The sequence below is a fragment of the Coturnix japonica genome, chromosome 29 (assembly GCF_054131305.1).
Source record: "Coturnix japonica strain WE chromosome 29, WE-NBRP24, whole genome shotgun sequence".
Taxonomy (NCBI): domain Eukaryota; kingdom Metazoa; phylum Chordata; class Aves; order Galliformes; family Phasianidae; genus Coturnix; species Coturnix japonica.
In genome coordinates, this window is record NC_140691.1 from 7,995,982 (window position 1) to 8,136,233 (window position 140,252).

At 44.9% G+C, this 140,252-nt stretch overlaps 7 protein-coding genes across 9 annotated transcripts; 2 read left to right on the top strand and 5 right to left on the bottom strand.

Moving 5' to 3' along the window:
• Nucleotides 1-4,874: 4,874 nt before the first annotated feature.
• Nucleotides 4,875-9,013, bottom strand: LOC146755953 (obscurin-like). Its single transcript, XM_085525114.1, has 4 exons — nucleotides 8,705-9,013; nucleotides 7,791-8,060; nucleotides 6,887-7,153; nucleotides 4,875-4,897 (listed from the first exon to the last, which is right to left on the bottom strand). Exons 1-4 carry the CDS (start codon nucleotides 8,772-8,774, stop codon nucleotides 4,875-4,877), a joined length of 630 nt encoding a protein of 209 aa, XP_085381240.1. The 5' UTR covers nucleotides 8,775-9,013.
• A 20,449-nt stretch (nucleotides 9,014-29,462) lies between these two features.
• On the bottom strand, nucleotides 29,463-32,298 carry LOC146755954 (uncharacterized). The gene is made up of 4 exons (XM_085525117.1): nucleotides 31,186-32,298; nucleotides 30,852-31,106; nucleotides 30,678-30,746; nucleotides 29,463-30,569 (listed from the first exon to the last, which is right to left on the bottom strand). Exons 1-4 carry the CDS (start codon nucleotides 31,769-31,771, stop codon nucleotides 29,998-30,000), a joined length of 1,482 nt encoding a protein of 493 aa, XP_085381243.1. The 5' UTR covers nucleotides 31,772-32,298; the 3' UTR covers nucleotides 29,463-29,997.
• An 8,724-nt stretch (nucleotides 32,299-41,022) lies between these two features.
• LOC146755955 (uncharacterized) lies at nucleotides 41,023-43,102 on the bottom strand. Its single transcript, XM_085525072.1, has 5 exons — nucleotides 42,536-43,102; nucleotides 42,381-42,452; nucleotides 42,198-42,269; nucleotides 42,025-42,093; nucleotides 41,023-41,916 (listed from the first exon to the last, which is right to left on the bottom strand). Exons 1-5 carry the CDS (start codon nucleotides 43,095-43,097, stop codon nucleotides 41,345-41,347), a joined length of 1,347 nt encoding a protein of 448 aa, XP_085381198.1. The 5' UTR covers nucleotides 43,098-43,102; the 3' UTR covers nucleotides 41,023-41,344.
• A 205-nt stretch (nucleotides 43,103-43,307) lies between these two features.
• Nucleotides 43,308-66,230, top strand: LOC146755956 (obscurin-like protein 1). The gene is made up of 5 exons (XM_085525115.1): nucleotides 43,308-43,325; nucleotides 43,422-43,524; nucleotides 53,191-53,466; nucleotides 54,857-55,079; nucleotides 66,209-66,230. The coding sequence occupies exons 1-5, from the start codon at nucleotides 43,308-43,310 to the stop codon at nucleotides 66,228-66,230; spliced, it is 642 nt and encodes a 213-aa protein (XP_085381241.1).
• A 4,071-nt stretch (nucleotides 66,231-70,301) lies between these two features.
• Nucleotides 70,302-106,078, top strand: LOC146755957 (AF4/FMR2 family member 4-like). Of its 3 annotated transcripts, none has more exons than XM_085525068.1 (19): nucleotides 70,302-70,549; nucleotides 72,508-72,774; nucleotides 79,832-79,958; nucleotides 85,171-85,207; nucleotides 86,928-86,976; nucleotides 88,857-88,911; nucleotides 89,923-89,960; nucleotides 90,300-90,462; nucleotides 90,977-91,912; nucleotides 92,593-92,681; nucleotides 93,772-94,009; nucleotides 95,885-95,982; nucleotides 96,555-96,618; nucleotides 96,767-96,903; nucleotides 97,306-97,377; nucleotides 98,483-98,576; nucleotides 99,091-99,134; nucleotides 99,973-100,193; nucleotides 100,770-106,078. In XM_085525068.1, the coding sequence occupies exons 3-19, from the start codon at nucleotides 79,836-79,838 to the stop codon at nucleotides 100,886-100,888; spliced, it is 2,577 nt and encodes an 858-aa protein (XP_085381194.1). In that variant the 5' UTR covers nucleotides 70,302-70,549; nucleotides 72,508-72,774; nucleotides 79,832-79,835; the 3' UTR covers nucleotides 100,889-106,078. The 3 variants fall into 3 exon arrangements, with proteins under 3 accessions (XP_085381194.1, XP_085381195.1, XP_085381196.1); XM_085525069.1 differs by having other exon boundaries at nucleotides 90,303-90,462; XM_085525070.1 differs by lacking the exons at nucleotides 70,302-70,549; nucleotides 72,508-72,774; nucleotides 79,832-79,958 and adding an exon at nucleotides 83,178-83,314.
• Nucleotides 106,079-106,643: 565 nt separating this feature from the next.
• On the bottom strand, nucleotides 106,644-108,551 carry LOC146755958 (liver-expressed antimicrobial peptide 2-like). The gene is made up of 3 exons (XM_085525025.1): nucleotides 108,401-108,551; nucleotides 107,861-107,997; nucleotides 106,644-106,917 (listed from the first exon to the last, which is right to left on the bottom strand). The coding sequence occupies exons 1-3, from the start codon at nucleotides 108,455-108,457 to the stop codon at nucleotides 106,881-106,883; spliced, it is 231 nt and encodes a 76-aa protein (XP_085381151.1). The 5' UTR covers nucleotides 108,458-108,551; the 3' UTR covers nucleotides 106,644-106,880.
• Nucleotides 108,552-114,076: 5,525 nt separating this feature from the next.
• LOC146755959 (growth/differentiation factor 9-like) lies at nucleotides 114,077-118,275 on the bottom strand. The gene is made up of 2 exons (XM_085525125.1): nucleotides 116,466-118,275; nucleotides 114,077-115,440 (listed from the first exon to the last, which is right to left on the bottom strand). The coding sequence occupies exons 1-2, from the start codon at nucleotides 116,887-116,889 to the stop codon at nucleotides 114,491-114,493; spliced, it is 1,374 nt and encodes a 457-aa protein (XP_085381251.1). The 5' UTR covers nucleotides 116,890-118,275; the 3' UTR covers nucleotides 114,077-114,490.
• Between the last annotated feature and the right edge of the window lie 21,977 nt (nucleotides 118,276-140,252).

Below are 140,252 nucleotides of genomic sequence, written 5' to 3' on the forward strand. Positions count from 1 at the left end.
CTTTAATATCCATGACATCATAATGCACAGAATCAAGAATGCCCTCAGGATCAACACAGGTGTCAGGCACTATGCTATGTTCTCTACCCTGAAACGTAATTTATAATCAGTTAAAACTGGTGAATAGCTGACTACATAATAGCTGTTATTTCTACAGATAGTCTGGATAGCCACTATGAAGACAGCCATACAAGAAGTTTTTAATTTCAGCTTCAAAACCCACCTCACAAATTCACATACAACATGACAGTGATTCATATGGGGGGAAGATAAGTGGCATTCTAGTAACAGCTAATATATTTTATAGTATTTGATGACCACACTCCCTTTTTTTTTTTTTTTTTTTTAAAATATTACCCCAGATTGATCTCCTTCAAATTTAACGTACAAGTTCGGACTCCCCTTTTCTTTGTATACAGCGTAAATTTTCATTTTGTGTTGCAGAAACAAGGAAAACGCCCAAATTCCCAAAGCTTTCTGAAACTGTTCTTAAGGCTCAGCAACTATTCCTGCTAGATGAAGAATAGATGTATCTTGCTCATCATACAGCAACACAGCATGCACTTCTTTGTAAACAGCCTTGTGTTTCTATAAGATGTGCCCATAACATTTAAATAGTAAAAAGGAAAATATTTAAGGAAAAAAAAAAGGAAAATATTTAAGAAAAAAAAAAAGAAAAATACCAGGGTGTCATGGTTTAATAATTTTGTAATTTTGCTATCAGTATTCCACATCATAACATCATATAAAGCATGAATAATTTTACTGAATCTGCAACTTAGAGAAGAAGACTACATCTCCCAGAGAACAACACGATGGGTCACGGGACCTGGACTCTATATTAACTCTGTCGCAGAACAGACTGACGTCTTTCGAGTTCTGGCGTTCAGGGCAGTGTGTGGGAGCCTTCAGCCGTTCGCCTAGATTTACAGTAGGCCTCTCGGTTACGGGACTCATTCTCTCTCCTATTTTGCTTGATTCGTTAGCTCAATTTTCAATTTTCAATTATATTGTATTATATTGTGTTATCCGGTATTTCGATATAGTATTTAGAAAATAAGTGTGCCTCCTTAGATCGTTGCCGCTGTTTTCTTTTCCTAATTAACTTTTTCCTTTCGGCCTAGGGCCCCTGCGGGGCCCACGGCCCCTGTCACGGACGCAGGTGGACTTTTCATTCAAACCGTGACAGATTTTGGTGGAGAATGCGGGCAAATTGAGTTGCTGTTTTTCTGTGTTTTCTTCTGTTGCTCTTTTAGCTTTTAACAGAGCTACAAGTTTTTTTTCCTGTTAAGGAGCTATCTTAGGTTTGCGATTCTGCACCTGTGAGCTTGACCTTGAAAGTCCAGGCGGACTGCCAATACTCCGGTTTATTTTATAAACACTGCTGAGCTTTGGTTTTGTTTTTTTTTTTAGTTTTTTTCCCTCTCTATTGAAAAAAAAAAAAAAAAAAAAAAAAGTTCCCTCTACTAAGTGTGCTTTATAAGGTACTGCATTTCATTAGTTCCTCTTTTACGATGCTCCAAACATATTGGACCATGTTTAAGCTAGCCTATTTTTCCTATGAAGTTATAGGAATGTATAATAGATTGAAAGCATGGTTAGCAACGCTTATTTGGTATTTGCATGCAGCTCCAGAGGGAGCAACTAATGCAACTAATGCAACCAATAGTACGGATATGGTGGTTTTTGAGTGTGCTTTTCCTTTTTCTTTGCATCTTTTAAGCAGTCTTCGACTGACCAGTTGTCCCAGTGGACCACACTGTCCATCGTATTAATCTCCCTCAATTAGCTGTTGGTTATTGTAGTGATCTCACTCGGTATCTGGATTTATAACCTCAGGAGGAAGTCTTCCCTAGAGTCAGAGAATACTGAGTGGCAGGGAGTGTGGAGAAACTTTGGAGAGACTTTTAGAGGACAGACATCTTTAGTGTCATGGAGCTTTACTCCTGAACACTTAAAGAATCCTGAGAGTTTGACTGCATATTTGAGACAGGAATGTTGTGACTCAGGCAGATCTAAGGAGGCACAAATGACTTGGGGCCTAGCTAATGCTTATCAGGCCTTATTCAATACCATTCCTGAGAGGGAAGATTTTGAGGTTGAGAGAGAGAGTCTCAGGGCCGAGAATGAGAGTATCCAATCCAAACTCGACACTCTCCAGTCCGAGCATAACGTCCTCCGGTTCGGGTACAACACTCTTCAGTCCAACTACGACAGCCTCCAGACTGAGTTCGGTGCTGTCCAGTTCGAGCGGAACGCTCTCCAAGACCAGCTATGTGCCCTCCGGGGTGAGCTGAATGTATTTAACCAACTACCAGGGTCACATGTAGTCCAATTTGACCAGCCATTGGGGGCACATGTAGCCCAATTTGACCAGCCACTGGGGGCGCATGTAGTCCAATTTGACTAACCACCGGGGGCACATGTAGTTCAATCTGACCAGCCACCGGGGGCACATGTAGTCCGATTGGACCAATCATCGGGGACACCAGATACAATGTTGGTTGCCCCTGTAAGAGGGCGAAAGACAAAACAAGTTTCAACTCAGTTAGAGAAAATGCAGAAGGAGTTAGAAGAGCGGAGGGAGTTAGGAGAGCAGGACTCAGGAGAGCAAGGGGACTCAGGAGAGCAGGGAGAGTCAGAGGACCAGAAGAAGTTAGAGGAGCAGAGGATGTTAGAGCAGTATAAGAAGATGTTAGAGGAGCAGAAGAAGTTTCAGGAGCAGATGAAGTTGGAGGAGCAGCGGATGTCTGAGGGGAATAAGAAGATGTTAGAGGAGCAGAAGAATTTAGAGGAGCAGAGGAAGTTAGGAGAGAGGAAAAAGCAGGAGGGTTACCTGGAGGAAATAACACAAGGGTCGGGGTCAGAGTCTGAAGAGGAGCCAAAAGCTAGATTTTCTTTACGAGAATTTCTCGAGTCCAAACTTATAGATGGGGCAGCCTCATCAACACAGTTGCCACCATCAACACCTGGGACGCTTGATAGAGCAAAAGGTGAGCAAAGTATAACGACCATTATTGATCGATCTTTTAAACTGAGTGAAATTCGAGATCTAAGAAAGGATTTCACATGTCAGCCAAAAGAAAATATGGTCACTTGGTTTCTTCGCTGCTGGGACAATGGTGCCAACAGTGCATGGCTTGATGGCAGTGAAGCTCGCCAACTGGGTAGCATTTCCAGGGACTTGCGTGTGGACAGAGGTATTGGCACATGCCAAAATCGGTCCTACACCCTCTGGAAGCGGATGTTGATAGCGGTAAGAGATAGATTCCCCTTTAAACGGGACTTGGAGCCTGAGAGAAAGAAATGGACTGATACAGAGAAAGGTATCCAATCTTTGAGAGAAAGTGCTCTGGTGGAAATGCTATACAGCCCCCAGTTCAGTCGTAACGATCCAAACCAATTACATGATCCTGAAGCAGTCCGCGTTCCATGACAAATGTGGCATGACTTTACAAAGGCAGCTCCAGAAAAGCATGCCAGTGCACTTGCATTAGTATATGGCAAAGGGGAAAGGAAACCCTTTGTGAATGAACTAATTGGCAGACTTCAGGAACTTGTATTATTTATAAGCGCTAAGGAAGTTAATCTGTATACTTCAGCCATTGTCAAAATTGTGGAAAGGTTAAACGAAGTGGAGGGAACACAAAATGATATTATTGACAAATTGGCTAATGTGCCTGATGTAGATGAATCCACGGTGGTACAAGATGATGGAAACCAGGATTTCCACGATCGCCTATTGAGAAAGCTAAACAACATGAGTTCCTCTCGACCTGTATCATCGAAAATCTCAACCATAAAAAAGAGACGTCCTCGTATTCAAGCAAATGACAATGATAAGTCACCTCGAATCAACGATGAGACTACACGTCTTGCCTTGTTGCTTTTCCTCTGTAGTCATGGGGAGGACATGAAGAAGTGGTGTAATTCATCCACTTCTGCACTTCAGGCATGAGTGGAAGAATTACAAGGTGAAACAACTACCAAGGTGAACTCTTCCAAGAAGGGGAGAGTTCCAGTTGCTGCAAGCCACTGAGGTAAACAATAGAGGGGCCCTGCCCCCAGCCAGGGGGGGAAAGGGACAATAGAGTATACTGGACTGTGTGGATTAAGTGGCCTGGCACATCTCAACCACAGAAATATAAAGCCTTGGTGGACACTGGTGCACAATGCACCCTAATGCCCTCAAGTCACCAAGGGACACAACCAATATATATCCATGGAGTGACTGGGGGTTCACAAGAATTGACTATGTTGGAGGCCAAAATAAGCCTCACTGGTAAAAACTGGCAAAAACACCCTATTGTGACTGGTCCAGAGGCTCCAAGTGTTTTGGGTATCGATTACCTTAGGATGGGATATTTTAAGGATCCCAAGGGGTATCAATGGGCCTTTGGGATAGCTGCTGTTAACACAAATGGTGTTTATCTGCTGTCAGCTTTACCTGATCTGTCAGATGATCCTTCTGCTGTGGGGTTGCTCCAGGTAAAGGACCAAGAGGTACCAATTGCCACCAGAGTAGTTCACAGACGGCAGTACCGCACCAACAGGGACTCATTGCTCCCCATTCACAAGCTAATTCGCCAATTAGAGAATCAGGGAGCGATTAGCAAAACTCACTTGCCTTTTAACAGCCCCATATGGCCAGTGCATAAAGCCAGCGAAGAATGGAGGTTGATGGTGGATTACCGTGGCCTAAATGAAATCACACCTCCATTGAGTTCTGCTGTATCAGACATGCTAGAACTCCAGTATGAACTGGAATCAAAAGAAGCTAGGTGGTATGCCACCATTGACATTGCTAATGCCTTCTTTTCCATCCCATTGGCTGCAAAATGAAGGCCACAGTTTGCTTTTTCCTGTAGAGCTGTTCAGTATACCTGGAACCGTTTAACTCAAGGGTAGAAGCACAGCCCAACAATTTGCCATGGGTTGATCCAAGCTGTCTTGGAACATGGTAATGCTCCCGAACACTTGCAGTATATTGATGATATTGTCGTGTGGGGCCATACAGCAGCAAAGATATTCAAGAAAAGAAAACAGATAATCCAAATCAGGTAACACGGAAGAAGAATAATTTCTCATGGGGTCCTGAGCAGCAGCAGGCTTTTGAGCAGAGAAAACAAGAGATAGCCCGTGCCGTGGCCTTGGGGCCAGTACAGACAGGACAGGATGTAAAGAACATCCTCTACACTGCTGCTGGAGAGAAAGGTCCCACTTGGAGTTTGTGGCAAAGAGCTTTAGGAGAAACCCAAGGCCAACCCCCGGGACTTTGGAGTCGAGCATATAAAGGGTCTGAGGAGTGCTACACTCCAACTGAGAAGGAGATCTTAGCCGTGTACGAGGGGGTTTGGGCTGCTTCTGAAGTAGTTGGGACAGAGGTTCAGCTCCTTCTAGCACCTCGCTTGCCTGTGGCCCCCCTGTCACGGACACAGGTAGATTTTTGTTTAAACCGTGACAACTACCCAGAATGCAGCATAAGGAAATTTTTGCCTAGAACTCTGGAGGACTATTTTTAACTCAGAAAGGTCAGAGATAGAAAGTTCACACTGATTTCTGGGTCACCAGCCTCACCGTACATCAGCATTTTTGGTTTTTAAATGATACATAAAGTTCTCAATGGCACTGCTCTAGTCGGTAGTTCTTTCCCTTTCTGTGCAGCTTGCTCTGTGCATGGCTTGTGAACCGCTATTCAGGCCAGACAGCTGCAGCCCCAAAGACCTGCCATAAATGTACAAATTCTACCAGGATAATGTCTTGGTAGTGGAGAAACAGGATGCGCAGTCATATGGCTCGCACACATACCTTGTACAACCAGCTTGGCTCTGGACTGGGCATCACCAATGTCACAGGTGTACACGTCACTGTCACTTTTCTCCAGATTTTTTATGCACAGCTGCAGGTCTCGTCCTTTCTGTGCCCTCTTGTATTTCCTGCCAGGCCTGAGCACAGCAATGCCTTTCCTCCATATGACGAAGGATGCGGCTTTCTCGCTCTGACATGTAAAAAGTGCACTTCCACTTTCTTCAATTTTCACATCTGAAAGTTCCTTGATAAAGTAATTAGGTTTTTCTGGAAGGAAAAAAAAAGGATGAGGGTGTAGGACAAAGGGATTTGTTACCCCAACAAGTCCCAAGCATACAGAGGTGTCCTGAATCTCCTTTGCCCTCATTTCAGAATATCACATAGAGATGCAAAGAGTCTAAGAAGACCACAGAGTCCACCCATTTACATAGGTTTGATAATACCAGTAGCTATCTGGAATGTGCCCCGGTGGCGCAGTGGTTAAAGACGCCGCCTTGCAACACTGGGGCCCGGAGTTCGAATCCCCCTTGTGGCGCAAGTGGTAGAAGTGCCGCTCTGCTACACAGAGGATCGAATTCCGGGGGCTGGACTCGATGATCTCTAAGGTCCCTTCCAACCTGCATGAAACTATGAAACTATGAAACTATGAAAGTTCAATACATGCGCTGGTAGGATCTCATCTGATAAACTGCATATAGTTTGGATTACACATATTCAATATAGACTAATTCAGATTGCCATCTTTTCGTGGCTCACTAACACCCAAGATCATAGAACCATAGAATGATCACAGAATCATAGAGTGGCCTGAGTAGAAAAGGACCTCAAAGATCATCTAGTTTTAAACCCCCTGTCAAGGGGCCACCAACCACCAGACCAGGCTGCCCAGATCCACATCACACTGGAGAATCATTCGGTTTCCAGATTATTTTAAGGAAAAGATTTTAATCCATCATATTTTCTGAAAACTAAGAATTGATCCTGCTCAAGGAAACAGAAGAGAAAAACATCACCCACAGGCTGCAGATATTTACCTCGACTTCTCTACATGCCATCCCCAGTGTGCTTTTCAACTCACCTTGCACAGTGACCCTGGCTTTTGTTATGGAGTCCTCTGTCTCACAGGGGTACTCCCCACTGTCCTTGGCAGTAGAGTCATGGATGATCAGAATGGCCCCAGTTCCCTCCTGCTGCAAGTCGTACTTCTGGCTTTTTCTGATTGCTTTGCCATCCTTGTACCACCTGATGTTCACATCAGGCTTCGACAGCTCACAGCTCAGGCTGATGTCCTGCCCTGCTGCTGCTGTCTTATCCTCCAGCTGTTTTGAAACCTCAGTAGGTTTTCCTGGAAGAAAACATTGCTTTTTGAGTAACATACACTTAGGGTAGGATGCCTCTCTCAAAATACATGCATCTACATGCTGGAGATAAGTTAGAGAGGCACTTGCAACAGACGCCATCCTACAGCCAGCAGTAATCTGCAAAGTACAGACAATAGAATTCCAGGCAGCATTTATTCTCTCTTAAATCTACCCAACTGAGGATGATGAACCATGTCTGAAAACTGCCTCTTTCTTCTCTCCACTCATCACACTGGGAGCCTCGGATGATGCTCTCAGATGCACATGTTCTAGACAGCAATTTGTTGTACAGCTAGATGATGTGAAGGCCATCCCTTCAGCTTATACTTAGAGGATATTTGCTCCCACAGTTCCCTCAACAGATCATTCCTGATTTACTGTTAATGGAACAAGCTGTAGTGAGATGCCCATTTCCAACACTACCCCAGTGCTTTGGGTAGTTCTCACATTTGTGTAAAATGTTTCCTCCTTTTACTTATTTTTAAGAGAAATTCTCAGTGCTTCGAGGTTCAAGTAGAAGGTTGCTATTCACTTTAACCATATTATGAGTTAGCTCTCACGACAATCTTATCAGAAGACAGTTGAAGGAATCAGACCCCAGAATCTCTCCCATCTCATTACCTTTCACAGACAGAGAGGCTTTGGAGGTTAGACCACGGGCAGTAAAAACGACTTCCCCAGCGTCAGTAGGAGTCACACTTTTGATAATGAGAGTATATTTCCGACTCACGTTAGAAGCTTTAAATCGCCCACCATTTTCCACTCTGCTTCCATTCAGTGTCCACTTGAACTCATCAATGCTTTCATGGGACAGAATGCATTCAAAAGTACAATCTTCTCCCTCCTGGATTTCAGTGTTTTTCAGCCGTTTGGTAATGCCACTATTCAGCTCTGGAAGATAAGACATAGGTTAGTATGAAGTTTATATGGAGAAAAGGCATTTGTGACATATGTGAGTAGCAGTACTGGTGTTTTAACTCAGGATTTGCAGAACATGGCTGCATTCCTTACTGATGTATTCTCTAAGACATTCTCCACTCAGAATTACCAGAAAACTATAAAAAAAAAGAGACGTGAATCTCTTGCCTTTGCTCTGGAAGAACTACAATTAGAGCAGCTCAGTCCATGGAGCAGAATGAAGATTCAATGAGCTACAGAGGGAACAACCTAACAGAGAGGACAACTCTAAGATGCTGCGTGAGAAAAAGGGTTTTGCCTATGACAAGAAATTAACTGTTTCTATTAGCTAATTTGTTACCATCCTACCCCTACTGGTGTTCAAACCATTTCTCCATTTTAGGGATGTTTAGAAAGGAAATATTTCCAGGACATTCTTGATGTGTTTGGTGATTTTCATGGCAAAATGAGATACATTTACATCAAAAGCAATGGGAATTTTCCAGACATCACTGTGCTAAATTGCAGTAATACACTTCTATTGTAGAAACTATTAAGGCTCGTGGGGGAATAGGTGTAAGACATAGTGACCACACTGAATGTGCTTTCAGCACTCCTTTACTTTCCACAGTACTTACCCTGAATGCCGACCTTTGATTTGGCAACATCACTGCCAATATCACAGGTATAGAAACCTGCATCTGACATCTCCAGGTCATGGATAAGGGAACATAGGGTCTTCCCAGACTGTACCAGCTCATACTTGTTGCCAGAAGTTAGCACAACACCGTCCTTCTTCCACACTGGTTTGACCTTCTCTTTAGAGACTTCGCATTCCAATTTAATTACACCCCGCTCCTCACCAAAAACATCATCCAAGGACTTCACGAAGACAGCAGGCTTCTCTGCAATTAAAAGGGCAAAACAGAACAATGTGATACAGAAGTTGAGACATTTCCAGTTGCTTTCAGATTTTTAAAGAGGGATAAATAAATCTTTACCAGCACTGACGACACCAATATAGAACCTAAAGCAGTTTCATGTGTGTTGACTGAATGCACTTTATGGAATTCTGAACTAATCAGTAGGAGAATACAGGGAACAGGAGGGACAGCCTGCATTGCCGTGGGTGGGACTGATATCATATGAAGTAATTGGGATGCAGCTCTTCTAAAGCTGGAGAGCTGGCATTGCCCTCACATGGAGCAGAGCTCATACAGCAGGCCACAGGATTAAGAGGATAAGCTGCTGAACACTTTTGATTTTCCTGTTTTATTGACTCCTTTTATCTATCTTCTATTTCACACATCAGATGTTTATAATGGGGAAAAAACTTCCACCAAATGCAAAAGAAAGGAGAAAGAGGAAATCCTTCAAACTCTGAGCGCATAGAGTAAAAGAGCTTAATTGCTGGGGAGAGCAGATTAGAATCACAGTACCCTTAGAATTGGAAGAGACCCTTAAAGGCCATCTAGCCCAGCTCCCCTGCAATAAAAAGGGACATTCACAGCTAGATCAGGTTGCTCACAGCCTGGTCATTAGTCATCCCAGAGGCAAAACACACACTGAATGATCTCTCCCTGCAGTCATAAATCCTTGGAGACAACAGCATTGACACGGCATGTTACTGAAGCAGTAAAAGAAACTGTTCTTGTAACTCTCCTTGTGCTAAATAAAATGATGATAAAAAGCAATGGAATGCTTTGGCAGGACACCAAAACCATCCTCCTTCGTTGATATCTGCTGCAATGGAACCTTCCACTGGAAGAAAGCCCCTGATGACTTGTCACCCCAGAGAGGTCAGCTTTAGAAGCAGGACTGCTGCACAATAGAATGAACTGGAGCTCCTTAGCATCTCTTACATCCAGGAGGGGTGTGATCAGACCCACCTATCACCTTCAGGTGCGCTTTCTGACACCTTGTCTGACTTCACTGTCACTGTGCCAGCATCCTCAGGCTTAACCTGCTTCACTGTCAGTGTGCAGCAATTGCCAACGTTCTTGATGTCATTGTAATTGTTGGTGTAAAGGAGGTTGCCATTCAGGAACCATTCCACGTCCTCGTCATTATGGGACAGCTCGCAGGAGAAGACAGCAGAGCTCTCTTCTTCAATTTCTACATCCTGCAGGTGCTTCGTTACTTCTACATTGCGGGCTGTGGGGAAACAAGGTGAACTGTTACCACTGTTACTATAAATCATACTGGGATGTGGTAGAATGGTTGGACTAGATGATCTTTGTGTAATCTTCTCAGTGAAGACTATACATTTATAAAGTTAGCAGGAGAGAACGGCAGAAATCAACCTCAAGAAGAGAAATCTGAGGTGAAATAGGACATGGAAGAGGTCACCCTCCCTGCTCATATCTTCAGCTGTCAGCGTGGCCTCAGTCTCTGCAATTCCTGCCTTGCACTTGTACACACCAGCATCATCGGGCTTCAGCTTCAGAATCTTGAGCTCTGCTGAATGCTTATCCCTCTTGATCTTGTACTTCTCAGAGGGCTTGATGAGTGTGTGGCCTTTGAACCATTTCACAACCTTTGGAGAAGGCCTGAAGTCACAGGACAGGATGACAGAATGACGTTCCAAAGCTGTCTTGTCCTCCAACTTCCTGGTGATTTGTATATGGTAATCTGCAAAGCAGGGGTGGAAGAGAAGAAAGGATGAGGACAATTGGAAGAAGAGGAAAGTCTCTTGCGTGTATTCCATTCCAATTAATGTCATGTTCACAATGGTTCTTTGAACGACTCTAAAGATAAAACAAACGATTGTCTATAGGGAATGCCATTGACTACATTTCTATAAAGTAATACTGTATATTATCTACCAAATGCAAGGTCCAGCTCTTGTTCTGTGCTTATTAAATTGCTCCCAATTGCTGAGGCTTTTATTCAAATAAGAGTGAGTTGAAAATATAACAAGTACTTTAGGATGTGAATGGAGACTCTTATGCTGGGGACAACAGCAGATAAAAAGCCTGCGAGTTTCTTTCAGATGAAATCAATGACAAACTGCACCAAATTTAGGTGCTACCAAACTTAACCTTGTCTAGTTCAGAAATACAATTAATTTCACATGATTTGACTTCTTTGGTATAGCCAAGGACAAAACCTCAGCTCTGTAGATCTGAATAGTAAGCACATCACAGCTATTCAAACAGATCTTTTACTGAGATGCAGCTGTCTCATTTAGTGTCCAACGACTTTGAACTGGAAATGGAGCAGACCCTCCAGACACACACACAATATTTCAAAGACCCCAGTGAAGGAAGGCTGTACGTTAATTAATTCTTCATCTTCATGATGTAAACCAAGCCAGGATATGTTACCTCTGACAAGCAGATTGGCTGTGGATTTTGATTTGCCAATTGAGAACTGACTGGTGCCTGTCATATCAGTGGTGGTTTTCGGTATGGTCAGCTGGTGGATGGTGCCTTCTTGCTGCATAATCAAGTTTCTGCCAGCCTGTAAGACTTCCCCACATAGATACCACTTGGGAGGTTTCACAGAAGGAATGGATATCTCGCATTCAAATTTGGCTTCTTCAGGCTCAGTCACATAGTCATCACACAGCTCCTTTACTAGATTAATGGATTGCTATTTAAGAAGGATGGAACAAGAAAAAGCAGAGATTTAGAAGGAATGTAAAAAACCCTTACATTATCACCCCACTTACTCACATCAGCATTACTGCACCTATCAGCTCAGAATGCCTTGAAACATCATTAAAAAATAATATAAAGAAAGGAATGTTGTTAAGAAGTCAGACAATAAGACTGACAACCTGAAAAGAGCCCAGATCTTCTGATTCCCAGTCCAACATCTAAATCAAACCATGACCTTCCCATCCCAATATCAAACTCCTCGCATTACGAAATGGAAAAGAGGTTCAATGAAACACGGACATTGACAATTACTTTGGTTAAATACAGCAACTTAGCTCTGAACAACAAGTTTTCACCTAGTAAAGGTCTCTGTAGCTCAAATGTAATGACTCTACTTAGGAGAAATTCATTTTCCAGGAAGTTCTTGCCCTTACAATTCTAACAGTGGTAAAGCTGGGGACTGAACACTTGAGTTGTGTGCTAACTCAAATGTCTCCCTTTTCTTTATCACACTTAACATCATATATGTATACCCTAACATTGTATATATTAAAAAAAAAACAAAAAAACCCTGTGCTCTTTTCAAACAGCAAGAGAAAATGAAGAAAAAGTCAAGCTATGTTTTTTATCCCTCAACGTTCAAACACAAATCTGAAGTCTAAACGTAGAAAATCAACCTCCTAAGAAAATAATCTGTCTTACTTAGCAAAAGTAAATTCCAAAAGAGAAGCTGGATATTTTGTGGGCAGAAAGGTAGGTAGGTAGGAGTTTTTATTTCTGTGAAAGGTCCTGGTGGTGTTTAACTTCCTTGACATTAAAGCAAAGGATGTTAGCTCGTTTATAACATAAGATAATTTAATCAAAATCGTCATCAGAAGCATAATTACCTTTAACTGTAAGATGGGCACAAGATTCACGAGATTCTGCCTTTTCTGCTACAGATTTTATTTCTGCTGCATCCTTGACTTGGACACGTGTGTAAGTCAGCGAGTAGCTCTTTCCTGAAGCAGAGAACCACAGAGTCACTAAGGCTGGAAAAGACCACTAAGGTCATCTAGTCCAACCGCCAGCTCATCCCTACCAAACTGTGCTCTTGAGAGCAAACCCACAACTATACTTGGCTTCCTTGAGCAAAGAGCTCTGAGGCACATGGCCAGGCTGAGCATCATCCATCTGGTTTCACAGCATCACTGCCTGTTCTCTCATGTCAATGAAACCACCCATTCCCCCACATCCACATCCCCACCAAAGTGTAATCTAAACATGGCTTCTACAAGGACTGACCAAATGTGGCCGCCGTCACCTTCAAAGTACCTTGTACAGAAGGATCACACTCACTGTCAGACAAAACCTCTTTGGAGAGGTGAACTGACTGCCCTGTTCACCTCCACTTTGGAAATAACTGCACTCATTTCCTACCTGCTCCCGGCAGTGTGGGATGGTGGGATAGCATCACACTTCCCACACTAAGCATCCCACCATGTCACTTGTTCCGCCCTAACCTCAGTCCCAAAACAAAAGGGGAACTCCCTTCTGAACCCTCTTCACTTCATTTCAGATGTCTTATATGCTTGATCTCCAACCCACCCCCCACTCAGGAGAAAGATCCCCCTCTTACACCCTACCATCTTGCTGCATTCTAATGTTGTCATTAGCCTTCAGCTTGTTGTCATCTTTGTACCACTGGGTCTGAACCTCATCGTGTGAAATCTCACAGACAAAAGATGCACTCCCATATTCATTCACTTCCACATCTTCCAGTGCTTTAACAATCTTGATATCTCCAGCTGTGAAATACTAGAGATATATTTGTCAGGATATTTCCAGAACTGAGTGCAGCATCTTTTCCTTACACATATTTGCATAGAAAATAAGTAGGATTATGTTTTATTCTAAACCATCATCCATTCCTGAGTCATTTCTCTCTTCAACACAGTCAATGCATTATTGCCCTTGAACTTAAAGATAGACTTACTAGCTACAGTGGAGCTCCCTGCAAACAGTTTTCTTGGAAACCAGAATCTCATTTATTCTGAAACATTTTAAGTAAAATTAAGGGTAGAAAAACAATAGAACTGACTGAATCTTTAAGGTCATTTAGTTCCAATCCCCCTGCTATAGGCAGGGACACCTCCCTCCAGACCAACTCTTCTCCTCAGGGTCAAGGCTTCTCTCAAATCATTCTCCTCTAAGCCTGTGCCTGTGCTTGGGATTGCCCTGACCCAGGTGCAGGGCCTTGTACTTGGCCACACTCAAGTTCATGAGGCTGCCAAGGGCCCACCTCTCCAGCCTGTCCAGGTCCCTCTGGGTAGCATCCCTTCCCTCTAGCACATCAACAGCACCGCTCAGCTTGGTGTCATCTGCAAACTTGCTGAGGCTGCATTTGATTCCACTGTCCATGTTGCCTACAAAAATGTTAAATAACACTGGTCCCAACACCACCCTCCACCTGGACACTGAGCTATTGACTGCAGCTCTCTGAGTGTGACCATCCAGACAGTTCCCTATCTTGCAACTGGTCCATCCATCAAAACCATTATTCTCCAATTTGGTGACCAGGATGGCATGCAGGACGGGATCAAATGCTCTGCACAAGTCCATGTAGATGATGTCAGTTGCTCTCCCATTATCCACTGATGCTGTTACTCCATCATGAAAGGCCACCAAGTTTGTCAGGCATGGCTTGAATTTGAGGAAGCCATATTGGTTACCACCATCACCTCATCTTTATTTTCCAAACTATGCCAAGGAGAACTAGACAGAACTCTACAATGTCGTGTCACTACAAACCTGTCTGAATCATTGGCTTCTCTGCATGCTCATCACTAGTCTCTCCTTAGCTTGTGTGCCCACAATGTATGGGGAATGTCAGCCACAAATCTTACCTAGGGGACACCTTTGCTTCAAAATCCCTTGAACAACACACAATACTTTTTAACTGTCCAGGTCTGCACTTCTTTGTGTCAGAATCAGACCATATTTCTGTGCTGCTATTTCCCTTTCCTTCTGAAGGGCCTGGATACAACTTGGATTAACCTCAGGAGCAGAGTTCCTGCATAAAACAGCCTGTACTGAAACAGCAACCCAACCTGGTTGCAGACTGAGAGAGAAAATGAGAGTTCACCGCCTGTGAATAATGAGACTTCTCTTATTTCCCTGGGAAGTAATGCCCACTTTTTTACTTTGACGGAGCTCCTTCCCATCCTAGAAGGGAAAATATCAAGTCAAATCTACATTAGTCCTTCCATCTCTGCACTGAGCAAAGGCAGCCTTCAGATCTATGCTTAATTCACCCACTCCCCTAGAATTAATGGAACTGTACTTACTGGAACATATGCTGAAGCTTAAGCACAGTGCAGTGTTTTCAACATGTAGGAATGGCTATAGAACATGCATAAATTCTGGCTGACATATGACAGCTTAAAGCACTGCAGAGGACTGTTAACAAGCTCGTTTGGACATCACCTTGAATAAATGACGTTATCCCCAAGTAAGGGAAGGAACAGCTGAGCACCGGGGAGGTACACAAAGGGCCAGAGCAAATTCTCACACTGTCAGGTGCAAAGAAAACTGAGATTTCACCCTAAAACCCAGTTCACAACAAGGCTACAAAATCCTGGCTGAGAATTTCTGAATGCTCACCAGTTGTTTCCAGCTCGAAGGTCATCTTCTGGCCAGCAGCCTCGCAGATGTATTCTCCAGCATCTTTCTTCTCCAGCTGCTCCACAACCAGACGCCGTGTTTTGCCCACAGATTCCATTCTGAACTTTCTGGAGGAGGCAAGCAGTCTTCCATCCTTGTACCATTTTACTTCGGTTGGATCCTGTGCTACTTCACAGCTGAGGGAGGCACTTGCTGCCAGGGCAGCACTCACCTCTTTCTGCACCTGCTCCTGGTTTATAAACACAGGTTTTGGCTCTGAGGGAAGAAAAGAAAAACAGAAGGACTGAAATGAGACCATCTTGCAGGTTTGTATGTACAGGTTGGAACAGGTTTAGGTTACCACTTGTGCCCAAACTAATAGCCTTCATAGAGAATATCAGCTCTTCTGTTGAAACAAAGTGTCAAATCTAGGCAAGAAAGAACCTAGGAACTGAAGCAACCAAGAGGGTCCTTGAACACCAGTCCCATGGTTGCAAGTCACTATGCAAACATATTGAACCCAAAAGAACATCTGTCCTGCAGGCAACCAAAACCTGAGTTCCTTTTACTTAAGACCCACTGTGAAACATCAAAACACATAAACATGCGATAGTCAAACCACTGGCTGCCTTTTCATGACCCAGAACAGTACTCCTGGCTTCCTGAACAGACTCCTCATGGCCTCTACCATTGCCACAACTGTGACCGTCAAAGGCACAAAGGAAATATGCTCACCAACGCAGTCCTTTGTTCTTTGTGTGTGATTTGCAGATATCTATCTTACTTTGAGCTCTGGGAATAGTCAGCTCTACCAGGTCTCTTACTGTGAGTAGCAGACTCACCTATCCAGATGCAGCCTCCAACATAAAGGCATAGTAAAAAGGCAGTGTACTACTAGGAGAAGTTCCTGCTTCTCCTGCCATGAAAGGCTGCACGTAGAACATGCACTCCAGCCTCACTGCACATACTTATCTTAGTAAAATGTTTAGGTGAACAAGAATTACAGTTTGGGATCTCAGGCACAGGAGAGATTTGAATAATATCTTGAATATTGCTTCCACTGTACATATATCAGTAATTATTATTCTACAGACAGACTGAAACAGGTCTTTGTGTCATACTGAAACCAAATACTTTCTACAAACCCAGGCAATCAAGTATAGGGAAAAAACCTCAGCACAGACTACTGCAACTGGATCACTGTATAATGGAAACTAGATTTTACTTTACTGTTCTCTGCTGTATTTCAGACAACACCTGTCTTACCTGTGACATGATCTTGAAGGTGAGTTTCTGGCCAGCAGCCTCGCAGCTGTACTCCCCTGCACCTTTCTTCTCCACCTGGCTCACCACCAGCCGACACTGTTTGCCCTCTGACTCCACCCTGAACTTCTTGCTCGAGGTGATCAGTCTCCCCTCCTTGTACCACTTCACCTCTGTCTTCTCCTGGGCCACCTCGCAGCTCAGCGTGGCATTTTCTGTTGGTGCAGCCTTCACCTCCTTCTGCACCTTCTGCTTGTTGATAAAGGCATTTTCTTCTTCTGGAATTTAAGGCAAACATTTAAGACATGAATCTTTTCTACACAGCCTTCCCCAAATGCCCAAATTAGTCTTTGGACTGTACCGTTGAGGACAGCTTTCCCACTCACATTTCCAGACAGTGCTATGAACTGAAATCCAACATCTGATCTATATCAATTGCCAGTGAAGAACTTCCTCCCTGCCAGACCAAAACAGCTTAGATAGCCCTAAACTTGTTTTCATTTCCACCAGTATCATGTTCCAAAATCTTCAAAAATTAAAAAACACCCCTTTCCCCACTGTCCAGCAGCACACCAGCATACACAGTCATTGAAAAGTCTGTTTCATACAAGGGGACAGGCATTACATTGTCCAAACAAGCTGACAGCTGTAAGTTGCTTTGCCAGCAAAAGCCAGGTGAGGGTCAAGGTTAAATTCTGTTTGTGATTAAGTCATAGTGAGGAAATGTATTTTTCTCACCTACTTATTTCTGAAAACAGTTCTAATATCTCCTGAGTTTTCAGAGGCAGTAATAAAATGGTTTCCCCTATGGAATCATAGAACGGTTTGGGTATAGAAGGAAGCTTTAAAGATCATCCAGTCCAACCTCTTGCCGTGGTCAGGGACATCATTCACTAAATGAGGCTGCCCAGGGTCCCCATCCAGCCTGGCCTTGGACACTCCAATGATGAGTCACCCACAACCTTCACTGGACAATCTGTTCCAGTGTATCACCACCCTCATCATAAAGAACTTTTCTCATGTCCAAACTGAGTCTACCCTCTTCACTTTTGAAACCATTGCCCCTTCTTATGTTGCTATAGACCCTGGTAAAAAGCCTTTTTCCACTTTCTTATCAGACTCTCCTAATAAATAGAATGCCTGTCTTCCTCCATTTTGGAAAGAAAAGCACCAGCTTGAAGGCTTTCTATTTTTAAGCATTTCTTTTGTACCTGCTATAGAGAAGAAAACAAAAGACAATACGGGAAAACCTTTTTAGTTGCAGGTTTCTTTAATTTAATAGAAACCACCAATGCCGCCGTCTAGCATTGTGACCAAATGCTGTCTCTGAGACTATTTAGGAAGAAGCATTTGCAGGGGTGTGCTTGTGCCCTGAAGATATCTTTAATATTCTTTAATTGCCCCTGAAATTATAGACTTCTCATTTTGCTATCATTGCATCTACTTGAGATCCCCAGGGAAATTCCCCAGTTATTTCCAGCCTGTCTTAAGCTGAAGCTACCCAAGTCCTCTGCGTTCATAGCTTCAGAAGGCAAACAGAAAACTATATGAATTAAACAGAATTTAAGCACCGTCTACATCACTGAATGCTGGGGTTGAATGTGTCAAACCACTTAACTTTCCCCTCCTTCTTTTTTAGGGGGTTCAATATAGTTGAAACAATTTCTCTCACCTGTGACATCAATCTTGAAGGTGAGTTTCTGGCCAGCAGCCTCGCAGCTGTACTCCCCTGCATCTTTCTTCTCCACCTGGCTCACCACCAGCCGACGCTGTTTGCCCTCTGACTCCACCCTGAACTTCTTGCTCGAGGTGATCAGTTTCCCCTCCTTGTACCACTTCACCTCCATCTTCTCCTGGGTCACCTCGCAGCTCAGCATGGCATTTTCTGTTGGTGCAGCCTTCACCTCCTTCTGCACCTTCTGCTTGTTGATAAAGGCATCCTCTGCTTCTGGAACTGGAAAACATTGGGTAAAATATACATTAGATATGAACAGATTTTGACTGGAAGACATTAAAAGTTGCTTCTATGTTGTATTGGACCATTTCCTGGAGCAACACTGCTTTAAAGTGTTTATCACACATTATAATGCATCCTCAGCACAGTCCCTATGGTCATCCCATCACTCTGGGTAGTCTTTACTATCAGCTCGGACTCCTAATTTTCAGATTTCTTCTAATGAAGACAATGACAGATCTTCATCTGTCTGTCTTTTTGATATTGCTCCACTCTGCACTGGAGATCAGCCAAATACAGCTCAATTATGAAGTGAAGACCTCAAAATCAGGAAACCATAGAAATTTAAGAGCAGAAAACCATCTTTTTACTCTACCCTATGGTAATGATATAGCCCTTAATATGGTGAATATTTGGCCTACATTAGGTTTTGTAGCTCGGTTTTATGCATAAAGCATGGTTTTGTACTCTCAGCAACCCCTGATTCTTCAGAGAACTGGCTGAGGTCATCTCCTCTTAATACCTAACACATATAGAAGAAAGTGTTTAAAGCCCACCTTACCCTTTGTGTCAACAAATGGAGTTAGCATCAGAAAGATATCAAGTGTAATTAGTTAGGCATACACACTTCAGTTAAGGGGATGCAGTTAATCACTTTGCTAAGTGGGATCAATTGATACATTGAATCTTTTATTGATTACTTTAATGACTGTTTTATCTGGTTCTCCTTTTACCAACAACTGGTTGCTGAGAGCGTTCATGCTAGTTCCTATTTGAGGTGTGGGAGAACAGATAAACCCTAAATAAATGGGCTTCCATTTCTATTCCATGGTTTGCCCTACAAAAGGCTGTAGAGTGCAGAATATTTCTGACGCACTTACATCATGGACTTCTCTAGTGCTAGCCAGCTTCTAACAGCAGAGCAATTTTGAATAAGCTTCCTATGCTTGTTTGGGTCCCAGGAAAGATCCCAGGGTCCTGATGCTGATACCAAGACAGAGGCTCCAAGCATGAATGCAGGACTAGCAGGTGTGAGGGGGATTGACATTGCCTTTTATTTGCAGTGGAGACATGGAAGACCACTCATTCAGATCATTCACGCAAGCATATTCAGGCATACCCAGCTCAGGTGACCGGGAAGGCTCCTGCTCCCCAGCAGTCATGGCAAACCCTTCCAGGACCTGTCCCCTATCTCCTTCCTCCCCGCTGTCACTCTGTGAAGCCTTCTGCTGCCATCCCTTTTCCTTCCTTCATGACTTTCTCCTCTGCATGCTGTCTGAATTCTGAGTGGCAGCAGCTGCCCAGGAGGGTAAGTTCAGCTCAAGTTCCTGTGCTGCTGACCGTTGCAGTACGTGCAATCCCAGGATTCACACCACAGCTCTACCACCAGCACTGCAGTCCACTGAAGGCCAGGGAGCAGGGCAGCAAGCCAATGCAAGAATGCAGTTGATACACTCTACATTTGATCTCCCTGCTTGTATTGACTGTAGAAGCATCATTCTCTCCGCCCATCTTCAACAGCCCCTGTTCTGACTGATGATTTTCAGAGGAGGTTCAAGTTGGATGTTAAGAAAAACTTCTTCTGAAGAGGAATGGTGATGTGGTGGCACAGCTTTGCAGGGAGGTGGTGGGGTCACCATCCCTGGGAGTGTTCAATAACCATGGAGATGTGGCACTGAGGGACGTGGGCAGTGTGCATGGTGGGATGGGGTGAGGCTGGATGTGGGGATCTTTGTGGTCTTTTCCAACCACAATGATTTGATGAAGATCAGAAGGCTTGCTTATTAGCAAGACAACAAACATGGCCTAGACCAACCAGGTGATGCAAAACTTCTCACAAATGCAATGGAGTTTGGCCCACTTCAAATAAGGATTTCAGCATGCACCACAAATACTGAGATAATGAGATGGCAGAATCAGCCCTTTTTACTATAGTTTTCTATAGGTTTCCAAGGTGTGCAGCACTTGTTTCTTTTAAGCAAGAAGGTCTAATCTGCATCCCGTAATGCTCAACACTGAGCACCTAACATTCAACATGTCCTTAAAATGGGATTGTTCTGTGCTACCAGTGGAACCCTGGGGTAGAGGAACCCTGAAAATCTTTCTGAGTGCAATGGTAAGAGGAGAAATTAAGACTCAGAAAGCCATTGCACTTTGGGAGAAGCTAGTAAGATGAGGATTTCTGTAGTAAAAGAGCCAGCCACTCCAAGAGTACTCATAATCCCTCCTGACTTTCACACCACATCATTCTGCAGTGAGGGCTGGACTTGCACGTCAGTGGTACACATGAGAAATACAGCAACAGTAGCTAGGCAAGCACTCCCCACGTCTGGCAGAGGAGGAGGTATTACATTACCCTGTGCAGCCATGAGCTCATCCGGTCTGAAAGAGAACAGAAAACCTTTGGTTTCTGAGGCAAACAGCTAATAATAGCCCTCAGCTAGCAAAATTCAAGTGTAAAAGCACTACATTTCTGGGTTTTCTCCCTACACCTCTGCAATAAGATGTGGACTGGCTTTGGCTGCTGAGGATTAACTTGGTAGATTCCAGCTGTTGCCATAGTCTTTCTGTCATCATTCATATTTCATTTTCTCTGACAGATACCTCCCAAATCTACCCTGTCTGTAATCCACTCTTTGCTGAAACTGCCAGTTTCCTGAGCCAAAAGCATGAGCTACACAACTCACGGAACAGATCCAAAGGCCCCAGAATCACATCCACGTGGTGTGGGAAACGTAAAAGCTGATAGTTTAGAGTCTACACCACAGAAAACAGCAAAACTGTCTACTACAGGAGCAGAGATGTATTGCACACCAGGGACTGAAGGAGCAGAATGCCCCAAGATGGAGAGAGCAAAGACTGCAACCTTTACAAGGGAACAGAACGCAAGCTATGCCCTGCAAGGACACCAGGTCTGTGTGAGCAGAAAGGCAGTAGACTCCCAGTACAGTTGCTCCTCCACATAGCTGATCAAATGCCAAACCTTGACCAGGATTAAGCTCCAATGTGTTCACTGCCATAAGAAAGAAGAGTAGAAAACAGATTCCCTGTCCTGATCAGCTCAGAATACAAGACGAAAACTGTAAAGGTAACAGAGAACAAGCTGACTTACGAGCAAAAACCAGCAGAGTGCAGCTACAAATAAAACAGAAGACAAACCCTCGTCATCAGCCAGCTCACTAATGGTCACTCAGAATGCAGCTGATGTGCTCATGGCTATGTGAAGTCTAAGTTAAAATTTACCGGATCATGTGCAAAATATACTAACACCAGAGCAATCTCTACTGCAGCTGGAATGAGAGATCTGCCTCCATGCTAAACTCTCAGACTAATGAGAAACGTACAATTAGAAAGGTATCAATGGACTCATGACTGGTCATTACATTTGCAGAACATGGAACGAATGGTCGTCAACGTGGGATTCAACAAGCCAAAGGCAAGTGCAATGCCTCTGACTAAAAGTTCTTAGGACACCAACAACCAAACCTCAGTGCAGCCACAGTAGAGATCTGTAACTACTACTGTTGAAATATCAACTGGCAGAGCAGTGTTGCACATTGTACAAATCACAGTTGGACATCCATGGACAGCTGATGATAAAAGTAGTCCTAGGGGAAGAGCTGGATAAAACATTGTTAAAAACAAATAATCATTTTAGCTGCACGTTTGTAAGCATTTCTTTTCATCCTCCCCAAAACAATTTCATGGCAGTATCAAGAGGACACGTTCACACAGACATTTCCACAGCCAGACTATGGAATAATCAAAGAATATCAACCAAAATGCGTTTCCTACCAGTTACATCAATATTGAAGGTGAGTCTTCTCCTGGGCCACCTCGCAGCTCAGTGTGGCATTTTGAGTCAGTACAGCCTTCACCTCCTTTTGTACCTTGTCCTTGTTTGTAAACACATCTTCTTTCTCTGCAGGGACATCACAACAGTCACACCGTTTTGCTGTAGTCTGTGGCAGAGCTTACTCCAGTTCCCTGTTTTCACTATACTTGCCCTTCACAGGGACCATCATGATGCCTCATTAAGACAGGAAAATACTTTCCCCTCTATTTTGCCTTGGGAAATTATAGGCATATCAGTTCATATCATATCATATCATATCATATCATATCACAAAGCTAAACATATCGCAGTCTGATAGCAGATTTGGACATGAGATTTAGAACACCTGCATGCACTGCTGAACCTCTTCCCTTATATTTTTTTCTTCTCATGTCTCTCTACATTTCCAGTAAATCAGAAGGGAACGGCCCTCTAGAACAGGTTGCCCAAGGAGACTGTGGATGCTCCATCCTTGCAGGCATTCAAGGCCAGGCTGGATGTGGTTCTGGGCAGCCTGGGCTGCTGGTTGGCAACCCTGCACATAGGAAGAAGGGGGTTGGAACTGGATGAGCACTGTGGGGCTTTGCAACCCAGGCCATTTATGAGTCTGATTAGTGGCATTTTCCACCTAATTGTGTCATTCAAATTTTGTAACCAGATCTCTTCAAACACCTCCCATTTTCTCACTCCTTGCATGCCTGGTGTGCTCTTGAACTGTAACCCTGCAGACACCAGATGACTACAAGAGGTGCACAAGTTACCCTTCTTTGCCTATGGTTTGTTGCAGTAATTCATTCCTGGATGGAAAAGCACATGTAGAAAAGTGTTGCTATGACACTAGATGACAAAGAAAGTCCTATAGCCAAAGTGTTTTGCACCAGAGAGGCTGTAAGTTGATCCTCCAAATGCAAGACACACAAAATGAAGCATTCCTTTATCTCTGGGATTTCAAGCATTTTCTCACCTCTGACTTTCACTTGGAATGTTGCTTTGTCATCTTTTGTTTCACAGCTGTAGCTCCCTTGGTCTTTCAGGGTCACATTTTTGACCATGAGCTTGCGGTGCGTCCCCTGGGAGATGATGGTTGTCCTCTGGTCCTGCTTCACCTCTGTTTGATCTTTCTTCCATACGACAGCTCCGCTTGAAGCTGACACCTCACACACCAGCTCCAGGTCTTCAGAAGGACTGACTGATATTTCTGGAGTCGTATTGGGCTTGTTGACAGAATTAATGGCTTCATCTGAAGAAAAAAAGAGAAAGTGGTTTACATCCTGACTCAGGCTTATTCAGCACAGCATGAAGATACAGTTAGAGCTGATTGTAATGTCTCTGCTCATTACATTTGGGTGATCGAGTTTCACCTCTGGAGGTACTCACATACAAACATCTGCTTGATTCTCCTGTGTAAGGAAAGAGTAAGTTCTATGCAGACAGTTCTTATTTCTTTTAATCAATTCTGTATTCTGCACATGTTCTTCTGAAGCTAAAATGAAGGCAGCTAAGTAACGTGTTTGCAATACATGAACAAACCTGTTCAACACCTTGTCTCTAAGCTAACAAGCAGCGTTTGATGAGCACATCAGTATTTCATGCCCTTCATTCCATCCAGACAGAACCTGCCTGAGGAGCAAGCTGATGGCTGTCAGCTACAGGCAGACCTAGCTTAGTATTGCAGTTCTTAGAGCAACAACTGTTGCTTTCAGTCACTGAATATACCAAGGCCAATTGCTATGACAGGCACATTTATGGCATCAGTGAACAAATAATGCGTTAAAAATTGTAATAGACAGGAGCCATGTATTCTTTTAAAACTAGGTGACCAAAGAAGAACAGTCCCTCTAGAGTCAAGCTGTGAAGAACTAATAGCACCAACCAATATCACATAGATAGATTACTGCCCTGCCCTAAGACCATCTTGTGACCATTTGGTGCTATTAATTAAGCCCTCTTGATGGCTTTTTTGTCTGAGCCATGTGACATTTTGTGATAGGAGTTACTGCTAGTGTTCCCTTAACCCAACACCAAAGTAGGAGGTATCCATTCTCAGGGAATCATGCAGGCTTCCTCTGTATTTGATGCTCAGAGACAGCCCCAGAACTTTTTAAATCTTAGCTTAGCTCTCATCCAATAATGTTCATCAAACAGTGCAACTTGTCCTTTGGGGATGCCTTTGTTCTGCATCAACCAGTTCCAACGGAGTCTTCTTGGCTTGTTTTAGATCAGTTTTTCAACAGATAAAGCCAGAGTCTTTGAATAACAAAGTGAAATTGCAGAATGCATGATTCTCAACCAAACAGAACAGGAGGTGGGATGCAGGGTGAATACCTGAGCCAACACCACCTGCAAGCAATCCTTCAATATCTTAGGATTCTCTAGCCATCCCAAATCCAGTGTTGTGCTTGATCTATCATCTCTGCTGAGTTTTTAGCTAGCTGATGGTGAGCATCATGGTGGTGATGGGTGAGCAGTCGGACTAGAGGGTCTTAATCAACCTTAAGGATCCTGTGATCAGAGGAACGTGAATGTGCTGTTAAAGGTCACAAGCGCTGCACTGCAGCATGAGCATACACAGCGAAAGGCTTTCAGTAGAGCTTCAGTTCATAAATGAGTACTGGGTTATGGAAAAGAGGCTCAAGATATAAACCAGAAAACAGATCTTAATGCCAGGTTCTGTGAATGCAGCCAGCTGAATTTCACAGATATTGAATTTCAATGACAATTTCTTGTGTTATTTTACCCTCCAGCTCCACCCTGAACAGGAACATGTCAGTGACAAGCATTACTCCTCCAGGCTTGACCTGACAATGCTTTACTTGTACTATGAGCTAATGCCAGGAAGAGCAGGAAAAGAGTTTCATCCACGTGCCTTCTCCTTCCTTAGTAAAACCAGTGTGAAACTGCAGCCACGTCAGGCTGAAGGAGACGTCTCAGATGTCCTGCCTGGATGCAGGAGCTCACGTGTCAGAGGATGTCTGGCACGTCAAGTCTCATGGCAGTGCAGTGCATGACAAACTGCAACAACACTTTCCTGTGGGCTCCTTTGGGCACGAGGCCCAGCGGGTGACACACCTCTGGCTGCAGCTCTTCAGAGCCTCCCAGCAGCCACGTGATGCCCATGGGAGAGACACAGCTGACCCGCACAGCAGATGATTTACCAGCTAGCTCTGGTTTACAGCAAGAGAAGATACAAGTGGCGATGCTGAATGGTGAAATACTGCGAGTGTGTGGCATGGGTATAAGATTGGTGAGCCTGAGGATGTTCAAAGTCAGGCTGGACAGGGCTCAGAGCACCTGATGGAGCTGCGGTGCCCCTGTTCATTGCGGGGGGAGTCCAACTAGCTGACCCTTAAGGGTCTCTTCCCTATCTATGAGATACACAAAAGCTGATTCTGCAGTAACCAAGCTACCAACAGCAGTTGTTTGTCTTACAGTTTGCCAGCACAGATTTTAAAATAACAGCATTGATTACTCATTTGATAGTCACATTACAGTGCAAAGCACATGGAAACGTCCATCAGCTAATTCAATTAATTCTGGGGGCAGACCTGCCAGTACGAAATATTATGCTAACATGACTGAGAGAAGAAAAGCAAAATTAAGACTAGCTGACAAGCCTTGGCAGGAAGTTCTGCTCTCCATCAATTTAGTCCCATTATTCAATTCTGTTTGGAGCTGTCTCCATGTCTCTCTGGAGTTTGTTCTTTGAGAAGAAGCAATTAAGTAAGCTCTCCAATTCCAAATTGCATACACTACTCTAGGGCTTTGTTGTTTCTCCATGCATCAACAAGGGTGACAAGCCAGCAGAATATGATGAAGAGCCTCATGCATACTCAGTGTGGAAAAAAAAAAAAAAGGCAAATGTTGCTGGGAAGAAGGTGCATTTGCATTTGTGTCATCTGCAGAGGGTACTGCAGAAATGGAAAGTCTTCCACTGGAGGAAATGTGGCCGCATTCTGCTTTCCTCTTCTGTCCCACACCAGCCCCGTCAGAGGGGAGGAACAGCCACGCTTCCACTGAGACGTTCCTCTTCATGCACAAATGAGCGTGCAGGGAGCTGTGGGCAGTGCTGGGGCTGCACACATGTGGGTGTGCACAGGTGTGTCCATGCACTGCAGAGATTTGTGCACGCATGTGGGTGTGCAAGGACGAGGAGATACGTGTGTGTGTGTGTGTGTGTGTGTGTGTGCAGGGATGGGGTGGTACGTGTGTGTGTGTGTGTGTGCAGGGATGGGGTGGTACATGTGTGTGTGTGTGTGCAAGGATGGGGTGATACATGCGTGTGTGTGTGTGTGTGTGTGTGTGTGCAGGGATGGGGTGGTACGTGTGTGTGTGTGTGTGTGTGTGTGTGTGTGTGTGTGTGTGCAGGGATGGGTTGGTACGTGTGTGTGTGTGTGTGTGTGTGCAGGGATGGGGTGGTACATGTGTGTGTGTGTGTGTGTGTGTGTGTGTGTGTGTGCAGGGATGGGGTGGTACGTGTGTGTGTGTGTGTGTGTGTGTGCAGGGATGGGGTGGTACGTGTGTGTGTGTGTGTGTGTGTGTGTATGTGTGTGTGTGCAGGGATGGGGTGGTACGTGTGTGTGTGTGTGTGTGTGTGTGTGTGTGTGCAGGGATGGGGTGGTGGCCATTTGCACGAGCACAGAGGTGTGCAAAGCGGTGGGCGATTGCTCCGTTGAAGCAAGAAGCAAGCGTGACAGTGCTCCAGTTGTAAGGAAGTGCATTGCTGGAACAGGGCAGAGCAGAGCCTGCAACTGCAGCCTCCTTTGCACAGCCCAGCTCTCAGAGGGTGAGACAGTTGTGCTTCCTGAGCAGCTCAGGGACGTTGTGGACAGAAGCAGCCGAGTCCAAAGTTCCTGGTGTGAAGTGCTCCGAACATCGGGCTCTCTGGGCGAGCCCCCGGCTGACAGCACTGCTCCCCTCTGCCCTCGCCCGGGCCTGCTGGGAGCTGCAGGGCCTGCTGGGAGCTGCAGGCCCCGCAGGAACTACCACTCCCAGGATGCTGTGCGGCAGCACCGGGCGCCGCCATGACAGTGCTGTGTGCAGTGCTGTGCAGGGCTGGGCCTGTGGGCTCAGGGCACCGGGTGCTCCTTCCCTGAGCCTGCCAGGAGGTAAGGCACCGTGAGGGTGGTTTGGGGGAGACCAAAAGACGTAGAGAGGACGTAGGTGGGACATGGAGGTGAGATAGATGGGGCATGAACTGGATCTAGAGAGAGGGGTGAGAAGGCAAGGTGGATATCCGACAGGTGGGGACAGGGGCCTGTACAGGTCAAGGGCCAAGTCCAGCTCTGCAAGCACAGCAACATGTCGGGGACGCCGGGCTGCGGCTGGGGATGGAGCAGAGCAAGATGGAGAAAGGGGGGAACATTCAGGGAGCGAAGAAATCTCCAAGTGGGGCTTTCTCCATAGCTCAGCCTGCAGCGCAGCCACACGACCTAGGCAGGCCTCAGACTGGGATCCTGCTGCTGGGTGCTGCAGGGTGCAGCCTGGCTCAGTCCTCTCTGCACCTGGGGACTGATGGCTGTGTCTGGGATGGCAGTGAGCCTCCTCCACTCCAGGCTGAGCCACTCAGCTCTCCCAGAATTCCCGTCCATCCCCCTTTCTCATCCCTCCATTCCTACGCAGAACTGACTGAGGAGGGGAGGGATGGGTCCAATGGTGGTGGCAGATCTGGGACACTGCCCTTTCTGCTGCCCTTTCACATTGCCCTGAAGGTGGGCCCGGGGGCCTGGGGAGGTGGGCTTTGTAACTGAACTAGCGGCTGCAAGCAGAGGTGTAGCAAAGTGAATGCAAGGAATTTAATAATTAAACATACCAAACAGTAAAGAAATGACAGTATTCCCAACCATTTCCCACCCTAACAATTCTTTCTGATCCCACCCCCTAAAACTCCCACCCTCAATCAACTTCTCGCCCCCCTGCTCCCTCCCACCAATAGTTCCCTCCCTGTGCAAAAAAACCTCCCAGCCCCCTGTTGTAATCCAAGAAGAATGGCAGCAGCCATGGATCAAGAGAAGGACTTGACAGAGCAGCAGCTGTGGAGCAGGATAAACAGCAAACCATGTTGGTGGTGGATGCGGCAGGCAGTGCCAGCAGGGCGTCCCCTGCTTCAAAGTGCACCTTTCCTCTCTCACCCACCACACATTCTCTCCTGCATTCGGGGTCTGAGGGATTTCTTCCAGTTTTACTCCATATCCGCATGGCCAGTGCGTGATACAGAGCCCAAGTGGAACACCTGCTTGGAAAATGAAATCAACTCTCCCATTCAGTTCTATGAGCGTGCGCCTTCCTCTCAAGTGATGTGTGGTCATATTTGAAAAATCCAAATTAGTTGGATATAAGAGAGGTAATAGCATCATAACCGAGCATTACTAATACATTCAATGATTATTGCCGCAGATTCCAGCACCATTGGTAACATCAGATCCTATTGGATTCACATCCAATCTATTAAATTAGTAGAAGCACAAGATAACCTGGATAATGCCTAATAACTCTGGTTTCTGAGACAGTAGTTGGCAAACCTGAAGGCAAAAGGTCAGCGTGCTAGGACAAACAGCCAGACAGCAGTATGGTTAAATATGGCTGCGTCCATCGACTGCCCGAAAAGCCATGCTTTTATAGCAGACAGATGAGGGCGTTTAAAACCATACACACCAATTGGAGGAAAGCTACCGCAATAACAACGCCTGGTCAAAGACCCCCCTTGAAAGCTGCGAGATACTCATTTTTTTCCTAGAAGTGTCCTTGGTTCTCATGCTGTTTCTCCCTCCACAGCTGCTGCTCTGTGAAGCCCTTCTCTTGATGCATGGCTGCTGCTCTGTAAAATTCTTCTGGTATTACAACAGCCCCCCAGATTCCCACCCCACCAGTAGCAGAGTACAGCCATTTCATTGCCCACCCCAAAAAGGTCCCACCGCCAATTCCCACAAATTCCCACCCCAAACTCCCGCCCCCCAACCACTCCCCCACCCCAAAAATTCCCCACCCCCAATTCCCACCCACCAGCCACCCCCAATTCCCACCCTAATATTGGCCACCCCAAGAATTCCCACCCCTTCCCCCCCCAACCACTTCCCACCCCCCACCCAGCATTTCCCAGCCCGGAGCTTTGACAGTGCAACGCTTTGTCGGTCCATCAGCTTCAGAGCCCCACAGTGCCCCAGTCCAAGATGCCGTTTGTGGACAGCCCAGTTTGGGAGGGGTAGGGCTGGGGCTGGTGCTGGTGCCCCTGGAACACTGCCGCTGCTCTCTGTGTGTGGTGGGGGCTGGCCAGGAGCCCAGGGCTACAGGGAAGCGCCTTGGTCGGTTACGGCCACGTCTCCTGCTCCATCAAGTGGGCCGGTTTCCTGGTCCGCTCCCGCTGGAGCCGCTGTTGGGGTGTGATGGGCACCGAGTCCTCCTGCCGGCCGCCGTGCTGACACAGGCAGCTCCGCCTAGCGCCGGTGGTTGTGTCCTGGAACATGCTGGCAGCGCGGTGGCTTCCTGGTTGTGGCGGGGACACTGGCTGCCAGTGTGCTGCTTGTGCCCGCTGCTCTGGCCTCTTGTGGTGGTGCAGGTGGGTGCTGTGCACTTGGCCGGCTGGCTGCTGTCCCCGTGCTGCTTGTCTGCCATTTGGCAGGAGATGCAGCCGGGTGGCAGTCAAAGGCGGCTGAGCAGCACCCGGGGCTGCCTCCGCCGTGCCTCCTCCATCAGGTGTGCAGTGCTGGGCGACGGAGGTGCGGGGGCAGCCAGGGGGGTGGGCAGTGCCAGGCGGGTGAGAAGCACTCGGGGCTGCCTTCGCTGTGCCTCCTCCATGAGCTGTCCAGTTTGCATCAGAGGAGGCACGGGGTGCTTGGCCGGCTGGCTGCTGTCCCCGTGCTGCTTGTCCTTGTCTGCCAGCCGGCAGGAGATGCACCCGGGTGGCAGTGCCAGGCGTCTGAGATGCACCCGGGGCTGCCTCCGCCGCGCCTCTTCCATCAGATGTGCGGTGCGGGGCGACGGAGGTGCGGGGGCAGCCAGGGGGGTTGGCTCAGGCAGCTCAGGCGATGCTGGCTGCCGCCAGAGCAGGTTTGCGAGGAGCCCTGATTCAGGATCGGGCTCTTTGCTGAGCTCCCTGCTGGCCTCCGGGGAATCAGGGTGCTCTGTGTTGTTCTCATTCTCTTTGGTCCCCTCTCTTGTGACTGCAGGAAGGCCCTGGTTGTGCTTGGGGACCTCCAGAGCACTCGTCGCTTCTGAAAAAGCAAGAGCATCACCCAGAGCAGAAGGATGATGGCAGCCTTCCCACACCTGCTGGGTGCAGACAGCCACCCGTCAATCACCTCTGTAAGCCACAAACTCACCAAGAATCCAGGTGAGGAAACTGTCCATTTCCACGTCGTCCTCACGTCTGTTGCTGCTGGGTGTCTCTTCTGGAAAAGGAAGGAAGAAAATCCCCAGGGGGGCAGTTCCAGCTTTCCCACTCGGCCACTCGGTGCAGACACCCCCCCCAGCAGCTCTGCTGCCCCCAAACTCACCCTGGCTGATCCACGTCAGCAGCTGGTCAAAGTCTGCGCTGTCGTCTGGGATGGCCATCTCAGATGTGACTTCTGGGGAAGGAAGAAAATCCATTGCCCAGTGGGGCAATGCTGGCAGCTCTCCCACAGCTGGGAGCACTGGGTACCACCAAGCCTGGCCAGCTCTGATGCCAACAAACTCACCGTGGTCGATCCATGCCAGCAGATGATCCATGTCTGCTGTGTCCTGCGGGGTGCCTGCGCTTGTTGTCCCTGCTGGAAAAGCCAGAAGATCCCCAGTGGGGCAATGCCGGCAGCTTTCCACAGCCAGCCGCTGTGCAGCCTTTGAACTCACCGCCTGATTGCGGCGTGGCAGCGCTGCAGGTGAGTGGAGCCGTGTCAGGATGGGGGCAGCCATGGGTGGTCGCTGGGTGCCCCTGGTCCTCCATGAGCAGCACGGTGTCTTGCAAGGGCTCCATGGGCGGCTCCCAGCTGGCGGGCAGGGTGCAGGGCACGGGGAGCACGTGCTGCTGCAGTGCCGGTACCTGCAAAAGAAGTGGCGGGGGGCCGGGGCGGCCGGGGGCCTGCGGCAGGCAGGTGCCTGCGGGCTGCGGGGGCTCTGCATGGGGCACGGCCCCAGGCCACAGCCCCATGCGCTGCTGGGGCAGCAGCGTCCCTGCCAGCAGGGGATGTCCCCAGCAGTGACCAGGGGCAGCGGGGGGAGCCATCGGTGGGTGCAGCCCCCCAGGCAGCAGCTGCAGCAGCGGTGAGTGCAGCCCCGCAGTTAGGGGCAGCCCCCCAGGTGGGAGCTGCTGTGCTGCCTGTCCCCAGACACCTGGTACCCCAGGCCAGACAGAGGCCTGAGGCACCAGGTGGGTGGCACTGGGGACAGGGAGGGGTTGGGGTGGTACCGGCATCGGTCCGCGGATGGTGGGCTGCATCCAGGCGGGGTCCGGTGGCGGCACAGTGGCTTGAATGAAAGTGGCTTCAGGCGTCACAGGCACCGTCAGCGCTCCTCGAGGGATTCTCTCTGTGGGGAAAGGCCATAAGGGGCACTGGGCTGAGATCTGGGCTTCTGGGCTGAGATGTGGCTCACAAGGGTGGCATGTGGGGCTTCAGCTGGGATCTGGGGCTTCAGCTGGGGCCAGCTGAAGCACGGGAGCAGGGGGAGCCTGCTGCCTTACCTGCCATGACAGCTGGAGAGTGGCAGTTAGGGGAGCCCCTCCCCCAACGGGGCTTCTGTGGCCGTTGGGCTCAGCCCCTTTCCCCCAGGCTTGCCATGGTCAGACCCAAACATCCTTTTCGTCCCATCTCTAACCTGAGAGCGTGGGCCTTTTCTCCTGGCTTCCAACGTATCTTGGGGCAGAACACACAGCACTGTCTTTGCTGCTCTTCCCTCTTGGCTGCTTCCCTTTCCTCATCCACCATCCAACCTTCAGCTCTTCTCCCTGACTCTTCTCCTCTCCTCTTCAGCTCTTCTGCTCTTTTTCTTTCCTTGGATGCTCACTCATCTCTTGCACGTCTACTCCTCTTCTGCTTTTCTTTCTTACCCGCATCCTCTCCCGTTCTTCTCATCTGCTCTTCCCACTTCACTGCATCCTCTTTGCACCTCTCATGCTCTACTGTTCTTCTCTTCCCACCACTCTCTGCTCTTCTGCTCCAGGCTGTGTTTCCTTCTCTGCTCTTCTGCCCTCTCTTCCTCCCTTCTGCTCTTTTTCTCTTCTGCACTTCTCACTGACCGCTGTCCTCTCTTCCCGTCTTCCGTCCTTCTGCCAAACAGCCATTCACTCTTCTCCTCTTCAGCTCCTCTCCACTTGTGCCTTTCTGCCTTACCTCTATCCGCTCATCTCCCTTTCTGCTCTTCTCCTCGTCTGCACGTCTTCCTTACCTTCACCCTCTCCTTTTTCTTCTGCTCTTCTCCTCTTCTGCTCATCTCCTCTTCCCGTTGTTTTTCTGCCTTGCCTGCCTCCGCTCCTTTCCTGTGTTGCCCCTGTTGTCCGCTGCTCTTCTTCCTTACCTGCATCCTTTCTCATTCCTCTCTTCTGCTCTTCTTTAGTTCTGTCTTACCTGTATCCGCTCTTCCCGTCTGCTGCTCTTCTCCTGTTCTGCTCAGTGTCCAATGCCTGCACCGCAGCTCTATGTCAGAATTACTTTTGGGGTGGAGAAAGATACTCATGTATTTGTGTGTGATTTTATATGATTGAACAGGAAAAGGAACTAGTTAAAGACATCTGTATTGAAGGACATGTTCTCAACATGACCAGTACTTCTCTAAGAACCAAAATGATGGAAAATATGAGCTAAGCTTTTAGTGTTTGCTGGAAGTGCTTCTGGAGTGAGACAGTCAAGTCTGCAGCTCACAAAAGGTTGTCATAGCTCTTGGCACACTGTACCTCATCCTAAATCCAGCTTGCTATCTACTGCGACTGAAACTTTTGAAGTGGAATGGAGATTGCTGCAGGATGGGGAATAAAAATCTGCTGGTCTTGCTGCTGCCAGTATATATGTACAGACTTTAGACTGCTGGGATATAGTGATTGCTGTCCTGTTTATCTGACTTGTGAAGTTTTACATCCTAAATATATTTTGCTGATCATTTCATTCACGTTAGTGAACAGTGTAAATTAACATTCTGTGCACTAGAAAATTATGTTATGTGGGGTAAGTTTTCTCCATTCAGAAAGAGATGATAATTTTCATGTTGCTGCAACAATTAAGTTTTGGCATAGAGATTAAGGGCTCTGTAGAGCGAAAATCTCAAGCAGATACCATACCTGGTGTTCTCAAGTGACTGTACATTTTTATTTTGTAAGTTTGGTCATGACCCTAATACAGAGTTCACTACTGGAAATGAAGACATACATGTCTCATGACAGGAAAAATCAAACAAATAAACAACAACAAAATAACCCCACAGCAACAAGAACAAAACCATTAAGCTTACAAGATTCTTTTTAATGGAAATGAAGTAACAGGTTGGAGAAATCTGTTTGTTCGTCCTGTATCAGGAACAGCAGGGGGCAGATAGAAGTAGTTCCTACTTCCAGCAGCTCAACTGCAGCAGGAAAAGCTGGGAATGCAGAAGGAGTGAGAAGATCCAAACAACAGCACAGCATTTTAATATGAGTTTTTCCTGGTGAGTGTTGAGCATTTCTGAACATTGTTCTTAATGTGATATTAAGTTAAAAGTTCATAAAATCACAGAACAGTTTGGGTTGGAAGGAACCTTAGAGATCATCTTATTTCAACGCACCCTGCTGTGGACAAGGACACCCCCCACTAGACCAGGTTGCTCAAAGCACTATCCAGCCTGGCCTTGAACATTTCCAGAGAGGGTGCGTCCACAACTTCTGTGAATTCCCATAGGACCCTTATTAATAATCTTTGATTGTGTGTGAGTGTGTGCAGGGATGGGTGGTAAATGCGTGTGCACGCATGTGCATGGAGTGCAAGGATGGGGTTGCACACATTCATATGAGCGGAGGGTTGTGCAAAGGGGTGGCGTTGCACGTGCATCAGTGTGTAAGCAAGGAAGAGGTGGCACATGTGTGTGTCGGTGGTACGTGTGTGTGTGTGTGTGTGTGTGTGTGTGTGTGTGTGCAGGCAGGGAGTGCAAGAATGGTGGTGCATGTATGCATGCAGCTGGGGAGCGCGAGGATGAGTTTTTGAGTTAGAATAGTTCTAACCTGGTCTGGGGCTGTGACTACCAATTGCCTTCCAAAGGTCAATTTTCTGCTCTCTTCTACCCGAAGGGCGGTTGCTGCTACGGCTTGGATGTACTCTGGCCACCCTCGTGATACTGGATCTATCAATTTAGATAGGTATGCCACTGGTTGATGCTTATGTCCCCATTCCTGGGTTAGCACTCCCAGAGCTGCCCCTTGATCTGCAGTAACAAAAAGCTGGAAGGGCTTCAAGGCAGGAAGAGCTAGGACTGGGGCTGTAATTTGGCCTTGTTTTAATTCTTTTCTTAGTTCCTTCTCTTCAGTAGTCCACTGAAGCATGTTGGGTTCTTCATCTAATAACTTAAGGTATCAGCCCTTGATATTCTGAGCATATGCCTCTATCCAGAGTCTGCAATATCCTACTACTGCCAGGAATTTTCTCAGTTCCCTCTTTGTTCTGGGCATGGGTAGCTCGATAACTCCCTGAATCCTCCCTGGGGTTATTTTATACATTCCCTCAGAGACCAGCTGTCCCAAAGACTTGGCTTCTCTTTCCACGGACTGTGGCTTATTCTTTGATACTCTCAGTCCTTGTTTCCCCAGGAAGTTTAGCAGTTCATTTGTGGCTCTTTTAACTCCCACTTTTTCCGACCCTGACAACACGAGGTCACCTACATCTTGTAGGAGTAATGCTCCCTCTGGTGGCCGAAAATGTTCTAATATTTGTTCCAAGGTTTGCCCGAACCAATTGGGTGACTCTGTGAACCCCTGGGCTAGAACTGTCCACCAATACTGTTGTTTCTGCCCACGCTCAGGATCTTCCCACTCAAAGGCAAATATGTCTCTGCTTTCAGATCCAATGGACAAGACCAAAAGGGCATCCTTTCAATCTATAACACTGAACCGCCTGTTCCCATTTGGGATTTTGCTCATCAAGGTATATGGGTTTGGAGCCACTATATTTTGTACTATGTCATTAATTTTTCTCAAATCTTTCACTAATCAGTAGGAACCATCGGTTTTTTTTAACTGGCAAAATGGGGGTATTGAAAGGTGACAGCCATGTTCCAGCAACCCATCCCTTAGTAATCACTGTATTACAGGTTTAAGGCCAATACGTCCCTCAAATGGATGTGGATATTGTCTCTGTCTTATGACTTCATATTTTTCTTTCATTTTTATTTTCAAAGGGGTTATTTTTAATCCCCCTCTATTTCTTTCTTTGACCCAAACCACAGGGTCTATCCCTCTCTCATCTGCCTCAGTTAATACATTTATTGATACAGTAATTCCATCTTGACACGTTGTTGTTTGTATTCCTGGTTTCATCATGAGATGTCTCCCCAGCAAGTTAGTCCCTGCATCAGGTACGTAGAATAATTGTCCTGTGATTGCTTTAAACCCCAGTTTCAACTCGATACTTTCATCCCAGTTCCCTCTACCCCATTTATCTTTAAGGTCTCATTTCTTAATTTGAGTCCTGACACCTTATGGGCCAGCGATGAACAAGCTGGCCCTGTAAAAACACAAATTCTTCCCCCTCAGGTTCCACTTTTATATTTACCAGGGGCTCCTGGTGGGACCACAGTTTTGAAAACCCCGGACCCCCCTATTCTGAATTCAAAGCAGCTGGTAACTTTTCCTCTCTCTTCCGTTCTGGGCAGTTTTTCTTTATGTGTCCTGGCTGACCACACCAGAAGCATTTCCCTACACTTGGTTGCAACTGGGGCCTCACTGGATATCCTTGGGATCTTCCTTCTCCCTGCCTCCCTCCAGGGCACAACCTTCCTCCAATTTTCTTTTCCCTATTACCCATTCTTTGTTTCACCACCTGTTCTGCCATGGAAACCATTAACTTTGCCTTTTGTTTTTCCTTCTCATCTCCCCTTCTAACATACACGCTCTGAGCCTCTCGTAAGATCTCCTCCAGAGACCTCTTACTCCATCCTTCTGTCTTCTGAAGCCTCTTTTGCACATCTGGCTGCGCCTTGGTTACAGAGTTAACTTTTAGAAGCCCTTGGGCTACAGGATCCTCAGGATTCATTCCCGAGTATTTTCTCATTTTATCTCTAAGCCTTTCCAGAAAATCACTGGGGGGTTCTTCCCTCTCCTGCTGAATCCCAAATGCCTAGGTAAGATTCTGGGACTTGGGTACTGCCTCCCTAATCCCAGCCATTATTATGTCTCACCGATATTTTGCCAATGTTGTGCATTATTACTATCCCAGCTGGGGTCTTCCACTGGCTATTTTTGCACTCCAGGACGCCCAGGAGGGTTATTCTTTTCCCACTCTTGTGTAGCTGCTCGCCTAATCATGCCTCTTTCTTCTCCAGTAAACAACATATCCATAATAGACATCATTTCCATCCACGAGTACAAATTTGGCCCCAGAAATTGATCTAATTGTTCTGCTACTCTTATAGGATCTTCAGTCGAGGATTTCAATTCCTTTATAAAACGTCTGACTTCTCCACTAGTGAGTGGGGAGTTTACACAGTCTATTTGTCCTTGTCCCAGTGGTACCTCGGTACACTGAGGTGCTGGTACGGCTGGTGTCTGGTGAAGGAAAACTTTCGATATCCCTTTTACATACAGGGTCTTGCAAATGACGCCAGGAAGGAAGTACAGGCAGGAGGCCCAGCACCCTGCAACCTCCATGTGGGGGAGAGCAGCCAAGGATTCCTTTGGGATCTGCAGGCTCATTGTGTGGAGCATTGCATCAAGAAACATCTGTGTATAGAGATGATGGCAGAGGTACAGAGCTGAGCATCATAGAGAGGCAGAGAGGCTCAGCTCGTTTCCCACCATAAGACAGGAACTAGGAGCCACAAAGAAAGTGTGGGCACATTCTGCTTTCCTCTTCTATCCCACACCATCTGCCCCGTCCGAGGGGAGGAACAGCCACGCTTCCACTGAGACGTTCCTCTCACAGCCAGGCACGCCTCAGGTTGGAGCATTGCCGGCTGCTGGATGGGAAAAGCAGCTGCAGAAGTGCATGTACACAGGAGTGTGCGGAGAAGTGGGGTAGCAAAAGTGTGTGAGTGCAAGTGTGAGTGTGTGCAGGATGGGTGGGAAATGTGTGTGCACGTACGTGCATGGAGTGCAAGGATGGGGTTGTGCACATTGGTATGAGCAGAGGGGTGTGCAAAGGGGTGGGGTTGTACATGTGTGAAGATGCAAAAGTGTTCCTGGATGGTATTTGCACGTGGATGTGCAGAGCGTCTGCAAGCATGTGGATGCACGTGCATAAGCAGTGTGTGAAGGGATGTTCTTTCAAGTGTATGTGTGCAAGGATGGGGCTGAATGTCAGGGTGTGTGCTGCACATTCATGTGTGCAAAAAGGTGTTTGCAGGTGTGCTGTGTTTCTTGCACACTTGTGTGTATGCACATGGCTGTGACCAATGCTGTGCACGTCTTCGTGCACAAATGAGCGTGCACGGAGCTGTGGACAGTGCTGGGGTTGCACACGTGGGTGTGCACAGGTGTGTCCATGCACTGCAGAGATTTGTGCACGCATGTGGGAGGGTGTGCAAGGACGAGGTGGTACGTGTGTGTGTGTGTGTGTGCAGGGATGGGGTGGTACGTGTGTGTGTGTGTGTGTGTGTGTGTGTGCAGGGATGGGGTGGTACATGTGTGTGTGTGTGTGTGTGTGCAGGGATGGGGTGGTACATGTATGTGTGTGTGTGCAAGGATGGGGTGATACGTGTGTGTGTGTGTGTGTGCAGGGATGGGGTGGTACGTGTGTGTGTGTGTGTGTGTGTGTGTGTGTGCAGGGATGGGGTGGTACGTGTGTGTGTGTGTGTGTGTGTGTGTGTGTGTGTGCAGGGATGGGGTGGTGGCCATTTGCACGAGCACAGAGGTGTGCAAAGCGGTGAGCGATTGCTCCGTTGAAGCAAGAAGCAAGCGTGACAGTGCTCCAGTTGTAAGGAAGTGCATTGCTGGAACAGGGCAGAGCTGAGCCTGCAACTGCAGCCTCCTTTGCACAGCCCAGCTCTCAGAGGGTGAGACAGTTGTGCTTCCTGAGCAGCTCAGGGACGTTGTGGACAGAAGCAGCCGAGTCCAAAGTTCCTGGTGTGAAGTGCTCCGAACATCGGGCTCTCTGGGCGAGCTCCCGGCTGACAGCACTGCTCCCCTCTGCCCTCGCCCGGGCCTGCTGGGAGCTGCAGGGCCTGCTGGGAGCTGCAGGCCCCGCAGGAACTACCACTCCCAGGATGCTGTGCGGCAGCACCGGGCGCCGCCATGACAGTGCTGTGTGCAGTGCTGTGCAGGGCTGGGCCTGTGGGCTCAGGGCACCGGGTGCTCCTTCCCTGAGCCTGCCAGGAGGTAAGGCACCGTGAGGGTGGTTTGGGGGAGACCAAAAGACGTGGAGAGGACGTAGGTGGGACATGGAGGTGAGATAGATGGGGCATGAACTGGATCTAGAGAGAGGGGTGAGAAGGCAAGGTGGATATCCGACAGGTGGGGACAGGGGCCTGTACAGGTCAAGGGCCAAGTCCAGCTCTGCAAGCACAGCAACATGTCGGGGACGCCGGGCTGCGGCTGGGGATGGAGCAGAGCAAGATGGAGAAAGGGGGGAACATTCAGGGAGCGAAGAAATCTCCAAGTGGGGCTTTCTCCATAGCTCAGCCTGCAGCGCAGCCACACGACCTAGGCAGGCCTCAGACTGGGATCCTGCTGCTGGGTGCTGCAGGGTGCAGCCTGGCTCAGTCCTCTCTGCACCTGGGGACTGATGGCTGTGTCTGGGATGGCAGTGAGACTCCTCCACTCCAGGCTGAGCCACTCAGCTCTCCCAGAATTCCCGTCCATCCCCCTTTCTCATCCCTCCATTCCCACGCAGAACTGACTGAGGAGGGGAGGGATGGGTCCAATGGTGGTGGCAGATCTGGGACACTGCCCTTTCTGCTGCCCTTTCACATTGCCCTGAAGGTGGGCCCGGCAGCCTGGGGAGGTGGGCTTTGTAACTGAAGGAACGGCCGCAGGCAGGCAGAAATATGGCAAAGACATGTAATCATTGAACGTAGCAAACAGTCAAGAAATGACAGTATTCCCAACCATTTCCCATCCTAACAATTCTTTCTGATCCCACCCCCTAAAACTCCCACCCCCAATCAACTTCTCGCCCCCCCGCTCCCTCCCACCAATAGTTCCCTCCCTGTGCAAAAAAACCTCCCAGCCCCCTGTTGTAATACAAGAAGAAAGGCAGCAGCCATGGATCAAGAGAAGGACTTGACTGAGCAGCAGCTGTGGAGCAGGATAAACAGCAAACCATGTTGGTGGTGGATGCGACAGGCAGTGCCAACAGGCCGTCCCCTGCTTCAAAGTGCACCTTTCCTCTCTCACCCACCACACATTCTCTCCTGCATGCAGGGTCTGAGGGATTTCTTCCAGTTGTACTCCATATCCGCGTGGCCAGTGCGTGATACAGAGCCCAAGTGGAACACCTGCTTGGAAAATGAAATCAACTCTCCCATTCAGTTCTATGAGCGTGCGCCTTCCTCTCAAGTGATGCGTGGTCATATTTGAAAAATCCAAATTAGTTGGATATAAGAGAGGTAATAGCATCATAACCGAGCATTACAAATACATTCAATGATTATTCCCGCAGATTCCAGCACCATTGGTCACATCAGACCCCAATGGATTCACATCCAATCTATTAAATTAGTAGAAGCACACGATAACCTGGATAATGCCTAATAACTCTGGTTTCTGAGACAGTAGTTGGCAAACCTGAAGGCAAAAGGTCAGCGTGCTAGGACAAACAGCCAGACAGCAATATGGTTAAATATGGCTGCGTCCATCGACTGCCCGAAAAGCCATGCTTTTATAGCAGACAGATGAGGGCGTTTAAAAACCAAACACACTAATTGAAGGAAAGCTATTGCAATAACAACGCCTGGTCAAAGACCCCCCTTGAAAGCTGCGAGATACTCATTTTTTTCCTAGAAGTGTCCTTGGTTCTCATGCTGTTTCTCCCTCCACAGCTGCTGCTCTGTGAAGCCCTTCTCTTGATGCATGGCTGCTGCTCTGTAAAATTCTTCTGGTATTACAACGGCCCCCCAGATTCCCACCCCACCAGTAGCAGAGTACAGCCATTTCATTGCCCACCCCAAAAAGGTCCCACCGCCAATTCCCACGAATTCCCACCCCAAACTCCCGCCCCCCAACCACTCCCCTACCCCAAAAATTCCCCACCCCTGATTCCCACCCACCAGCCACCCCCAATTCCCACCCTAATATTGGCCACCCCAAGAATTCCCACCCCTTCCCCCCCCAACCATTTCCCACCCCCCACCCAGCATTTCCCATCCCGGAGCTTTGACAGTGCAACGCTTTGTCGGTCCATCAGCTTCAGAGCCCCGCAGTGCCCCAGTCCAAGATGCCGTTTGTGGACAGCCCAGTTTGGGAGGGGTAGGGCTGGGGCTGGTGCTGGTGCCCCTGGAACACTGCCGCTGCTCTCTGTGTGTGGTGGGGGCCGGCCAGGAGCCCAGGGCTACAGGGAAGCGCCTTGGTCGGTTACGGCCACGTCTCCTGCTCCATCAAGTGGGCCGGTTTCTTGGTCCGCTCCCGCTGGAGCCGCTGTTGGGGTGTGATGGGCACCGAGTCCTCCTGCCGGCCGCCGTGCTGACACAGGCAGCTCCGCCTGGCGCCGGTGTTTGTGGCCTGGAACATGCTGGCAGCGCGGTGGCTTCCTGGTTGTGGCGGGGACACTGGCTGCCAGTGTGCTGCTTGTGCCCGCTGCTCTGGCCTCTTGTGGTTGGTGCAGGTGGGTGCTGGGCACTTGGCCGGCTGGCTGCTGTCCCCGTGCTGCTTGTCTGCCATTTGGCAGGAGATGCAGCCGGGTGGCAGTCAAAGGCGGCTGAGCAGCACCCGGGGCTGCCTCCGCCGTGCCTCCTCCATCAGGTGTGCAGTGCAGGGCGACGGAGGTGCGGGGGCAGCCAGGGGGGTGGGCAGTGCCAGGCGGGTGAGAAGCACTCGGGGCTGCCTTCGCTGTGCCTCCTCCATGAGCTGTCCAGTTTGCATCAGAGGAGGCACGGGGTGCTTGGCCGGCTGGCTGCTGTCCCCGTGCTGCTTGTCCTTGTCTGCCAGCCGGCAGGAGATGCACCCGGGTGGCAGTGCCAGGCGTCTGAGATGCACCCGGGGCTGCCTCCGCCGCGCCTCTTCCATCAGATTTGCGGTGCGGGGCGACGGAGGTGCGGGGGCAGCCAGGGGGGTCGGCTCAGGCAGCTCAGGGGATGCTGGCTGCCGCCAGAGCGGGTTTGCGAGGAGCCCTGATTCAGGATTGGGCTCTTTGCTGAGCTCCCTGCTGGCTCCCAGGGAATCAGGGTGCTCTGTGTTGTTCTCGTTCTCTTTGGTCCCCTCTCTTGTGACTGCAGGCAGGCCCTGGCTGTGCTGGGGGACCTCCAGAGCACTCGTCGCTTCTGAAAAAGCAAGAGCATCACCCAGAGCAGAAGGATGATGGCAGCCTTCCCACACCTGCTGGGTGCAGACAGCCACCCGTCAATCACCTCTGTAAGCCACAAACTCACCAAGAATGCAGGTGAGGAAACGTTCCATTTCCATGTCGTCCTCACATCTGTTGCTGCTGGGTGTCTCTTCTGGAAAAGGAAGGAAGAAAATCCCCAGTGGGGCAGTTCCAGCTTTCCCACTCGGCCACTCGGTGCAGACGCCCCCTCAGCAGCTCTGCTGCCCCCAAACTCACTCTGGCTGATCCACGTCAGCAGCTGGTCAAAGTCTGTGCTGTCGTCCAGGATGGCCGTCTCGGATGTGACTTCTGGGGAAGGAAGAAAATCCATTGCCCAGTGGGGCAATGCTGGCAGCTCTCCCACAGCTGGGAGCACTGGGTACCACCAAGCCTGGCCAGCTCTGATGCCAACAAACTCACCGTGGTCGATCCATGCCAGCAGATGATCCATGTCTGCTGTGTCCTGCAGGGTGCCTGCGCTTGTTGTCCCTGCTGGAAAAGCCAGAAGATCCCCAGTGGGGCAATGCCGGCAGCTTTCCACAGCCAGCCGCCCGCTCTGCAGCCCCTGAACTCACGGCCTGATTGCGGCGTGGCAGCGCTGCAGGTGAGCAGAGCCGTGTCAGGATGGGGGCAGCCATGGGTGGGCGCTGGGTGCCCCTGGTCCTCCATGAGCAGCACGGCGTCTTGCAAAGGTTCCATGGGCGGCTCCCAGCTGGCGGGCAGGGTGCAGGGCACGGGGAGCACGTGCTGCTGCAGTGCCGGTACCTGCAAAAGAAGTGGCGGGGGGCCGGGGCGGCCGGGGGCCTGCGGCAGGCAGGTGCCTGCGGGCTGCGGGGGCTCTGCATGGGGCACGGCCCCAGGCCACAGCCCCATGCGCTGCTGGGGCAGCAGCGTCCCTGCCAGCAGGGGATGTCCCCAGCAGTGACCAGGGGCAGCGGGGGGAGCCATCGGTGGGTGCAGCCCCCCAGGCAGCAGCTGCAGCAGCGGTGAGTGCAGCCCCGCAGTTAGGGGCAGCCCCCCAGGTGGGAGCTGCTGTGCTGCCTGTCCCCAGACACCTGGTACCCCAGGCCAGACAGAGGCCTGAGGCACCAGGTGGGTGGCACTGGGGACAGGGAGGGGTTGGGGTGGTACCGGCATCGGTCCGCGGATTCAGCAGGATTGCCCACCATTTTGCTTGTACTCTTATGCAGAAAAATACAACATAAGAATTCTTCAGTTTGGGAATATATGAAGCAAGCCTTTAGACAGCTTCTGAATTGATTCCCATAGATTGTGTAAAACTAGTTTGTTTTGGCTGTGAATGTTTTGTTGCAGTAAGGGTTTGAGACACATAAGAGCTTTGTAAAAATGGGCTTTATGTTTCTGGTAGAGCATTTCTAAATAGGAGCGAGGTTAGAGGTTTATAAGATCATCAAGTTGAAAGCTGAAATAGCTTTGTGAATATATGTGAATATATTACAGCTACCACTGAACTCTGAAGTTTATGGACTCCTGACTCTTCTTATGGACTGGATCTCAGACGAGCACCTTAGCATACTCAAAAGACAAGAAGAAAGACAGGATAGTGTGTAGCCTTAGTCCAGTGGAAGAACCAACATCCAGGATAAGTGTTTGAAGGTAAAGGGACTTGGAATTGCTCTGGTTCATATGTTTTCAGATTCATGTATAGATTGACTGATTTTATTTTGAGAGTAGAACAAGACAGCCTGTTTTGCAAAGACTTTGGATATAGTAATGAGCTCAGAACAACAGTTACCAAGTTGGTATTAATCCCAGCAGACAGGTGCAATGGCTAATTTGTCATTTATAAAACAGAGCCATTGTTTTGAAGAAGTGTCATGTTCAGTGTCAACTTGAGAGTTTCAGCCTGTCTTTTATTATTGCTGCTGGTGATTTATCTTGTATTTTATGTGTAATACTGTATCTTTGTTTTTCCTACAGAGATGCACACTCCTCATTTAAAATGTTTTAATGTCTATGTCAGATATTGAAATTTCAGTTAATGACTTATAACAGATGATACAATGCTATACTGAAAGCCCTCCCTTCCATCTCTCTGGGGGTACCAAGGCTTGGAAATCAGTGCGGTGTTCGGGAGTTTTACTGCTTTCCTTCATTCTGTGAAGGGTTTGTAGGCCCTGGTGTTGGCCTCAACACAATGTATCTCTGCATTGCATGGAAACCTGTGTAAAACATCAAACCTGTCTAAGGAGGTAATCAGTTACCTCTACAGGACCTGACCAATGAGTGTTTGCACATGCGATCTGATAACTCCAAAAGTAATCTGAGATTTTGGCTTTGCGTACAAGCTCTGTAAACAAGGCCGTGTCACCTGGGAAGAATACAGGGATGCCGTCCGGACTTGCAGACGTGGGATCAGGGAAGCCAAGGCGCAGGCAGAACTGAACTTGGTGAGGGACGTGAAAAACAATAAGAAAACCTTCTACAGGTACATTGGCCAGAAGAGACAGGCCAAAATGGGCGTACCTACTTTGGTTAATTTAAAAGGAGAACTGGCTTCAACAGATGAAGAGAAAGCTGAGGTGCTGAATGAGTTCTTCACCTCGGTCTTCACTGGTTGCCAGGATTCTAGTCTTTTTCATGTCCCTAAGCCCTGCATCCCCAAACCTCAATGTGGGGACCAAGGAGGTAAATCCCTCCCCACTGTAAGGGTAGAGCAAGTCCGAGAGTGCCTCCTTAGACTGAATGAGTACAAGCCTATGGGGCCAGATGGCGTGCATCCCAGGGTCCTGAAGGAGCTGGCTGAGGTGGTTGCTGAGCCGCTCTCCATCATATTTGAGAAGTCGTGGCTGTCAGGTGAGGTCCCGGATGATTGGAGGAAGGGTCACGTCACTCCCATTTACAAGAAGGGGAGCAGGGAGGACCCGGGTAACTACAGGCCGGTGACTCTCACCTCCGTGCCTGGGAAGATGGTGGAACAGGTCCTCCTGGACAACATGCTTGATCACATAAAGAGCGAGCATGTGATCCGAGACAGCCAGCACGGCTTCACCAGGGGAAGGTCATGCTTAACTAATCTTGTGGCCTTCTATGATGGAGTGACGGTGTTGGTGGACGAAGGGAGGGCGACCGATGTCATTTACCTGGACCTGAGCAAGGCCTCTGACATGGTCCCCCACCACATCCTCATCTCCAAATTGGAGGGAAGTGGATTTGATGGGTGGACAACTCGATGGATAAGCAATTGGTTGAAAGGCCGCAGACAGAGGGTGGTGGTCAATGGCTCTATGTCCAGGTGGAGGCCGGTAACGAGCGGCGTCCCTCAAGGGTCTGTCTTGGGACCGGTGCTCTTTAACATCTTTATTAATGACATCGATGAGGGAATGGAGTGCACCCTCAGCAAGTTTGCTGATGACACCAAGCTGAGTGGTGCAGTCGATACGGTGGAGGGAACGGATGCCATTCAGAGAGACCTCGACAGGCTGGAAAGCTGGGCTCGGGTGAACCTAATGAGGTTCAACACGGCAAAGTGCAAGGTTTTGCACTTGGGCCGGAAGAACCCCAGGCACCTGTACAGGCTGGGAGGAGTTGTCCTTGAGAGCAGCTCGGCTGAAAAAGACCTAGGGGTCCTGATAGATGAGAAACCTAACATGAGCCAGCAGGGCGCTCTGGCAGCTCGGAAAGCAAAAGGGATCCTGGGCTCCATCAGGAGAGGGGTGGTCAGCAGGGATAGGGAGGTGATCGTCCCTCTCTACTCTGCTCTTGTGAGGCCCCATCTGGAGTACTGTGTCCAGGTGTGGAGCCCTCAGTACAAGAAAGACATGGAGATTTTGGAAAGGGTCCAGAGGAGGGCCACGAAGATGATCAGGGGGCTGGAGCACCTCCCCTATGAGGACAGGCTGAGAGAGTTGGGTTTGTTCAGCCTGGAGAAGAGAAGGTTGCGGGGTGACCTCATTGCAGCCTTTCAATACCTGAAGGGAACTTACTCCCAGGAGGGGAGTAAACTCTTGGAAAGGGCTGACAATAGCAGGACTAGGGGAAATGGTTTTAAGTTGAAGGAGGGAAGATTTAGGTCGGATGTTAGGGGGAAGTTCTTCACTAGGAGAATGGTTAGGCCCTGGAACAGGCTGCCCAGGGAGGTTGTTTGATGTTTTACACAGGGTTAGTGATTTGTCCACACCAGGAGGTGATTAGAAAACAATTTGTAAGCTACAAAGCTGCTTGCTGGAAAGGAAAAGAAAATGAAACTACAAGAATAAGGGAAAACATTTCTTCCTGAAAATAGGAAGAATAATGGACCTGCCATGAAATTTGGGTGAAGCTGCCTGATTTTATGAAGCTATTCACATTAATTTCTTGGTGCTGTGTTTCCCAAATGAGTGGTTTCTGGCTCTGCTGCAGCACCAGTCTGCATGTGAACATCAACTCTATTCACCATCTGGGAAGATTAGGACTTCCCTTCTCCCACCAGCACCACTGAATTACAGTTACTCAGTGGTTAAACAAAGGAATCCTTAAAGAAGGGTTTACAGCTGTCCTGTTATCTGAAGTGCTTGGGGCATTCTGATGCTATTAACCTCTATGTATTAACAAGTTAAAAATTAAAGGTAGGCATCTGATTGTTGTGACAGTTTCTAAGTGATTTGGAAAGCTGTACCACCCAACCACTCCTTCTATTTGATGGAGGTGACAAAGCTCAGTTTAATTTCTGACTGCTGTTTAAATCCTGAAGCTCGAGCTGGTTCCTGGAGCAGAAAAAGCTCGGAAGCTGTCCCTCCTACAAGCAGGCACCTCTGAGCAAAATATGACATCTCGATTTCTGATGGTAAGGTCAGGAGATCTGATTCCAGCGTCTCGCTTTCGGCTTCATGCCATGTTAGTGGGGCCTTTGGCATCTAGCACTGACCAACAGCAACTGACAGGCTGGTAACAGTGCACCCCAAAGCAGTTATGTGTCTGTTTATGTTATGAGGGAAAATTGTATCGCATTGAGATTTCCTATTTTTACTCTTTGCAGATCTAACTAGCTGCTGGAAGAATCCTGTATGCCATGTTCACACCGTTTTCAATCAGCTGGATGAGTCTGTTGTTGGCATTTTAATGCCATTGACCAGGCAGGCAATATGTATGGAGTATTTGGCTCTCTCTACAGTCATGAATATTTGAGTATCTTCAACATGTGGCTCATTGCTTCCATTTCAGGCTGCCCAGAGAAGCTGTGGGTGCCTGTTCTTGGTGTTGAAGGCGAGGTTGGATGGGTGATGGGCAGCCTGAGCTGGTTAGTGGGCAGCCAGCCCATGGCAGGGTGTTTAGAACTTAATGATCTTGAAGGTTTCTTCCAACCCAAGCCCTCCCATGATCCTATGATTCTGTGATTTCATTCAGGTTTATTAAGATTAGATGAGTTCTCCTGAATGTGCTGTTCTCCATATGATTATAATTGGAGTCTAGACGGGTGACTTAAACCAGACACCAAACTTTCTGATGGCCAAAATTAAATGAAATCAATCCTTTACTGTGTCAGTAGTCTGTAACTAGAGCCCATCAGGTAATTCCCAGCCTCCTGCCTGTATCAGTGGCTGCACATAGTGAAAAGTCTGATGGGATTTTAACCTCTAAAATGTTCCAAAGCAACCAGAGGGTGAATATATTCACTATGCAAATACCTGCAGGAATAAGCTTGTCATGTATGTCCTCAGGTACCACAGTAGTTAATGGTGGGACTCAGTAGGTCATGCTGAAAGTTGAGTCTGCTGATCTTGAAGGTCTTTGTAGGTCTTTTCCAGCCTACATGACCTTATGCTAATATTTCTGAAATTTATTTCTGTTCAGCTCCCAGAAAACCTCCCACCCAGCCCCCAGCTGACCCCGTGGTGAAAAATAAAACAGAAACCTCAGTGACGCTGGCATGGTCCCCTCCGAAGATGCACCGCCCCATTCCAGTCGATGGCTACATTGTGGAACGCAAGAAACTAACTGGCTTCACCTGGGTGAGGTGCCACGAGTCTCATGTCCCCGTCCCAGAGTTCACGGTGAGCAATCTGTCTGAAGAGGCTGATGATCAGTTCCGAGTGTCTGCAGTCAATGCGCATGGACAGAGCCCGTCTCTGGAATTCCCAGGGAGCGTGCACCTTGGTCAGCTCAAAAACCCCAATGGAAATAGGTCAATGTGTGCTGAGCAGCTGTGTTGGTTCCCTAAAGATGTTTCCTTTGACTTTAAGGATAGTAGTGCATTAACACACCAAAGGCTTTCCTTTATTCCTAATTCTCCTATCTCATATCAACCTCCAGCTACCACTAAAGTGATACGAGTTATGTTTCTGTGACAGAGACATGAATATCCTTATCTTTTGATATCTCACATGTGCAAGAGGCAGAACTTTCTGTAACAGATCTTAAGCACAGAAGTGCTTCTTCCAGCATTCATGCAAAGGGAGAAGTAGAAATGTACCTATGATTTAATCTTCCATCTCTAAATGAGATACCAGACTTGCATCTAAAGAGCATTAAGACATTCATGTTCTTCCTCAGACCCAGTCCTGGCTGTGAAATCCCCCCTAACAACTGGTGAAGCTGTACCTGGAGTGGATGCCATGTTTACTATTGACCTTACAACAACGTGTTGCGGCACTTGGTACCTCAGTGGTAAAGTCTTACAGGAAAGCGAGACCTGCATCATCAAGAGAACCCAAACTACTCACAGCCTAATCGTAAAGAACGTCCCCAAGAACGATGATGGAGCAGAAGTGAAATTTGTTGCCGAAAATGTTGATGTCAGCACCAAGATGAGAGTGAGAGGTATTTGCTTTGATCCTTCTCCTTTCCTCTTACAGTCAATGCATAGTTGCTGTGATCTGATGATTAGAACTGGGGCTGCAGGCATTCACTGACTGTACCAAATACCTGAAATTGGACTGACGTGAGTAATGACCTAAACATGATAGCACGGAGTGTAGGGTAAGCCAATCTACCCAGCTGCTTGGTATCTGAACCAGATTGCTTCAGGAATCTGATTAGCAGGAATCTGAAATTAGCAGAACTTTTTCAGAGACCTTGCAGCAAACATTGACCACGTTAGCCTGATATCAATTGAAATAACGAGGCCTTTGCTCCTGACAGGTGCTGCAGTGAGATTTACCAATAAGAGCAAAGATGTAGAAAAGATCTCCGCTCGGCTGCGTGAGGAAGCCAAACTGCAGGCTGAGCTTTCAGACACGGGCGCTACTGTGGAGTGGATGAAGGATGGGAAGGAGCTCAAGGCCAGTGAAAAATAGGAACTGCACGTTGTGGGGAAGAAACACACCCTGAAAATTCACAGCGTCTCAATGGATGATGCTGGAAGTTGTCAGTGCATCTCTGAGGGGGATAAAATGCTCTATCAGCTTTCACTGAAAGGTATGTGACAGTCTGGGCTGTCCTGTTCCTGCCCAGGGCCAGCAGACTGCATTCACCTGACTCCCCGACAGTCCAGCTGTTGTCAGACAGCATCTGGGGTGTTTTCAGTGGCTGTTTTGACTTGAACTGGCCAGTCTGCTTTGTAGAGCCATTTGATTTCTGTGTTCTGTCCTGTGATTCGTCCTTAAAATGAATATAGAGGAAATCTAGGGAAAGATAGGAAAAAGAGCATCCCAGCCTTCCTGCTCTTTTCTCAGGGTGGCCACGAGAGATGATGTCAACAGCTCTTTTTGTAGCAGTGATCCCAAACGTAGAAGAGACCTGTGAAGAGTCACAGGGATGTTTACTTAGCTGTCATTCCATGGTGGGCTTTTTCTTACACAGATGTAGAGAGAAACTGAACTTTCCCACGCAGGGAAAGTCTGTTTTGCTTCAGGGTGTAGGTTTGATCTCTGAGATCCACACGCTGGGCCTTGATTGCAATAAATGAGAGCCCTTTGTTTGCTCCAGTGGAAGACTTTCCATTTCTGCAGTACCCTCTGCAGATGACACAAATGCAAATGCACCTTCTTCCCAGCAACAATTGCCTTTTTCTTTTTTACACTGAGTATGCATGAGGTTCTTCATCATATTCTGCTGGCTTGTCACCCTTGTTGGTCCATGGAGAAACAACAAAGCCCTAGAGTAGTGTATGCACTTTGGCATTGGAGAGCTTACTTAATTGCTTCTTCTCAAAGAACGAACTGCAGAGAGGCATGGAGACAGCTCCAAACAGAACTGAATAATGGGACTAAATTGATGGAGAGCAGAACTTCCTGCCAAGGCTTGTCAGCTAGTCTTAATTTTGCTTTTCTTCTCTCTCTTTGTCATGTTAGCATAATATTTCATACTGGCAGGTCTGCCCCCAGAATTAATTGAATTAGCTGGTGGACGTTTCCATGTGCTTTGCACTGTAATGTGACTATCAAATGAGTAATCAATGCTGTTATTTTAAAATCTGTGTTGGCAAGCTGTAAGACAAGCAACTGCTGTTGGTAGCTTGGTTACTGCAGAATCAGCTTTTGTGTATCTCATAGATAGGGAAGAGACCCTTAAGGGTCAGCTAGTTGGATTCCCCCACAATGAACAGGGGCACCGCAGCTCCATCAGGTGCTCTGAGCCCTGTCCAGCCTGACTTTGAACATCCTCAGGCTCACCAATCTTATACCCATGCCACACACTCGCAGTATTTCACCATTCAGCATCGCCACTTGTATCTTCTCTTGCTGTAAATCAGAGCGAGCTGGTAAATCATCTGCTGTGCGGGTCAGCTGTGTCTCTCCCATGGGCATCACGTGGCTGCTGGGAGGCTCTGAAGAGCTGCAGCCAGAGGTGTGTCACCCGCTGGGCCTCGTGCCCAAAGGAGCCCACAGGAAAGTGTTGTTGCAGTTTGTCATGCACTGCACTGCCATGAGACTTGACGTGCCAGACATCCTCTGACACGTGAGCTCCTGCATCCAGGCAGGACATCTGAGACGTCTCCTTCAGCCTGACGTGGCTGCAGTTTCACACTGGTTTTACTAAGGAAGGAGAAGGCACGTGGATGAAACTCTTTTCCTGCTCTTCCTGGCATTAGCTCATAGTACAAGTAAAGCACTGTCAGGTCAAGCCTGGAGGAGTAATGCTTGTCACTGACATGTTCCTGTTCAGGGTGGAGCTGGAGGGTAAAATAACACAAGAAATTGTCATTGAAATTCAATATCTGTGAAATTCAGCTGGCTGCATTCACAGAACCTGGCGTTAAGATGTGTTTTCTGGTGTGTATCTTGAGCCTCTTTTCCATAACCCAGTCCTCATTTATGAACTGAAGCTCTACTGAAAGCCTGTCGCTGTGTATGCTCATGCTGCAGTGCAGCACTTGTGACCTTTAACAGCACATTCACGTTCCTCTGATCACAGGATCCTTAAGGTTGATTAAGACCCTCTAGTCTGACTGCTCACCCATCACCACCATGATGCTCACCATCAGCTAGCTAAAAACTCAGCAGAGATGATAGATCAAGCACAACACTGGATTTGGGATGGCTAGAGAATCCTAAGATATTGAAGGATTGCTTGCAGGTGGTGTTGGCTCAGGTATTCACCCTGCATCCCACCTCCCGTTCTGTTGGGTTGAGAATCATGCATTCTGCAATTTCACTTTGTAATTCAAAGACCCTGGCTTTATCTGTTGAAAAACTGATCTAAAACAAGCCAAGAAGACTCCTTTGGAACTGGTTGATGCAGAACAAAGGCATCCCCAAAGGACAAGTTGAACTGTTTGATGAACATTATTGGATGAGAGCTAAGCTAAGAGCTGTCTGTGAGCATCAAATACAGAGGAAGCCTGCATGATTCCCTGAGAATGGATACCTCCTACTTTGGTGTAGGGTTAAGGGAACACTAGCAGTAACTCCTATCACAAAATGTCACATGGCTCAGACAAAAAAGCCATCAAGAGGGCTTAATTAATAGCACCAAATGGTCACAAGATGGTCTTAGGTCTGGGAAGTAATCTATCTACGTGATACTGATTGATGCTATTAGTTCTTAACAGCTTGACTCTAGAGGGACTGTTCTTCTTTGGTCACCTAGTTTTAAAAGAATACATGGCTCCTGTCTATTACAATTTTTAACGCATTATTTGTTCACTGATGCCATAAATGTGCCTGTCATAGCAATTGGCCTTGGTATATTCAGTGACTGAAAGCAACAGTTGTTGCTCTAAGAACTGCAATACTAAGCTAGGTCTGCCTGTAGCTGACAGCCATCAGCTTGCTCCTCAGGCAGGTTCTGTCTGGATGGAATGAAGGGCATGAAATACTGATGTGCTCATCAAACGCTGCTTGTTAGCTTAGAGACAAGGTGTTGAACAGGTTTGTTCATGTATTGCAAACACGTTACTTAGCTGCCTTCATTTTAGCTTCAGAAGAACATGTGCAGAATACAGAATTGATTAAAAGAAATAAGAACTGTCTGCATAGAACTTACTCTTTCCTTACACAGGAGAATCAAGCAGATGTTTGTATGTGAGTACCTCCAGAGGTGAAACTCGATCACCCAAATGTAATGAGCAGAGACATTACAATCAGTTCTAACTGTATCTTCATGCTGTGCTGAATAAGCCTGAGTCAGGATGTAAACCACTTTCTCTTTTTTTCTTCAGATGAAGCCATTAATCGATCCGACTTAGCAAGGTGATTAACTGAATCACCTTAACTGAAGTGTGTATGCTTAACTAATTACACTTGATATCTTTCTGATGCTAACTCTATTTGTTGACACAAATGGTAAGGTGGGCTTTAAACGCTTTCTTCTATATGTGTTAGGTATTAAGAGGAGATGACCTCAGCCAGTTCTCTGAAGAATCTGGGGTTGCTGAGAGTAGAAAACCATGATTTATGCATAAAACTGAGCTACAAAATGCAATGTAGGCCAAGTATTTATTCACCATATTAAGGGCTATATCATTGCCATTGGGTAGAGTCAAAAAATGGTTTTCTGCTCTGAATTTTCTATGGTTTCCTGATTTTGAGGTCTTCATAATTGAGCTGTATTTGGCTGATCTCCAGTGTAGAGTGGAGCAATATCAAAAAGACACACAGATGAAGATCTGTCATTGTCTTCATTCGAAGAAATCTGAAAATTAGGAGTCCCAGCTGATAGTAAATACTACCCAACGGGATGGGATGACCATAGGGACTGTGCTGAGATGCATTATAATGTGTGATAAACACTGTGAAGCAGTGTTGCTCCGGGAAATGGCCCAATACAACATAGAAGCAACTTTTAATGTCTTCCAGTCACAAGCTGTTCATATCTAATGTCTATTTTACCCAATGTTTTCCAATTCCAGAAGCAGAGGATGCCTTTATCAACAAGCAGAAAGTGCAGAAGGAGATGAAGGCTGCACCAACAGAAAATGCCACGCTGAGCTGCGAGGTGGCCCAGGAGAAGACGGAGGTGAAGTGGTACAAGGAGGGGAAACTGATCACCTCGAGCAAGAAGTTCAAGGTGGAGTCAGAGGGCAAACAGCGTCGGCTGGTGGTGAGCCAGGTGGAGAAGAAAGGTGCAGGGGAGTACAGCTGCGAGGCTGCTGGCCTGAAACTCATCTTCAGGATTGATGTAACGGGTGAGAGAAATTGTTTGAACTGTATTGTAACCCCCCAACAAAGAAGGAGGGGAAAGCTTGACACATTCCACCCCAGCATTCAGTGATGTAGACGGTGCTTAAGTTTTGTTTAATTCGTGTACTTTTCTGTTTGCCTTCTGAAGGTATGAACACAGAGGACATGGGTAGCCTCAGCTTAAGACAGGCTGGAAATAACTGGGGAGTTTCCCTGGGGATCTCAAGTAGATGCAATGATAGCAAAAAAGTCAATAATTACAGGGGAAATTAAAGAATATTAAAGATATCTTCAGGGCACAAGCACACCCCTGCAAATGCTTCTTCCTAAATAGTCTCAAAGACAGCATTTGGTCACAATGCTAGAAGGCAGCATTGGTGGTTTCCATTAAATTAAAGAAACCTGCAACCATGAAGGTTTTCCCGTATTTTCTTTTGTTTTCTTCTCTATAGCAGGTACAAAAGAAATGCTTAAAAATAGAAAGGCTTCAAGCTGGTGCTTTTCTTTCCAGAAATGGAGGAAGACAGGCGTTCTATTTATTAGGAGAGTCTGATGTGAAAGTGGAAAAAGGCTTTTTACCAGGGTCTATAGCAACATAAGAAGGGGCAATGGTTTCAAAAGTGAAGAGGGTAGACTCAGTTTGGACATGAGAAAAGTTCTTTATGATGAGGGTGGTGATACACTGGAACAGATTGTCCAGTGAAGGTTGTGGGTGACTCATCATTGGAGTGTCCAAGGCCAGGCTGGATGGGGACCCTGGGCAGCCTCATTTAGTGAATGATGTCCCTGACCATGGCAAGAGGTTGGACTGGATGATCTTTAAAGCTTCCTTCTATACCCAAACCGTTCTATGATTCCATAGAGGAAACCATTTTATTACTGCCTCTGAAAACTCAGGAGATATTAGAACTGTTTTCAGAAATAAGTAGGTGAGAAAAATACATTTCCTCACTATGACTTAATCACAAACAGAATTTAACCTTGACCCTCACCTGGCTTTTGCTGGCAAAGCAACTTACAGCTGTCAGCTTGTTTGGACAATGTAATGCCTGTCCCCTTGTATGAAACAGACTTTTCAATGACTGCGTATTCTGGTGTGCTGCTGGACAGTGGGGAAAGGGGTGTTTTTTTCTTTTTGAAGATTTTGGAACATGATACTGGTGGAAATGAAAACAAGTTTAGGGCTATCTAAGCTGTTTTGGTCTGGCAGGGAGGAAGTTCTTCACTGGCAATTGATATAGTTCAGATGTTGGCATTCAGTTCATAGCACTGTCAGGAAATGTGAGTGGGAAAGCTGTCCTCAACGGTACAGTCCAAAGACTAATATGGGCATTTGGGGAAGGCTGTGTAGAAAAGATTCATGTCTTATATGTGCCCATTTGCCTTCAATTCCAGAAGCAGAGGATGCCTTTATCAACAAGCAGAAGGTGCAGAAGGAGGTGAAGGCTGCACCAACAGAAAATGCCACGCTGAGCTGCGAGGTGGCCCAGGAGAAGACGGAGGTGAAGTGGTACAAGGAGGGGAAACTGATCACCTCGAGCAAGAAGTTCAAGGCTGAGTCAGAGGGCAAACAGCGTCGGCTGGTGGTGAGCCAGGTGGAGAAGAAAGATGCAGGGGAGTACAGCTGCGAGGCTGCTGGCCAGAAACTCACCTTCAAGATTCATGTCACAGGTAAGACAGGTGTTGTCTGAAATACAGCAGAGAACAGTAAAGTAAAATCTAGTTTCTATTATACAGTGATCCAGGTGCAGTAGTCTGTGCTGAGGTTTTTTCCCTATACTTGATTGCCTGGGTTTGTAGCAAGTATTTGGTTTCAGTATGGCACAAAGACCTGTTTCAGTCAGTCTGTAGAATAATAATTACTGATATATGTACAATGGAAGCAATATTCAAAATATTATTCAAATCTCTCCTGTGCCTGAGATCCCAAACTGTAATTCTTGTTCACCTAAACATTTGACTGAGGTAAGTATGTGCAGTGAGGCTGGAGTGCATGTTCTACGTGCAGCCTTTCATGGCAGGAGAAGCAGGAACTTCTCCTAGTAGTACACTGCCTTTTTACTATGCCTTTATGTTGGAGGCTGCATCTGGATAGGTGAGTCTGCTACTCACAGTAAGAGACCTGGTAGAGCTGACTATTCCCAGAGCTCAAAGTAAGATAGATATCTGCAAATCACACACAAAGAACAAAGGACTGCGTTGGTGAGCATATTTCCTTTGTGCCTTTGACAGTCACAGTTGTGGCAATGGTAGAGGCCATGAGGAGTCTGTTCAGGAAGCCAGGAGTACTGTTCTGTGTCATGAAAAGGCAGCCAGTGGTTTGACTATCACATGTTTATGTGTTTTGATGTTTCACAGTGGGTCTTAAGCAAAAGGAACTCAGGTTTTGGTTGCCTGCAGGTCAGATGTTCTTTTGGGTTAAATATGTTTGCATAGTGACTTGCAACCATGGGACTGGTGTTCAAGGACCCTCTTGGTTCCTTCAGTTCCTAGGTTCTTTCTTGCCTAGATTTGACACTTTGTTTCAACAGAAGAGCTCATATTCTCTAGTGAAGGCTATTAGTTTGGGCACAAGTGGTAACCTAAACCTGTTCCAACCTGCACATACAAACCTGCAAGATGGTCTCATTTCAGTCCTTCTGTTTTTCTTTTTTTCCCTCAGAGCCAAAACCTGTGTTTATAAACCAGGAGCAGGTGCAGAAAGAGGTGAGTGCTGCCCTGGCAGCAAGTGCCTCCCTCAGCTGTGAAGTAGCACAGGATCCAACCGAAGTAAAATGGTACAAGGATGGAAGACTGCTTGCCTCCTCCAGAAAGTTCAGACTGGAATCTGTGGACAAAACACGGCGTCTGGTTGTGGAGCAGCTGGAGAAGAAAGATGCTGGAGAATACATCTGCGAGGCTGCTGGCCAGAAGATGACCTTCAAGTTGGAAACAACTGGTGAGCATTCGCTTTGGGAGCACTAAGCAGCTGTTTATGTGGCTGAGAGGAAGACTGGCTGTCTTCTACTCTGTGGGCATGGAACAGCCACAATTCCCCCTGAGGGAATATTTGAATATTTGAATTCCTTTGGCTGTGTTAGAGCTCATCATGAGGTCAGCTGATGTTCTTTAAATGCTCGGAGTCTAGCAATGTGGGGAAGTGGACTACTATTTGCTGTTGAGCTTTAGGCTAACAAGCCTGATTTTAGAGGACCATGGACTTCCCCTTTCCCTTCCCCTCTCCTCCTCTTCTCCCTGGACTGATCCTGCATGGTTTGAGAATGATTTCAGATCAAGGTAAATGAGGAATCGCCGTGTGAAAACCTGTTGTTTTACTGCACTATAAGAGACACTTATTCAAAAGACAAGTGTGTGTTCCAAGGTTGAGACTGCAGGAGATCCTAGAAACAACTCAGCTGCTCAAACCTGTAGTCTGGCTGAATTTTTTATTGTCAGTTATGGTCAGGAGAAGATGCTTGAGTAAGACAAATAAAAGGTCATGGGTAAGTTGGTCCTTCTTGTGATATACTTCTAGGCTTTCATCAGGGAAAAGCTTAATTAGTCCAAATAATCATAGCAGAAAGCACACCAAGAACATGTGAGTGATATTTCAAATTTCTTGACGTGAAGGAAAATTTTACCTGGTTCTGCCATTCCCCAAATGTTTGTTTCCTTATGACAAGAAGAACTTTGCAAAAGTAACTTTTTTTTCAGTCTTGCGTGTAACACAAAAAGGGGTAAAATCTAGGAGGCCACCTGAAATGTTTTTTCCATCTGGAAGGATCCATTTAAGAGCACCCATGGACCTGGTTATGAGCAAGTTTTCTTCTTTGCAAAGGCTGTTGCTTAATTGGCAGATACTGTACCTGGGAGAGGAAGAGGGAAGTAACTTGTTTTGGAAGTCCTGATGCTATTCAAGCATTCAAGGCCAGGCTGGATGGGGGCTTTGTGCAATCTGGTGTAGAAGGAAGCATCCTTGCCGACAGCAGGGGGGTTGGAACTGGGTGATCTCAAAGGTCCCTTCCAACCTAAACCTTTCTCTGATTCCTTTGATGATTCTATTTCTCAGCTGCTGGTGTGAGATCTCCAACCTGTCCCCATTGTCTTTCAGTGTGGCAGATGAAGCTGGTGAAAGGTCTGCAGCCCCTGGAATTCCCTGAGAAGGGAACTGTCACCTTTTCGGTGGAGGTGTCCCATGAGGATGTGGAAGGGACTTGGCAGAAGGACGGCGTGCGGCTGAAGCCTGCACCAAATATCACGATGGGTGTCCAGGGGAAGAAACATTCCTTGACACTTTCTTCTGTGACTCTTGAAGATGCAGGACTCATTTCCTTTAAAGCAGAAGGCATGAATTCATCGGGGAGGCTGACTGTGACAGGTATTGGTTGGTGCAAGGTGTCATTATCTGCTCCTGTCCCAGATTACTTGAACAGCAGAACCAGCTTTCCTTCCAGCTGCAAAGAATGTTATGCACTGGGCCATTGCCACCAGAGTATCCCTCAAATAACAAGAGGATTGTTGGAACGTTATTGTCCCTAGCACAAGTAATGATAATGGGCTCAAAACAATAGTTTTTTTTGTTGTTAATGACAAGTTCTAGTAAGCATGGAGAGTAGGCACTGCCTTTCATTATTCCTTATGCCAGATGCTCCTAGAGACCTCATTCCCAACTAAATCCACATTCTTCTTTCTACTTCTCAGAATTGCCTGTGAAAATCAGCAAACCATTGGCAGACATTAGCGTCACTCAGAAGGACAGGGTCACATTTGAGTGTGAGCTGTCCAGGCCCAAGGTGGACATCGAGTGGTTCAAGGTATGGCATGTAATGGTATTTTCCTTTCTGACTTCTCTGGAAATGAATGAGAGCCTTTAATTTCACTTCCAAGGGATGCGAGTCTGAGCTTTTGCTTGATAGCTTTTGCATTGCTCTCTTTTCTTTATGCTCTTTTACTTGCCCAGATCAGCACTCTTTGTTATTATGTCCTGAGTTCATTTATCAAGTAGAAATGGAAGTTTGTTTTGGGTTTATTGTGAACTCCTGAGGTCTTGCTGCACAAAATGTTGTTGGTTGGAGTACAGTACAGTCTTGAGCTTCAACTCTAACACAGAAATTCTCAGCCAGGATTTTGTAGCCTTGTTGTGAACTGGGTTTTAGGGTGAAATGTGAGTTTTCTTTGCACCTGACAGTGTGAGAATTTGCTCTGGCCCTTTGTGTACCTCCGCGGTGCTCAGCTGTTCCTTCCCTTACTTGGGGATAACGTCATTTATTCAAGGTGATGTCCAAACGAGCTTGTTAACAGTCCTCCGCAGTGCTTTAAGCTGTCATAGGTCAGCCAGAATTTATGCAAGTTCTATAGCCATTCCTACATGTTGAAAACACTGCACTGTGCTTAAGCTTCAGCATATGTTCCAGTAAGCACAGTTCCATTAATTCTAGGGGAGTGGGTGAATTAAGCATAGATCTGAAGGTTCCCTTTGCTCAGTGCAGAGATGGAAGGACTAATGGAGATCTGACTTGATATTTTCCTTTCTAGGATGGGAAGGAGCTCCGTCAAAGTAAAAGAAGTGGGCATTACTTCCCAGGGAAATAAGAGAAGTCTGATTATTCACTAGTGAGAATATGAAAATCAGGGAACATGCACATGCCAAGCAGCTGAAGACAAGACATCAGCTATCCTAAAGGTTCATGGTATGTTTAACTGAAAGAGCAAATAAATCCTATTGTGGTATTTTGCACCACAGGAAGAAATGCTTCATGGGCAGTTTGGGCACTTCTTGGTTAGTCCTTTTGGATACCTTTCTCTTTCTTCTTTATGCTCAAGACAGATTTTCCCTCCATGTGTTGCATTGGTTAAACCCCAGTTTGTAGCTCATCACCAGGCTCTGAAGCATCAGACTGGTTACTGAACACACGGGTCTGCTGTGCCCTGGTAGATGCCACCTTCCCAAGGGACGTCTGAAAGGATGCTTTTTTTCTGATTTCCTACTAGATGCTGTCCTCATGTGGCCACTTGGGTTCAGTGTTAGCATGAACATGAACATGTGTCCTGTCCCATGACTTTGGTGAACTCTCATTTTCTCTCTCATTCTGCAACCAGGTTGGGTTGCTGTTTCAGTACTGGCTGTTTTATGCAGCCATTCCATTTGTTCTGGTTTAGGTTCTTTTTTTTTTTTTTTTCTTTTCTTTTTTTCAGACATCATTTCTATACAGTAGACAAAGCCAGCCTATTACATTTGATTTACAGTTTTTAGCTTTTGCTGGTAAGCATTTCAGCTCTCAGGCAGTTTTACCAACAGCTTTGAAGAGCTGAAATGAACCAGCCTGGACACGATGGTCTGTTTTTGTTGGTGTAATGAATTTATGACGTTAAACTGATTGACCCCATAAGGTTTTACAGTGTATGACTCACGTCTGGCAGAGCTATCACTGCAACGAGTTTATATATTTAGCATTTGGGGAGGCAAATGGTTGGGGATACTCTTTCATTTGCTTGCGTCTCAGAGTGAATCACTAGTATGTGAACCATCCTTCATCTCCTTTGTATTGCTTTTGTGTGTGTCTGTGTGTGGTTTCCCCTGTGAATTTCATTCTTTCCAGTTATATGGAAGTTCTCTTTTGAGCATTGAAATTAGATGTTCCATCATCAGTCATAATGGTAAAGCTGAGTTGCCACGTTATCTGTGTCCTTTCTGTCTGGCGTCTCAATAACTGCTGCCCCACCACAATATCTGCCTAATACTTCAGCTCCATGGATGCCTCCTTGTGCAAACTGAGAGCCTGTATTTGGTGTGCATAGATCTGGGCTTACATCTGTGCTGGTAAATGCACTAGTGCATGGGCTAAGCAGTCCTGCCTCCTGTGCTGTGGGCATTGAGATGGGGCTCCTACAAGCTGCCCATTGCAAGACATTTAGAAACTAATTGCTGCGGAGGTTTCCATCCTCTTTTCAGACTAACTAAAATTTGGTTAGTGGGATCAAAACAGAAGAGGCAGGGAGGGAGAGCTGACCAAGGACTACTGATGGAACAACTATGAATCCTTGGTTCCTCAGGATTCCCTGCATCAGCAGTTGGCAACAGGAGTAAGGGGGCTCAGGAGGACACTGTAGAGTAGTGTGAAAAATGAGCGAAGAGAGTTACTAATTGATGCCTCTTGGAAAGCAGTCCAAGAGTGGTCCTCTTCATAAACTCTCCTCTTGTGTGTGGTTTTATCTTTATGAGGTGTTCATAACAAGTGATGTGTAGATCTCCCTTATCTCATAATGTCTTTGCCTGCCTGCAGTGAATATGCAGGATACTGGATCATATACCAGCTTCTTTGAATTACTGCTCTTGTCAGGAGATAAAATCTGCCTATTCTTTGAACTAACACTGGCGAGGGTTAGTTATTCTGGCTACTGAGAGAATGACACAGCAGATTAAACTCTTTCTTTTCCTTCTTTGTCAAATGCCTTTTCATCCAACTGCGTGTCCCATAGATATTCAGAGCAGTGTTGGCTGAGGGAAGTGGAAATATTTATCTCCTGTGTGTATCTGCCACCCTATTTAGGCATGTCCCTCCTGGCAGAGTGCAGAGATTGGAGGAGTTGGATTAGGCAGTAGTTTCCCTATTGCTCACAGAACCACTTTTTCTGTGGTCTCCCAGCTACCCTGTGCCCAGTGGTCTATGCAAGATGGAGCGGAAAAGGCTCATTTTATGAACAAACAGGAACCTTTCTGGTCAGATTAATACCTGTGCTCTTTTAGAGAGATTTAGGTACTAGAGGTTTTATGTACTGGAATAGGCTCCTCAGAGAGGTGGTTGAATCGCCATCCCTGGTTGTGTTTAAGAGCCTTTTGGATGTGGTACTCAGGGATATGATTTAGTGTAGGGTTTTTAGAGTTAGGGTACTGGTTAGGCTGTGGTTGGACTTGATGATCTTCAATGTCTTTTCCAACCTGGGTAAATCTATGATTCTATGCAGGAACTCTTCTCCTGATGTTAATCCAAGTTGTATCCAGACCCTTCAGAAGGAAAAGGATATAGCAGCACAGAAATACGGTCTGATTCTGACATAAATAAGTGCAGACCTGGAGAGGTAAAAGGGATTGTGTGATGTTCAAGGGATTTTGAAGGAAAGATGTCCCCTAGGTAAGATTTGTGGCTGACATTCCCCATACATTGTTTGTGGGCACACAAGCTAAGGAGAAACTAGTGATGAGCATGCAGAGAAGCCAATGGTTCAGACAGGTTTGTAGTGACACGACATTGTAGAGTTCTGTCTCGTTCTCCTTGGCATAGTTTGGAAAATAAAGATGAGGTGATTGGTGGTAACCAGTATGGCTTCATCAAGGTCAAGCCATGCCTGACAAACTTGGTGGCCTTTCATGATGGAGTAACAGCATCAGTGGATAATGGGAGAGCAACTGACATCATCTACCTGGACTTGTGCAGAGCATTTGATCCCGTCCAGCATGACATCCTGGTCACCAAAGTGGAGAAAAATGGTTTTGATGGATGGACCAGTTGCAGGATAGGGAACTGTCTGGATGGTCACACTCAGAGAGCAGCAGTCAATAGCTCAGTCTCCAGGTGGAGGGTGGTGTTGGGACCGGTGTTATTTAACATTTTTGTAGGCAACATGGACAGTGGAATCAAATGCAGCCTCAGCAAGTTTGCAGATGACGCCATCTGCAAGTATTTGGATGTAACCAGCTGCAGTGAAGTGAGCGATTTCAGTGCCTATTTCTGATGGTGGCAATGAGTTCAGAAGTCACACTGAATTGATGGTACCTGTTTCCATTCTGACAAAGGTTGTAGTTGCAGCTGACTTCCCGAGGCTGCCATATGTGGTGGTGATGCAGCCTTGGGCTTGTGCGTTTGCATGACTCCCACCTTTCCTTTCTGTGTCTTGCAGGTCAGCTGGTGCTGGAAGCGGCCGGTATCTGAGTAGGAATGAAGGTGAGTGCAGGAGCAGCTGCTGAGGGGAGGAAGGAAGTCCATGCTAATGAGCTCTGAAGCATCTGCGGGTACAGTACCAGAGGAGGCAGCAGTGATGCAGGGGGCTCCCCAGCAGGAAGCTGGCTGATCCAAATGCTTGCTGAGAGCTTGAAAGCCCAAACCCTTATGATCTCTGTAAGGGTGGCTAATAAAAAGATGTTAACCAAGATGGTGGTAAATAGACAAAGGTTTTTAGCAAAGGAAAACTCACCAACGTTGATGCCTTGACCAGAAAGCTGAGGCAGTCTCAACTGGGGAGCAATGTCCAAGAGATGCTGCCTCAGTGGTGGTCAGCCCTTAAATGAGGTCTCAGAGGAGGTGGAGTCCAGGTCCACCCCTTCTGGGAGCACAGCTAGATTACTCTCACCTGTGCTCCCACAGCTGACCCAACACTTGCCTCAGCTGATTAATCAGAGGTTCAAGCTGATCTATGTCCATGTGGAGGCCAATAACAAGTGGTGTCATGCAGGAGTCTGTTTTGGGACCAGTGCTTTTTTACATGGTTATCAGTGACACCAATGATGCAATCGCGTGCACCCTCTGCTGTTTGCTGAGTGGTGCGGCTGACGCAGTGGAAGGAAGGGATGCCATTCAGAGGGAGCTCAACCGAGAGGTTGGCCTAGGTGAATCTAATGAGGTTCAACACAGCAAAGTGCAAGGTTTTGCACTTGGGCTGGAGGAATCCCAGGCATCTGTACAGCCTGGGAGGAGCAGTCCTTAAGAGAAGCCCCGCAGAGAAGGACCTGGGGGTCCTGGTGGATGAAAAACAGAACGTGAGCCATCAGCGTGCTCTTGCAGCTCAGAGAGCAAATGGTCCCCTGGGCTCCATCAGAAGAGGGGATGGCCAGCAGGGACAGGGAGGTGATTGATCTTCATGATCCTTGAGGTCCCTTCCAACCCGGGCCATTCTATGATTCTGTGATTACACTCGCTGTCAGAAATAACGGCAGCTGTACAGAAGCTGGATATATTTTGGGACAGTTCTTGTAACCAGCTGATTTTAAGACCTTGCCCGAGTCAAGAGTATTAATTGCATGTCAGAAGAATGCTGGGGAAGTGGTTATTGCTCATTCTTTTTCATTTGCTGATTCTTTCTCTAGGGTTCCTTTTCCAAAGGAGATTCTGGTGATGGAAGCAGTTGAAGAAAGAACCAAAGCAGCTCTTGCCAAGAGTGCAAGAGTTCCCCTGTGGAGAGAAGCAAAGAACTTGGGCTTCCTCTGGGATGCTCCCCACCATGTCTCAGGAAGGAGACAACTGCTGTTCCACTTTCTGCTCTGTGTGTGGAAAGGTACGTCTGGGTTTCTTCTGCTTGTTTATTCTTTCTTTTTCGGGCTTTGAAGGAGAAGGGGTGGAGCAAAGGGAGACCCACTGGTCATTTGTTACCTCAAGAACAGGATGGATTCTGCATTGACTGTGAAAAACCTGGGCTAGTAGCATGGGCATGTTTCAGGCTGGACTTTTCTTTTCCTTCTTGGTTTCCTTTTGGCTACAGGGAGACAGCTGTCTAAAGGTGTGTTTTCATACCCACTCTCCAAAACCATGTTTCATTGTTGCAGGTGGTTCAGTGTGCTCTTGCAGGGTAAATGCTGTAGTTTGCTGTAGAATCTGAATGGTTTCTGTTCCTAGGGGAGGACTGGGAGGAGGTAGTGAGAAGAGAATTCAATGCCTGAGGTGTATCTTAGTGAGAAATGTTGGCATGAGGTGCTGAAAGTCTTGAGCTGTCAAAGGCCAGTGAGGCTCAGACTCCTTAACCTGCTGGAGCAGGGTGGAAGCAAGGAGTGGGCACTGCCGTCCCACCAGCTGCACTTGGTTCTGGTCTGCCAGGTCTGTGCTGGCCTGGATTTCTTCTGAGAAGTTTGTTGGAGCTGCTTGGAGTAGTGAAGGGTGGGGAAGAAGTGCTGCTCAAGAGCTAAGGCTCTGCATGATCATCTTGGATGGTTTTAACCATGATATCTGAAGACATAGTTTCCATCAGAATGATCCCAACATTGTGCGAGTGTCTCAGATGTACGAGAGCACCCGCCTCCTCCAGCTGAGCCATAGGAAAGCTAACTGTGCCCAGTAATTTCAGCTTCCACAGATTGAATATGCTTCCAAGTGTTTTCCTTAGTGATCAATCATGTCCCAGCACTCTGAGATTCCATCTCTGGCACAGTCTGGAGCATCTCTACAATCCTTGGGTGCTGGAGGGCACGTGGTGAGTGCGTGGACAGGGTGGCACAAACGCGTGCGTGTGCTGAGGAGTTGGGTTGCACACAGGTGCACACAAAGGGGTGTTTGTGGAAGGTGTAGGCACGTACGTGTTCCCAGGGGTGGTTTGCGCACGTCTGTGAATGCAAAGGAGGGCACACGATGCAGTGCGTGCATGGGGGTGTGCAAAGCAGGGAGGGTGGTGAATGGGTGTGCGTGTGCACATGGATAGGGGAAGGCTGGGGTTACAGATTGACCTGTGCTGAGGTCAGTGGGGGCTCACGGTGTTGCTCAGTGAGTTGCTCAGATTTGTTCACACTGAGTGCTAACAGGAAACTCGCACACCCTTTTTGTTTCAGCTGTGCCAGCGCTGTGATCCCTTGCTGCTGGGATGGGGTGTTGGAAGGATGGTGTGAGTGCCGAGCTCCCATCTCTTGCAGGAATCAAGTGTAGAGCAAAAGGGATGTTTGGGCCAGGTGACTGTAAGAAGGCTGGCAGTTTTGGATGATGGCAGCTGATGGAAACAGGTGCTCTGGGGACCGTTCAGCTTTTAACAGAAGACAGGGGTCCTGCAGCAAGAACGACTAGGTTCTCAAATGGCTTCAGAAGTGCACACCGAGTACATCCCCGCAGACATTTACCGGTAGGCGGCTCTTGCAGAAGAAGATTCAAGCAGCCGAACCTTTTGCTCAGCTACAGCACACAAATGCTACAAAAGCAGGAACAGCCTGCAAGCTCTGGGTCTGTTTGTCTTGCACAGGCATGCACTAACTGCGTTTGATAGTACCCCCCATCCTTGATTTCCTTCCCTGCTTCTTGTCTGATGGCGCTGTTGAGCCAGGAACAAGCTGCCCAGTGTGGCAGAGCATGGTGCAGAGCTGTGCTGGGACCTCCTCCCCTTCCTCTGCTGCAGATCAGTGCCACACACGTGCCATCGGGATGCTCTGGCACGGGATGTGCCTCCAACCCAAAGCTCCTTCCCACCTCCCAAGGAAAAACAAAGCAACCCAAGCATCTCCAGCAAAGCTGCCCAGCAGACAGCAGGGAATGCAAACAGCTTCTGGCTGCTCCCCTGCACTCCCATCCTAAGTAAGAGACCCTACGAGGACTGGCTGGGAAATCAGTGCATGACACACGTGAGTGTGCACAGGATTGTGCAAAGCAGTGGGGTTCCACGAGTTTGTGTGTGTGTGTATCTCTGCTGTTATGAAAGCATGGGAAGACTTACTGAGTCCCAGATAATTACTTATCCTCAAATGATTTTTCCTGGCCAAATTTAGAGTCTCTCACAGGTAATCGAGACCAACAGGCTGTTGTTGCACAATCAATAGGCACAATCTAGATGATCAGCTGAGGAAAATAAAGCATCATGCCAAGGGTACTAGATAAGTGAGCAGCTTGAGATCTGCACATTTATGTGATACTCATGGTGTTAGACAATATTTGCCTAGAGAGGTCACATTGAATGAAAGCAAAATATAAGATGAATGAAAATATGCACAGGAGAAGAAGCCTCTGAGGCTTCTGAAGTGTTATGACCAGAAGACATAAACTCTGTTAAAGCAAACGTTTCTCTCTCTTTTTTGTGTTATTCCAGGGAGGCCTTTATTACCACCTGAACACATTCTGTGGAAGCCCAGCTTATGCAGCACCAGAGCTAATCCAGGGCAAAGCGTCTATTGGCTCAGAGGGATGTAGAGCGGTGTTTGTTTTCCCCTCTTTCCCTTCCCTCTCCACAGAGCATTTAAAGGCAGTGGAGCTCAGGTAGGCTCTCTTGGTTTCCCTTCTGAATTCTGCTAGGTTGCATTGCTTGGTAGCTCTCAGAAGCTGTCAGTGGCCACAGACTAGAAAAGTGCAATTGGTCTCAGTTCACAGCTGGCTGGTTTGTCTCTGGCTAATCCTGAACTGCCTCAAGCGACTGCTTTGGTGCTCTACAGAACAGCAACTTCAGAGATCTCTTTCTATTACTAAGTTTTTGAAAGAGCAATTTGCTCTGTTAATTATCCATCATTTTTGTGCAGTCTGTTTTGTCAGACTTGTCTTTAGCTTCCAAGTTGTATGTGAAGAATTGTTTCCGTTGTAATGCACAATGTACTAAAAATTGAGAGATGTAAATGCAAAGAGTTTTTCCAGCTTTGATTTCATGTCTGGAATTTTGGAACCCACTACTTGCAGTTGTTAATCTGTCCAAACTGGTCTGGTTTGGAATGCCCTCATCCTTCTTGAATCGCTGTTAAAGGCGGAGCAATTCCTACAAGTGCCATGGCCCCACTGTTGTTCTAATTCTTGTTTCTTTGTTTTCCACACGCTGCTTTTCAAGCCTCCTTTTTCTTTACAGTCAAAGTGAGAACTGCACTGTGAGGTGTCTGAACCTTGTTGTGCCTATACATAAATAGAACAGCAGCAAAGCCAGACAGGTGACTGTGCTGACAGCTCTCGTAGCCAGTAACACGTAACTGTGCTAAATCCCTTGTGACGGCTTTGATTTCATTTTTGCCAGTGAAATCCTTGTAAAAGGAACTGCAGCAGTGTGATGAGCTAAGGTGAAGATGCTGGTTTTAGTAGTGCTCTAAGCTGAGTGGAAGGGCAATTGAATGAGGGTTATATGCTTTCTCTGGGACGATAAGGCTTTTTTTCCTGAGGGAAAGAGCCAGCTTTTCATGGGCTATATGTGGGCTTTGGCAAGGGCAGACAATCCAGTCTGTCAGGAAGCCATTTGAGGTGCTTCAGGTTTGTAAGCTTGTCTTTTTGTTTTTCAGGCGGATATTTGGAGCATGGGTGTAGTGCTGTATGCTCTGCTGTGTGGGTTTTTCCTTTGGATGATGACAATATGATGGCACTCTACAGGAGGATACCAGTGGGTATCAGTGGTGCTAGAATACACGGAGAAGGGAAATAGCTGAGCTTGACAAGAGGCCTTGCTTTTCAGATGGCAGAACATGCTGAGCTGTGGGTAGAAAGGCCTGTCTGCTGAATATTGTCCCTGTTTTTGCTGCTTTGTCTACCAGTATTTTGTGGATTTGGTTCTACACTTGGTTGGCCTATGTGGCACTGTAGCCTAATTCTGTACCATGATAGCATACAGAATTTAAGGAGAAGTATTTTCTTGCCAATGGGCTGGATTTTTTGTATCTGGTTCTTCAACTGGCTGCTCCCTATACTATCTGTAGTAAAAATACAGACACATCATTTGATTTCCCTGAAATGAATGTTCCTAAATGCCAGCTCTTCTCATGTTTACAAAGATCAAAGTTCTGCATTTGCTATTAGAATTTCCTCTTCCAGAATCAGGAGGTAATGTAGGACCCCACAGATTGCCTTCAGAATCCAACAGTTAGTTCTGTTTCCTTTCGGAGTGCATAACAACCTGAGCACATGAATTGAATGACGTGGCTTTTTAGTCTGGTACAAACTCTGCTGTACACTGAAACTTGGTCCATTTGTAAGCAGGACTTTGTCCATCTCTGCAGGACAGCAGAAAACCCTTTGTGCTAATCATGATGCCAAGAAGCAGAATGCAGCAAGTGGCAGATGATCCAACTGCTTCAGGTGTTCATTGCCTTAAAACTGAGAATAGTTTTGGACTGAGAGTTTGTAAGCAGAACGGAGCTCTTAAAGCTGTCAGAGATTATTCCTGCACTGTTCAATTCTATCTGCCTGACATACACAGGATCTCAGAACTGCATTGCTTGAACTGGTGGAACTTGTTGAAGTGATCTAGGATGAGAAAGTTTTAGAACTCAATCAGAATGCACTATAACATGGATAATCCTATAGGTATTAAGGTACAGGATTGCTATTTCTGCACTGAATTTGTTTTTATTTTACATGGCCGTGATCTGAAAGTTGCTTGAAACGCAGGCACCTAATCACTGTTGTGTAACTGAATTTCACACATGATAGGTCCTGAAATATCCTGGAATCTAAAACTCTGACTTGTTTTAAGTCTGCTGCTTGAGTCTAATCAGGGTCATAGTGTCTGTGTGCAGTGGAGTGTGTGGGGAGATTGTTGCTGCAGATCCTGGGAAGTTGCTGTGTATTTGCAGACAATGGCTGCTGTTGGTCACTGGGTGCCACTGTTGCTCTGAAGAACAGCTGTGCTGTGCATGCAGCACAGCATGCTGTGCACGCCATGGAAGTAGGAATCAAGAAGAGATAGAAGCGTCACTTCTGCTCTAGTAAAAGGTCTCATCTGCTGACAGGCTTTTGTACTTGAATTCAGAACTCAGGACCTGTTGCCACAGAGGGACTAGTTGCTGAAGTTGGATGACTCTTTCTGTTTACTCCTTGTAATATGTAGCCATAACACTATTTAAAAAAGAATCTGAAATCATGGCTAATTATTGACTGCTGCACAGCAGAACACTACCACGGTGAGATTGGGCTGTGAGATGACTTGAAAGCTGTTTCCTCAGCATAGGTCTTATTCTTGCAGCTGGGACACCTTGATGAAGACTGTGTAACAGCTTTCTGTGTTTCACAACAAGAGAAGAGAGAGTAGATCAGCATTAACGTCAGAGGTAATAAACGTATGTCAGTAATTCTCTGTATTTAAGCCCACTCCTACAGTAAATAACCTTACTGTATTAACAGACTCTAACACTCACTTATTCTCAAACATGAAATATTTCACACCTTTCAGAGGTAAGTTACCACTGCAGAACTTCATAGTCTACCTAATAACTGCATTTCTGAAGTTCACATTTATTCCTTTTTTCTCCTTTAATTGTGTTTTCTCAGCCTTTTTGTTATTTTTTTACCATGCTGAAATCCTTATGAATCTCTGGAAGTCCAGGCAGACTCAAAACAGAAACTGATGGATGAACAGCAGATGTCACATGCTGGCTTAACTCCCTGCTTTGAAATGATTCACTGATAGGTGGAAAATATCAACACATCAGGTAGGACAACCAAGCAAATTTGGAATTACAGTTCACAAATACTTCAGGAAATAAATTAATTCCAGTAACTTTAGAAAATAAATGAGAAAAGCTGAACTGAGTGCTTCTAGAGATGCTGTATAAATGTCAATAATGACATTCCAAGGTGTAGAAGAGATTTAAAACATGATGGGTACTCTGGCTTTAACCTGAATCTGAAAGTTGTCTCTTGAAATTGAGTTGTCTTTCTGTTAAATAGAAAGTGGTAGAATTTGAAGGATTGTTAAGATTTCCATATAACCTTAGTAAGACTAGATGTAAAATGTAAGTTTTATCTAGGCAAGATCAATAGTGGAGTCACTGTTACTTCTTTTTTAGGTACAGGGAATAAGGAGAACGATCGACCTACAAGGGGAAAAAGTTCTTCAGTTCAAGTCTCTGATATTATCACAGTCTTAATTCAAAGGACTTCTAATGCCTGATAAGTAATTCAAGCTTATTATACTACACTGAGTCTGTCAAGCATTGTACCCACGGTTCTCATAGTAGTCAAAAAGCTGCTGAAAATCCAGCTGAATGTCGATGCTCCTTGGAGCTGGGCTGAAACTTGGCCCCAGAAATGGGAGTCCAGCTGAAATGCTGTACAAACTGAATTAGTAGGAGCTTTGCCATTCACTTCAGTAGAGAGATTCTGGCACCAGCTTTAGATTTCACTTCCAGCAATTGTACAATACACTAACTTTCAAGCAAAAACGAGAATAGTCTGCTTCTTTATCTCAGGCATATTGTGTGAATCAGCTGAGGCCTGAAACTACCCTAATGTGATCAGACGTGAAGGTTGCACATCAAGGGGAAAATATGGCAGACATGCAGAAATTTTCTTTGTACTGACAATGTTTCTGAAGAGATCTACATCCTCTTGTTTTCTAGCAGAATTACGACCAGTTGTGGCAACCTATCTCTTGCTTCAGTCTAAGAAGGCTCGTGGCAAGCACATTCCCTTGAGAATTCCATCCCAAACAGGACGTGCCAGTACCACACAGTCAGGAAGCCTGGGGGTAAGTTTTAGAGTTCAGCACAAGGTTCTGGTCAAAATGCCTCTGTGTGCTGAAGCTCTGCCCGGGTAAACAGTCTGGTGGCCTAAACATCGGTGAGGGAGCGTGTGTGCAACCAGTCTTGGTCATCAAATCTTGTTCTATGATAAGGCCACCGACTCAGTGTATGAAGGAAAAGGATGTAATCTTTCTAGATTTCAGGGAGGCCTTTGATCCTGTCCCTTTGGCTGCATGTTCCCAACCTTCCATCAGGAAGCCAGGAGTACTGTTCTGGGTCATGAAAAGGCAGCCAGTGGTTTGACTATCACATGTTTATGTGTTCTGATGTTTCACAGTGGGTCTTAAGTAAAAGGAACTCAGGTTTTGGTTGCCTGCAGGACAGATGTTCTTTTGGGTTCAATATGTTTGCATAGTGACTTGCAACCATGGGACTGGTGTTCAAGGACCCTCTTGGTTCCTTCAGTTCCTAGGTTCTTTCTTGCCTAGATTTGACACTTTGTTTCAACAGAAGAGCTGATATTCGCTTTGGGAACACTAAGCAGCTGTTTATGTGGCTTAGAGGAAGACTGTCTGTCTTCTACCCTGTGGGCATGGAACAGCCACAATTCCCCCTGGAACAACATCAATGACCCACACCACTAATTGGATTCTCCTTTTTAATGTAGTGGTAGTGAGGTGAAAATGTGGCTGTGGAATATTTTTGACTAATGAACTTCTATATAGATTTTGTTCATCTTTGCATGCCTCATCACCTGATCTGTGTCAGTGAGCAGAAGCTGAAAGCAGGCATGGGATGTTCTGAAGAGCAGAGAAAGAGATAAGGAGGAAGGTGATTAAGACAATCCTCTCTGCTGCTGTGTGTCCCAGAACTGCCCAGTTCTGTGGCAAAGTGTTGTACAAGATGAAGAGGCCAAGAGATTGGGAGTAGAATGAATAGAAAATATGCCTTACTTAGGCCATACTCAGTGTATTAATACTTCTCAGTTAGTTTTAGAATTCTAGAAGTGAAAGGTAAGGAGGTAGAAGCCTGCAAGTTGTGTCCTTTTTTACAGCTGCTCTTTTCTTATGGGAGGATGAAGTGAAGAAGATTGGTCTATTCTACAAGCTGTTCCAACCTTTACGCTTGAACTGCTGTTGCAGCTGCTGTAGCATCCCCAGCATAGACCAGAAAAGACCTTCTTGCCTCCAGAGATCCAAGTTTGTCCTCTGCTGGCCACTTGAGAGCTCAGGGACTATGATGGGTTCTTTTCTGGTGTTTGCTCTTCACTGTCATCACCCAGTTTCTATCTCTTCCTAAAGCAGTTGGTAGGGTGTGTTCAGAGCCTCAGCTCTTCCTGACTCTGCTAAGCATGTCAGAGCTGATGAGGAGGATGTAGAATGGGGTTTGTGTCCCTTCAGACACCCACACTGGAGAAATCTGCAGCTGGCATGCACCCCACCAGCTCCCTTTGGCTGTTACTGCATGGGAGTGGTTGCTAGCAGGTCATGTCAACAGGTTGAATGTGTCACATTCCCAGATCTCTGATTCCATTGGCTGTGTCTCCAGTGACATGAAATACAACTGTGGCTGCTGGGGTTCTTCCATCTGTACAGATTTTTAATGGTAGTCAGGCAAATTAGACTCTGATGCTAAAAAACAGAACAATAAAACCAGCAATAAGAGACAATCCCAACCAACCGACAATAGCAGCAAAAAACCACCACACATCTCATTAGGTAGAAGATTAGAGACACTGGAAGGTAGTCTTTAAGTCTCTTTAAGGCGCTGTTCTTACATTGCAGAAATAGAATGATAATATAATTCCATGCTGATAATATCTCCAGATTTCTATCTTTTGGATTTCTTTCAGCCTGCCATGATCCCCGAGTGTGTCCGTTCATGGGGTTTTTCATTTGGTTTTGTAGAACACGTTTGTTAACTTGTGCATTCTCATAGTTCTTTTCTTTCCTCTGCATCTTAGAAATCCCAGTGAAGTTCACCAAGAAGCTCGAAGCTGTTAATGCTGAGATTGGAGGCAGTGTCACTTTAAGCTGTGAAGTGAGCCATGCCAAAGGGAAGGTGGTGTGGCGCAGGAATGCAGTTGAGATCAAACCCAGCAAACGTTTCCAGATTGATGAGGAAGGGGTCAGAAGAACCCTGACAATAAGAGGGATCCGGGCTGAGGATGAGGGAGAGTACTTGTGTGAGTCCAGAGATGACAAGAGCAGCATTACCATCACCCCCAAAGGTATGTCTCTGGAAATGAAGGCTGACAGTGTGGAAGGATCCTTGGCTTCCCTCATCAGCCATTACAACACTGCAAAGCTGAGTTCATTTGTGTGTTTATGCTGTTCTTTGTGTTAACAACCAAGTACAAAACCTGTCTTTCTCTCTAAATAACTGTGGAACAACTGCTTCTGAAGAGCACAGCTGTTAAGTGGGCAAATCAGCCTTCAAGGCTGGAATTAAGCATCCCAAATGTAAGATGGGATTTATTTTACCCCTTCTTTGCCTCTTTTCTTCTTGCATCTTTGTAGATGCAAGGAGGATCTCCTCTACAGGCAGGAGATGTGAGTGTGAGTTATGGTGATCACTTACTGCGAGTCATAAAATCTGATGCTTCCAATGAAATCATTGACTCTGTTGGCTCTTTGAAGGTGCTCATATATAATATGATAGCAGGCTTTGAGTATATAAAAGGCTTTTAGAAAGTGGAAGCAAACAATCTGTTCTCTGTGCAGAAATAAGGGACTTCAATTGCAATGACAAAGATGCAAGTTCTACAACAGAAAAGCTTTTTAATGGTTGGATGACTGGATATGTCATTTGGAGGGGCTTTGAAGCCTTCACTGTGGGATTCAGAAAAGGTTAGTGAAATATCTGGGGCACAAAGAGCTGAGCATGTCCTGGAGCAATGGAGAAGGGCTGGATGATTTTTGCTGGTATTTTTAGCCATTGAATTTTGTATTCTGGTGGTGTCAGTACATTCTTTTGTACAACATGGACGGGTTGGTTTGTTGCATTGGTTCAGACTTTTGTACTAGGAGCTCAGCAGTGGTTAAAGCTCACACTTCTGCAAAGTAAACAAGCTCCTGCAATTCGTCTCTACTCTGTTTTAGCTGTGGATTAGCTTGACAGTTCCCTTCCATAAGCTTTATGGTTCCCTTCTGTAAGTCTACTTACACAGAGTGAGTTGCTTAACTTTAAGTCTTGCTCCAGGATTTTAAGCATATTATTAGCAAAAAATATCACAAATAATTTCACCAACAATTCTCCCCACCCATCTGTAGCTTTCTTTTTTTTCACTGGAAGGTTTTACACTGGCAGATAGGGTGGGCATGTAGAAACAACCCCATTAATTCTGACGAAGCTCTGATTTCTCTGACTGGCCTTTGTTTTGTGATTCTGCATGCATGCCCTGTAGCTAAAGCCTGGATGTCTTCCCCAACACCTTCAGTCTCCCATCCTTACTTAAGTTACTCCATTGTAAATCTCTCTGCTAGTCCAAGAGAGTTTTTATTTTACCCCTTCTGTGAGGCAGCAGCTGGATGGGAAGGATGAGATGAGGACAAGGTTGTTTGGGTGGCTTTTTTTTTTTTTTTTGCCTAAGAGCCAACTGGGAATCAAAGATACCAAAAATTGAAGACAAACTGTGTCATACCGAGCAGGGTTTGTCAAATCACTGGCATGCACTGTTAGGACAACTTCATCATCAACATATTCTGGGCTGACAGTTATCACAAAATTCTGCTTCTGTGTCCCAAAATGTGCACTTATCTCTTCTATTGGCAGTTGCTCATCTTTTCTCCAAACTGAATGGTTGTAGGAAATAAAACAGACAAGCAAACAAACCAAACAACCCGCAGATATTAACTTGCAGCTGATTGTCAGTGCTGATCGTTGGGCCATGTCCATCACTTCACATACTTCTGCGGCCAACAGACATTGGAAAATACAAAGACCTTCAGAGACCTTGAATTTCTAGATGCACTGAAATACCCTCTAGAGTGTATTTCTGAATATATAAGGAACCACGGGTGACTATGATCCTGATTTATATCTAGGTTCAGGCTTACTGTTTCAGTTAGGTTAGATGAATAATAGTTCCAGAGAAGATAGGGAAATACAGCACTTCATTGATACCACATGTCGGAAGAATGCAGCTCAGTGCTGGGCAGTTTGCTGCTTCATTCCCTCTTACAAGTTGCACCCAAGGCTGGAAAAGACCACTGAGATAGCTGAGCCCAACCCAGCCCACCCTCACTGTACTTACTAACCACGTCCCCAGTGCCACATACCCGTGGCTCTTGAGCACCTCCAGTGACTGCAGTATATCAGCGTGGTTGCTTCAGCTGTGTGAGTTTTCACCACTGGATGTTGTTCTAGCGAGGCAAAAAACCCAAACTGATGGAACAGTGTCTATACAGGAAGCAACTGGCTGTCCTGATGGCTGCCAACAGTTATGCACAAGGTGTGTCATGCAAGCTTGCATGAGTCTGGTTTAAAAACTTGCAGTTCTGATGGAAGGAGAGGATGTTGGTACAGGATAACTGCGGGATTTGTGCTTTCCTGACATCCAGTTGCAATCCCAGCTTATTGTTGCTATAGAAAACAGCTTCTCTGTAGACAAACTGAGTTAGTACCATTAAGTGGCTGAATCCCTAAGTGATCCAAGGTGAAGCATGATCCAAACTGGAATTTAGCTAATTGTAGTAGGGAATCCAAGCCTTAATGAGCTGAGTTATTTAAAGTATGAGTCTTCCATCTAAAACAGCATTGAACTGTTACCCTGGTTGATGATAGAGAGTTTAACAGCAGAAGTCTGAAGTTATGCTCCATATTTCTCATCACTCAAGAGAATATTTGAATATGTGAATTCCTTTGGCTATGTTAGAGCTCATAATGAGGTCAGCTGATGTTCTTTAAATGCTCGGAGTCTAGCAATGTGGGGAAGCTATTTGCTGTTGAACTTTAGGCTAAGAAGCCTGATTTTAGAGGACAGTGGAATTCCCCTTTCCCTCTCCTCCCCTTCTCCCTGGACTGATCCCGCATGGTTTGTGAATGAGTTCAGAGCAAGGTAAATGAGGAATAGCCATGTGAAAACCTGTTGTTTTACTGCACTGTAAAGACACTTAGTCAAAAGACAAGTGTGTGTTCCAAGCTTATGATTGCAGGAGATCCTAGAAACAACCCAGCTGCTCAAACCTGTAGTCTGGCTGAATATTTTATTGTCAGTTTTGGTCAGGAGGAGATGCTTGAGTAAGACAAATAAAAGGTCATGGGTAAGTTGGTCCTTCTTGTGATATACTTCTAGGCTTTCGTCAGGGAAAAGCTTAATTAGTCCAAATAATTATAGCAGAAACCACACCAAGAACATGAGAGTGAAATTTCAACTTTCTTGACGTGACGGTAAATTTTACCCCATTCTGCCATTCTCCAAATGTTTGTTTCCTTATGTTATGGTTTTGCAATTTGGTTGGTGTTGGTATTCCACATCAGAACACCATGCTAATCATGGGACAAAAAGGGGACAAGTTTTTTTTTCTGTGGGCTGCCTTAATGTTCATGTGGGGTGGGGCACCGGAAGGGAAGTGAGGAAGGGGACGGGGTTGCTGGCCGGCTCCCTGCGAGGAGACAACGTGGTCAGAGCTTCCTGCCTTCCACAGCTCCACCGGTGAGATTGGGGACTTGGTATTCTCTTTGTTGATACTCTCTTGTTGTTTGTTTAGCATTATTAGGTTATTAAACTGCCATTCGTTCTCAGATCACCTTTTTTCTCCCTTATTTTTTGTTAGACCTAATCGCAATCTCCCTTCCCTTCCCCGTCTCCCTAAACGCACGTGGCCGGGCCGCGCCGCATTGCCGCTAGAGAAAAGGGGGGGGGGCTTTTGTTCCTGCTGCCCCGGGTTTGTGCCCACTGTCCCGGAGTGAGCTCCAGAGGGAACTCCGTGACACCTACAACAGCAAAAATAACTTCTAGTTCTAATTTTCAATCTTTAAAAGTTGCCTTGGCGTTTATAAAAAGGCATTCCCATTAGCTTTGGAGTGTTCACCTGAAAGAAGTGATTGCTTTTTCCTCAATTCAGTCTCAGACTAAATATGTGCTACACTTTTTGGCATTTCTGGGATCGCTTTTGTGAAGGGATCTTGAAAACTGTCCTAGTCAGTTACACTCCCTACTGGGTTTGTTTGTGTAAACACACACAAAAAAGCTTTCTCTGTCTGGTGTTCTGCCCTGATGTTGTGTGCTGGGCGCTGCACTGAGATGAGGCAATTGAGCTTTTTCCTATAGACTGAAGCCAAAGGTGTCTGTGATCTCTTTGATATTTCAGATGCTTTAGTTTTTATTTACGCACTTTGTCACTCCGACAGGAAATTCTCCAATGACTCAAACAGTTAAATACCATTAGAAGGATTTACAGCTTTAAACAAAATCTTTCCATCTGACTGGGAGCTAACTCAGGCCCAAGCTACTGAGATTTCAGAATGTTTTTAAATTGTGGCATAATAAATATCCAAAGACATTTCTCATTTCCCAAGATGGTCATGTTTTACAAATGTTCAGATTCATCTTGATTTGCACAGAAATGTTAAGGTCCTAGTTTTTCAATTTTAATTCTGCAGTTTTATAGGGTTTAAGTCTGAAATTCCATTCATTTAAGGAGGGTCCACAAAAGGAAAGATTCAGAATATAATTTTCTACAGGTATTCAGTTGGTTGTTTCCCAGGAAAACACTCAGCTAGCAGAGTGCTGTAGGTAACAGAAGAGTCCTACTATCTTTGTACTTCCATCTTATTCACTCTATATTACCATGTGAATTAATACGTATTTAGCAGTGTTTTGCTTTGGGTGGTGTGGTGCTGTACATGCAGAAAAGGATAAAGGGTATGGCTTACTCTCCTCTTTGTACTTTATGAGAAATATGGCTGCAGGAAAAGCCCACTTAAAAAGGTTAAGTACGGCTTCATGTTCCTTTATGCTGTTACAGAGTGTTTTTGTGTGCAGTTAAGCAGTTGCGATGTCCCACCCCAAGAATCCTACTTCATTTCACTGAATGAAAATTCATCAGGATAACAGAGGCCAGGTCAGGGTAGAAGCACTTAGCTGCACTGGCATGCGTGCTGTGCCTTGGAAGTGTTCACCCAAATGTTCACATGCTGTGGACATGACTCTGTATACAAGCCTCAAGACAAAGTCTTGGCTAAATATCAGATATTTTTCTCATTGTGAAGACAGGAAATCCTGGGAACTAAAATCATATTCTCCTATGACATTTGTAAACACAATGGTAATTTTGAAGGTTGGCATGGATGATTTTCAGCTTTCAGCTCTGGATCATTTCATGCATTTTTGATTTTTTAAGGAGCACTTCATTGCACAGATTCATGGCAGGCATTTGCTGCTTCTTCGCTCTGAAGAAGTTATGACTCTTTAACTAGGAATATAAATGTAGCATAATGCATATTGAGAGACCCAAGTGAAATGTACTGGGAGGAAAAAAAGGGTAACAGCATATTAAATCAAATTTTCCGTCTGTCTTGGGATATTTAGTGGAGAGCAGATTTAAACTGTTTTGACTCTTTTGACCTTTTTACTCTTATACTCAAATAATACTGTAACTCCCTTTATATTTGTTTTTATATCTTTGTATAGTACACTTGTTTTTTTCAACAGATGTTGATACAGTTTTGAAAGGTGATGCTCAGTGAAGATCCTCGTGTTAAAGTGTAACTCTCTACTTGTAAAGTGTAATTATCTTCTAAAGGGATAGCTGCATATGATTCATTATCTTAGTGCTTTTTATTGAATGAACTACCCACAGGTAGGTGTAGATACTCTGTTCCCTGCCAAACATTTTGCCTTTGATAGTAAAATGGCATAGATCCTAATGGTTGGCTTTAACAGGTCACTATCTGTGATTAAGTCTGACATTTGTTGCTGTTTAAGTCTTGGATATACAAGAAATCTGAAGGAGGAAAAAAGAAAAAGCTGTTTATACCTCCAACTTTCAAGGCAGGTTTACGTTCTGCCATCACTGTGAACATTGGTTGTAGTTTGTAGCTTGGCTGCATTGCAGCGTGCAGGGCCCTCCCTCAGCTGGCAGACTTGCATTCACTTGCAGTTGCATGAGTTCAACTGATTTTAGCACAATTAGAGAAGAAGTGATTTTCATATGTACGTTAAAAGTTAACACATCCCTAGGCTCGATGTCAGCGTCACGTTGGATGATGCTGATGCTTTTAGCTTGCTTACAGTGCAGGTATCTCAGGGAAATGCAACAAACTCACACCCTAAAGCATCACACATTTAAACTTACACCAGGGATTTCTTCTGGTTTTGATGTGCCTGTGGGCAGAGCAGTAGGAAAAAATGAAGCCAAGTGAGTAAGAAACTGCAGTGAAAGGCTCAAATGATTTTAAGGTGAAAAGCACAAATAATGTTTTTTTAAAAGCTGAGTGGTAGGTGGAAGTTGTGCCCAGAATGGAACAGCTGGTTTCATAGAGCTTTCAGATGAGCTCTGTGGCAGGATTATGATGCTGTATTTCTAATAATCAGGCAGCTGTCTGAAAATATGAAATAATGACTTTCTGAGCAGACACCTTTTTCATTTTACACTTAAATTGGAATAGTATTTATGTTCTGGATGCACCTACCATCATTTTGTAGATCAAGAAGCCACTTTTATAAATCTCTTAATGCAAAGTACAGCATGACACGTACAAAAAAGAGTTAGAGACCTTATTTATACCTTATTTTGTTTACTCCTGTAAGTCCTGGTGCTTTATGAACCTCAAAGGAAATCATTGCTGACTTGTTTGTGTATTTTGCATTTCTGCAATTTGACACGTTGCTGTTAATGCAAGCAGCAAGGCCAGGCTTCCAAGGAAGATTTGTAATATGTGAGATTTCTATGTTTTTGATCTACATTTTTGCAGTAGAGCACTGTAATGTGTGCTGTCTGTTGGGCTACCAGAGGGGCCAATCCTTCTGGATTTCCTGGAGCCTGGACAACTCCTGACTGCTGCATCGCAGTGCCAACAGAGCTGAAGGCTCCAACTTCCAGTTGTTTGCCTGAGGACTCTGTGATTTATTTATTTAAGTGCATAAACTGTCCCTGTCAGGAACAGATTGTAGGTTATAGCTGCTCTAAATGTGAAATGTTTTAAGCTGGACAAACTTCTTTTCAGTTTTGAGGAGCTGCAGTCAGCGGGGGGCTCTTGCCTGGGATCTCTTGCAGAACAGGGTGTGCTTCCATCCTCCTCTTTCCTTCTGTGACCAGGGAATTGTTGGTTGTTTTTTGCAGCAACATGAACCGTGAAGACCGAAATGTGCTGCGTATGAAAGAAAGGGAAAGGCGAAATCAAGAAATCCAGCAGGGTGAAGAATCCTTTCCACCCAACTCTCCTCTCTTTGCTGAACCGTACAAAGTTGTGAGTTTCTGCCATTTGTACAAATGTGTTTTTTTGTTTTGTAGTGGAAATTGTAGGGAAATATGTGCTACAAATCTGTTTATATCTGAAATCTTTTCAGGTCCCAGTTGTCACCTTAACCAGCATTTAAGCAAGTATTGAAACTAAGGATGGACAGTTAGTTACTAATCATCTCCATAGGCAGATTTATGCTAATACTTATGAAGCAGGGACTATTTTCAAGGGAGGAAAGGGATAATGAGACAAGATAATTTATTTTTTGAAAAAACCTTTTTTCTGCTTCTGCTGCAGTGGTCATTAAGTGGTACCATTGAAGGTTTTCATTATACAGTTCAAAACTCACTTTGAAAACAAAGCCATTCCCTTATCTCTGTTTAGTTTGCGGGAGGTCAAACATTGCAGCTGAAGACTTTTCTCCCTCAGGAGGGAAGTTGCGAGTTTTTTGATTCCTGTCTTCCCTTCTGTTTGCTGTGCCTGATAACTAAAACCTACAAGTATGAAGCTAACTAAAGCTGGTTGGGATACAGTAAAACTGATTTGAAGGGCAAAAAAGAAACAACAGAAAAAACCCCAACTGGTTTTTCAGGAAAGAACCCCTATAACTGTGTTGGCAACAAGTTATTCCAGTATAAATACCAATTAAAAATTACATAACTGAGTGGTGAGGTTGAGCTGATGTTATTTTACTGCTAAGTAAAGCGTTGTCTGACCAATACATTATAGACTTTAAGGTGACAATGTCTACAGTTCTTAAAGTCTTCCATGCAGCTCACCTATACATTCTTTGAAGCACTGGTTAGTGTTTCAACTATTCTTGGTCAATTTAAGTGGTGCTGTACAGAAGTACTACTTAAAATCCCTGTTGAAACTTGGCTGAAGGCCTAGAATTTGGCTGCAGATTAAATAAATCCACTTTCTTTGCCCAGAATGAGAATTGGAATATAAGAAAATAACAGAACTGAGTTTGTGAAGTGATTGATCCATTTATTTGAAGTCAGCTGTAATTCATCTGCCTCTCAGGGGAAAGAGGAAATTTGAGGGAGAAAAAGATGAGCAGAGGGAGGGAAAGAACTGCATTACTGTGGTTGGTTGGGGAGAATTGGGTCACTGTGACTCTTTGTAGGGGTTTAAGGTACAGGGATCTTCAGGCCATTTAATTAGTATTTTTCACTTGTGTGGCTGCTTGCCTGTTTCCTTCACCTTCTAATGCATGGGACTAAAAACTCTATTGACTGTGTAGATTTTAACAACGGCTTCATTTTTTAGAGAATAAGCATGGATTGGGCATCAATAGACACTTTTCATTTGGCTTTCTTTCTATCAAAATAAGTGTAAACTGTCAAAATAAGTATGAAGTATTGCAAAGTATTTTGGTCTTTTTCCTTCTCTTCTCTGCCTGTAGGGATTTAGTCATTATTTTCTATGAACAGGTGTCTTCTCAGCCTCTGCCAAGACAGTGGTAATCTCCTCTGTATAGGAAATCCTATTTGACGTGCAATCAAGAGGGCAGTTTTATAGGGGCCTGTATGCAGAAGAACACATAGAAGTGGTTTTTTATTTGCTAAAGGCAGTTCTTTCATTCAGCCCTTGGTAGTCTTTGATAAATAGATATGGCTGACATTTTAGTTTGCTTCCTTTCACCTGCCTCCCTAAAAAGCAATGCTTTAAATAATGCTTTTCTTAGAGTTCTGTGTCCTGGGTGTTTTTGTGTCTTCCCAGGCTGAAGGATAAATCTTCTTCACAGATACTTTGTTGGCCATATGAAATAAAATGAGAAAATGATAACTGGGCAAAGTTGCATTTAAATTTGATCAAAGATTTTAATAGAGTTGTTAGTTACTTCTTTGTTTGAAGCACACAGACAGACTACTTTTTAAGTTATCCAGCTTTTCAACATTTAAGAATTCAGAGCAGTGTGTGAATGGAGCTTTCCAAAAGGCTCCAACTACAACTCATGGTTGCTTTTTGGCCAAATGTTCCAGGCTGTGTGTTGTAAGTGCACATCCACCAAAGTGCCACAGGCTGACAGAAGGTTGGATGGTCCTGGTACTGTCACTGCCTGGGTAGCCCAGAGCTATGGGCAGCTTTGGTGTCAGCAGCCTGTGTTGCCTACGTTCTTCTCTCAGTGGCTGTTTGATTCAGGGGGGGAAAGAAAGTGTGCAGAAATACAAAGGCCTTTGTGCTGCAGATAGGAACTGCATAATATTGCACAGCCTTGTTGACGTCTGAACACAAAAGGGAGGCTGTGTTTTTCTTTCTGAATCTGTCAACCTTGTATTCTGTTTCTTCACAAAGTTTGCGAAAAAATTCCATGTATGGCTGCCCTGAGCCTTTCAACTTTCTGCCAGCCTATTTATTTTGTGTGCGTACATCTTAGCCATGGAACTTTGTCAAATTCTCTGTTTCCAAAGTCTGTAATTTCCTCTGCCTTCTCCCCTCTGTCATTCTTGGCAGTGGGATTTCTCCAAATTCCAGCAAGTTAGTGAGCCGTAGGCTTGTACAGCCTAGACCCGGAACAGAATTCAGAAGGCTGAACACAGCGCTGGTTTACTTGAATCAAGCCACACTGTTCTAGAAAATCTTATTCTCCTTAACTTTCTATTTATTTACAAGTTATATGCTGCAGCATCTCACAGCATTTCTCTTGTGTGCAGAAGTCTGGTACACTTTGCCTACATGTAGAAAATGAGGCTCGTTTTGGTGGATGGGTGGATTTTATGTCTAAGATTGCTGGCATAAGATCATTTTCCCTGTGTGCAGCAAGTGTTTGCAGGGACCCAAAATCCTGACTGGGGCCTGTCTGCATTACTATAAATATATCTTATAATTATCAGGAAGTCTTTGAATAGAAGATAAAACTTCATGAAAATAGGTCATAAAAAGTTTTATGGGTGCTGTGAAAAACAGATTCCTGACTCTTGATAAAAATGTTATCCCATCACCTAACGCTCTGTAATTTCATCCTGTGTAAGTCTTTAAAGCCAGGGGTTCACAGTCAAAAAATGCAGAGCAGGAGGACTTGTGTGTTTGTAAAATATATTCAGAAATGCAGCTGTTTCTTATTGGATGGAATCTTTCCATCATAGAACAGGGAGTGTGATGTCACTGACAGCTGTTCTGTCTGTGTACCTGAGCGGTGACCTGCAGACATCTCTGAAGAGGTGCACTGGTCTCTGGGTTTGCTCAGTGTCCCGTGCTGTAGTAGTTGTGAAGGCAGCAGTCAGTTGCATCGATCCCTTGTGATCCTTGTGATCCAGAAACTTTATTCTGAGAATTAAAAGTGAGGTCTGACCTGGGTTGTCAGATATTAAATGGAAATGGATCCTATTCACCACAGCCAAACCAAAAATGGACAGGTAAGAATTATGTACCTGACTACCATTCTAATCACCATTTTGTGTCAGAGTCCAAGCAATGGTTTCTTACCTGTTGAAGTGTCTTCCACTTAACTTCAGCAATCTGCTGTGCTTTTGTGAAAAGCATTTCCATCCTTCAAAATGTTCTTAATTTCTTCTTTCTCAAGAAATTGGACTTGAAAAAATATATATTTCTGTTTATTTCTTTATTAATCTTTGAGTTTCTGAGAGACGTGTATTCAGAGGCAAAATAGATGGTGAGTTATTTGGAAGAAGTTGCACATTTAAGCATAACACCTCGTTAAAGTGCCCTTAACTGGAATACTGCCTTAGAAATAGGAAGCTGGCTGAGGTAAGCACTGAGGCAGACACTTTCTGTAGAATTTATGGTATGTACATTGATGAGAACAGTCCCAGTTACTCATCTTGTGCTCAGCACAGCGCAGTCGTTCTGCATATGTGGTATTTTGATTACTGTAGGGTCTTTTTTTTGGTTTTACCTACATTTTATCAGGTACTTTTATCAAGTATTTACCTACTTGTCTTAGTTGACAGGAAAAAGGAAACTGAGGAATCATGCTTGTACTCATTGAACCTGTGTGAAAGATAAGAATCAGTTTGTATTCTGAAGAGAGTACGGCTTTTGCTCTCTGTTGAAGTAAGAAGACTTCTGCAACTTGATCTTGACTTTGCAGTTTAACCATAGGTTGATTTTAATGTCTCTTCTTTCAGTCAGTAAAGATGAAGGGCATTGGGAACATCTTAAAGTTCCCTAAGAGGTTTTGTTTTTGAGAAAATTGCACTCTTTCTCCATTCCACTGACAATACTCATTCAAGTCATGATTTCAACTGCTGCCACTTTTGAAATAAAAATGTTAAAGGAAGTCAGATATATGTAAGTATGCCTTGCCAGGTAGAGCTTTTGTGTGTTTATGAAGTTACAATTGGAAACTGCATTTATAAATTGCATCACGTCACTGAGCTGGCTGTTTGTGAAGACTGCTGTACAGCTGTGCCCCAAACCCCTGCAATTCACTGTCACAGAGTACATCTATCAGCTTGGTGAATTGACTCAAACATTCTCTGTTTTTATGCGTAAGGTCAGCAGTTGTCCTCATTTTAAAAGGAGGTCAGGAAGGTCCTATTTTAAAATGGCACACTAGCTTAGAAGTAGGTTTTCAGTAACACAATACTCTCTGATTATTTGTTTATTTATTTATTTTTTAACATTTCAAGTGTTTGATAACGTACTGTGTTTCAGGAGGCAGAATTGGGTTTTCTGGAACAGGAATACAGAGATCTTACCAGTGCTAGAATTGGCGAGGCTCTGTCTTTCAAGGCTAGTTTCATAGACAGCAAATCCACTGTATATCGAGGCAGGTATTTATCACTGTCTGTTGGCTTTTATACAGCCAGGTTGCTCAGTTACATGAGGATTTGGATGAAGGTGAGAAAGGGAAGATAGGGTTTGCAGAAGTTGCACAGTTTCTGGAGATTCAGGTACTGTGTATGACAACTGCACGTGGCCCATCTTGCAAGCAAGGAAGCAGGGACAGATGGGTCAGTGGGACAGATGAGCTAAGGATGCTCTTCCCATGTACTCGCTGCTCTGTCACTGCTGGGGAAGGCAGCTTGGGCCCAGGAAAGGGCTCCCTGTTTCTGTTTGGTTGTTACCACTGGGTTTTGTTTTTAGCATGTTGGTTTTCTTTGGGAGTAGGTGTTGGTTTTGTTTTGTTGTTGTTTTTTAAAGGATATGTGCCATCCTTTAAAGTCAGAACAATAGCTTGATTATGGCATGATTTTTGAGATGTTAAAATTCCCTTTGAAAAAACTCCTGTGATCTTTTGTTCCCTTAGGAATCTCAACAGTCCAGTTTTGGCACTGGAGAACAGAGTAAGTACATTAAACTTCCTTTCCTATGTGCAGTGTTTTTGTTACAACTGAGTATTCTTAGTACCCCTTAAGAAGTCAGGCCATTAGATCATGAGACCTCTCCAGGCTGGTAATGGAATGGGTTGCGCGTAAAAATTGTCCGTATTTTCTCAAGACTTATGAAATAAACACTTGATTTTATTTGTGGCTTCTTGCTGAGAACTGGAAAGTTAATAACTGTTGTGTAACTCACTCATAACTTCTAGAAAAGGGGAAAAAAATAAAATTGTTTCTTTAAATTGTTGTTATTTTTTTAATTCTCGAAAAATAGGCTTCCTTGGTTGATATGATTGAAAATAGCTGAGTGTGAAAACACCCACAGAGAAAACCCCTGGGTATGCTGGAAAGCAACGAAGTTCATATTTTAATAGAAAAAGCACAATGCATTTTCTTCCTTTTTCTTGTCCACTTTCGCATTATGGATATGAAAATTGAAGAGAACTGCTCAAGAATTGTTAATATTCTTGAGTGTATTATCCCAGAATGTATTTCCAAAGTCTAGACAAATGCACCTTTTATTCCTATTTGACTGTGTCTTCATTTTGAATATTACTGAAATGAAGCATTTAACCAGGTAACATATCTGGCAAAAATGAATTAGATTTGTGCTGTTGCCTTCCAACAGTCTTACCAGTCCCTGTCAAAGTGATTAAACAGATTAAATAGTAAAAGCGGAATGGTTTATTCTTAGGTATTCACAAGCAGCTTAATCTAAACTCCTAATACAGTGGGGAATTAAGGAAACAAATTAAAACTTAATTCCATAAGGCTAGCCAATAGGTTACATTCTGGAAACAGCTGATCTTTAGGTATGTCATCAGGGAGGCCAAATAGATAAAAACACAGAACCATTTCTCAGCTCCATTTTCAGTTTTCTGTGACACTTCCAACAACCTCAGATATTGTTTCTGTTGTGCTATGTTTAGTAATTTACTAGAACTAAAGAACAGGGAAGGAAAAAGAAGACAAACCAAAAAGCAGATTATATCACAGTGTTCTAACTGTAGGGTTTGGTTTATGAGTTTGCTTTTTGGATTTAAAGACTTTTCATTCTCTAAAAAGCTGCGTAGGAATGCTGAAACAGATCGAAAACTTGATTTAATTGATCTCCTCAGCATGTAGAGGGTAATAGAATAATTTTCATGGGAGGGTTTGGGCTCTAAGGTCCCTTAGATGCCATCCAGTTCCAAGCTTCCCCCCAGACCAAGCTGCCCAGGTCCCACCCAGCCTGGCTTCAGGGATGGAGCACCCACAGCTCTCTGGCAGCAGTGCCAGGGCTTCCCCACACTCTGACTAAAGAATTTCTTCCTAATATCTAAGCTAGACCTATCCTCTTTTACTTCAGGATTGTCACTTGTATCCTACCTTGATAGAAGCAGAAGTTTTTCACACCTTCAGAAACATATTAAGTGTGTGTTGGTTTAGACAGCAACGATTTAAAAAAGCCTTCTAGATTTTCTTGATTAAGGTCATTGCTTCTCTTGGCAGTCTGTCTCTGCTCCTCTCTCACTTGGTCAATGTGTGAGAGGCTGCACCTGACGTCAGCTGGTCCCTCTTTCTCCTGTTCACTCCGCCATTCTTGAGTTTGTTTGGCTAAGCCTGTTTAGTTCTGTCCACTTTGCAGTGACTGTTTTGCTGTCTGTGTTCAAAAGAGTACAGCGTTATTTCTTTTTCCTTCTAGAACGATATAATCCTTCATCAAAAACATCCAATGGCCATCAATCCAAATCGTAAGTAGCAGTTGAGAAAACATTTCTCACGTAACAGTCAACTTTTAAAAGATTCTGGAAGTAGCTGTTTCTTTACCAGAATGTGTCAGTTCTTGCACACTCTTTGTCATGCTTTACACTTAACTGACAGGAGAGGGAAAAAAAAGTTGATTTCAACCTATTTTCAGGAACAGTAGGGCAAATAATGGCACACCGGTGTAACAGGTGCGCTGTGCCTTCCTTCCATCCCCCTGCTTTCTTCTCAGCTGTAGGATACTGAGCAGGAGTTTGGCCCTAGGAATTGGCTGGTGAGCTGGAAGTGTATCAGTGTGTGAGAATGGGCACGATGGGACAGGATTTACTAAACGTGCATTGCTAAGCTGTCAGCTGGAAGCAGCTTGTTGCAGTTGCACAAATAGGATGAGGAACTGTTCTGTTATTAGAGGAGACAGTAAATTAAGTTTGAGATCTAGTTAAGTTTGTACGAGTAGTTACTCATTCTCTTAAGTGACTGACAGGCATTTTTATTAGTTGCGTACACAGACCTAACATTATGCTTCATTAATCAGACATCAGAAAGAAAAAATAAAAAAGCAGCAGGAAGAATCTAACTGTCTTTTGCCCTATTCATACCTGAAAATTGATTACATTCTGTTTAAATACAATTTCCAAACAAAAAATGCCCATTCCACCTGATGGAATGTTTACTGAAAGCAACTGCAGATTCTGAAGGTATTCTAAGTTAGTATTTGTGATGCAGTTACGAAATGAAGTTTAGTTTTTCTGTTTACATTTTTAGTATTAATAAGATTAAAAAACAAATCATCTGTGAGAAAGAAATGGGAAATAATTGAAGAGTGGCTTGTTCATTTATTTATTTATTATAGACTATGTCAGTTCCTTAAAACATGAGGTTTCAGATGTTTATACACAGCCACTTCAATAAGTGGTAGCAGTAGGAGTTCATCATTTGGCTTTTCTTTTGTTATAGCAGTGTAGTCCTCTATGAAAGGGCTGTGCTGGTTCCAGAATGGGAGGGTGTAGGAAGGTGCAAGAACTGGAGTTAGCACTTCACATTAGTTAAAGTGAGGTGCATGGGAAGAGGGGTGAGGAGATGTTTGCTGTGTCAATAGAATTTCCGATAAAGCGATTGTGCTCTGTTAAGAAAGCGTTAAAAAGTGAGATAAATGCATCTTTTGATAAGGGTAGCAGCTGAAAATAGATGTCTAAGTAGATTCTCGAGGTTGCTGTTTCTTTTCAGATTATAAGTAGAACAGCTGTACTGTGAAATTGGGAAGTATTCTAATCCTTTCTTATCTTCTTTCTCCAGATGTGAATTGAACCAGACAGTAAGACGTTTTATTTTTGTAACGAAGGTGTTTTTAAATAAGCACAAATACCCCACTATGTTTTCTTTGTGTTCCTGTACTTTCAGTGTCATGAAATAGTATGTGTATGTATGACTACCCTAAATAGGAGCAATTATACCTTTGAAGAATAGTAGAAAATTTATGATGTCGAACAGTTGGGATTTTGCCACTAGACATGAAGCAATCACATTTCTTAATTCAATGGGAAACAGTATTCTTGTCCGTGGTGTGTAAGAGGTTGAACGCAGATGTTTTAGCTCCACCTGCATTAGTAAAACGTGTCAGAATTCCTTTCTAAACTTTAAAGAACGAACAAAGGAATCAAAGCACTACAGCCCGTAGTTTTCTTTAAAGAATGACTTAACTTGCCATTCTTAGACATTAAATGTTTTAAATGGTAACTTGTGGATTTCACCCACACACCCAGCTCTGTAGCATAAACAGTAACTTGTTGGAATATAGAAGAGTGCTTTGAATGTAATTAAATTACATGGAAAAACTTGTCTCACTTTCTCCCTTTTACTTACTTAGTATGTTGAAAGATGACTTAAAACTTAGCAGTAGCGAAGACAGCGATGGAGAGCAGGTATGTTCACAAGATACCAAAGATTCAGTAGAATAAACCAAGTGTATTGATGGTTTGTTACATCAGCAATGTTCAGTAGTCCAACAGCAAACTGAACAGCTGAAGGAGAATTTGCAATTGAGGTACGAAAAACAATTAGCAAGTTTTCAAACAAACTTCAGGTACTCTAAAATGCAAATGTGAGGAAAATGATCTGGTTTTGTGAGAACAGTACTTTTTTTTTTTACCTAGGGACTCATGCTTTGATGATTTCAAATGGGCTTTCTCTAAATGTGGAATGGAAACAGAGTCAGTTTCCTAACACACACAATGGGCTGCCACCTAAGGGAGAGCCCCTCATGTTCTGTGCTGGCTAAAGAGTGCATGGCACACAGATGTCCATGCAGCAACTGTTCAAGATAAGAGCTGCTGTGTGTGTCTTTTACTCCCAGGTTGTTTCTGTAACTATAAGTCTAGCAGCTCCTTTATTTTTATCGTATCTTTTGCTCCTTGGCAATATTAACTCTGTGCATCTCCAGCCAGAGATGGTGTTCAGCCTGCTGAATTAAACATACCTCTTGAGTCTGTGCTACCCAGCAGAAGTCCATGCTGCTTTTTTTGCTGTTCTCAGTTCCGCTGTTTGTTATATTTTCACATGGAAAACTTGAAGATGGTGCATTTAGTTGTTTAATTACTGGGGCATGGAACATTTCTGGAATAGCACAGTAAAAATTTGTATCATCTGGTTCTAAAACATGGCATGGGGGAGTGGAGAAAATAGGAAATCTCAGAACTACTGTCAGAATATGGAGGGTTCTGAGATGACACGTTTGTGGTAAAAGCTTGGATAAAAGAACTGTGATTTATTTTTCCTTTTGTACAAGCCAAAGGCAGGCAAATTTAAACCTCTGTATTTCTGAATTAGAGCACTCTTCAGGCTAAGTATTTAGAATCTTTAAGACTTGATATCAATACTTTGCAATGTAATTGCATATGCTTCTAGAAGCCTCATGCTCTTCTTCTTAATTGCAGGACTGTGATAAAAGAGTTCCAAGGAGCACACCTGGAAGGTAGGCATTCCTTTACTTTCTATGCTGCAATCCAATGGTAGTGATGTTTGGTCCAGTCAGCGCTTCTGGCTTGATCTCGTTTCTAAAATCAGTGTTAGTTGTTTGTCTTTGATTAGACCAGAAGGTGATTAGAGTTTAATCAGTGGCCAACACATATTCTGCAAATATTATACTGACAACATTGTGAAGGGGGGAGGGGAACAAGGTGAATTGTGCTCAGTTGAACTCTTTAGCAAATGTTAGTTAAAATATTACATTTTATTCTTCCTAATGGAAGAACTTCCAGGATGCCTTTGCACTGAGTAATGTTTGTTTATTTTTCTTCCTTTTTGTTTTCAGTAGTTCTGAACCTTCACAACATAACAGTGAAGGAGCAGATAATTCTAGGGATGACTCAAGCAGCCACAGTGGGTCTGAAAGCAGTTCAGGATCTGACTCTGAAAGTGAAAGCAGTTCCAGTGATAGTGAAGCTAATGAACCATCACAGAGTGCATCCCCTGAGGTAGGATTTGTCACGCATTTGGGCTGTCATCAGGCATTAATCCTGAGTTTTAAAAGCAGAAAAAAATGAACATGTTCTCGGTCTCTTTTTTTTTTTTTAACAAAAACTTGTCAAGTGTAGAATTATTTCCACATATTTCCACATATTCTTTTGCTAAAGTACCTGTAATTTGACATGATAACTATATTTTCTATAAGCACACATTTGCTATTTGAGGTGATTTTTACCATAGTTATCTGTTGGAGTGCAGAAGACATGGGAACAGTAGCTTAAAGACCAGTAGCTTTTAGTCTGGAATGCCATGGCAGCAAGTGCTTCCTGTGGACTGCAGTTCTTCTGATTGAAGGAAAAAGCAGACCTGCTATCTGTAGTTATATGCATTTTTCATTAGTTACTGACCTCAGATGCTCGAGTGCACCGCTTGCTTTGGCTTGCAGCACAGTAGGGCTGCAGAAAAGATGGAAGCCACGTGAAACACTGTATCTAACAGTGCTTTATTGAAATTTGTTTTTAGCCGGAGCCACCGCCAATAAACAAGTGGCAACTGGATAACTGGTTGAACAAAGTTAATTCACATAAAGTGTCACCAGCTTCTTCTGTGGACAGCAACATCCCATCCTCACAAGGCTACAAAAAAGAGGGACGGGATCAGGGAACAGGAAGTGGGTACGCTGATCAAAGCGGATCCAAGGACTCGATTTCTTCAACACCAGGGCGAGATTCCAAACCCACCCAAAAGGGCTCAGAGAGCAGTCGTGGCACGCAGAAATCACCTGCCCAGAGTGACAGCTCAACACAGAGGAGGACCGTGGGTAAAAAGCAGCCCAAGAAAGCAGAAAAGACATCTGTTGAAGAGCCTAGAGGAGGTCTTAAAATAGAAAGTGAAACCCCAGTAGACATGGCAACAAACATACCTTCAAACAGGCATAAGGTAGCCACTAAAGGTTCCAGAAAACCTAATATAAAGAAAGAGCCCAAATCTTCCCCTCGGCCTACAACAGAGAAAAAGAAATACAAGGCTTCAAGCAAATCTGCCCAGAAATCCAGGGAATTCATAGAAACAGATACCTCATCCTCTGATTCAGATGAAAATGAAAGCCTTTCTCCTTCATCACAAACACCCAAATACTCCGAGAGCAATAGGACTCCTGTTAAATCTTCCATGGAGGAGGATGACAGCTTTTTTCGGCAAAGAATGTTCTCTCCTATGGAAGAGAAAGAGCTTCTTTCACCACTCAGCGATCCTGATGAAAGGTACCCACTTATTGTGAAGTGGGTACCTTCACAAAATGGATACCTGAGCCTCTTATCAAGAATACCAGAGAAGCCTTACAAGGATGCTGATGTGCCCAAAGTGGAAAAGAAAAATGTGCCAGAGAAGCATGCAAGAGAATCTCAGAAGCAGCCTTCTGATAAGAGTTCCACAAAAGGCAAAAGGAAACATAAACAGGTAACAGTATCGTAAATAAAATCTTGCCTGTTATCTTAGCCTTTTAGTATCTTGCTAAAGGGGTTAAGCATATGGCCCAGTAACCAATGTCATACCTCACTGCAGTGGCTCAGTAATTTAGGAGATTACTTTGCCTACCTATTCTATGTAGAATAAATTGATCCTTCCTGTGCCGTTGTAATAGGGAATATTGGAGTTTTCATTCATGAAAGGCAGAGGGTTGTACCTTTAGATGTGTTAGCACTGTAGCTTGCATTCCTGGAGGTAGCACAGATTGTGTATCCTCTTAAACTCTTCAACTTTAGGATTAGGTTTATATAAAAATCTGGTCTTCGACATCTCTTACAGACTCCATGGGTTTTACAGTTCCTGGCATTCATAAGACACCTGTGTTTGACTCCCCAGCATAAAATCTGATTTCGTACCAAAGCCTTTGGCAGATTTTTGTTATTTCATAGTGATATGCGTGTTATAAAATGAACAACTTGAGACTGCCACTTTTCAAATATATGATACAAGGTAGTTGCTTCAGGGGATGTTTCTGTAGCCTGTACAGGTATTATTCTGTACGCTGCAAGACGCCCACTGAATTAAATCCGTTAAATGTGAAAAATTACTGTCTTCGTGAAGCTGTAAATGTAGACATTTATCTGGATGTGTTTCTTGTTTGCTGTATTCAGAATGAGGATGAAAACAGAGCCAGTGAAAGCAAGAAAACAAAACTGGAAGAAAAAGCTCCATCAGGACACAAGACTTCTAGCAGTAGGGAGTGAGTATCTTGCCTGTCTTTTCAGCACTGAAGGCTCAGAGTGATCAAGGAGAAGACTCATGCCTGTATCCATCTCTCCCTTACCTTCTTCTCCTTCCTCCACAACAAAATGTCTCCTTACTAATCAGTGGGTAATATTTCATGGTTTCTGATTCTTCAGTTTGAAGTTTCCATTAGTTGTTGGTGGAAATTCATATCCATAACTGAAAATATTGACTAGGTAAACCCTACTATGAAGGGTTCACCTTTTTCAGATCAAACAACAGACAGCTGATATAATTATATCATGGAAAAAAAATTCTCTACAGCGAATATTTGTTGAATTACTGATGTGTGAGAAGCTGCAGCTTCTGGCTACAGATGCTAGAAGTCTTTCTGAGTTAAATGCCTTCTTTGTTTCTGTTAAGAAATGTAGAAAAAATGGATGCTCGTCTGTCATGTTTTTTTTCCTTTAGTCCTGATATTTTGTTTTGTTGCTGGTGTGATTTTCTGAAGGGCACTTGGTTAAATGCAACAAGATGGTTTTTCAAAAACTTCATGTAAATAGTTATTTTGTGTACTGTTCTCTGTGAAAAGGGATGCCAGAATTAGCAACTGGAATCCTCAGCAGCCAAGGTAAGACTGTACCAAAAGGCCAATGGATTCTAGAGAACAGTTATCTGGGCCATCTTTTTTCTGAGCTGTTAGGCTGACTTGTCTGCAATAGACAGACTGGCGCTAATGCTGGCATTCATTTCTAACATTACAAGTGTTTAGGGTGTTTTTAAGAACTGTTGAGGGATGTGGTTTTATGGTTAGAACTTGCCTTTTGCGTTTTCAGGTCAGAACAGATAAAGTGGTGAAAACTAGTTTAATCAGGCTTCGTAACGTTTAGTTACTGTGGTGATAATTTGCTTCCTCTGAATCTGTCTTGCTATGTTTAACATTAAAAATCTTGTTTTATTATTTTTTTTGGGGGGGTGGGAAAGGAGAGGGAAAAGGCTTAAATGGGGGAAGGGTGTGGAGAGAAAAAAAGAAGTGATGCTGGATTTTTGTTTTATTTCTATTTTGAAAAGTAAAAAACAAAACTGAATGTATTCATTTTGTCCAGGTCTTTAAAACCAAGTGCTGTTAAAGAGAAGGATTTACTGCCATCTCCTGCTGCCCCAGTCCTTCAGAAGGATTCCAAACAAGAGCACGGGTCCCGGAAGAGGACAGCCAGTCAGTCATCATCCTTGAAGTCCAGCAGCAATGTTAGTAAGGACAGCAGCAGTGGCAGTAAAAGCTGCTCATCTTCTAAACAGAGGAAGATAGAGGGAAAAGGTTCTGGCAGTGCTAAAGAAACAAAGGTAAAGGGCTTGTTCTGTGAATGCCTTGAACTTATTTCTTGGCTTTGCATTTTGACGTGCAGTGTCATCTAAATAATTTGCAGTTGTTGAAATGTAATTAGTTTCAGATTTGCCTTGTTTCGTACCGTGGTGCTTAGACTCTAAATTGGAAAATAACTTAGGAGATATTGTCGAATGCTAATGTTTATTCCTACCAAATATTTATGTTAATTACTAAAGTGCATTTAGTCATCTTTTGATGACAGATGCTGCGTATTTGCTGTTTAATTTGTTAATGAGAAATATCACTACAGATCTGCTCACACTGAATGAATAATGAGGTTACTCTTATGTCGCTGGAGCAAGTACAGATCTTGTCCTCGTTTTAAGGAGAACAGGAGCTGGGTCCGTGCACAGTGCTGAGATACAAAGCTGTGGCTCTCATTTTTCACCCTAGGATTCTAGAAAGGTTCATCTGATTCCAGATCAGGATGGTACAGAGCTCTCTGTGGTTAGAGTAGAGAAAACACTGTGGAAAAGGTGATGCAGAAAGTGTTTTTTAAGCAACTTAGATTAAGAACATATGTAGTTGAAGGGTTTCAAAAACATTATAAGATGATGATAGTGTAAGGTCATGATATGTAATGTGCTTTTTCATTAGTATATAAATGTGTATTACTGGACAGGAGTAAACTTGTGAGCACATCTGGGTATCTTCATAGAGTAATTTCTGTTGTATAACCAGATTTGAGTGTAATATGTTCAAGTTGGAGGGATTTCACCTTTATCTTTGGGATTCCAAATGTACCATTTCTCCTTGATTGCTCTGAAGTGTTCAGGAAGGGTAATTGATTTGGGGAGGAGTGAAGCAGCAAATTGCCATCGGCAGTGGCAGAAAGTAGCTTAGTCATTAGGGTGGAGTCCATGCAATATTTAAACTGGGAGACCTGCTGGATTAATTTACATGCCATTACTGTGAAATTTTAGAAACCTGGGAAGGTTGTGTGCATCGGTGTCTGCACTTACAGGAAGCCTGTAGATAGCAGATTTGCATCATAGACTGCTGCTCTGGCCTTTCCTTATTCATCAGCATAGAACTGTCCCTAAACCAGCTGTTAACTTGTTTGATGTTTTTCTTTTCATACTTTGGAAATGCTGCATTTCCCTGCATGTTTTGGTGGTGTTTTATGTTACACTGGTAGTTAGGGCATTGCTGTGCAAGTGCAGTGCCTCGCAACTTTGAGATCCTTCTAATTAGCAAGGATCTGATAAAGGCAGGTTATTAAATACTCTGTGTAATTGGCCTTCGGTCACGATGACTCCAAAGAACTGAAAGCACACTGAAGCTGGGAAATTGCCTTATGCTGTTGATCTAGTGAGAAGAGATTCACTTAGAATTCACAAGATGTTTTGATGTCCCTTCTTTAGCCTGAAGTGTCACATTGAGCCATGTAAAATTAAGGGGAGCAAGGGCAGCATGTTGTGAAGACAGCTGTTATTTCTCCTTGAAGTTGGTGTTTCTGAAATACTAATCTTTTCTACCCAGAGACATTCAGTAGTTTATTGTTGAAAGACATGAGAAGTCATAGAAGTATATATAGCCTCTTTGTTCAGAGTGGAAAATCATGATTTAGCAATAAGGGAGATCTCCTAGTGTAGTAGGGCTCAGCTTAATTATAGCCTCTGTGTCATCCCCTGTGCCAGCATGAGATGAAAGCCTCAGGGAAACTGTGTTATTGTATGGTGAATGGCAGCTAAAGCAGCTACTAAACTGAACTTACTGCTTACAGAGTGTGAAATCATGGGAAAAATGTGTACAGTAAATTCCTCTTTGTCTTTGAGAATATAAAAATAAAAAAAAGTCTTGACATGATTCGGTGACCATTTTCCTTTCAGGAGAAGATTCTGAACAATTCATCGAACTGCCCTCCTGTTTCTGCTCCATCTACAGAGAGCTCAAAGTCCAGAAGAGCAAAACTTGTTTTTGCTGACAGGTAAGAAAAGCAGAGGGTGCCTTTCCCTTTTTGGGGGTGCTAATCTTGCAGCACAGTGAGCTCTTCTGTGGAGAAGGGTTGTCCTGTTTGCTTCACAAAAGATGCTGAATACTAGTTCATGCTCTGGAGATCTGCATGCTGTTCTGCAGCAACGTGCTTCTCTGCCTGCTTTGTGCACCAAATATTTGGCAGATGGTGCACTCCTTGAGGAGAAACTCTAGTCTGCCCTGTGTGTTCCTGCAGAGCGTGGATGGACCAAACAGTAGATCTAAACAGTCCAGGGTTGTCCTGTTTTTAAGTGTTGATGTATCCATCACACACTTTCAGGATATCACTGCTGCCTGTTCTCTTTTAACAGAGTCTGCTTTGCCCATGGTGAGCAGTTGTTGTCTTTGGTAGCAAAGAGGAGCCTTCATTTTTTGAACCCAAATGGGATTGTGATGCAGTACCTCCTGTTATTGTAACTTGAGTTAGAGGGGGATGAAGTGAAAGCTGTAACATTAACAAACTTTTGTCATAAAAGGAAGTACAGAGTAGGTGGTCTGACTCCTTAAATGTGTCTTCTATTGTAGGACTTACTCAGCTAATCATTATTTACAGCAAGCAAAGAAGTTAAAACATAATGCAGATGCATTGGTAAGCAAATCTACAATGTTTATCCAGTATTTGCACATTATGCTGGAGTTTGTTTACTGCTTGTGCTGTGTTGCTGCCTGTCTGTACTAGAACTTTCTGGTATTTCCTCTCAATATTTTCCTTATTTTTTTTTATCCAATCTTCTAAGTCTGACAGGTTTGAGAAGGCTGTGTACTACCTAGATGCAGTGGTGTCATTCATTGAGTGTGGGAATGCATTGGAGAAAAATGCTCAGGAATCCAAGTCCCCGTTCACTATGTATTCAGAAACTGTGGAATTAATCAAGTAAGCGCTGTAAAGCACACACAGAACTCAGATGGTTGGGGAAGAGGGCTGGAAATCAAAGCTTCTGCATTTTACTCATGTTCTGCCACTAACTTTTGGAGTCCCTTGCTCTGCACTAAGAACGGATCACTAGCCACTTTGTTCCAGTTACTGAAGCTTCAAGTGTGTTCTTGAGGGCTGAGATCCTTTATTCCAAAGTTTGTGATGTCTTAACAATTTGTGACATGTGCAGAGCAGAACTATTCCAATTATTGCCTAGCCACGTTCTGTTTAGGGTCTGAGGGAAAGACCTGAAACAGTGAAGGAGTTGAAAGTTGAATTTCATAAGAACTTGGTGGCTGATAAATGATTGTATAATGTTTCATTTACTTGATAGTTTTCTTGTTGGTGATTTGTTTATAGGTACACTATGAAACTGAAGAATTACTTGGCACCAGATGCTACGGCTGCAGACAAAAGGCTAGCAGTGCTTTGGTACGTGTATCCTGAACTTTATATTACACACTGATTAATTACACACACAGATTTCAGTCTGTGAAATGCTGTCTTACACTGAGTTTTCAGGTGTTTTGAACCAAATAGGAGTTTTCTGTTTGACTGTTCAGTACCATTGATGCTATAGATCGATTACTGTAAGGGCTTGTTAACAGCAAAGTCTTTCAGCTATTAAGAAAATGACTGACTGACTTCGACTTTGACTTCCATAATGTTCTGTCAGTTACTGCTTTTATTTTAGAACGTGATGTCATTGGTAACTTGTCGCATGCAATGGAATTGTTAATATGGCTAAAAATGATAGAGGTGCCTTTGTGAATTTCATTATCCTTAGTGTTTTGATAAAGTTACTGTTGATGAACTGAGCTCTTCATTTGCTCTCTTTGTAAATTATAGTGTTCCAAAATAACAGACTACTGTTGAGTTGGTTGCACGGTCAGCTGATGTTGGGCTGTGACCTAAATGCTTCGGGAAACTTTGAGATTACATTAACAAGCAAACTGTTGTCTGGTCTTGGCTTTAATTTTAGTAAAATAACATAATCAGAGCACACTGCTTTACTCATTTGAATGAATTTCCAGTTCTGTTTTGAAACTTTCTTGGAAAGGAAATTATCTATTGGATTTGGGAGGAGTAGCAGAAGGAGGGTTTGGGGTCTTTGCTGTGTGTTCACACAGTGATATGGCAAAACTTGAAATGGCTGTTAAGAATTGTCATTTGCCTTCTGGACTAATTAAATGGCTGCAGCAAGCAGTTGAACAAAGCTGACTGTGTCAGGTGGAAAAGGGAGGGGGGACTATAGCAGCATGCACCAGATTCAGTGTGTCCTGACATGAGAAAAAAGTGAAGGCTGTATCAGTAAAGTCACTGCAACCTAGTTTCAGCTTAAGGCACAAAACTGTTCTTTACTTTCTTGAGAAGTAAAGGTAGTGTGGGACTTTGTCTAGTTACAGTTTGACAGTTGGCTGTTTAGTGTTGGGAGAGAAAAGTTTTTAAAAACATGGGTACTCCATTTTTGACTTTTGGTATGTTGTGATAAGCTTGACTTTAACTGGAAATGTTTTGTTGTTCTGTCTTTGGTTAGTCTTCGGTGCCAATCTCTACTATACCTAAGGCTTTTCAAACTGAAAAAGGAAAGTGCATTGAAATATTCTAAAACTCTGACTGAACATCTGAAGGTAATTGGATATATATTTTCTTCAAATATTAAAAAACTAATCAAATTGAAGCTCTACATTACTTAAAATTCCTCTGCCTGGTATTCAGATTGCTGCACGTGAACTTCCAGTATGCCCTAATTTAGGAATGGACCTTGAAAGTACATTCAAGCTGAGCAGTTTAAAGCTGGGAGGATACAGCATGACTATGATGTCATCAACCCATTGGTCCTAATGATAGCTTCCTATTAATATTTTGGTGCAGCTTTTAGTAAATTTAGTTGGCTTCAAAGAGAATTTTAATTTTGTTGTTGATATAACAAAGTTAAAACTTTGCTGATTTGTGTCTTAGTCATCAGTGAAATGGATGCTTTTCCCAATTTTGAAAGTACTTTGATATTATTTAGGATATTTTGATATTATTATATGCTTAAAAGAAAAGCCATGAGAACTCATGTTCAGAAATGAGCAATTAAACAACCAGATAAAATATAATTAGCTGAGGTATAAACATACGTTTACTTTTTCCCAACAGAATTCCTATAATAATTCTCAAGCACCGTCACCTGGTATGGGAAGGTAGGTAGTAAAAGTTTACCTGTATTTCTATGTTTATAGCTCATTCTCCACATAAACTGTGAGTTTGAGGTGCTCAAAGAGCAGCTTTTACTTTCTTGAGCTTCTGTTGTTTTTGTTCTAATTTCTAATTGTTCTAAGGTCTAGATTTTGATCCCTTTGTTCAGGTAAGTGTTCTGATAAGAGGTTGAGAAATGTGCTGTACAGAGATATTCTCAGGCAACTCCTTGTTGGGAGGAATGAACAAAAAACTTCTCAGTGTGTCCTTAACACACAGGTCACTTGTCTCAGTGGTTTGTTGTTTTATGTAATGCTTTTGCTCTCAAAACAATAGCTTTATTAGTGCTGCAGTGATGCACTTGTAGCCCAGATGGCTACAAGTGCTTTCACAGTAAGCTCTTCCATGGTACAGCAGTTTACTTCTGTTCTTGAAACCTGACAACAGACTTTTTATAGATTACTCTATCAAAACAAAACAAAAACCAGAATTTTAGGAGGGCATTTCAGATATGCATCATGTTATTTGAAAATACAACAGCAGTATAATTGCCTTGCTTTAATTTTTTCATTATTACTATGTGAGGTTCAATTTATTTAAACAACAGATTTGATTGAAAGATGCTGCATGTTGATTTGGCTGTGAGGCTAAAATACAGGAGCTGGAGGAACATGAGAGGTTTTCAAAAGCTCACTTGTTTTAGGGCCAGTCCTGAGTTCTCAGTGTGTGAAGTAGGAGTGCCTTAGCATCCCATGTTCTGAGCTGTAGGAAGACATTTGCATGACACACCTGACATATCTGTGTGCGTGTTTTACAATGTAATGTTTTCCTTTGGATAAGCAGCAAGCCTGTTGGTATGCCGTCTCCAGTCTCTCCAAAGCTGTCTCCAGGGAATTCAGGAAATTACTCCTCTGGGGCAGCCAACCCTTCAGGGAGTGGGTCTTCGGTGACGATCCCCCAGAGGATCCATCAGATGGCAGCCAGCTACGTCCAAGTTACATCCAACTTCCTCTATGCCACTGAAATTTGGGACCAAGCTGAACAGCTGTCTAAAGAACAGAAAGGTAAGGGTAGGCAAAGGCAAGTTGTAACCTAAGATGTATACATTGTGTTAAATTCTAACAGGTTTTCAATTTTGGAGTTAACAGTGCATAATGATAAATAATTGGGTCCTTTGTAAAAGAAAGATGGAAAGTAATTCCTTTGGTGACAGCGATGCTCTGGGCTGGCTGTCCTGGTTGTCAGGTGGTGTTGGAGATCTAACATTTCCTACCAGCTATGCTTAAAATAAATAAATAAGTCTTGCATTTCCTGCAAGTTTTTCTCTTTAGGAAGTAGAACTTGGTGCATTTCCTTTTCTGAAATCCTGGAGTGAATATACACATTCGAGGGAGAAGGCCAAGAATGCTTTGTAACAGTTAGGCCACAGTGTAATTATGCTTACCTTCTGCAAAACAGTAAAGAAATGGGCTTAGAAAGGATCTCTTTCTCTTTCTTCTGCCATCTTCAGCCGTCTTTCATTTCTTTTGCCTTGATCTGCAATGTTTGTGCTGAGGTGGTGTTCTTTTAGGGAGAGCAATATTTCACTTACGGCAGCCAATGAGAACGACTGTGCCTAATTTGTGTTTCTGTTGTTTTAGAGTTCTTTGCCGAACTGGATAAAGCTATGGGCCCTCTGGTTTTTAACTCGAGCATCATGACAGACCTAGTGCGTTACACCTGTCAGGGACTACACTGGTTGCGCCTGGATGCCAAGTGATACTTCGAACTGAAGGAATGGAAAATTGAACACATTTTTCTTGCTGCCTCTGATTTATCTCCACAACACTGTGTCATGTCAATAAGGAAGACTGCCATAACACATTGCTTAGTTGACACTAAAAACAAAGAATGCTTTCACATGTCTCCCATCTTGATTTGTGTTTTGTGTTTTAACCCAAAACGATCTTGTTAATGAACTCCTTCAGTATTCCCTTTTTAAGTTATTTAAATATTTTTAAATTTGCGACATATAAAGGTGTAGCTTGGCTAATCTATCATGGATGGATCAGTCATTGGAATTCCCGTCACAATACGTAAATAGTCGGTTTAAATCCTATTTATTTTAATTTTTTTAATTTTAATTTTGAAAAGCCCAGTTTTTGGGTAGTTTTTAGCTGTTTCTTCCCTAAATTTTACCCTTCCAAGTACTTAGGAAAAATTAAACATAGACACTTTATTTAAGTACTCTGTGAGCTTTGTTACTCTGTAATGTCTTGTGGTGGTAGAACCTGTAAAAGGAATTAGGATTGATAGGTTCTAACGTGTAGAAACACCATACTTTTCATGCCTAATGCCTATGATCAACTAATAAATGACAGCTAGAGTTTTATTATTGCAGAATTTGTACTAAATAGAAAAAATTCCAGATATTCTTCTACGTATTAAAATACTTCATTTAAATGAATTTTAAAGAAATTTATATGGACAAAAAATTTAGCTGGTTCTGACTTGGGTTGCTTTCAAGGCAGTTTCAAACCATTGGTTAACACTATAGCAAATCATGAAACAATTTGAATGTAATATCAGAGTAATGGTGTAGGAATGAACTTCGGTCTGATAGGAAAGGCATATAGGAAAGGTTTCTGAAATGGACAATCTTGTGCTTTTTTTTTAATCTCTCTTCATTTAAAACGCATTTTGTTTGTCATTTTTTGACACTTGCAAAATCAGCAGTTTTGTGGTGAAAAAAACCAACAGTAGTTAAATTCCTACCAGAACTGCCATTTGCAACTTTCTCATTGACTGGAAAATCAGGAATCTTAAGTAGAGACGGAGGTCCATTTTTTTTTCTGCCTGAAAAAATGTCTGGTGGTTAATGGACACTACAGCATAACAGTGCAACAGCCATTGTGGGGTGGGGGAGCACACCTGCTATTACAGGGAAGTTGTCTAATCGTTTTGATGCAGAATGGATTTAAAACTTGTATTTACCCCATGTTAATGAAGGTCCCATTCGTGTTTGATGCATTTGATGGAGCAGAATATTCATTTGAGAGGGAAGCGAGTTGGTGTAACAGAAACAGTTTGTGGAGTTGCAGTCGACTGCTCTCAAAACCAAAGTACCTTTCCACATGAGGTGCTTGTCTGAGTCAAAGGTTTAAAATGCTACTGCTTTCAGTATTGCTTAGTGCCCCTAACATGTCTGGTGTGCCTTATGCCTTACTTTTAGATGAAGATTTTATGAACTGTTTACAAGATGTTTTACAGCAGGACCAGGTGTACTGTATGCAGTGGTCTTCTGCAGTACTTGGGTAAAATTCCATTTCTTTTTCAAAAGTACCAGTGTCTGTCATGCAAACTGACTTCTCATTGCAGTGGTCTTCTAAAGAGTCAAGCTCTGAATACTTTAGAGTGCGATTGTGGAATGCTGCTTTGTTTTATCTCCCATTTAACCCTTAGTTCTGTACCAGAGATGAACGTGCACGTTCAGGAAAAAATATTGCACTAAAGTTTTGTGTCGTCATGGTTAAGTGCCAAAATCATGGCAACCTCAAAAGAAGGAATAGAATTCTACGCTACTTAGTACTGCAGTATGTCCTATGGGCTTTAAGAGTTTAGAAGTTTTGAAATGAGTAACCTACTAAAAGGTAGCTGCATATTCGTAGAGCTTCCTTTGTGTTCCAGCGTGTTTTGTACTTCCAGAAGAGCTTTGCTACATACGAACCAACATGTGTTTGGTTAGCGGACCTGTGACTTTTCCCGTTAGAGCTGAATCACTGATCAGGTCTGTTGGTTGGAGCATCCTTTTTATTAAATCACTGTGCAAGATTGCATTCTTTTCGTGTTTGCTGTTAGAGACAAAACTCTGTACCCTCAGACTCTGCATCCTGGTTAATAGGACACTGTCAACTAATTTTTCCTTTAATACTCTAAAGTGCCTAGCACTCTTTTGACGCTATATAAAAAATACGTTTGTAGGAGTTGCATTCATAGTTGTTTTTTTTTGTGTAGTGCTGCACCGGCCGGTGCGGCTGCTTCCAGCTTGCTCCTTTGTGCACCGTGACCATGACTGTAAGCAGGAATGGTCTCATCTCTGGGAATTTATTTTCTCTTTTTATTTCCTTAGAGTCCCACAAATACCTTTTAGTGTTACACGCAGTTGTCTCTTACAAAAATGTTTTGCTTGTCCCCAGGTCAGTGGGTCTTTGGGTAACTGAAAGACTTCTTACATTGTGTTAAAATGTGGACCTGGAATGGATGACAGAATCCGTCACAGGGAAACATTCCCTGGAGTGCTGCCCAGGTTTTCTGTCTGTATGGGAGATACACAGTGGTCTTGTTATTTGAAAAATGCCTTACTCATCTGTGGCTATTTCAATCAGAGACACTTAAATTTCACACTTCCAAAAGCATATCTGATTTGGGCTTTACCATTGTTTCTAAGACAGAAGTTGTGTACTTTGTCAGATTTCATAGCAATTAAAAAAATGCAAATACTGAATATGCTTCCATCCCGGTGCCACGATGCAGACTAACAGTCCAACTCTGTCCTTTTGTTAACCTCTACACAACAGCAGTGGAAATGCAGACAGCGTCAGCACTAAGGCAGGCTGCGCTGGTGGCTGAGGAGGGGATCCCTCACTCCCAGCTTCCTCAACGATTCCCTAGATGATTGGATCTTAAGCACATATCAACACTGAGATCTTAATTCCCTTACCGAACGTGGTCCCAGTTGGTGAATCTTAAAAATGGCTTAATCAGACTAGGCTTGCTCAGATATCACTATTATTTGGATTTGCTGTGAAACTTGCAGGTTCCTAGATGGTAAGGTGCAACCATTTATACTTATAAACAAATCTTCAGGACACCAGAGTAAAACAGCCCGATACTTTTATTTTGATTTGAAACTATTAGCCATAAAGTAGAGCGTGTGAATGGCTCTTCTTGGCTTTTGATGGCAGTATGCAATTTGTATTGTATGTGTCTTTTAACATATATGTATATATATATGAAATCAGTCTGTCCAAAGTATATGTTATACTTGTTTTTAGATTATGGTGCAACTGACTATATTGATATATTATTTATTGAGTGCTGAGTCACCATCTTACTGGTGATAAATCTTGCATATTATACAGGAGTGCAATGTATATTCCTTTAGATTGCTGAGGCTTGATTGCTGTGATAACAAAGGAAAAGAAGAAGAAAAAAAAAAGCCCTGAAATGTATTTATGAATGGCCCCAACATACAGAGTCAGTACTTTATGGGAATGATGTGCTTGCCCGGGGCAAGTAAAATAAAGCCGTAGGCAGATAATGATGTAGTTTTCCAGAATGGGAAACTATTGGAAAAAGAGACTACCTTTGCTGTATTTAATATTTCAGTTACCTAACAGATATTTACTGTCACCGCAGCGTTTATGTTAAGGGCCTGAGCAAGTCAAGTTTGAATTACCCATTGGGGAGTAAGCAACTTCCAAATTTCTAGATTTCTGACAAAAATTTTGGTCAGGGTTTAAATTATTCCATCTAATGAAACAGTGTTATGGAAACCTGTATGTTAATGCTGGATATCTTGAAGTGTGAAGACTAGCCAAAGCTTTTGGTGGCCAACTCAGACAAATACAGAGCTGTTCCAGGAGGCAAATCTCCACAGTGTGAAAGTTACCTAAAAGCAATCAATCAATCAGGGAATCGTGATGTATGTCAAACTCCATTACTTTTCAAGGAATTGGTTTCTGATGCCATGATGCCATTTGAAAGCAGCGGTATTGGGGGTGGGGGGAGGCAGGGAGGGAGGGCTTAGCGATGTAATAAGTACATTTTTCTCTCAATACGAGCTCTGGTCGTTGCTAGATCAGCTATCAACAGCATTAGTTCTTTGCTCTCTGCCGATCTCAGCTGAGTTTCAATCGAATACACTATACTGAACAATTTGAAACGCTGTGTTACAGCGTTAGGGTTTATATAGGCCATCTTTATGTAAAAGTTTTAATTTCATCTGGAAACTTAATGGAAACGTACCTACTCCTGTCATACCTCTCTGCGTTTGCTATTGGAGCTGATACGGGCAAATTGGAATGCAGTGTTCCCCGACTTGGTTTTTATATGCAGCCCGGGGAATCGGTGCTGTTGGGTGCACAGTACTTCTGCAGCGCTTCTTTTCGGCTGCATTGATGTTACACATCTGAAAACTCAACTCTAAGGACCAGGCGTGACTTTTGCAAGCACAGTTCCTGACATTTGTATCTGGTCCCCCTTTTAAATTGTTTTAAGAAATTTTGTATATGGAGGATAAAGTGCTTATATATTTATTAAAAATCCTTTATCTTAATTGAAATTATTATTTGATGAAGAAGGGTTTTTTGGGGGGAGGGTTTGTGGGTGAGGGAAGGTAACTTTTCACCTGTCTCTTATAAATGAAGCCCTTGTGAATCATACAGAAAGGTACTGCTAGTAACTAATGGGATGTCTCTGTTTCACACTTTGTACATGACAAGTCCATGTGTTACGTTTTGTTTCTATGGGAATATTTAGGCGTCCGTCTTCAACCAAAACCTAAAGAAACACACCAACTGTGATTTTATTTGTTGCAATACATTTGAAATTTCAAAGGGTACTTTGGGGCTCAAATTAGGATTTCTAAGTCAGTATGTGCATTTCACGTAATAAAGCTGTTAATGGTGAGCAAAGTATTATATACTAACTAGATTTTTTCCACATCTGTATAGTATATTCTATGTATTTTGTGGTATTGAGATTATAGAAAGTTTAGTGTCTGAAACATGCGTTTAATGTGTATTTTTAAACAAATTTATGGCAATTAAAATATTTGGAGAAAAGGGTATCACATTTCAATTTGTAAAGATCTTTTTAACTACTGTGTCATTAAAATGCTTTGTACAATGCAAAACTGTAACTGGAGAAACTAAGTTTAATAAATATCAAATAGATTTTCTGTATTAAACTTCAAAGTGGTCCTGTCTGTTGAAAGGGCTGCGTGCTCCCTGCTGCTGTATTTTTAAGCAGAGGTTTCTTTTTTGACCCCAGCACTCTGCATAACAAGGGAAGATACCGTCCAGTATGTGAGGTATGTTGAAATAATGGGATTATTCAGACGGGGAGGTCAGCTTGGGACGTAGGCAATTTTGATTAGAAATAATTTAAAAGTAAATACTTCTTCCAGTTATCACCAGATATATTTAGTATATTGAATCTGCTAGCACTATTATTATCAGTTTGTTTGCTCTCTCTTCTAACAGGCTTTTATTTGAAGTCCGGCTAAGAGTTCAGCTATTGAGACTGAAATGAGACAGAAGCGTGATCAACTTTACACACTTGCCAGGTTGAACGATAAATGTCTAAAGTCCACTGTGAAATAAGCACTTCTGGTTGAAGTGCCTGATGTGCCGTCAGCAGACACTGTGGTCACAGGATGCAAGGGGAAACCCAGGTAGTTTGCGGAATATAAACTTTTAATACGCACCTTAAAATAAATATATATATATGAACAATTACAAACAAAACAAACATGAGATGCAGAGTCCTTTTATTGAGCTTGGCCATCCTCAGTGCGTGCTGCAGAGGTACAACCCCGGTGAGCGAATGCTCTCCATCTTTTTGAAGTCCTTTTACCAGTTCCTGTGGCAGGAAAGTCGAATGTACTTGTTGCTGATTTGCTGTCGTAGCTTCTGAGTGGTCAATAAATACGTCACAAGTAGAGCTGAGCCGTGGCAGCAGTAACAGCAGTGGGTGTTCTTAGAGGCAGGTCACTCGGAGGCAGTTCTAAGGAAGCAGCGGTTCTTCCTGGAGGACAAAACATCATCAGGCACTGACAGCTCAGACTGGCGGCCATGTAGGGCTTACACAAGTCTATCCAGCCCTAGCGGTGCTCATCTTACTCAGCCATTGCAGCAGTGCTGCTGTTATCTCACTGACTTAATTCAGTTTGACTTTATTCGTTTTACATTCTTTGCTTCTCATGGTAACTGCAAAGAACAGCTTACCCAGGTCTGACCCAGTAGTCAGATAGTGGCGTACAAGTTACCCATAAGAGACACCTTTCTGTCTATTTATCTTCCTGTAGCTGCTGTTACAGTTCATCCATACTAGTTGGTAGAACCACAAGAAGCATTTCAAATGCATGCAAAAGAGGAGCCTGACTACCATTTCCTGTAGCATTTGCATCTAGATGATGTATATGTTCTGCTCTTCTTCCATTTGCTTTCTGGCAGTACAGTAGGTGCCACAAAATCAGCTTTCAGTCACCAAGTAACTTCAACATCACTTTTTATATGGATTTGGACAATTTACTCATACTTCGTGTGCATGGCAACTGAGGAATTTTTGCTTTAGTATTTTAGCTCTCTTCAAAATGAGAGCTGAACTAGTCCCTTTTAATTAATATATGCTTTAAAGTGAATTATTTTGGCCTTAAGGATTAATTTTTAAGGCCTCAGTACCTAAATTCAGTCTCGAACTCTGTGTTCTTTTTTCTCTTTCTAAGATGACTTTTCTGGGGTTGCACTGCAATGGCTCAGGCCTGTCATCAAGGGCACTTGGACTCTGTTCTGTTTGTACTGCCAACAGAAGAGGTCTCAATCTATTGCTCCATCCTTATTCCTGGCATCTTTTTCTTTTATGCACAGAGTTAATCTCATATCTTAATTGATTGAGAAGAAGTAGGAACTTCCTCCACATAACACAGTATCAAACGTCTCCAAGCCATGATGTTGATTAGGGTTAGTACCTGCATAGCATTGTAATGCATTCACTGTTATCCCTACATGAGGCTCCAACGGGTCTCAGTGAGACTCCTCTCCAGAAAGGTGTCATCCGCTTCTGTCTCTGGAGGGGCTGTGGTTGGTGCAGGGAAGCAGAGTGTGCCTGGAACAGAGCAGCCAACTGTCAGCAACATGCAGCAGCAGTGGGCAGAGGGTCATTTTGATGCTCGGGTCAATCATCTTAAGCATTACTAAGTGAAGGACTTTAAATCTTCCTTGTTTTCAGACATTGCTCTCTTAAAGCATAATTGTTTGTATCCGAGTCCTAAAGAAATAGTTATTAAAAATCAGCATTTTAGTTACTTTGGGAGGGAAGGCACAATTACTCTGAAAAGTAACTGAGCAAGTGACCCATCTTCACTAGGCAGACACTCTGCTTCTTTGGGATGCTGAGTCCCCCAAAAGAGCTCTACCCACACTGCTGACTCCTGCCAGTTCCTCTCGTTCATGCACGTCTTTGCTGTCTGACATCTGAACTAGCACTTCAAACAGTAATCTGTGCTTACCTGACTGAGCAGCAGTGAGAAGAATAAAAGGAATGCCATGCTTTTCCAACAGTGCATCTTCACAGGATGAGCTGCCACTTCAACTGTAGGAGCAGCTGTGGGTGGAGGAGGTTGGAAGAGCCCCGAATAGAACTTCCCAAGCTACAGCCAGATTTTTATAGGCTTCATTCTCTTATCGTTGCATCAGCTGTCAGTCATTACAGGAACAAAGTTCATTTAGGAGCAAGAGGGAATTACAAAGTTAGCATCTACTGAAGCGATCTGGTTCAAGGCCTATCTATCTAGCTAATGATTTACTCTCCTTCCACTTGTACTTTGTCTGGTCAGCTTACCAGATTTGCCAACTGTTCTTTCTTTAACACCTATCTAGCATGTTACCAGAACTCCCTTGTGTGCCTGCAAGTAAAAGTGTGGGTGGCCAACAGTCTCATGGTGAAGATCAAAAAGCCATAACCTTATTTGACTTCTGTGACATTCACAGCATGCACAGCTCTGAGTTTGCCAGCTGGGAGGTAAATACTGCTCTCCTGAGAGTATTTTGAGCAGAGAATCAAACTTTCGACTCTGCTTCTCATTCTTGGTGTGTGAAAGAATCACAAGCAAATAATTTAACCTTTATTCCCACAAAGCAGTACTTGAGAATCAGATATAATATTTTCCATGTGGGGTTTGGAATGTCAAAATAATGTTATTACTTGGTAGGTAAATCACAGATCTGTCCTTTCAAGGATCCTCATGTGCAGTTAATCTCTAGATAGCTAAGCAAAAAAGTAGAAGGGATGGCTGCAAGGATTTTATGGAGGTGAGTTGCTCTATGTAGCAAGACTGGTTTATGGAGATGAATGCTCTCTGCTGTACTCTGCCTCTGTATCTCATAGTCTACCTCACGATTCATCTTCTGAAAGGTGCCTACAAAACTCCCACTGATGTGGACAGGCAGACTGTAATTAAGGGAAATCTTAAACTCTTCTGTGGTGATAGAAGATTGCCAACAGCCCAGAGAAAATAATGTTTAAAAAGCACTACATACTGCTTCCCATTTCTTCCAAAATATCAAAGTTGAAACATGCTTCCCCCACTTGTCTCCCACTGAGACAAGTAGGAGTAGGTGTGTGTCTAAGATTACTACTCTGTAAATGCACCTTGTCACTATTTACTCCTTTTTGGCTGTGATGCTTCATGCACCCAGCTACCACGTATGTCCAGGTTTGCTGTATCTGTCAAGGAAATGACTTTTTTCAGTTGCAGAGTAGCAGAACACCAGTATAGCTGTGTCAAGCTCTGCACGTAGATTTGGAAGCAGTCTGTTTAAAAACAAATATTTCAGGTACTGTACAAAATAATTGTGCTTCAGCTACATTATAAATCCAAATGTGAATGCAGTAGGCTACAGTTTTCTGTGATTGCCCAATATGGAGGCATAAGTGCCAGCGTGGAAGGCAAGTTACATAGATTAAGATAATGCCTGCTTGGTTGTCAGGTTCCAGCCTACAAATGATTACTGCGAAGCCCAAATTTCACTGGGATTAAATGAAAGCCCTTTGCAGCATATTGCCTCCAACCCACTGCAGGAAGATTTGCTCCTTTTCTGGCGTTCCTCTTACATTTTCCCACTTCCCCTTATTTGTCTTGCTTCCCTGTGAGGAGGAATCAAAACTGGTCTTTATTTTGCATTCTTGGGTCTCACATAATCACTGCAGATCAAATAGCTGAACTTCAGTGTTGGTTGGTTGTTTTTTTTACATTTTGCTGTGAATTTCTCAACTGTTTCTTCTACTGAATCCTTTCTTTACATACAACTGAGTTTTAATTACTGCCTTCACCTGTGGAGCACAGGTTTGAATGGCATCTCAACTCTAAGAGCAGTGCCTCCAGCATGTCATTGTTTCTCAGCATTTTTTGCTAGCTAAAACTAGTCGTGTGATGATACATCAAAATTGTTGTGTATTATAAGTTCTTTATAGTGTCTTTGTAGTTGCAGATCCCTTCTGGGCTGCATCTGTTTCATCTGTGCAAGAAAAAAAAGGGACTGATTGTTTCCATGTGTGCAAATGCAGTGCAGTCCAGATGTCTGTTGCAGGCCAGTAGATAGCCACTGCAATTGTTTAAACAATTGAAAAGAATGTAAAACATTGCTGTGTTGCCACTTTTAGCATTTAGTGAAGGAACATCAGAAATAAATGAGGGGACAGATTGATTTTCAGCTGCATTGTTCAGACTCTGAAATGCTGCTCAGCTGAGCTCCCACGTACCACCTGGCAGGTGGGAGCCATCACTGCAGCAGCATGTCAATGTGCCAGGTTTGCTTCTTGCTCCCTGCTGCACGGCTGGGCCTGCAGGCAACTGCAGAGATGAGAACAGCTCAGCGGGATTGCAGCAGGTGCTGCCAGCAGCAGGAACAGACAGGGAGCAGCTCCAGCCCAGCTGCTGACCCTGCAGCATGAAGGTTAAAAGCCAGGGCCTGGCAGCGGTGCTGTCGCTTGAAGCTCACGGGGCTGCTGGGTTGTAGGTAAACTCAGCAGTGGCAGCTGAACTTGCCACCTGTTTACAGCAGTCTAGCAGCTGGTCTGGACATAGTTCAGCTGTGAATGGGAGCAGAGACCTCACGAGAGGCTGGGCTCTGTTCTGAGCTGCTCATGCTCAACAGAACTGCTGAGAGGTACCAAAAAGGAAGTATTGACTCAAACTCCCACAGTACGAAACCTTAGATGTCCTGTTATTCAGGCTACGAATCAACTCCTGTTGCTGTTTGAGGGTAAGTAAATAAGACCCAAACAAGAGTTCTGAATGAAGTATGGCTGCCGACATGTTTGGCTGCTCAGAATTGGAGAACCCAGTTTATTCTTCCCTTGCTTAAGTAGAAATAGAACTGAAATAGATTATTTTTAGCAGAACTTACAGCACTGAGTAGCTTGCTTTGCTTGTTTCTGCCAACCTCAGACTGCACTTGGGAGTACAGAACAAGAAAGCCTGCAGCTATTGGAAGTGTATATCCACAGCTTGCTGAAGTGAGAGACTGAGCATCTTTGACTTCCAGACAGCTCAGCCCTTAACCCACAAAGGATCTATCACAGAAGAACGCCACACTCTCCAGATTAGATAAATTTTCAGTACCAGCTACAGGAATAGCGTGACAGGGAGATAAAGGTGTTACTTTGCTTGAATTTGAGGCAGACAGCTCAACACTAAGAAAAATAAAAGATAAAGGAATGGGCCAAATGTTCTGGACTTTGCAGAGGGAAACGTGTCATACATGTAAGAGCCCCGGGGTGAATTTTGTAGTCATGCATTTGAAAATTTAATGGTAGTAATAGAGTTCCTTAAATCATCTTTGGGTGTTAAAATAATCCTTTTACTTCCTTGTAGTTCCCTAGGAACTGCTTTTAATTCAGCCAGTTAACGCTAACCAAACATCAGAATTGCAGTTTATCATCTGATTATTATTAATAAATATGATAACCTGGTAACTGTATAAAGGATCAAAGCTCATATTCAATTCTGAACCATCAGTCAGGCTGGGCAATTTTTGTCAGTATCATATCAGACTGTTCTTCACAGGTACACAGACTGGAATATGTTCTAATTCAAGCAAAAAGTGGCCAGTGAGAGGAGGATAAAAAGATCAAATTGCTCACCAATGCTCTGCTATTTCTCATCACCTGTACTGTAGCCAGGGCTGCCTTCAACTGAATACACTGAGAAATGTATCTAGAAAATAGAGTCAGAGAGAAATGTGAAATAAAGCAATTTGAGCTTAGAGGATTTTAGTACTGTTATCTCTGTATGGCATTCACCTGACAGATAACGGGGTATAATTCACCTTAAACAATGTAAGACACAGACTTCATATAAAGATACAGGCCAAAGTTAAAGTTTATTAGGCATTATTATGTATTATCTCCCCGTCCCTCTGGTTCCGTGAATGAGCAATGGAACAAGTAACGCAGAGCGGTGACACTGAGCGGTGCAGTCACTGGTCGTTCTCATAGTCAGCAGGATTCTTCCTCTTCAGCCTCTCAAACTCTTGCATGCCCCACGAGTACAGCAGGTAGGTGCCCAGGAAGGCTGGAAACGGAAAGGAAACACTGACACAGGGCACGGCACAGAGCAGCACGGGCTGCCCGCTGTGCTTCTACGGCAACACAGCCATGACACCTCGCTATAAAGCCCCATTGCCACCATAAAGCCCCACTGCCACCGTAAGGCCCCATTGCCACCATAAGGCTCCATTGCCACTATAAGACCCCACTGCCACAATAAAGCCTCATTGCCACTATAAGACCCCACTGCCACTACAAAGCCCCATTGCCACCATAAGACCCCATTGCTCACTGTGCCCCCCCGAGCTCCATCAGGCCCCCGCTCAGCCCCGCTCCTACTCACGGGGCGCCACCTTGAAGACCTGCGAGCTGAAGCGCCGCCACACATTGGGCAGCCCGTCCGAGAAGACGTTGGGGATGGCGCGCTGCTCGAAGGGCGACAGGCTGTACGTGATGATGTGCCGCACCTGGGCCAGGTTCCCGAAGTGGATGCCCATGGCCGGACCGTGTCACCTTGTCACACCGCCCCGCTGCAGCGCGACTCAGAACGGAACCTCACATGCTGCTTCTGCTTCCTGGCGGCGAGGCGGCCCTTGGTCGCCATTGGTTGCAATGGGTGCGTTATCACTGCGCAGAGGATGCGCCCTCGGATCCATCACGTTTCTGATATGAGGTGATACGTTTCTGTAGCTGCCCCCATTACAGCTTCCACAGCCTGAATGCTTTGTCCTCCATTGACTTTTCCACACTCGTGATAAAGAGCGAATAACTTCACATCTCCGTGTTCGCTTCTGCTGAACCAGCTGCAGGGTGCGCAGCATCTTTAATCCCCTAAAAATGCCAAAACGCCCTAAAAACTGTGAGAAAAGGCACCACAGGGCGCTGCCAGGATCTGTCACTGCTGAAAGAGCCGCAGCCACAATGTGAAAGGAGGCGGCTTCAAATACACACACGTTTGGCAGAGCTCAGCTCCCATCGTTTGGAATGGATCGGTGGGAGTGGCGTACATTCAGCAAGCAACCCTTTTTAAAGCCAATCAGACACAGCACCAAGCTGAGGCAGGACTTTGTTTGACGTGGAACCATTTCGCCTGGAGCCCTTGGTGAGATGAACCTCACACAGCGCCAAAGTCAGCACTATTTTTAGTTCAGCAGCTTCAGGCCAACGCAATGGGCAGAGCTGGGCTGTGTCAGGCAGCACCGCAGCTCCAGGCTCATGCCGAGGGACTAAAGCACGTCTGCTGCCCTGCCAGTGCCCTGTGAGCCATGTACAGTCCTTGGGCTCCGTGCTGTCCCCACCAGGCTGTGCTCCCAGCCTAAGCCCCACGGAGCCGTGTGAGTCATGATCTAATGTTAAGGGCTGGTAGAGAATGGGAGTTTACGCAACAACATGCTCACAAATTGTTTTAAAAGCTATTCTTCGCAACTAAAAAAACCCCCACACTCAAAACAGCACCATATTCTATTAAAAAATCCCTACCAAAAGCAGCCCCCTTTGTGTGAGCTGCAGCCAAAGCTCTCTTAGCTTGAGTTGTTCTCATCCTGAAACAAGCATTTTCTGCAACATTCCTACTACAAGAAAAACACTGGGGGGGGGGGGCTGGAAATTTGGAAAGGAAAAAGAATGAAATACTGAGAATAATTTTAACATGAGCCTTTCCTCTTATCCAGAAGCTTAACAGAAGTGCCATTACAAAGGATTTCTTTATATAAAGTAAGACTAGCAGACACTGAATTCAAGTGATATGTGTGATAGGCACTCATTTTATTTATTATTAAATCTGTACCAAAACAGCTTAAAATAGGCACCTGGTAGTTGAAACCACTTCTGTTCAAATGCAACATTATTCCAATAAAAAGATATTTACATTTATTTCCACATTCTAGAAAGCCCGAGTGGCTACAAAAACAGTGCTATTATATAAACACCCACTAATTAACTCCATGCTCCTATTCAGTTTGAAAGAGCCGTCAGAATTACACAAACACCACAAATATTCTGAGATTACAAAACACCTAAAGCAAGTGTGAAGCAGGTTAAGGTGCACCCCCTACCGACAAGTGCATTTAGTAGCTATCATGTCCTCGTATTCTTTGTAGACTATGGAGCCATCAGGCTCTATGGTCAGGACGCTCAGAGGGCTGTATTCAGCAGGAACACAGGAGGGCCTGGGAACAGAGGAGTCCAGTTTCTCATATATGAGGTTCTGCACCATTGTATGTACAGGTGAGCCATAACGGTGCCCAACCACCCTTGGACAGTCACCCTTGCAGTACTGAGGGCTGTATCTATGCGGTGCTATGATCCATTTGTCCCATTTTAACCGGCTGAAGCTTAAACGGAAGCTGTGAAGCTCGCACTCGTTTTGAGGAAACAGAAATTGTTTGAAATATTCACTCAGGTTTTGAGGCGGAGTTGCTGGAGCTTCCTTCAGATTCTCTTCCCTTCGATGCCTGGATGCCCTTTTAACCTGCGTGTTCTCTCTTCCTTTGTCACCTGTCACATCAGCAAACAGGCTGTTCCTCTGCCTGGGCCGCGCTGGGCTTTTCCTTCTGTGTCTAAGTGAGTTCCACCTGTGATAAGCTTGCTCGCTGGTATCGTTTAGGTAAAGAAGAAGAGAAGGGGGGACCAGAGCCATATTAATGAGATTATCCTGTTTAGTGTTATGTTGTGGGTTACCCATCAGACAAGTGAAGTTCACAGCCATATGAATATTCCTCCTGTTAGTAGCAATGAGAGGCTGCAGAAAAGAAGTCACATCAACCTCAATCCACTTGCGCTTTCTAACTTCAAAGTGCAGGCTAAAAGCTACAGAGTGTGAAATGCTGGGACATTCTTGGCTAGAAGAATCATGCTCCTTAACAGCCAAATGGCACGTGCTCGTAAAGGAAGAAGTGGGAACTGAGGTGTCAAATGAGTAGAGCAAGACAGACTTGAGTAAGTGCTCGAGAGCAGTAACACGGTCCAGGTTGAAGAGCAGATCCACTGAGTGAAGGTCTCCTGAAAAGAGAAACAAAGATCTTGCACAGTTAATGCATCTTGATTTGCCACCGGTACATAAATGCTCTGACATAGTGGATCACCAGAAATTGGTAAGCAGCAGAAGAAACCAATTTAGATGCCCATATTTTTATTATATGGAATGTCTACTTCAGTCAGAACCAAAACTTATCAACAAAACCAAGAAGGCCCAAGGTTTCTAAGAGGCACTGAGTGCAGTTAAGGAACAGCACACAAAGTTGGCAGTTCCAATGGGGAAAAAGGAACCAGAGCCTTTGGACTGTGCAGGAAACCATGAAATGATGTAAGTTCTAACGGGTGTGCTGCCATGTTCCCTTTAAAACTTTAGATTTTTAGCATTAGCTGCAGTTATTGTTCCTACTCACACATTCCTGACCAACAGCTGCCAGTGATGCTGACTAACAGCAAAGCAGAAAGTCATTTCTGTCAGTTTGCTTCTCTCTCATGAAACAGAATGACAGCTTCCAAGCTATTCTGAATGCATATTTCTGTCTCATTTGTCCCTACTGTAGTACACGCTGTTTGTTGTCATTTCCCATGATGTTATTTGTATTTACTGCAATTTCTGTCTCATTCTGAGGCTGATGAAGCCCCGTGCTGGCCTTCTCTCCAGGTGTAGAGCTGAATGCTCAGCACGCTGCTTCTCTTACTGCTCAGCACTGCTGCTTCTCTTACTGCTCAGCACTGCTGCTTTCCTGAGTTAGAGATTGTTCTTTGGTAGACACAAGTGCATTAAGTGATCTTCAAACACAGAGAAGCAAAGGGTTAAGAGTCAGATGTGGTCTCTGTGGATCTTAATAAACTTACAACTTTATGTTAATGATTTTTTTTTATCTAAAGTTATGAATTTCAACAGCAGCCTCCAAATTTGCTCCAAGTTGATTTGGATTCAGACCACTGCTTTAACTGCTGCTGTATTTAGGAGACATTGGCATGAGGCTGCCTGTTAAAAACCAAAACGCCTCCAGCAGCCTGTGCTGTAAATCACCTACCTGATCACCTACCTGTAATCAGGTCCCTGTGGCAGTGCTGGCACTCAGAACACGGGGTGAAAAGTCGAACAGTGTTATAGAGGTGGCTCTTGTGGGCCTTTGGGATTCCCTCCTTGGTGGCGTACATCTTATACAGCCTCTTCATGTACCGCAGGGCTCGGGAGTCCAGCTGGAGCCTGGGGGTCCCACGTTCCCAGCTCTGCCATCCCTGGTCGGACAGCACTTTGAGCAGGGGGGGCAGGAGCGCACAGCCTTGGCTCGCTCCCTTGGGCAGCCGCAGCAGCAGGTAGAGCTCGCGGAGCTCAGGAGCTCTCATAAGCCCGGAGCCCTTGTCTGGAGCTGCGCGACCCCTGGAGCGGGGGGAGCACTGGATGCTGAAAGAAAACCAGTGAATGCAGCAATAGAAACAAACGCAGACCCTCCAGGTACCCTCCATGCTCTTCAGAGCTGCAGCCTAACAACGCCTCCCCCAAAATATTCAAGAAAAAACGAACGCACACGAGTGCGAGCCCTTATATATGCTTCAGCTGTGACTCTAAAGGGAGGTTTCTTTGTGATTAGAAACCAAAGGGGAAGATCCGCAGCTGGCTGTGGAATCCACGTGCGTGTGTGTGCGGCCGGGCTGAGTCTCTGCACGTGGAAGCGTCTCACCAACAAACGCTGCTTCTCAGGGTTAAACTTCTCCACCTGGTGAAAACTGCAGTGCACCATGTTCGTGGATCAGCCCCCAGGGGGAGCCGGGAGCCCAAGTGATGCCGCCGGTCCGGCTGAGTGAGCGCGATCTGCCGGCACTCCGGTATCAGGGTGTTAGCTGTTAAAGGAAGTTCAGCAACAGCACCAGTTATCATTGCTAAATATATATAAGATGCTAAATATTGTTGCTCCTAAAGATTCCATCTGGAGTAGTAGTGAGTGCTTGGTGTGTTTAGAAACTCGTTGCATGATGTAAGGAAAGGGGTGGAGTTTTGTTTTACTTAGTAAGGAAAACGTGTTTTCATGCCAGATGGTTTTAATTAGAGCTGTGCTATCGGTAATCTAGTGAAGTGTCACCTGTAATCTGGCTTTTGCATCTTAGGGCTTCTAAATAAGGTGTGCTTGTTCAGAGAATGCTTAATTAACTTACAGAATTCTTTCATTTGGAATGGAAGGTTTAATTCAGATACCAATTTTGGAGTGTTATTGACAGCTAGTTAGCTGAGAAGGGTCATAAACACAGTGCAGCTAAACAAGCAGCTGTACCACCTGCAAGGACAGCAAGAGCAACAGGATGCCCTGTGATGGTGAGAAACTAGCCATGGTTTTGTGAACTCAGCAAGGGAGTAACTATCAGGATGATAACTCCAAGTTGCAAAGATACTTGGGGATGGTATGTAATTGGGAACCAATGATGAGCTCCGCTTTTGCACTATGTATGAGCTAATTATCTGTATTATAAATGTACACGCAGCCAAGCAATAAATGAGATTAGCTGATCATATGTCAATGACAGGTGTGGTCGTTTGCTTTTCTCCCTCCATCTCCAACAACCAATCTCTAATGTGAAACAACATAACCTTTTTGCTTAGATCTCTTAGAGCTGTTCTGACTGTGATGAGATAAGGGGATGCCATCAGGTCTAAGGCCATCTGTGTAACAGCGCTTTGGATGAGGTCGGTACTTCTGTTTGTTTTAAAAATGCATCCTTCAGTGACACCTGAAGAGCTGATCTGCTGCTCTCCTGTGCATGTAAACCATTCCCTCCCTGTGTTAACGTCAGACAAACATGATGTGTGCCCCGGTGGCGCAGTGGTTAAGGATGCCGCCTTGCAACGCTGGGGCCCGGAGTTCGAATCCCCCCTGTGGCGCAAGTGGTAGAAGTGCCGCTCTGCTACACAGAGGCTCGAATCCCGGGGGCTGGACTCAATGATCTCTAAGGTCCCTTCCAACCCGCACGAGACTATGATGATGATGATGGTTTCTGCTGTTTCATGACTATTAAAGCTGCTCTCCAATATCTTTTCTTTCTTCTTCCTTGGGAAACACCAAGTACCTCATTTGTACTATCACAAACTAATGGCAATCTTTGAATTTCTATGAAGCAGAGAAGACTTGGTGCTTTGCCCTGTAGCAAGATAATGACATTTGTTTGTTTCCATGAGAGAGCGGAAGCATCAATTGCAGGTGCAGCTGTTCTGCCCCAACCAAGTGCTTTACTTGGGCTTGTTGGGCTGATTCAGAGTACTGTGAAATACAAGAAGCAACAGGTGCTCTCTGTAAGGTCCCTTGATAATGCTGTAGGTCTGTAGCTAACTACTTCTACACTGTAACTGTGAGCTCAGTGCCTGCTGTGGAGCTGTGTCCTGCTCTGAGTATGAAGCTTGCTGCACGCAGTGCTGTGATGAGCTGTGTTCTCCATGCCAGGAGCAAGGCACACTGCATAGGTGCACTGTTGCTCCTTTGGATGCATTACCAGCAGGAAGCTGAGCATATAGCACAGCATTGAGAGACTGGGCAGTTTGTACCACTGGAATTAATAACTGTTCTTGGCAGGGTAGTCATTCAGTTGGTTCATTTAGTAGAGTTCAGTGACTGAATAGGCAGCAATGTGAGAAAAGCTGTACTTCACCCTTGGTGAAAACAACTGCCTGGCACAGCACGGCCCTGCTTTGGCCACTGGAATGGAGCCTGGCCCTCCTCTGCTCATGGGCTGCTGGGGCTGCTTGGCTTCATCCAGTCCCTTCAGTCCTGCTGCAGTGAAGGTATGTGCTTGTGGAGTGCTCACTTAGAGCTCTTCTGTACTGAAATCTTGGTTTACAACTCATCCACTCATTGCTTCCCATCAGCCATGTTATGTGAGGTGATAAATGTTGATACGTAGTGTTCAAACATGGCACTCACATCCTCACCCGTTCAGCCTATACTGCGTAGAAACTGGTGGGTCTCTCCTTGTTGTAATCAGGTGTTCATTAAAAAAGAACGATGAGAGCTCATTCCTTGGCTGCTCAATCCAACCAGGGCCATGGGGCAGCTCAGGCTGTGCCCTTTGTTAAGGAGGAAGGCAGGAGGTGAGGTGGTGGCTCTGCAGTGCTGCTGTTAGCGTGGATTCTTTGTAGGGCGGTACCATGCAGTGCTGTCATCAGCTGCATGGTCTGGGGAAAAGCACATGTGGTTAGAGTGTGCTGGTTGGTCATTAAGAACAACCAAAGCGCTCGTAATATATGCAGAGACAGGTTGGCAGAAGACCTTCACCCTTTTCTATTTTACTTTTTCTATATAAAGGGGAAGGACAAAAACCCAAATGAACCCCCTCCTGACAAGCCAGGAGGTGGGTGCTGATGCTTGGCTTTCTTCCTCCTGTTTTTGTGCTGCTACAGAGCTGAGATCTGCCATGTCCTCACGTTGGAAGGTACCTACAAGCAGCAGCACGGCACTGATGCTGCCGCTGTCACCTGGCGCAGGGCAGCTGATGGGGTAGGTAAATAACAGTACCCACGTGTGACGTTTTTCGGATGTTTTAAAATAGTTTTTAAATAAAATAGCAATTCCAGCCGTTCTGGCAGCCACCGGCTGGTAGGAAAACAAGGAATCGTTCGTTTTGTTGTGCTGCCGTGCATGTCCTTGTGTGACCCTCAGCCATAAAAGCACTGGGCTGTGAAGCAGCCCCTCGTGGCCGCTCCGAACTCCACGGACCGGAGCCCACGCCGTTGCTCCGCCCGGCGCTGCCCGTTCCTGCGACTTCGGGGCGGCCGCTTCGCCCTTTCCCCGTGTCCGTGGGGGTTCTCCTCCTCCTTTCTCCCCAGCAGCTCCGCTCCAGCCGCACGTGTCTCCCTGTGACCCCACCTCCGTGCCTCCCCGGGGCCGGGCCGGCAGAGCGCAGCGCTGCGGGGATTGGGCCGAGCGGGGTCGGCTCCGCTCCGTGAGTTGCGCCGCTCGGGTCCAATAGCTGAGAGTGCGTGTACCCATCTGGAAGCGATTTGGGACTGACGGAGGTAGACGGATTTGGGAAGGGCGGAGGGGGAGGGATCGCTTATGCAGCGATTTGAGGGGCCGGTGAAACACTGCAGTGCTTGGGGAAGTTCCGAAGTTGTGCTCTCGGGAGCTGCCGTGCGGGTGTTACTGCGCTGATTCCTGCCTGAAGCGGTCCCGGCTGGAAACGGACTCTCGGAAATCCCTCCCAGGGATGCTGCTCTCATCTGTACAGCGCTAAAGGTACAGCGTCCTGTTGTCTGCTCAAAATGGTCCTGACGATGATTGTGTCTCATGTGATGTTATCTCCGTGGTGAAAAGAGCCCTGCTGTAGATTGAATAAGCGGCGTTACGTGGCTAAGGTGGCTCTGCCGTGCATCGACATGCCATTCTCTGGGCTTTAAAATCTGTGTGGTCGCAGTCTGAGCCGCATCGCTAATTCCTGCGGTCACTGCGGGGTCTCCTCTGAGCAGCAAAGGTCTGAGCGCCAGGACGGGGCAGGGAGCGAATACACTGCGCTGCTGAGATCTGAGCACTTAGTTGTGTTGTGAGATGTTCGGATGTGTTGTGTTTAAGAAGTGTCTCTTAGCAGTGTGTGTGTGTGTGCTTCAGTGTGAAAGTCCAGGAGAAAACGTTAAAACTCATGAAACGATTTGAGCATGCAGCTGGAAAACAGGAATCCAAAGTGAATGAATCGGGCAGAGGTGTGGCTGGGAAGGAAAGGTGTTTGCAGGGGAGGGGGAGAAAATCCCAGCAGACTTTCCAGTGATTTGGGAGAGCAGATGCAAATGATTTACTTATGAATCTGCCTGGGAGGTTTCGTGTGCTCTGATGCTGCCTCTTGACTGCTGTGTTTGGTGCTGAGCTGCGAGTCTGAGCACGCGTAGGGCCGGGGATGTGGGAGTGCTGCCGTGCTTCTGAGCCACCTCTGTGCTTTGGAGTTGAACTCTCCTGTTCAACTTTGAACAGTGAAGTCAGCTTTGGAGTTGAACTCGCTCGCTGCCTTGTCCTGACTTTGCTGGAGTTTGTTTCAGCTGATAATTTGCACTCTGGTTGTTTACTCGGTCTGGGTTTTTGGGGCAAAGTTAGCAGAACAAACCCTGTGTCCCTAACGATGATCTTAGGGGATCAAATGCTGTCTTCCCTATTTTCAGTAGTTCTGAGCTGTCACTGAGCAGCTGCGTTTCCCATGATTTGGAGAAAGGAACTAATTTTTGTTTTGCATGGATTTGCATTAGGGATGCACCTTTTGTTCTTCCCTCTGAAGATCTTCCCAAGTCTGGCCAATTAATAATCAACAGAAAATGCACTCGCTTTGATTTTCATACCTTAAATGTCTGAAGATTGTCCTTATCCTACTGGAATCTCCAGGAGCTCCCAGCCATGGCTGGGCTGACTCTGGGCTCATCCCAAGAGATAAATGACCCGGCTGCCTCCAACCCGTGCCTTCAGGTGCAGAGCCCGACTGTCACTGTGGGCTCCTGGTGGGCATTGGCCACACTGGAACTGGGGGTTCTGACACTGTGCCCCAGGACCTGGCAGAGCTGAGCAGGTGGGAATGGGGCTGGGAGGGGTGGGGTGAACACAAATGGAGTAGGAGTTCTGTGAATGTTCTTTAAACATAATTATAGACGTGTATAATTTCCATACAGACAGCTGAAAGCAATGAGAAGGGGGGAAAAAAGAGCTAATCACAGTTAGTTCCTTTTTGTTTGTGATGTTTTCTTAACCTTAGTTATTAAAATGAAGCTTTAATTTCTTTGAAAGTTATCTGCAAAGGAAAGACTGTGCTAGAAATATGGTTGGTGCCAAGTCTCAAACACACTCCAGTTTCTATCACCTTCCTCTTCATCATCTGCTCTTGTGACATCAGCTCGCCATTACTGCAGGTGTATGGCAGACCTGGAGATCCACCTGAACTTAATGCTCCTCTGGAACTTAATTTTGTACATTTTCAAAAGTGATCAAATGTGTTTAAATATTTCATGACCTGACAGGAACGTTTCCTGATAGTCTTTGCTGTCAGAAGGGTGATGATTCTGTGGGTGAGGATTCAGGCACTGAATACTGGAGGGTGCTGAGGTGTCAGTGAATGGGCTGAGCTGGGGGTGAAGTTGGTCACAGCGCTCCTGGGGGTGTCCCGCTCTGGTAAGTTCAGGTTCCTCTGGCTGTACAGTGCACACCAAGCTGGAGTGGAGGGTGGGTAACGAGAAAATTATGCCCAAATACAGTCCTGTGTGTTGCCACAAATGATGCAGGATTTACATTTTTCGTTCTGTGCGTATGTATGAGCATAGGCTTTATGTTTGAGAATGAGATATTTGTGACTTTTTGATGTGCAGATGGTCACAGTGCCTGTACTCATTGTCAGGGGTGTGCAGTGTTACGGCAGCGCTTGAGCTTTGAGGCTCTTCATGAGGCGAATGAAAAACAGGATAAACATAAAGTGAATGAATGTAAATAATCAGAGTAAACAGCAACTATAAGTCACTACAACTATTAACAACTACGGACTTGTCAATAATAGATGTGGTCACTTTCTTAGTTCCAAGTGCTGATCTCTTTGCTTCCAAGGGGAATTCCAGGGATGGCCTTGGGAGCTGTGGATGGTCAGTATGTAAAGCTCAATGTTATGTCTGTAGTGATGTAATGTGATGTCTGTTTGGAGACCTCTGATACTCTTTAGAGTTTGGTTGGTAGAATAATAGAACTTTTACTTCTGGAAATGTGCTCGAGCTGCCTTGCATGATGGCTGGGTTTTCTTCAGAAGCCATGTCCAAGGGCCATTGGTTCCACTCCTACTGGGTTCATGTACTCATCCATTCCAGTGCAGTAAATTAAAGCATAATAACAATAAATACATGTTATCAGACGTCATCCAGTGTTAAACGGTACTTAATACCCAAGAATCTTCATGTTGTGTCTCTCTATGCACCCTGGGCACTTTTTGCCCTAAAGAACAGCAAGCTGCCAGCTCACACGGCTGTTTGTTTACCTGTGAGGGTGGCGGAGCTGCCCCAGCCAACATTTGGAACTTAATCAGGTAATGCTCCTTTTCTTTATGTCATCTGCTAGCTGCATTATTTATTTAGCCTCCCCACAACAAAGACACCATTGTTTTTGAGTGTTGCAAGAGAAAGCAGCATGCCTGCCACTGTCTGTGACCATACTGACACCCCTGAGCCACTCATTTCTTCATTTCTCTAATGCAGGGGAGGAGCGTTTCCTGATGGCAGAACAGGCAGCAGCTGGGGGGCTGTTCTATGGGGATCCTGTCCCAGAGGGACCCTGGTGTCCTTCTCTGTTTACTTCTCTCACATTCTGTGGTGCCTGTGAGAGAAACAAATGGGCCACAATTGCCTGGGAGCGATGGAGCAGCATCCTGCACTGCTCCTCAGTGCTGCCACTGTGCAATCCCCAAGTGTTTCTTTAAATGTAGTGACAAGCTTCGTTTACATTCCGGCTCAGTAATTACCTGTGAAAAAAGAAAGCACAGAAGTTGTGAGCAGCAATGCTTTTGTTGGACAGAATGTCCCATGAGCTCCTTATCCATTGCTTCTCTGCACAAATAAGATATTGAGGTATTTGCACGGGATGAGCTGTGTTAAAAAGGGTACAACAAAAGGGTAAAACATATACAGATTATTCAATAGATGTATACCGTGTTCAGCATAATCTTATTAAAATGAGGTTTAGACATTAGGAAGAGGTCATAAATGTAGCGAAAAACTGAATGTGTTTTACTTTAGGGGATGTTAATTACTATCTTCTTCAATCCAGCCCCTGACAGCAGCGAGGTGTCTGCTATTTCCATTGGTATGGTTTGCACTTCAGTGACTGGAGCTGCTTCCAGGCTGTGGCTCAGGGGTCTCTGGTGGTGTGTGACAGCTGTACCCAAGGAAGTTCACTTAATTTAATAAAATATTAAACGGTATCATTGAGCCCATTGTATGCCTATCCAGGCTGCTGCAGCCCTTTGGTTAAGACACTAAACTGTCCCTGCTTGGGGTGATACAATGTTTGGTGCTCCCCAAGAATTCTTCTCCATAGGTTCAAAGAGATTGGGCACTGGATGTGTAGCATTTAAACATGCTTACAACTTGCTTTCAATTGGGAAACTTGTTCAGCTAAACGTTGTTGTAATGAGTCCTTCAAATATGATTTGATTGTTCTGACCTAAAGACCCACAATTACATATTTACTGGGAAGAAATCCCATAACCTGACCCAGTCAAAGCCCACAGTGGAGGTTTCTGTGGCTGTAAGTGTGGCTGTGCTTTCACAACACAAATCTTTGGCCTCAATACCGACATTTCAGGTAACTGGTATTGGTGCTCACTCTTCCCTGGCACACAGCTGTTTGCTTCTGCTCCACACTGCGGCTGGAAGCCCTGTGTGCTGTAACTGCCTGTACTGCTGGAATAGGGAAACCATCCCCATGGGAACGAGGGCAGGGGAAGCCTGGCTGCAGAATGTGTTGTATGAAACTGGGGTCTGGAGGAGTGCAGGAGCATTGGTCTTTGATCCGGGGCACTTCTGTATGAATTAGAGCAGTGGTAGTGCCCTTTGTATTGCTTTTTGTGCATAACCAACCTGCTAACAAAAAAATTAACTATGTCTTAGGAAATGCTGGAGAGCTACTGATTATGTTTGCTGGAAGGTTACGCAGCAGGATTAACTCCTATAGGAATTACTGGGCAATGGTAAAAGGTACTGAGTGCGCAGCTGCAGCTGCACGGTCCTCTGCCCCTCTCACTGCTCTGATCGCTCAGCAGTGCAGCTGCCAGGCCTGGGGTTAATGAGGACTCTCAGTGAAATCATCTTCTCTGTTAGGCTGCTGTTATTTGGATGGTTTGGGTTCGTAAAGCCCAGGATCGTTATGTTTCCTTCCTCTCTCTGATACCATTGACCTAGTTTTTGAAGCTGGTAACTCTGAGCAGCCATCTGTAACCCAGCTGATACCAAGTAATGAAAATAACAGAGAGGTAACAGCCCGCTGGGTGGATTGCAGCTTTATGGGGAGCATTTGCTGTTTGTATTTCCACTGCTCCCCCTCTGAGTTTTGCTTTCTGACCTGTGGTGTGAGGCAGAGGGGGGGTCCAGGAGCAGCATGGGCTTACAGCAGCACTGCTGCTTTGGTGGTGTTAGTACTGCATGGTTTGTGCTAAAAGAGAACAACAGAGCATGAGGTGCTGGTCAGGTGAGCTGGCAGCAGCCACCTTTGTTGGCTGTTGCTGTTTTGTGCATTTTAACCAGAAATACAGCTCAGTGTCCTCAGGAGCTGCGTGCACGCACGGATTAATCCATGGCAAATTGTTGGCCTGTGCTTCCACCCCTGGGGTAAACGGTTCCAGGTATACTGAATACCTCTCCAGGTAAAAGCAAACTGTGGCCTACATTTTGCAGCCAATGGGATGGAAAAGAAGGCATTAGCAATATCAGTGGTGGCATATCACCTAGCTTCTTTTGACTCCAATTCATACTGGAGTTCTAGCATGTCTGGTACAACAGCACTTAATGGAGGTGTAACTTCATTCAGGCCACGGTAATCTACCGTCAGCCTCCATTCCCCACTGGTTTTACGCACTGGCCATATGGGGCTGTTAAAAGGCGAGTGCGTTTTGCTAATCACTCCCTGATTTTCTAATTGGCGAATTAGCTTGTGAATGGGGAGCAATGAGTCCCTATTGGTGCGGTACTGCCGTCTGTGAACCACTTTGGTGGCAATTGGTACCTCTTGGTCTTTTACCTGGAGCAACCCCACAGCAGAAGGATCTGACAGACCAGGTAAAGCTGACAGCTGCTTAACACCGTTTGTGTTAACAGCAGCTATCCCAAAGGCCCATCGATACCCCTTGGGATCCTTAAAATATCCCATCCTAAGGTAATCGATTCCCAGTATACATGGAGCCTCTGGACCAGTCACAATAGGGTGTCTCTGCCAGTTTTTACCAGTGAGGCTTATTTCGGCCTCCAATATAGTCAATTCTTGGGAACCCCCAGTCACTCCATGTATATATATTGGTTGTGTCCCTTGGTGACTTGAGGGCATTAGGGTGCATTGTGCACCAGTGTCCACCAAGGCTTTATATTTCTGTGGTTGAGATGTGCCAGGCCACTTAATCCACACAGTCCAGTATACTCTATTGTCCCTTTCCCCCCCCTGGCTGGGGGCAGGGCCCCTCTATTGTTTACCTCGTTGACTTGTAGCAACTGGAACTCTCCCCTTCTTGGAAGAGTTCACCTTGGTAGTTGTTTCACCTTGTAATTCTTTCACTTGTGCCTGAAGTGCAGAGGTGGATGAATTACACCACTTCTTCATGTCCTCCCCATGACTACAGAGGAAACGCAACAAGGCAAGACGTGTAGTCCTATCGTCTTTTGCTTGAATATGAGGTGTCTTATCATTGTCATTTGCTTGAATACGAGGACGTCTCTTTTTAATGGTTGAGATTTTCGATGATACAAGTCGAGAGGAACTCATGTTGTTTAGCTTCCTGTCATGGTTTTGTAATTTTGTAATTTTGCTATCAGTATTCCACATCATAACATCATGTCAAGTATGGATACTTCTGTTGAATGTGCAGTCCACAGAAGAAGACTACATATCCCAGAGAACAACAGGAGTAACAATAAGTCATGGGACCAGGACTCTATATAATCTCGTTCCCAGGCTGGAGTGCCCTCCTTCTTCTCTCGAACTTCTCGGAGAGTGGGAAGCGTTCCAGCCGTGTCGCCTAGAGTTCACAGTAGGCCTCTCGGTTTTCGGAGACTCTCTCTCTCTGTTTCGTTCGATTTTGTTAGCCTTAATTATATTATATTGTGTTATCTTGTATTTCGATATCATATTTAGTAAAATAAGTTTTTCCTCCTTAGATTGTCGCTGTTTTATCCCACTCCCCTTTTCCCCCTCCTTTCCGGGCCCCGGGGGGGGGGCGTGGGGTGGCTTCCCCTGTCACGGGCATAGGTAAATCTAAGTAACCTGTGACAGATTTTTTGGTGGAGAATGCGGGCATAGAGCTTTTTAGCTTTTAGAACAACTCTCTCTTTGCTCTTAAAGAGCTTCGTTACGGGAGTGTTCGGAGTGTTATCTTTCCGTAGCTGCTCACGGAGAACGTGACCTTGAAATACCAGACAAATTGTCAACATTAAGGGCTGCTGCACATTCTCAGCATTGCTATCTAACTTTTGTGTAGAAAACAAAGGGATTTCTTTCTCCCTTAGAGCAAAGCTAGCTAGCTCTGACTTTTACAGAGCCTGCCAGCTATGAATCCACTCTTCATCCCAGTTGCTCTGTTTAAGGGATTGAAAGCAATTATGATCTTCTTAAAGTATTGGTCAACTATTAACACCATAATTTGGTGTTGTGGAATTGTGCAGATATATAGCCTAATAAGGTGGATACTGATGGAGACACCTGCCTGGTGCTTTTACGAGATGTGGTATGGTCAGAATTTTGGCATCTACACCTCAGATGCAATTGTGAATCTTACTAACACTTGCATCCCAGATGGAACAGGCAATTTTACAAATACTTGCATCCCAGATGGAACAGGCAATTTTACAAACACCACCATGTTTAATTCATTGTACAGGCTAAAAAAACCCTTTTTATTTAGGTTGTACTCTCAGATTTCCACACGCTTTTCAATAACTGAGATAGGGTTCATACTTGCATTCATGTTATCACTATCAATGCATGCATATATGTTCCTATGCATTCGTTCTATGCGGAAGTCTCCTCCAGAACCAGAGAATGATGACTGGCAGGGAATATGGAAAGGTTTAGGAAAAGTCTTAGAAGCATGGGGACCCGCAGTGTCATGGGATTTCACTCTTGAACACCTAAGGGACCCTAAGAAATTAAGTGAGTATTTGGGTCAGAGATCTAAGGAGGTAAACCTTATGTGGGGTTTGGCTTATGCATACCGTGCTTTGTATCATACTATTCTGGAGAGAGAGAGTTTCCGATCTGAGATTCAAGCCCAAGTTAATTCTGATCAGTCACAGGAGGCATCAGTAGCAATATCAGTTGCCCCTGTGGAAGGCAAGAAATGGAAACGGGTGTCCACGCGTCTAGAACGAAAAGAAGGAGAAGCACAGGGGGGGGCAGCAGAAGACCCAGGTGCCGGGCATGGAGCAGTACCGAAAAAAGCAAGGGCAAAAACCAAGAGGCATGAAGAAGAGACTGATGATGAGGAGGAAATCACCTATTGTCGACCTCTGAAGCTGACTGAAATCCAAGGCTCAAGAAAGGAGTTCACACGGCGTCAAGATGAAGGTATCCTTGCTTGGTTGCTTCGCTGCTGGGACAACGGGGCCAACAGCTTGTCTCTAGATGGTAATGAAGCTCGCCAACTAGGAAGCATTGCCCAAGATGCAGGTATCGACAGAGGGATTAGCAGATGTTCGGATGGAGCTGCTACTCTCTGGTTGCGGCTGTTAGAAGCCGTGAGAGAAAGGTACCCCTATAAGGATGCTTTGAAGCCTAAATTTGATAGTTGGAATACCGTCCAAAAAGGTATTCAGCGCCTGAGGGAATTGGCCATGGCGAAAATGTTGTACAGCCCTGATCCAAGCGAACTTGACCCTGAGAGAGTGAGGGCCGATCCTGACATGTGGCAGAAAATCACAAGTACAGCACCAGAGAGAATTGCACAGTCATTGGTATCAGGATCTAAAGGATTCGTGGACAGATGGCCCCGAGTTGTTGAGCTGATTATAATGCTTCAAACCATCGATCAGCAGCTCCCCCAACTGCATGCCGCAGTTTCTGCCATCTCACGGCTAGAAAACCGAGTAGATGAAATGTGCAAGAAATTGTTTCCATCAACTAATTGTAATGATCCCGTAATAGTATCAGAAACAACTGATGAAGGTCAATCCTCGTACGGGCCACCAGGTCTAATGAAGGATCTGATCAAACTAGTCCAGTCCTACTCCCCACCTGCATCATCAAAAGTCTCAGCTGTTAAACGCACACGCTTCCCAGCTCGAGCAAAGAACAACAGTACGATTGCACCGCGTGTTTCCATGTGGCGCTACCTACGTGACCGTGGAGAAGACATGAGGAAGTGGCATGATCAGCCCACGTCTGCACTACGAGCACGGGTGAAAGAACTACTAGACATACCAACCACCAGTGGAGTTGCTCCAGTCATCACAGGTAACCAATAGAGGGGCCCTGCCCTCAGTCAGGGGAGGGAAAGGGATAATAGAGTTTATTGGACTGTGTGGATTCGATGGCCTGGCACATCAGAACCACAGGAATATAAGGCGCTGGTGGATACCGGTGCACAGTGCACCCTAATGCCCTCCAGTCATGAAGGGACAGAATCAATCCATATTTCTGGAGTGACTGGGGGCTCTCAAGAATTGACTGTGCTGGAGGCTGAAATAAGCCTCACTGGCAAAGACTGGCAAAAACATCCTATTGTGACTGGCCCAGGGGCTCCATGTATACTGGGTATTGATTACCTCAGAAGGGGGCATTTCAAGGATCCTAAGGGGTATCGATGGGCTTTTGGGATAGCTGCTGTAGACATGGACAACATTAAGCAGCTGTCTGTTTTGCCTGGCCTGTCAGAGGACCCGTCTGTTGTGGGGCTGCTACGAGTAAAAGAGCAGCAGGTACCGATTGCTACAAAGACAGTGCACAGACGGCAGTATCGCACCAACAGGGATTCCTTGCTCCCCATTCATGATTTGATTCGCCAGTTGGAGAATCAGGGAGTGATCAGTAAAACTCACTCACCTTTTAACAGCCCCATATGGCCAGTGCGTAAAGCCAGTGGAGAATGGAGGCTGACAGTAGACTACCGTGGCCTGAATGAGGTCACACCCCCATTGAGCGCTGCTGTGCCGGACATGTTGGAACTCCAGTACGAGCTGGAGTCAAAAGCAGCCAAATGGTATGCCACCATTGACATTGCCAATGCCTTCTTTTCTATTCCTTTGGCCGCAGAATGCAAGCCACAGTTTGCCTTCACCTGGAGGGGCATTCAGTATACTTGGAACCGTTTGCCCCAGGGGTGGAAACACAGCCCAACCATTTGCCATGGGTTGGTTCAAACTGTACTGGAACAGGGTGGTGCTCCTGAACACCTGCAGTACATTGATGACATTGTTGTGTGGGGTGATACAGCAGAAGAAGTTTTCACAAAAGGAGAGCAGATAATCCGGATTCTTCTACAAGCTGGCTTTGCTATTAAGCGAAGCAAAGTAAAAGGACCTGCCCAGGAAATTCAGTTCTTAGGTATAAAGTGGCAGGATGGACGTCGTCACATCCCAGCAGATGTGATCGACAAAATCACTGCCATGTCTCCACCAACTAGCAAGAAAGAGACACAATCTTTCCTGGGTGCAGTGGGCTTTTGGAGGATGCACATTCCAAACTACAGCCTCATTGTAAGCCCCCTTTATCAGGTAACGCGGAAGAAGAATGATTTTGCATGGGGCCCTGAGCAGCAGCAGGCTTTTGAACAGATTAAACAAGAGATAGCCCGTGCTGTAGCCCTAGGGCCAGTACGGACTGGACAGGATGTAAAGAACATCCTCTATACTGCTGCTGGAGAGAAAGGCCCCACTTGGAGTTTGTGGCAAAGAGCCTCAGGAGAGACCCGAGGCCGACCCCTGGGATTCTGGAGTCGATCATATAAGGGGTCTGAAGAGTGCTACACTCCAACTGAGAAGGAGATCTTAGCCGCGTATGAGGGGGTTCGGGCTGCTTCCGAAGTAGTCGGGACTGAAACACAGCTCCTTTTGGCACCTCGACTGCCAGTGCTGAACTGGATGTTCAAAGGACAGGTTCCCTCCACCCATCATGCTACCGATGTCACCTGGAGCAAGTGGATCACGCTGATTACACAGCGAGCGCGAATGGGAAACCTCAATCGTCCAGGAATCCTAGAGGTAATCATGGACTGGCCTGAAGATAAAAAGTTTGGAACATCACCAGCAGAAGAGGTATCACGTGCTAAAGAGGCCCCACCATACAACGAATTACCAGAAAATGAAAAGAAATATGCCCTATTCACTGACGGATCATGTCGCATTGTAGGGAAGCATCGCAAATGGAAAGCTGCTGTGTGGAGCCCCACACGACAGGTTGCAGAGGCCACTGAAGGTAAGGGAGAATCAAGTCAGTTTGCAGAGGTAAAAGCTGTCCAGCTGGCCTTAGATGTTGCTGAACGGGAGAGGTGGCCAATGCTGTATCTTTATACTGACTCATGGATGGTGGCAAATGCCTTATGGGGGTGGTTACAGCGGTGGGAACAAAATAACTGGCAACGGAGGGGAAAATCTGTTTGGGCCGCTGAACTATGGAAGGACATTGCTTCCCAAACAAAGAATATGGTTGTAAAGGTGCGTCATGTGGATGCACATGTGCCCAAAAGTCGGGCTACTGAAGAACAACAAAACAACCATCAGGTAGATAAAGCTGCCAAAATTGAGGTGGCTCAAATTGACTTGGACTGGCAGAATAAGGGTGAATTATTTCTAGCTCGATGGGCTCATGAGACCTCAGGCCATCAAGGAAGAGACGCAACATATAAGTGGGCCAGAGACCGAGGGGTGGACTTAACCATGGACGCTATTGCGCAGATTATTCATGATTGTGAAACATGTGCCATAATTAAACAAGCCAGAAGGATGAAACCTCTCTGGGAGGAAGGGCGATGGCAAAAGTATAAATATGGGGAGGCGTGGCAGGTTGATTATATCACCTTGCCACGATCTCGCAGTGGTAAGTGTTATGTACTCACTATGGTAGAGGCAACCACTGGGTGGCTTGAAACATACGCAGTACCCCATGCAACTGCTCGAAACACCATATTAGGTCTTGAGAAACAAGTCTTGTGGCGACATGGCACCCCAGAAAGAATTGAATCTGATAATGGGACACATTTCAAAAATTCTCTTATAAATACTTGGGCCAAAGATCATGGCATTGAGTGGATTTATCATATTCCCTACCATGCACCAGCTTCTGGTAAAATTGAACGATATAATGGGTTGTTGAAAACTATGTTGAAAGCAATGGGTGGTGGAACATTTAAGCACTGGGAGAAGAATCTGGCAGAAGCCACTTGGTTGGTCAATACTAGAGGATCTGTCAATCGTGATGGTCCTAGTCAATCTAGCCCCCTACACACTGTAGAAGGAGATAAGGTCCCTGTTATACATGTAAAGAACATGTTGGGAAAAGCTGTTTGGGTCCTTCCAGCTTCTGGAAAGGGCAAACCTATCCGTGGAACTGTCTTTGCCCAGGGACCTGGGTGCACTTGGTGGGTAATGCAGAAGGATGGGGATGTTCAATGTGTGCCACAAGGGAATTTGATGCTGGGGGAGTGCAGTCAATAATTTTATGTATCTATATATATATATATATGTTTGCATGTGTAGTGTATTTTAGTTATTATAGTTGTACATTTAGTTATGTTACATGCAATTCTACTATTTAGCTATCACAATTTTACATACGTGTATATATATGTATATATATGTATATATTAACCATGATGTAATAATGTAGAATAAGGGGTGGAATGTCATGGTTTTGTAATTTTGTAATTTTGCTATCAGTATTCCACATCATAACATCATGTCAAGTATGGATACTTCTGTTGAATGTGCAGTCCACAGAAGAAGACTACATATCCCAGAGAACAACAGGAGTAACAATAAGTCATGGGACCAGGACTCTATATAATCTCGTTCCCAGGCTGGAGTGCCCTCCTTCTTCTCTCGAACTTCTCGGAGAGTGGGAAGCGTTCCAGCCGTGTCGCCTAGAGTTCACAGTAGGCCTCTCGGTTTTCGGAGACTCTCTCTCTCTGTTTCGTTCGATTTTGTTAGCCTTAATTATATTATATTGTGTTATCTTGTATTTCGATATCATATTTAGTAAAATAAGTTTTTCCTCCTTAGATTGTCGCTGTTTTATCCCACTCCCCTTTTCCCCCTCCTTTCCGGGCCCCGGGGGGGGGGCGTGGGGTGGCTTCCCCTGTCACGGGCATAGGTAAATCTAAGTAACCCGTGACACTTCCTCAATAGGCGATTGTGGAAATCCTGGTTTCCATCATCTTGTACCACCGTGGATTCATCTACATCAGGCACATTAGCCAATTTGTCAATAATATCATTTTGTGTTCCCTCCACTTCGTTTAACCTTTCCACAATTTTGACAATGGCTGAAGTATACAGATTAACTTCTGTGGCGCTTATAAATAATTCAAGTTCCTGAAGTCTGCCAATTAGTTTATTCACAAAGGGTTTCCTGTCCCCTTTGCCATATACTAATGCAAGTGCACTGGCATGCTTTTCTGGAGCTGCTTTTGTAAAGTCACGCCACATTTGTCGTGGAACGCGGACTGCTTCAGGATCATGTAATTGGTCTGGATCATTACGATTGAACTCGCGGCTGTATAGCATTTCCACCAGAGCATTTTCTCTCAAAAATTGGATACCTTTCTCAATATCAGTCCATTTCTTTCTCTCAGGCTCCAAGTCCCGTTTAAAGGGGAATCTATCTCTTACCGCTATCAACATCCGCTTCCAGAGGGTGTAGGACCGATTTTGGCATGTGCCAATACCTCTGTCCACACGTGAGTCCCTGGAAATGCTACCCAGTTGGCGAGCTTCACTGCCATCAAGCCACGCACTGTTGGCACCATTGTCCCAGCAGCGAAGTAACCAAGTGACCATATTTTCTTTTGGCTGACGTGTGTAAGCCTTTCTTAGATCTCGAATTTCACTCAGTTTAAAAGATCGATCAATAATGGTCGTAATACTTTGCTCACCTTTTGCTCTATCAAGAGTCCCAGGTGTTGATGGTGGCAACTGTGTTGATGAGGCTGCCCCATCTATAAGTTTGGACTTGAGAAATTCTCGTAAAGAAAAACTAGCTTTTGGCTCCTCTTCTGACTCTGACCCTGACGCTTGTGTTATTTCCTCCAGGTAACCCACCTTCTTTTTCCTCTCTCCTAACTTTCTCTGCTCCTCTAACTTCTTCTGCTCCTCAAACTTCTTCTGCTCCTCAAACTTCTTCTTATACCCCTCTAACATCCTCTGCTCCTCCAACTTCTTCTGGTCTTCTGACTCCCCCTGCTCTCCCGAGTCACCTGAGTCTCCTGAGTCCTGCTCTCCTAACTCCCTCCGCTCTTCTAACTCCTTCTGCATTTTCTCTAACTGAGTTGAAACTTGTTTTGTCTTTCACCCTCTTACAGGGGCAACCAACATTGTATCTGGTGTCCCCGATGGTTGGTCCAATTGGACTACATGTGCCCCCGGTGGCTGGTCAGATTGGACTACATGCGCCCCCAGTGGCTGGCCCAATTGGACTACATGTGCCCCTGGTAGTTGGTTAAATACATTCAACTCACCCTGGAGGGCACATAGCTGGTCTCGGAAAGCGTTCCGCTCAAACTGGACGGCACCAAGCTCAGTCTGGAGGCTGTTGTAGTTGGACTGGAGAGTGTTGTACCCGAACCGGAGGACGTTATGCTCGGCCTGGAGGGCAGTGTGCTCAGTCTGGAGAGTATTGAGCTCGGTCCGGAGGGCATTGTGCTCAGTCTGAAGAGCGTTGTGCTCGGACTGGAGGGCATTATGCTCGGACTGAAGAGTGTTGTGCTCGGTCTGGAGGGTGTCACAATTGGGTTGAAGGGCATCGTGCTTAGGCTGGAGGGTGCCGCACTCAGACTGGAGGGCGTCATACTTGGACTGGAGAGTATTGTACCCGGACTGGAGAGCGTTGTGCTCAATCTGGAGAGTATTGTGCTTGGTCCAGAGGGCATTGTGCTCAGTCTGAAGAGCGTTATGCTCGGACCGGAGGGCATTATGCACAGACTGAAGAGTGTTGTGCTCGGACCGGAGGGCATCGCAGTTGGGTTGGAAGGCATCGTGCTTGGCCTGGAGGGTGCCGCACTCAGACTGGAGGGTGTCATACTTGGACTGGAGAGTATTGTGCTCGGTCTGGAGGGCATTGTGCTCGGTCAGGAGGGCATTGTGCTCGGTCAGGAGGGCATCGCGCTCAGTCTGGAGAGTGTTGTACTCGGACCGGAGGGCGCTGTGCTCGGACTGGAGAGTGTCGTGCTCGGACCGGAGGGCGCTGTGCTCGGACTGGAGAGTGTTGAGTTGGGATTGCAGGGAGCTTTTCTCATCCCAAAGTTTTTCTGCGTCAGCTCTAAGATTCTCTTTCTCGTACCAGATTGAGTCTCGTTGGTACAGATCTTTTCTCGCAGCTTTAAAAGCTTTTTCGCTCTCTACCTTCTCAGTCCAAAGTTTTTCTGCCTCAGCTCTAAGACTCTCCTTCTCGGCCCTGAGACTCTCTCTCTCAGCTTCAAAAACTTCCCTCTCAGGAATGGTATTGACTAAGGCCCGATAAGCATTAGCTAGGCCCAAAATCATTTGTGCCTCCTGAGATCTGCCTGAGCCACAACATTCCTGCCTCAAATATGCAATCAAACTCTCAGGATTCTTCAAGTGTTCAGGAGTGAAGCTCCATAACACTGAAGATGTCTGTCCTTTGAGAATCTCTTCAAAGCCTCTCCACACTCCCTGCCACTCAGTATTCTCTGGTTCTAGGGAAGACTTCCTCCGGATGTTATAAATCCAGATACTGAGTGAGATTATTATAATAATCAACAGTAAGATCAGGGAGATTAAGAGTGTGGCCCACTGATCATTCAAAAACTGCATAAAGGATTCATAGAAAGAAAGAGGAGCACGCTTAAAAATCACCATTTCTGTATAATTAGTTGCATTAGTTGCTCCCTCTGAAGCTGTACACAGATACGAAGTGAGCATTGCTAACCATGCTTTCAATCCATTATACAATTGTATAGCTCCATAAGAAAAAGTGGCTAGCTTAAACATGACCCAATATGTTCGGAGCATCTCAAAAAAGGAACCAATGGCACACAGTCCCTGGTAAAAAAATTTTAGTAGAGAAAACATTTTTTTTTCCTTTTTTTTTCTTCAATAGAGAGGAAAAAAAGTAAAAGAAAACAAAGCTCAGCAGTGTTTATAAAATATACCGGAGTATTGGCAGTCCACCTGGACTTTCAAGGTCAAGCTCGCAGGTGCAGAATCGCAAACCTGAGATAGCTCCTTAACAGGGAAAAAAACTCGTAGCTCTGTTAAAAGCTAAAAGAGCAACAGAAGAAAACACAGAAAAACAGCAACTCAAATTGCCCGCATTCAAAAGGGGAGAGAGCGTCAAGGATGGGGAAGCGTCAACAGCTGTGCCGTTATCAATACCAACACCCCGTTCTCTCATGAAATTCTTTCATTCCTACGAGCCAACTTGTAATGTTTTGCATGCCATCTGACACTCCAGTTCTTCAGGCATTGTTGCCTGTAGGTAATATGAGAAGTAGTGGTTGTTGGTTGTTGAATTGTTTCATTTTTTAATGAATTCTGATGGCAAACAAGCAGCGTTCCCTTTGATGAGACTGTACACCAGGCTGTGACAGCTTGTGTTGTGATGTGAGGTGGAATTAGATGGAAGAACATTAGCAGGGGGAAGATTGAGTGAGGGACTGAGTGAGTGTTGGAGCTCAGTATGCTTCATAGGGAGCATGGGAATGATGGTGGAGTTCTTTATTCCGTAGTGAGGCTGGAGAACTTTCTGTTCACCAGCTGTGCAGTAAACCAAGGGTACGTACTACCGTGTTTAAGAACCAGCTGTGTTGTCTTAGGAACGTGGTGTGAATAGGCACGGAAAGATTTTTGTCTGGTTTTGTCTTCTGTAGAGACATTTCAAATGCCTGCAAAGAAGGAAGTGTATAGGTCCCTACTTAAGAGCGGTTGTACAGGGATGGGCTGCGGATCTGGAGTGGTAGAACCGAATGGTCCACTCGTAATGGGAAGAAGCGTGTTGTTATCCCCTGTGCTGGGTAGCCCAGATGCGGTCCCAGCGCTCCAGCTGTGACCTCCTCAGGGCTGAGCAGAGGGCGGGATAACCGCCCTTCACCCACGGGTGGCACCTGGCCTCACGCAGCCCAGGACAGCGTTCGGCAAGGCAGCCCGGGTGGGTTCCTTGCAGGTTCAGCCTGGTGTCCAGCAGGACTGGTGGTTCTGCTCCAGCTGGCTGACCCCAGCTGTAGCACGGCCTGTGGATGTTGGTCCAAAGGAGCAGAGGTTTGCCATTGCCCTCTCTGAAGCCCGTGGGGTTCATGTCTGGAATGCAACAGTGGCAGCAGTTGCACGGCAGTAGGAAAAAGGGGAGAGAGCGTCAAGGATGGGGAAGCGTCAACAGCTGTGCCGATGTCAATACCAACACTCAATACCAACACTTTGTTTTTCAATTGTTTTCAATGTTAATTTATTGTTTGCAGTCTTTCTGTTTTCTATTTGAGGTTGAATTGGACGGTGATGACAAGGGTCCGTTGGGGCCAGTGTGTGTCCCAGGTGCTGCCTGGCCCCCGCCTCCTCAGCTGCCCCATGGGCTCTTCTATTGCTGCCGGCGGGGTGGCCTCTTCTTTGATGGTGATGATGCCTTAAGAAGGGTTTTTAGCAAGACTAAAAGTTAAAAGCAAGACTAAAAGGGAAAAGCAAGACTAAAAGGGAAAACCAGCAGTGAAAGGGAAAAGCAAGACTAAAAGGGAAAAGCAGCAGGGAAAGTGAAAAGAGTAAAAGGGAAAAGCAGCAGTGAAAGGGAAAAGCAAGACTAAAAGGGAAAAGCAGCAGTGAAAGGGAAAAGACTAAAAGGGAAAAGCAGAAGTGAAAGGGAAATGCAAGACTAATAGGTGTCACGGGTTACTTAGATCTACCTATGCCCGTGACACGGGAAGCCACCCCGTGGGCCCCCCCCGGGGCCTGGTAAGTAGGGGGAAAAGGCGAGTGGGATAAAACAGCAACAATCTAAGGAGGAAAAACTTATTTTACTAAATATGATATCGAAATACAAGATAACACAATATAATATAACTGAGGCTAACAAATCGAACGAAACAGAGAGAGAGAGTCCCCGAAAACTGAGAGTCCTACTATGAACTCTAGGCGACACGGCTGGAACGCATCCCACTCTCCGAAAAGTTCGAAAGAAGAAGGAGGGCACTCCAGCCTGAAAACGAGATTATATAGAGTCCTGGTCCCGTAACTTATTGTTACTCCTGTTGCTCTCTGGGATATGGAGTCTTCTTCTGTGGACTGCACATTCAAGAGAAGTATCCATACTTGACATTATGTTATGATGTGGAATACTGATAGCAAAATTACAAAATTAAAAGACCATGATAGGGAAAAGCAGCAGTGAAAGGGAAAAGCAAGACTAAAAGGGAAAAGCAGCAGTGAAAGGGAAAAGCAAGACTAAATGGGAAAAGCAGGACTAAAAGGGAAAAGCAAGAATAAAAGGGAAAAGCAGCAGTGAAAGGGAAAAGCAAGACTAAAAGTCAAAACAAGCAGTGAAAGGGAAAAGCAAGACTAAAAGGGAAAAGCAAGACTAAAAGGGAAAAGCAGCAGTGAAAGGGAAAAGCAGCAGTGAAAGGGAAAAGCAAGACTAAAAGGGAAAAGCAGCAGTGAAAGGGAAAAGCAAGACACAAAAGGGAAAAGCAGCAGTGAAAGGGACAATCAAGACTAAAAGGGAAAAGCAAGACTAAAAGGGAAAAGCAAGACTAAAAGGGAAAATCAAGACTAAAAGGGAAAAACAAGACTAAAAGGGAAAAGCAGCAGTGAAAGGGAAAAGCAAGACTAAAAGGGAAAAGCAAGACTAAAAGGGAAAAGCAAGACTAAAAAGGAAAAGAAGCAGGGAAAGGGAAAAGCAAGACTAAAATGGAAAAGCAGCAGGGAAAGGGAAAAGCAAGACTAAAAGGGAAAAGCAAAACTAAAAGTGAAAAGCAAGACTAAAAGGGAAAAGCAAGACAAAAAAGGACAAGCAAGACTAAAACGGAAAAGCAGCAGTTTAAGGGAAAAGCAAGACTAAAAGGGAAAAGCAAGACTGAAAGGGAAAAGCAGCAGTGAAAGGGAGAAGCAGCAGTGAAAGGGAAAAGCAGCAGTGAAAAGGAAAAGCAGCAGTGAAAGAGAAAAACAAGACTAAAAAAGAAAAGCATCAGTGAAAGGGAAAATCAGCAGTGAAAGGGAAAAGGAAGACTAAAAGGGAAAAGCAGCAGTGAAAGGGAAAATCAGCAGTGACAGGGAAAAGGAAGACTAAAAGGGAAAAGCAGCAGTGAAAGGGAAAAGCAGCAGTGAAAGGGAAAAGCAGCAGTGAAAGGGAAAATCAAGACTAAAAGGGAAAAGCAAGACTAAAAGGGAAAAGCAAGAATAAAAGGGAAAAGCAAGACTAAAAGGGAAAAGCAAGACTAAAAGGGAAAAGCAGCAGGGAAAGGGAAAAGCAAGACTAAAAGGAAAAGCAGCAGTGAATGAGAAAAGCAGCAGAGAAAGGGAAATGCAGCAGTGAAAGGGAAAAGCAAGACTAAAAGGGAAAAGCAAGACTAAAAGGGAAAAGCAAGACTAAAAGGGAAAAGAAGCAGGGAAAGGGAAAAGCAAGATTAAAATGGAAAAGCAGCAGGGAAAGGGAAAAGCAAGACTAAAAGGGAAAAGCAAAACTAAAAGTGAAAAGCAAGACTAAAAGGGAAAAGCAAGACAAAAAAGGACAAGCAAGACTAAAACGGAAAAGCAGCAGTTTAAGGGAAAAGCAAGACTAAAAGGGAAAAGCAAGACTGAAAGGGAAAAGCAGCAGTGAAAGGGAGAAGCAGCAGTGAAAGGGAAAAGGAGCAGTGAAAAGGAAAAGCAGCAGTGAAAGAGAAAAACAAGACTAAAAAAGAAAAGCATCAGTGAAAGGGAAAATCAGCAGTGAAAGGGAAAAGGAAGAATAAAAGGGAAAAGCAGCAGTGAAAGGGAAAATCAGAAGTGACAG

What these genes read in the sequence shown, in the direction of transcription:
- LOC146755953 (XM_085525114.1), bottom strand. Translation starts at nt 8,774, where the DNA reads ATGTCAGATGCAGGTTTCTATACCTGTGATATTGGCAGTGATGTTGCC. An exon ending in AGCCTCTCTGTCTGTGAAAG is followed by an intron (nt 7,154 to 7,790) that starts GTAATGAGATGG and finishes GTTTTCTTCCAG; the next exon opens with GAAAACCTACTGAGGTTTCA. An exon ending in AGCCAGGGTCACTGTGCAAG is followed by an intron (nt 4,898 to 6,886) that starts GTGAGTTGAAAA and finishes TCTACCCTTGAG; the next exon opens with TTAAACGGTTCCAGGTATAC.
- LOC146755955 (XM_085525072.1), bottom strand. Translation starts at nt 43,097, where the DNA reads ATGCCGGTACCACCCCAACCCCTCCCTGTCCCCAGTGCCACCCACCTG. An exon ending in GCTGACGTGGATCAGCCAGA is followed by an intron (nt 42,094 to 42,197) that starts GTGAGTTTGGGG and finishes TTCCTTTTCCAG; the next exon opens with AAGAGACACCCAGCAGCAAC. An exon ending in TTTCCTCACCTGCATTCTTG is followed by an intron (nt 41,917 to 42,024) that starts GTGAGTTTGTGG and finishes TTGCTTTTTCAG; the next exon opens with AAGCGACGAGTGCTCTGGAG.
- LOC146755958 (XM_085525025.1), bottom strand. Translation starts at nt 108,457, where the DNA reads ATGCACTGTTGGAAAAGCATGGCATTCCTTTTATTCTTCTCACTGCTG. An exon ending in TCTCACTGCTGCTCAGTCAG is followed by an intron (nt 107,998 to 108,400) that starts GTAAGCACAGAT and finishes GCTCTGTTCCAG; the next exon opens with GCACACTCTGCTTCCCTGCA. An exon ending in TGCATTACAATGCTATGCAG is followed by an intron (nt 106,918 to 107,860) that starts GTACTAACCCTA and finishes TTTGTCCTCCAG; the next exon opens with GAAGAACCGCTGCTTCCTTA.
- LOC146755954 (XM_085525117.1), bottom strand. Translation starts at nt 31,771, where the DNA reads ATGCAGCCCACCATCCGCGGACCGATGCCGGTACCACCCCAACCCCTC. An exon ending in TGCCACGCCGCAATCAGGCG is followed by an intron (nt 31,107 to 31,185) that starts GTGAGTTCAAAG and finishes TGGCTTTTCCAG; the next exon opens with CAGGGACAACAAGCGCAGGC. An exon ending in TTTCCTCACCTGGATTCTTG is followed by an intron (nt 30,570 to 30,677) that starts GTGAGTTTGTGG and finishes TTGCTTTTTCAG; the next exon opens with AAGCGACGAGTGCTCTGGAG.
- LOC146755959 (XM_085525125.1), bottom strand. Translation starts at nt 116,889, where the DNA reads ATGGAGGGTACCTGGAGGGTCTGCGTTTGTTTCTATTGCTGCATTCAC. An exon ending in CCACAGGGACCTGATTACAG is followed by an intron (nt 115,441 to 116,465) that starts GTAGGTGATCAG and finishes TTCTCTTTTCAG; the next exon opens with GAGACCTTCACTCAGTGGAT.
- LOC146755956 (XM_085525115.1), top strand. An exon ending in ACAAGAAGAAAGACAGGATA is followed by an intron (nt 43,525 to 53,190) that starts GTGTGTAGCCTT and finishes TTCCAATTCCAG; the next exon opens with AAGCAGAGGATGCCTTTATC. An exon ending in CTTCAGGATTGATGTAACGG is followed by an intron (nt 53,467 to 54,856) that starts GTGAGAGAAATT and finishes CTTCAATTCCAG; the next exon opens with AAGCAGAGGATGCCTTTATC.
- LOC146755957 (XM_085525068.1), top strand. Translation starts at nt 79,836, where the DNA reads ATGAACCGTGAAGACCGAAATGTGCTGCGTATGAAAGAAAGGGAAAGG. An exon ending in TTGCTGAACCGTACAAAGTT is followed by an intron (nt 79,959 to 85,170) that starts GTGAGTTTCTGC and finishes TTGTTCCCTTAG; the next exon opens with GAATCTCAACAGTCCAGTTT. An exon ending in AAGACAGCGATGGAGAGCAG is followed by an intron (nt 88,912 to 89,922) that starts GTATGTTCACAA and finishes TCTTAATTGCAG; the next exon opens with GACTGTGATAAAAGAGTTCC.